Source organism: Phodopus roborovskii, unplaced genomic scaffold, assembly GCF_943737965.1.
Source record: "Phodopus roborovskii unplaced genomic scaffold, PHOROB, whole genome shotgun sequence".
Classification (NCBI taxonomy): Eukaryota; Metazoa; Chordata; class Mammalia; order Rodentia; family Cricetidae; genus Phodopus; species Phodopus roborovskii.
In genome coordinates, this window is record NW_026126470.1 from 5,675,566 (window position 1) to 5,819,744 (window position 144,179).

Sequence of the window (144,179 nt, forward strand, 5' to 3'; positions counted from 1 at the left end):
ATAGAACACTGGGATTCACAGCATACAAGGGAAATTATAGTGTGGGACTAAGATAGATTGGGGTTTTAAAGCAGTTCTTTTCTAACTCATGAGCTTGCTGACTCTGGACCTCTTTCGCCCTTCTGTAGAATGAGAGTGAAAATCCACCAGTTCACAAAGTTACTGAGATGATGAGAGAGACATGACTCAATACAGTTTCTGGTTGATAATAGTAGGTGTTAAAGTCACTGTCACTTGTCCTATAAGCATTTGTGTTGCACCACAGCAGCCTATCTCTTTATCCATGGAGTGGAGTGGAAGTTCAGGGAAGGATAATGAAAGGGCCTCCCTTAACAATCAGTTGGGTTAGCAAGGCTGCTTTTGACTCAGTTTTCACAATCCACCCCCGTAACTTGTAGTTCACCAATTTTTCAGAGCACTGATTTTGGTGTTCATTCTTTTATCTGTTCTATTCCACTGAGCCATGCCAATACATGAAACTCTGGTCTTCCTAATTCTTCTTTCTTTATCGCTTTATGTTTTACTCCCCCTCCCCTCATCCCCTCCCTCATCCTTCCCCCTTTGAGTCAAGCACACCAAGTAACTTCCTGTGCCCAGCAGAATGTGAGTAGAATGTCAGCATTCCATGAAAGTACTTAACAGCCAGAGCCATGGTCCCTGTTCTCTCTTTGTGAATACTTGTAAAAGTCTATGTTAGCATGTTATGCTAACATATGGTGAACCTCTTCTTGGAAAGTGATGCAGATCCCAATTTCCTGTGACCAAGACATAAATCGTTTTAGTTTTTTGGCTATTTTACCACAATGAATAACAAAACAGTCTTACTGCTATCATCCTAAATAAGTCCCTAAGGCTGTGTGTGGTAGCATATCCCCTTAATCTTAGCACTCTGGATGCAGAGGCAGGCTGATCTTTATGAAACTGAGGTCATCCCAGTCCACATAGAGAGCTCCATGCCATCCAGGGTTGCATAGTGAGATCCTATCAATTAAAAAAAAAGGAAAGAAGAAAAAAAATGTGTGGTGGTGAGTCTACAGCCTAATGGTAAAGAAGCTCCCTCCTGGTTTGTGTGAGTCACAGAGTTCAATCTTAGCAAAGAATCTTAGCAAGAATCACTTCACATTCACCTTTCATAGCGGTGTGTGTGTGTGTGTGTGTGTGTGTGTGTGTGTGTGTGTGTACACATTCATTCCCACTCAAACTGTTCAATTGAATATTTATGGACTAGTCAATGTTCTAGGCACTAGAAACATGGCTATAAATCAGATATCAAAAAAATCCTGCCCTTAATGTAATGTAACATAATAAAACTACTAATGAATGTATTAATAGTTTTATAGCAAACGATGATGCAGGGAAACTGTAAAATTTGATATGAAAACAGGATTGGATAAGGAGTTAAAAAAGTTTGGTCAAGTTTTGTTTGTACATAATTTCATTTGTGTAGCTGGGCACACGCCTTTAGTCCCAGTACTTGAGAGGCAGAGGCAGACAGATTTTTGTGAGTTTGAGGCCAGCCTGGTCTACAGAGTGAGTTCCAGGACACAGGCTCCAAAACAATACAGAAAAACCCTGCCTCGAAAAATCAAAAAAGAAAAGAAAAAAATGTATCTTTGTAATATTAGCCAAAGTGTTAATAAATACTTAGAGCTGAAACCAGATATCAATATTGAATTAAAACTGAGGTGAACTTGTAAGTTTAAAACCCACATACTCTATCCAGAGATATATTCTCCAGTCTCCTTATTAAGCATTTCAGATAGCATTTCAAGTTTGACATTACAGTGAGGGGGCAGCTGTTCCCCATTTACTGACACTATAAAGTAGTTCTGAAACTAAAAAGTCAGTCCCTTTCAAGCAATGAAACTGGAGGAATTTTTTTTTTCTTTTTCTTTTTCGGTTTCCTTGAAATGCCTCTTTGTCTTTAACATTCATTTCTCAGGGCTCTCTCTGTTATTGTCTGGCTTGGAGATGATACTTTATGGAACGCTGTTGATGTTTAACTTAGGAACTTTTTCCTCCAAAAAAAACTTTGAGATCTCAAAGTTGGCATTGTCTTTAAAATTGTCCTCACATAATCAAGAGACTCCCAAATGGAGCTTTCCATTGAAGACACATAGCGTGCATGCATTTCCATACTAAAGATTAAATATAGTACCCAAAGCTCCTTTTATTATAATCCAGACAGTTCTAAGCGATTAGATTTGTATTTACGTTTGAACCACCTTGGTAAATACACAGGCCTGGTAGAGTCAGAGTGTCCACAAAGGAGAAAGGGTTTTTAAAGGGAGGGGCCCAGACATACTGGGCAATTTTTATTCCAGTAACCTGAAGGGATTACAATATGACACAGCAACATGTATTATCTTGACATGTATCTGTTTGTGTGTGTGTGTGTGTGTGTGTGTGTGTGTGTGTGTATTTCAGTTAAACAATTTATTTGAAAATGTGAACAGGGTATCATACCAGCTTCAGAGACAAGGCAGTGTTGGCCTACAGTTCCAGTGAACCTTGTGGAAAGACAAAGGGGTCATGACAGAAGCCATAGAAAGACATGTGATTATGAGTATCTGGGGGGTCTGGGTTTTACCCTCCCAGAAATGAGCAGTGGGTGTTGAACTGAGTAAGGGTTCTGAAGCTGTGGGTGATGAAGCTCACCTATGGCCACAATCCAAGTTTGCAGATGTTTTCAATGAATGCTGATGGCATCTGAGACATTTTAAAACAAAGCAAATCAAAATCCAGCAAAAGTATAGGACTCTTTTATGAACTGCCTCAAATAAAGTATGAGTTCCCTGTTTTTTTGTTTTTGTTTTTTTTTTAACAACAATAACAACAAAATATACCTGCAGATCAATGTAAATGGAGACAATGCATATTCTTACTCACGGTTTTAGAAGTTCTATAACATAGCCTGTGGCTTGTGATGCCACAGTGTATCATGGTAATATTTGTACTGGAAGAGAGGCTAAAAAGGCTGCCTGTCTTGTGGCTACTGTATTTGAGAGAGACAGCGCGATACATATCGAAATGACGCGCGATACATATCGAAATGACCTCCCATTAGGCTTGAGTCCTAATGTTTTCTCCCACCATCACCACTGCCACACGTTGGTGACAAAGCCTTTAACACAGGAGCCTTTAAGATACAACTAAGATAAGGTTGGAGCTTCAGGGGCTGGAGAGATGGCTCAGTGGTGGAGCACTTGTTGCTCTTCCAAAAGACCTGAGTTTGGTTACCAGTACTCACTCACATGGTGTCTCAAAACAATCCTTTACTGCAGTTCCAGGAGGATCTGACGCCCTCTGCTGGCTTCGCAGGCACATGGTGCACATGCAGAAGCGAAGTTCGTATGCATTCAACAGAGTATTTTCAAATGTAGTTTTACAAAAAGATCCAAGCTACAACAGAAATTGCACCTATAAAGGAATTTTTGTTTTGTTTTGTTTTTCGAGACAGGGTTTCTCTGTGATTTTGGAGGCTGTTCTGGAACCAGGCTGGTCTCGAACTCACAGAGATTTTTTTGAGGAATTTTTTGATTAGTAAAATTTCTATCATATCAGAGAGAGCAAGTCCCAGAGCTGACTTTCATTCCCTGAGACAATAAGGCAAACCCCATTTGACCATCCATTTCTACTCCTTGTCTTTCCTAGAGATGTTTTCTCCCCATACTCAACCCCCTTTTCTAGAAATCTTAAACTCCCTTTCCAGAGCTTAAGTTGTTAATATATTTCAATCATCTGGTCACCTCCTTGAATGTCATAATTTAGTGAAATTCCCCTGCATATATGTGGAATTAAATATTATTTTCTCCTTCTCCTGTTAGTGTATCATAAATTAATTTAATTCCTAAACAAAGAACAGAACATAGATTGGTATAATATAAGAATTTCCCTTCTCCCTACTGAATGAATAGAAATTCCCCAAACCGTTCTTTTATCAGAGACATTATCTCCAACATTAGCCATCTTTCATTATGACATGGATGACAAAATCATTTAAAAAAGAGAGGAAAGAAAACAGAAAAGAACAAGTAGATCTAGGAATAATTCTTAAAATATGATTCTGCTTAGCAAATTTCATTCACACACTTAGAAAAGAAAAGTCAACCGATGTTTCATTTGGGCAGGAAATGAGCGCTAGTATGTACACATTGAGCACTACCATTGGACATGGCCTTATTGCTTTATACAACATCCATCAAAAGTCTCAGATCAACAAACACTATGAGAACCTGTTGTCTCTGTATTGGATGATATGACTGGAGCTGAAAAGGGTAAGCTCTTTTCTTTCAGGTATACAACAGTGCTAAGACCAAGTACTGTGCCTTGAGTGCAGGCAGTTTAGTTTCAAGTAGCAACCTAAAGCCTAATTCACAGGCATATGCATGACCCAAGCTGAATGGTTGTACATGCTATTTGGAGGAAACACAACATAGGTTATCAAAACACTCCATTTTCTTTTCCCCCCATTACTTCTGTTCTGAGCAGTCTTTTTCCTAAAGTCCATATTGTCTTCCTAGATCAGGTTGACATCCTGACATCCTCCTGGCTGGCACAGTCTCTGGACAAGGAGACAAGGGAAGACGGGGGGGGGGGGGGAGCGGAAGAGCAAGAGAAAGAATGGGAAGAGGAGAGGAAGAGAAAGGTTGGGAAAAGGAGGAGGAGATAAGAGAGGAGGGAAGGCAGAAGAGAGGGAAGCTGGAGGGACAGTGGGAGAGAGAGGGTGGAGAAAAAAGGGAGGGGTAAAGGGGGGAGGGCAGAGAGAGAGAAGAAGAGGGAGACAGAGGAGGGGGGTCTTTTCTCCATTGGAAAACATCACTTTCTAAAGAAAACAAGTAAATGCCGGTTTGGGGACTGTGACCAAGGACGTCTGATAAACTTTCCGAGGCCTCCGACCTCACTCTCTGAGCCCTCCTCCATCCCCTACACCCCCCCCCCCAGCTGCGAAAAGCTTCCAGGAAATGTCCCAGTCATCGCTTCCCCTCCCGAGCTGGGGGCTGGGAGCGGGCGGTCCCCTCCGCCCCGGGCTGCTCCGCCCGCGCTCGGGCAGGGCCACTACAGAGCTGGGAGAGCTGATCCCAGGCTCGCAGCTCCCCTGGACGGAGCGCCGGCTCGGTCCCTGCTGCGCCAGCCCAGCCGCCGTCCCTGGCCGCTCTCAGCAATGAGGGTCCTGAGCGCGCGCTGCCGGCTGCTGCTGGTATGCCTCGCCCTGCTGCTGCCAGCCTCGGAGACAAACTGTAAGTAATCTGTACCTCCTGGCTTCTTCCTTCCCTACGTGCCCCGGCTGGTAGATTTTCCATTAGGCTGCTTTGCTGCCTGCTAAGTTTCCAGTAAGTTGAGCACCGTTCGGAGTCGGGGCAGCCTGGGTCTAGTGGGCCATGCAAAGGTGGGACAGATCCATTGTCCCCAGGACTTGATGGAAAATCCTGGATGACACTAAGTGTCAAGGGAATTGGGTGAGCCTAGTCCTAAACTATACTAGGAAATTAAGGCGACCCTGTTGCCCTCCCTTTTACAAGAGTGCCCCAGCCTGCACCCTTTCCTGCCCCTAAACTTTCTTTTGCAATTTCTGGACTTTGAACTTGATTGGCTTGTCTCACATTGACAAACTGTTTGAGGACTGCTGGTGTTTTTCATATTCTCTAACCGTGATATGAGAAGTAGCTGTTGGGTGTTATCTTGTTCCAAGGATCATTTTGTACTGAGGGTTTTGACTGCTGCTGCTTTGAGTTGGTGGCATGAATTCTTTGCACCATATTTTTTGAGCTTCTTGATCTTTACTCTTCCCATTTCCAGATTACGGGCAGTATATTGAGTTTTCTCTTAGAAATATATAACAAACAACAAGGCTTTAGTGCATTTTAATTGTCAATTAAATTGTTTTCAAAAGCTTGAATGTGTTCATAATTAACACTGCTTTCTTTTGCTCTTTTGTAGTCTCAGACACTGGCATGGGAGCAATAACTGTATAACAAGTACCATTTAGGCCACCAACAACACCAAAGATGGTAATTAAGTAGGGGTTTGCTGGAATTGCAAGCTTTTATTAATTAGTAAGGCACCGAGCCAGGTATTTTTAAATTTATAACTAAGTTAAAGACCAGAATGTAACTTGTTCACCTTGTATTGAAGATAAACAAGTTACAGTTATAAAACCTCAACAATCAAACCCCTCCAATGAAGCAGCATGTGACTATATGCCTGCACATGATCTGTCTTGTTCATTGGAACAATCATTTTTAGATAACAACAGGGAGGTGGTGGTATACGCCTATAATCCTAGCAAAGTCAGAGGCAAGCAGATCTCTGTGTTCAAGGCCACCTTGGTCTATACAGTGAGTTCCAGGACAACTAGGGCTACACAGAGCAACCTGTCTCAGAAAAAAAACAAAACAACAACAACAAAAAAACAAGATTCAGATAACTGGTGTTTGGGAAAAGAGCAAAGGACAGCAGTGGATGGTCACACAGAGAAATCAAGTTCATTCTACAAGGATATCACAGAAAGAATATTTGACCCTATTATGATCATAAAGTTTCTTATTTTTGTGTCAAATCATCTCCCGGTTTATTGATGAAGAAACAGACACTATGAGCTGCGTCTCCTCCTTAAGGTTCTTTTTTGTTTTGTTTCGTTTTGTTTTGGTGTCTTGTCTGTCATGGGGTTTCTCTGTGGCACTGATCATTACATCCAGGACTTTTTGTGCATGCTAGGCCAGGGAGCTAGATTCCCAAACTCCAGAAGACTAGAAGTTTTAGATTACCTTCCCCATAATTGATTGTATGGTTCTAGAAATAGTGCTATATTACCAGAAATGTTTGCAGAAGATGGTTGTTTTTGAGAGAGTGTTTAACACAAAAGAAACAAACCCAAACCTGAGCCCTGCTCTGTAGTTGTGCCTTGCTCTTAGCCTACAGAAACCTTCTTGACCTTTCAAGGATGTGCTTCTAGAGCCTTCATTTAAACAAGAAAGCAAGTATTCAGTTATTGATTGACTTTCCAAATGCATTTGCATGAAAAAAAACACTCCAAAAATGTAAAAATAAGAAGTACACAAAAAAGCCTTGTGTTTAAAATTTATGCTGTGTACATAATTTGCTCATCACTCATGAGAGGTTGTGGTGATAAGGAAAATGGGAAGAGGAGGATATCTATTTTGGGTAGGCTAATTTGGCCTTATCCAGACTTCCCTTTTGGGTGGATGCAGTCTACTCAGCATACTATTGACCCATCTTTTCTGCAAGGTTTTGTACTCTGCTCTGTCTTTAGCTAACTCTCCCCTTTGCCATACTTTTGTTTTCCTTAGTTTCTACACTGCTACACTAACAGAGTGATTTTCCTCAAGGTTTAGTTTATATTTGGGGTTTGTGCCCCAAGGCATAGTTTCTGATATAGCAATGATGATAAAATCCTTGGGATATTCTTCTACCATGAACTCTATGCCAGGGCATATACTTCACATGGACATTTTCTGTTCACTGAGTTTCATGTCTTCTTTGTATCTTGAGTGAATTATTTAAATATATAAGCTTTAAATAATAATATGGGCAGTTTATTTGTATACAGTAAATATTAAATGAATTGTGAGATAGACATAACCTTTGATACCAGGAACAGAATGGTATACTTCAATTGCAAATATACTGGCATATATATATATATATATATATATATATATATATATATATATACATTCATACGTGTCTGTGTGTGTGTGTGTGTGTGTGTGTGTGTGTGTGTGTGTGTGTTGCAATAATGAATCTTCCTTTAAAGGCAAGGATAGCTGAACCAGGTTTAGTCATTCTTACAAAATACATGAAACAACCAACTAAAAGGAAAGGAAAGGTTTATTCTGACATAGGGAGGCATATGTTAAGGCAGAACAATAGAAAGCCCATTTTTTATGAGGCAGCCCCTCCCCCTAAACCCATGAAGCTGTGAATTCAAAACTTTGAGCAATGCTTTTATGGCTTAATGACCTCCCAAAGGCCCACTTCAGATTACTGCTTCCTTAAAGAGGAAGTGCTCAATGCTCACTGAATGAACTTTTTGTAGGGCATTTAACACCTATAAGATAATGGCATCCCTATGCCTCAAGGACACATGCCCATCTCAGGATGTAGAAGGCATCAGGATGCACTAGTCTGGCTTTGAGTCTCTGTGTCTTACCAATTCCTCAGTGAAAAAGTCAAAGTCCCAAAGTGTTTTCAGAGATTCACTCTTCATTATGAGCTTTGAAATTCAAGAAAAACAAGTTGCATACATCCATTATAAAAGTATACATACATGGGGAACACTCCTATGCCAAATGCAAAGAACTGTAAAACAGGAAGGCAGAATCAGTTTGAAGAAGACTGAGAACTTGAAGGACAAACATTGAATGCTATAGTCACATGTCTGCCATCTGAGGCATGTGATGTTATGGTATGAGCCCTAAAAGCCACTACCCACAGAACCCCCAGGGATTCACTTCTCAATGGAAGATTTACATTTACCCACCTTATAGCCCATGAAGGATGGATATTCTGGATTCATGAGATCACCTCAAGGCTTTGTCTTCCTAACTGTCCAGGCACAAAGTGCTTGCATTATTTTTTAATGATACTAATCTCTTGAGTGCCCTCATGAGCAGCAATCATCCTAACTCTACAGGCTTTTCTTTGTTGACCACACAGCAGATTTTTCAAGTCTTTCTGTTCTGGTTTTTTTTTTTTTTTTTTCTTTTTTCTTCCTGAGTCTTACTGTAACTCTAGCTGAGGTCAAGCAGCAATACTGAAGCCACATCCTGGATGCAAAGATGCCTTGGAATTTTTTCACATGTTTGAGTGGTGTGTCACTTTTAAGCCTCCCCCCCCCCCACATACAGTTGCAAAATATTGGGAAAATGTAGGCAAGTTCTTTGCCCGAATGTAGCATAAATGACCTTTAGTCCTGTTCCCAAAGCAGTCTTCTCTTCACTTTCATTTGAAACCTCTCTGCCATGGTTGTTACATTAGAACAATATTTTAATCTTTTGAGGTTCTTCCAGAATCATCCATTAATCTCCACTCACAATGTTGTACAGTACACCTTTTCTAGCCTGCTTCCCCAAACTATTGCAAACTGTTCTAAACTTTATTTCCTATAATCACAGCAACAGCCCCAATCCTAGTGTCAGGTTTCTTGTCATCATGTTATTATTGTGAAAAAAACAAACAAAACAAAAAATATCCAAGAAAATCACCCAGGACAAGGAAAGATTTACTTGGGCTCATGCTTTCAGACTTTCATATGTGGTTATTTGGCCTTGTTTCTGTGCCTACAATCATGGAAGGATGCTATGGTACTGAAGCACCGTTCACCTCATCTCCTTGAGGCTAGGAAGCAAAAGGAGAGCTTATTTCATATTCCTCCCCCAGTCCATTAAGCTATGCATCCATCTATCGGTTAATCCATTGATGAATCCAGAACACTCTCTCACCAGTGACATACCAAAGACTCCACCCACCTTGGATTTTTTTTTTCCCATTGTACAACCTTTGTCATAGAATTCATATTTGTTGCTGTTGGTTTTCTTTTCTCTCTTTTTAAATTGAAATAGATTCTTCTCTCATTCAATACACTTGACCATAGGCCACAGTTTCCTCTCCCTCCACTCCTGGTAAACCCTGCCTCCCATCTCCCTCCATATCTGTTTCCCTTCAGAAAAGAGCATTCCTCCAAGAGAAAACAACCAAAAAAAGTTACAATAAGACAAGGCAAAAGCTCTCATAATGAGGCTGAACAAGACAGCCCAATAGGAGGAAGTGAGTTCTAAGAATGAGCAGGCAAAAAAGTCAAAGACACACCTGCCCCCACTGTTATAGGAGTACCGCAGAAATACCAATCTAACAGTCCTAACCTATACAGAGGCCCATGGTGGCCACGTGCCTGCCAATTCAGTTTCTGTGAGCCCATGTGAATCCTGCTTTGTTGATTCGGTGGGGCATGATCTCCTGGTGTCCTCCATCCTCTCTGACTCCTACAATCTTTCCTCCTCCTTTACAAAGGGTTTCCTGAACTCCAGGGCGAGGAACCTGATAGAGACCTCAAATTTAGACTCCCTCTACACATAAGTATCTGGCTGTGGATGTCTCCATCCACTCCCATCTGCTGGCCGAGGAAGCGGTATCTAGTAATGGTTGGTGATGCAAAAAGTATATCACTTAAACAGACACACACAGACACACACGCACACACACACACACACCCACTTTTTTCTAAGATCTTTGAGAATTTAAAACTATGTTTTGAAAAATTGTTTGAGCAGGTGTGGTGGCACACTTCTTTAATCCCAGAACTCAGGAAGCAGAGGTAGGCAGATCATTGTGAGTTTGAGGCCAGCCTGGTCTACATAGCAAGTTCCAGTACAGTCAGTACTACACAGAAAACAAACAAACAAACAAACAAACAAAAATTCATTTGATTAGTTTTTTTTTGAAAAGTTCATACAATGTATTTTGATCATATTTATACTCCTCTCCAAACTCCTACAAGATGACCCCCCCCCACCTACCTAACTCAGTGTTTCTTTAAAAAAGGAGAGAAAAATGAGCCAGTTGGTGATGGTGCATGCCTTTAATTCCAGCACTTGGGAGGCAGAGGCATGCAGAACTCTGTGAGTTTGAGACAAGCCTGCTCTGCAGATTGAGTTTTGGGACACAGAGAAAACCTGTCTTGAAAAACTGCAAAAAACAATATAAAAAAATGGAATCTATTTTGTGCTACATACATTCTTATGTGTATGATAATCACTGGAGTGTGGCCAACCTACAAGTTGCCTCACCCTTGAGAACTTACTCTTCCTTTTCCAGCAGGAAGAGTTTAGGTGGGCATAAAGCCCCATCCCTAGCTAGTAAGTACTTAGACAGAACTTAGACTCTCAATATCGGATCTCTCAATCACTCTATTTAGATAACTCCTAAATATTTGAGTGTATAATAAGATCAATGAAAAATTTCCCATTGGTATTAGTACTATTCCTTAGTTAGAGGTAATGTTGTATGGGTATAGGACTCAGATCAAGTCTTAATACTGGTGATGACAGACACAATAAACCCAAATGCAGAATAATGTCTCTGAGTCTAAGTCATTAATCCTTCACAACAGAACAACCTTAGTTCATCCACTTTTCAATAATCTGCTGATTACTAAATGCCTATTTCCCAACAGCTTAAAGAATACTGGTTCTTTTGGTAAGATCAGTGTTTTTATTTCTGTGTGAGCCTTGATGTACAAAAGCCCACATGCAGTGTCCTTGTATAACCATCTTTAATGTGTGACTGCCTTTGTTCTCCAATGTTATTTTTTATGTATTATTATTTGTGTGTGTGTGTGTGAGAGAGAGAGAGACAGAGACAGAGAGAGAATTCTTCTCATCCTTACATGGGTTCTGGGGATAATACTCAGGTAGTTAGACTTTCATGGTAGATGCTGCTACCTACTAAAACATGCCAATGGCCCTGTGTCTGCTATTTTATGGACTTTGCAGAGTTAAGAAAAAAACTCTATGGCCAGAGAGATGGCTCAGAGGTTGAGAGCACTAACTCCTCTTTCAGAGTTCAATTCCCAGCACCCACACGGTAGATCACAACCATCTATAATAAGATCTGATGACCTCTTCTGGTATGCAGGTAAACATGCAGACAGAACCATGTATATACAATAAATAAATAAATAAATACATCTTTAAAAAAGAGTGAAATAAGCTCCAAACCACTGAGAATTGGGAATTGGAAGATTATTTTGTGACTTTAGAATTAATGTGTTACGATTCCATAGCCAATCTTTTTCTAGGAGATTATAAAACTTTAAACTAATGCCAGTAACAGATATCAGCAATATGCACCTGTGTTCTTGCATTAGTTCTAAAAGTCCGATGAATTGATTCCTCGTGATACAGAATTCACTTCATTGTTTATACCTAGCCTCCTTCATCATGTCCACACCAGTGCCCATGCCCCAATGGGTGTGGTCAGTGCAACAGGTTCAGGCAGGGTGGATATCTCACTACAATTCCCCTTTTAGTCTAAAGGAAAGATTTAGGCTTGATACAACACTATATACAAAGATAGCAAATATCAAATATGCTCTAGGAGAAGGAAAATGTAAGAACATCCACACTTTAGACCTATTGCCAGTGAGGCAACAAGAGCAAATGGCAAGAACTATAGTCCAAGGCTTCTTATGAAAGAAAACAAGCATAGACAATCACAGAGTCCAGTGTGTTTTTGTATAACTCTCTCCTATCTTATTGCATCTAGTACACACGACTGCCAACATTCTTGCAATAAGGGGAGCAGTGGAGGAGGGTATTTTGCCTCAGTGGGGAAATAGCAAAGCTCACCTTTACTTTCTGTTCAAATAGTTGCATGCCAAGGGAGTTCCGGGCATGTCCCATGAACTTTGTCAGCTGTCTCTGTCATATCCATTTTTCATTGAAAGCTAAAAGATGTTCCTTCTCCTCAGGGAATTACAAACACCCATTGTGTCCTTAACTTTTGCCAATTTTTCATACAAAAGTGTGAATCTATTTAGCTATCTGCATACGTAAAATTTGTGGTAGACAGAACAACTAGTTATTTCTTGAATGTATATACCAGATGGGGACTTAGAATTTACACCGAGTTGATATTAATATGGCAGAATGAACAAACAAAATAGCTGCTTTTGAAGATGTACTTGCAATGAGAACTTCGTCTCCTCTTTTGTTGCTCCCTCACTGGTACTAGTAATTGATATGGTTTATGATGGCCTACTTATTAATCATACTTTAAAAATAACTTTTGGCATTTTCTAGACTGTTATTTCTTTTTTAAAATCACTTTTTCAGTTGAACATTATAGTTTATACCTGTCAATTTCCAACACTCTGGGAACCCGAGGCGGGAGATTATTGAGACCAACAGACTGGCTTGACCAATGTTGCAATTTTGTTAATGTCTGCACATGCTTAGCAATTGGGCCGCTGTGTTTTGAAGGTCTTTCCTTTCCCTTAGAATTTTTAATTGGCATTTTTAAGGAGTACAATGCAACATTTCTATGTGTGTATACCCATGAAATGACTAAATCATAGTTATTAGCACATAACTTGCTTTTAATGTTTATCATTTCTGTTGAGAACATTTAAAATTCTCATTTAACTGCTTTGAAAAATCCCAGCCTACTATTAATAACACAGTGTCTCATTTAGCCCTGGTCAGCTTACTCGCTTAAATTTCTTTTTAGAAATTCAATTTTTAAATTATATTTTGCTTATTTCTGTGAGGTGCACACGTACATGTGTGTGAGTGTGTGTCTTATGGTATACATATGGAGGTTAAAGTACAACTTTGTAGAGGTAGTTGGTTCTCTCTGTTCATCATGTGTATCTTAGAGTAAGAACTCAGGTCTTCAGGCTTAGCAGCCAGTACCTTTACAGGCTGAGCCTTTTCACTACTCCAAAGTAATCTAAGTGCTATCTAATTGAGAAAATATCTAACCAGACAATGTAACATTTGTTCTGAATAAATTATTTGTGACTTGATATCAAACATTAAAAATGATACTTATTTTATGGGACTGGAGAGATGCTGAGCAGTTACAGCAGGTACTGGTAGTGCAGAGAATCAGTTTGGTTCCCGGCTCCCACATCAGATGCTTAACAATTTTTTTTTAAACTCCAGTTGCAAAGGAGCTGACATCTCTGGTCTTTCTTACACCCACACACAGACACACATGCATACAAATAGTAAAGAAACTCCAAAATTTTCAATGATTCTTGTCTTAGATACAGTGAACTTATATACAATATACCACTCTTTAAAAATGACAAATATTCTTAGCTTGTGTTCATAGTAATCATTTAACCAGAATAGTATTGGAGAATATTTAGTATGCTTCCAACCAACCATTCAACTATCTCAATCATACTGAGAGACACATATTCATAATAGTTTTTTGGATATGACCATGTTCGTTTCATTGGCTTAATTTCCTAGAATTGCAAGCTGAATGTCTAAATAGTATGTCTATTTAGACATACTAATAAGTAGATGGAAGGTTTCAGATACATGCTGGGAAATAGCTCCTTGGAAATCTGCTTCAAAAAGTTAGTAGCTTTCATATTTGCCAACATTGATCATTAACTTAAAAAATAATCTTTGTAAATGCAGCAATTGAAAAATGGGAGATGACTTTTGGGGTAAGTGAAGGAGTAGAATCTTAGCTTGATGTTTAAACTTGCCCAAAATTCTTAAGAAAAACTTGAAAATGTTGGAGTTTTTGGATCACAATTCAGCGATGCTTGGTAATGTAACCTTTCTTTTTATCTACTTCCTGGGGAGGCTTCAGGAATTCTGATAGCATTTTCATTCAACTTCTTTTTATAATTGTTTTGATCCTGTGTTATCTATTTTGAAATGCTATTGATGATTCAGTTCATTCTTTTCCTAGTGGGGTCTTTTTCTCCTAGATTTGTAAGTTCTATGTGTATGTTAAAAACTTTTAATCCCTTCTAATACTAAATGTATTCTTTGACAATTTCATACATATCCATAAAGCACTGTAGCTCCCAGCTCCAGGATCAGCTTAGCTTGTCTTATCATCCTCCTTTCTTCCCTGAAAGACCTTTTCCCACATCCTTGATTTTTTTGTTGTTGTTGGTTTTTTTTTTTTTTTTTAGTTTTGTTTTTCTGAATCAGCTTCTGTGTTTTGGTGAACGGACATTTCAGTATTTATAAGCCAAATCTATGTTTATATGGTTTTCCCTTTTTATTTGCATTTGGGTAATAAGGACTCCCCTAACGCGGTTCAATAAGGATCAGGATAAACAAATAGGCCGAATAGATGTTTATTCAGGGAGAAATAACTTACAACCTAGACAGATGAACTCCAGGAAATTCAACCCAATCCTCTCCTGTCAGAGTCACACCAGCAAGAGCGCTTTTCCTGGCTCTCCCTCGACCTCCTTCCACAGGTCACTCCGCCCATGGCTCCACCCCCAATGGGCGTGGTCAGTGCCAGAGAAGGACCATCTCACTATACTCCCCCACTTCAATACAATATAAACATAGGAAAATCCTGCCAAATCCTGTGGTAAAACAGTAGAAAACCCACAGTTTCATAAAAATGTTGCATCAGTTGGCAGATGATTGAATGACAGGAATGAACTTGTGTGGCTAGCTGTCAAGTTTAAAAGCAGGTATCAAGATTTCAACGGCTACAGTATGGGTCCACTTAGTATACATGTCTGCCCAGCTTAGCTATTAGCGAAGATCATTTTTATCCCTGGTAGTGACTGGGAGTTGAAAGACAAAGGTCAACAATTCTAGAGTCTCCTGCTTAATGACTACCTATTTTTCCAGTGCAGTTTAAAGATGCTGGTCCATAAGCGAGGGAGTGCATACTGCTAATCTCTGATCCCAGGATTTAAGACAGGGAGTGGGCAGAATCAGGGGTTTAAGAGCATCTTTAACTACATAGTGACTTTGAAGTTGGCCAGGACTACATGAAAGTCTGTAAAGTGGACTTACTGAGCAATTTATGAAAGTCTACAGCAATTACGGTTTTAAGTGAAACTGCATCAAGATTACAGATTAATTTGGATGCTATATCTTGGAAAATATTTGGCTTTCCTACCAAGAGTTATTATATGATATATTACATGACATATTACAGATTATAATATGACATTTATATCTTCTAATAACGTTTTATGGTGTCTGTGCATGTGTGTGTGATATGTATGTGTGCGTTTGTATATATGTGTGTACATATGTGTGTTGTGTGTTGCTCTGGATCAAACTAAGGGTCACATGAGTGCTCAGCAAATGCTTTACCATCAAGTCATCTCTCCAACCCTACCATGTTCTTTCCGCAGTGACCTCAACATGCTTTACTTAATTTATTTAATATTAATATTTCTGCAGACATTATATTGCTACTCCGTATTATGTGTCTAATTTTTATTTGTGTTAGAAAATGTGCTGGGGTTTTTTTTCTATATTTTATTTGAATTTTTGTGTTCTTTGATTATGTTTTGTCTTCTACCAACTCCTCCAAGAACCACTAACAACCCTATCCACTCAACTTCATGCTTACTCAAAAAAAAAAAAAAAAAAGTTCACAAAAATGAAAGTCATAGCAAGTAAGCAAAAGACCAAACAAAAATCCCATGGAATGAGTTTTATATTGGACTTCTACTCCTGGGCACAAGCCTCCTCTGGAATATGTTTGATATACCTACTGACATTCCATTGTAGAAAATGGATTTCCCTTTGCCAGCTGGTGTCAACTGCAGATAGCTTCTTAGAGATGGGACCCCTTGTCTGCTTCCTCCTCTCTCAGTGCTGGAACCCTCCCTGTCTGTCTTGAGTCAGTGCAGACCCTGTGCACGCTGCCACAGGATCTGTGAAGTCATATATGCCTCATTCCAGTTGTGTCTGGAAGAGTTGGTTTCTTTGGAGTCATCCGTTACCTCACTCTTATAAGCTTTTTACATCTGCTTCTTCATAGATCTCTGAGGTTTGGGGAGGTGGGTTTAGAAGACTTATCATTTAGGATTTTATTTTAAGAATTATTGTTTGTCTGAAACTTTTAGAATACTCTCATCAGCACTAATTGATTTTCAGTCTTTGGATGTCCCTGATAATCATTCATGTTATTACCAGGACAGTTTGTTTTTGCTTATAGAATACTTTCATTTTCTTTCCTGAGATTTCTCTGTGTAGCCCTGGCTGTCCCAGAATTCACTCAGTAGACCAGCCTGGTCTCAAACTCAGAGGTCAGCCTTCCTCTGCCTTCTGAATGTTAGAATTAAAGGCATGTTCCACCACATTTGCTAAAAATATAGACATAGGAATGAGGACATGCTCATCTGTAGGGTCTTTGTCTGAAACAAGACAGACAGAACCCAACTGCTTTGTTGTTTTGTAAAGTAATCTAAATAACTTCATTGTTATAGTTTCTTTTCTGAGGAGAGGAGGATGTAGTATGTTGCGTAGGCTGACCTCAAATTCAAGATTCCCCTGTCTCAACCTCTCAAGTGGTTGGGAGGCATATGTCATCATGCCCAACATTAATGCTTATTCTTATTATCTCTTGATTGGATTCATATCATGTCTCCAACTTGCTTTCTTTTATCTAGTTGCTTTCTTTATATGAAGCATAGTGCTTCTCATGAGTTCTGGAAATACATTTTTACACACTATTAGCATGGTACCTGAACTACACCCCGTACCTCTTTTGTACTTCCTTGATGGCTTCCTTTCTTCTATCCTCTACTCTGTCCTCTTGGAAGTCTACAGAATGAATCCTTTACAATTTTGATCTCTGAATGTTCTATCCTTGAAATTTTATTTTAGGTTCCAGAAAATGTCTTTAATTTTTCTCTTAGCACTTTTCTGTTTCAATATTTCATTGTAGTTTTTAAAGTTTTATTTGGTTGTAAGTTTGATTTTTCCCATAGATAACTGTTTTATCTTCTTAAGTCGTTATGATGATGTTCATTACCTTTTAAAGTTTTCTTTTAAGTTCTGCAAATTATCTGTTTTTCCAAATCATGCCAGTTTTCTTGGTATTTCTTTTTTCTTTCTTTTTACTTTATTTGAGATAAGCTATCAATATATAGCCCAGGCTGTTCCAGATTTGTATCCTTTCTCTATTTCCAAGTGTTGAGGTGATAGACTTGCACTGGACTTTCTCTCTGAATCTTTATCTCAATCCTTGTCCCTTCTTTCCCTAATAAGTTGTCATTAGATTCTATTGTTACTTAGATTAGGGTTTGGCCATTCCACAGGGAATTCTGAGAGTCTGGTAGAAATTGTATTGAACTGTAAACATCTAGTGGATGATCAATCAGTATTCCAATGCTTTACTTGCATGTGTGTACTTTAAAAGGCCAATAACATGTTAAGAGTCAAAGGGGAACCACCGAGCATTTTGGTTCTTTTCTATCCTCTCTATTTGTGTACATATTTTGATCAAATCCGGAGCTCATAAGTTGCAAATTAAGTTGGAGTTCTTTTTAATTAGCTGACCTGGGGAAAGAACCCAGGAGGATTTGACACTGCTAAGTGCATGCTCCATCCCCAAGCAGCACCCCAGGCCCCTGTGAGCCTCAAAGCACACTTCATACTTGTTGATTTCAGTGAGCTGTAGGAGGCTGCAAGGAGTGGAAAGCTATAGAATGAGGCCAGCTCTTCATTCAGTGTTGACTCTCATGTCCCCAAATAGTCAGTTATTTGTCCAGACAGACGCACAGACACAGGCCGGTGAAGTAATAGTACTGATGCCATCTTAATAAAATAGGTCAATGAGAACAAAGGCAAAATATTTTCCTTGTGTTCACTTCTTGGTACATGACGTCAAAATCAGGTCATGTTTTGGTGTTCCCAGTGGGCAGGAGATTAGAGTGGCTGAGAAGCTGACCGTGCAGCTATCATACTGTAGCCACCAAAGGGGCTCCTGTTGTGACTTTGTGGAGATGTAGCATAGCAGTTAGGAGAACAGCAATGCCTAGAGAAACTTTCTGTCATACCTTACCAAACTGAGAACTTCAAATCTCTTCAAATAAAGTATTTTCACTTGTCTCTTGACTAAAAAAATGGACAGTGTAATAGTGTTGTTTTGATTCTCTCTCTCTCTCTCTCTCTCTCTCTCTCTCTCTCTCTCTCTCTCTCTCTCTCTCTCTCTCTCTTTCTGGGTGACAAGTTTGGCACTTAGAAGCAAACAATTAACCTTCACTGCTTCGTCTCTCCCTGGTTGAATCAAAGGCTCCAATCTTGAGAAGACAACCACAGTGATTTATTCTGTTTCCCTCTAGAATAGAGGATGTAAATGAAACTAATAAGTAAGTCGTGGAGTCAGGAGAGGCCCATTTCACTTCTGTTGTAGATAAACAGTCCAGACATTGTTTCTCTCCACAGTCCGTCACTGAATTGTTCCAGAGTGAAGGTCAGTGGTCACATTTTTAAATAACACCAATGGCTCCTCTATTTCAAATTAGAAAAAAAAAAAAAAAAAAAAAAAAAAAAGCCAGCTTCGCTCCTCTGTTCAAATGATTCAGCGTGATTTTTGCATACATCACATGCAATTATTTCCTCTTTGCATTTTCCCCTTGCATCCCAGATTCAAATCCTAACACAAACCTATCTTGTAATCTTTAATCCTTTAAAATGTTTATCATCAGTTTTTTTTTTTTGGCTCCATATTTTGATGCCCTAATATATGCCTTACATTTCCAGAATAGGTTTTTAACCACTGTTTTCCCATTGGCACAGTTGTATGAGAAGAAATACTTGCTCAGAAGCATAATAGAAAATATTAAAATGTGAAATTTAGAGAAAAGCAAGTACAACACCCTTCATTTAAAGAAAATACTGTTTGGGGCAAGATTAAAGTATAAGATGCATATAAGCACAGTATTGCTTTGCAAAAGCTAGGCAAGCTTTCCTGAAATTTGGTAATAATTTAAAGGGATGAAAAGCCTACTTAAGAATATTTATCTTTGGATTTTTCTTAACTCTTGCAAAAGCCACATTTTCAAAACATTCTCTACATTGCCAAACAGAACTCTCATGAAATATTTATGCAAAGAAATAAAAATTTATAGCTTAAATCTAATTGTGGTTAATGACATTTTTCATATCCAGTCATCATTATTGACTCAAGATTGTTGTATGCTGTGCAATTTTGTTTTTCATAAGCTTTAAAGAAAACACACTATTTCAACTATTTAAGCCATGCGAAGTACAATGTCAAAGTGTCAAGTGGCTGTTCTGTTTGTATAGTGAAAAGGCATTTCCATCTTGCATGCAACACTGAATCACAAACACAGATGAACACTGCCAAGATTCTCCTCTCACACACATTCTTCCATGAGCAGTTTTTCATTCTTAGGACGCCCAGTAAAAAGAACTCAGGGAAAGGGACAGAGGGCAAATCCTAAAAGAGAAGCAAGCTTTTGGAAGAAGGAATGGACAGCCAGCCATCTTTGCTAAAGACAAGACATCAAACTGGAAGAGTTTTATATAAGTCTGTCTAGAAGTTAGATACCCCTCCACCTGTCATCCACTTCTGACTGTTGAGTAGGTTTTGGATAGAAATGCTTGGAGGTCATTGGGAAAACACATCAGTCATGCTCTTCTTTAAATATTAATATCAAACGCTTCATAGCTGAAGTTAGTATTTCTAAATTAAGTTATTCTTCCACAGTTCCATACACACACACAAACACACACACACACACACACACACACACACACACACACACAAACACACTTTGGTTATACTCACCCCCTACCCTCTTACCCCCTCTCACTTCCAAAACCATCCTCTCTCCTTTCTCCCAGCATATCTCCATCCTACTTTCGTGACTTCTTTGCTTCTCTTCATCACTCACTGAGTTTAACTAGAACTGCCCATGGATGAGGAGCTATGTACCCATGCATCACCAGTAGCTTCAGCATTGAAAACAATTATGTCTTATCCCTCATGGCTACCAAATTTCCCCTGATCATGATGGTCCAATGAGCCCTGCATGCTTCTATCGCTGAATTTTTAAGGGCTAAGTCATGTGTAGAAATTCCTTATTTCCAGCAGACTTAAACTGTGTCTATCCTTCCTCCTCTTAAAATCCTAAGGATAACCTGATGCATGATTCCACCAAAGTTCATTGGGAGAACAAATGAGTTTATCAGCCTCACTGAGAGATCACAGTACCTACAGTGCTGTGAATGCCCCCCCCCAAAAAAAAGACTGCATCAGGAAGTGTTTACCAGCTTTCCTGTAGCTTTGCAGAGCCCCACCACTTGTTCCAGTTTTTGAGACCCATATACTCTAGATTTTTTTCAAGACCAAGGGCAGAATTACATCCAAGCGGTGCTATTGAAATTCCCCAAGCCCCTCTACAGTCGACTAACCAGCTGTGATATATTTTACAAGTGGACACAGCTCAAGTTGTCAGTTGTTTCCTTGGATTGTCACACAGAACGAGATCCAACATTGGCAACTCTCTTGCTGTAGATCCATGGTTATGTCATGCTCCTAAGACAACATTTACAGCCCTTCTCCCCAAGATTACATCCTTGCATTCTTTCTGCCACTATCTTCTGGGACATTCCCTGAGCCCAAGATCAGTATTCTTTTAAAATTATGATTGTGTATATATGTGAGTGTTTATGGTGTGTGTGAGTGTGTGTGCGTGCGTGCATACCACAGCACAGCACACATGTGAAGACCAGAGTACAGCACTGTGGAGTTGCTTTTCTTCTACCTTTCTGTAGATTTTTTTTTGTGGTCAGTCAGGTCAAATCAAATCAGATGTATGCATAAAATGCTCTTACCCACTGAACTACCTTGCTGCTTGGTTCACAAGCTTAGTATTCTTGATGGACAAATTGCTGGGCAGTGAATAGTATGCCTTTTAAATGCATTTAAATTCGTTCTTTTTTGTTGTTGTTGCAGTTATTGAGCCAACATTTTCATTGTTCTCAGAAAATATTACTGTTTTCCTCAGACAGAACTATTTATTTATTTGAAGTTCAGGAATTCCACATTATTTTGCTATATTTATTACGCTCTTCTAAGTAGTGAAACAGCTGCCATTATTGGCAGTGCTGCCATTTATCAGTCAGTGATCCACGTGACAGGTAGCGCGTTCATCGTTATCCTTTATGCACACAATGCCTTGTTTGAATCTTTATCTTTTAATGAGTGGCAATGAAATGGAGACAGATAAGAGTTATGAATACAACCTAAGCCATTTACTTAGCAATTTCATTTACATTTCTCTTTTGGAAAAGGAGAGACCTAAAGCAGCATTACTTATTGCACATACTTAATATATAACATCATTTACCCTTGTTTCCTCTCTCCAGAACCTCCCATATACTTCACTTTCAATTTTATGGCCCATTTTAAATGAAATATTAACTGTATATCCCTATATAACCAGTTTACTTTGTATAATGTTACTTGTATGTATGTTTTCAATGCTGATCATTTTGTAGTGGTTAACCAATTGGTGTGTTCTTTGAGGGGGCAGAGAATTTTTATCACAGTCAGCATTCCTTCCTTGACTGTAGGTTTTTGTTTAAGGTTGAAGACTCGTGGCCTTTCCACTTTGGCATGTCTATGGTTGTCCTTGTTCAGCTCATGCTCATGTAGTCATGTTGAAGAGGTTTTATGGATGTAGCTTCTGACATTGCTAGGCGACACAGTCTCACAGCAAACTCTCCAATTCTCTGTCTCTTACAATCTTTCCATAGTTTCACAATGTTGCCTGACCCTTAGGTGCTGGAGTTGTTTTGTGGGTATATCCATTGGGACTAGGCTCCACAGGTCTGCATTTTGATTATTTATGGTTTTCTGTAATGGTCTCTATGTGTCTCAACAAGAAGGAGGAGTTTCTTTGATGACGGCTGAAGACTATCTTGTGGGTATAAGGACAAATATTTGAATGAAGTTATGGACTATGCTGGTTTAGTAAAGTGGTGGTTATAGGTTCTCTTCCAAGATCCATGATTTTGCTAGCACTGGGTAGTTGGCTAGGTTTCCAGTACCAGGCTTTGTTTATTTCTTGTTGAACAAGACTTAAGTCCAGTTAAAGAGCTGCTTATTACTGCTGAGGCTATGTGTATCACTATTCCACTCTCAGGGTTATCCTGCTATGGTGGTTGTTGTTGTGGTACATAGGCATCATAGCTGGGTAGGACTGTTCCAGTTCAGAAGCCCCTGGGCCCTGTGTCTAAATGCAAGGTGTTTTCAGCAATGGGGACTTACCTTCTATCTCTGGGGACCAACCAAGGGTCATAACAATATCCTGTAATATTATAGTTTCATGGAAAACCCTGACCAGCAATTCAAAGTAGAGCTTGTCATGCCTGGTGTTGGGTTTTTTGTTAGTTGGTCTTTGGTTATTGGAAGAAGCATTGGCAGCCCACGTGAGTAAATTTCATTTAAACTGTATATATATAAATATATAAATATAATATAGCTTTTATGTTATATAGTTTATGTAATATAGTTTTTAGGTAGATAGTTATTTTGACTTTTTCTGATATTCTTACTATTTTATTTCTGTATTTGTCTTTCTCTTGCATAAGAGGTGCCCTCTTTTTTTTTTTATATATGTTTTTAAGTTTAAATTAGAAACAAGCTTGTTTTACATATCAATCCCAGTTCCTTAACCCTCTCTGTCCTCCCAGGATCCCGCCAACCAACCCCCATCCCATGCCCTTTATGCTCCCCAGGAAGGGTGAGGCCTTCCATGGGGAGTTCTCAAAGTCTGTCATATCATTTGAAGCAGGGCCTAGGCCCTCCTCCATGTGTCTAGGTTGAGGGAATATCCCTCTATGTGGAATGGGCTCCCAAAGTCCATTTGTATACTAGGGATAAATAATGATCCATTACCAGAGACCCCACAAACTGCCCAATCCTCCTACTAACTGACACCCCCATTCAGGGAATCTGGGTCGGACCTATGCTGGGTTCCCAGCTATCAGTCTGGGGTCCATGAGCTTCCCCTTGTTCAGGTCAGCTGTTTCTGTGGGTTTCTCCAGCCTTTGCTCATCACTCCTCCCTCTCTGCAACTGGATTCTAGGAGTTCTGCTCAGTGTTTAGCTATGGGTATCTGCTTCTGAGGTGCCCCTCTTTCTTTACTCTCTCCCAGCTGGGTCACGTGTATCCTGCTCTTCCCTTAACTTGTCTGGCTTCTGAGTTTCAGGTGTAGACTGCTTATTGATCAGTCCTTTTCCTTTTACCTCCTTTCTTGAAAAGTTTTTGATTATCTATTGTTTTATTACAGGTAATGAGACACAGACATGAAATAAACCTGTTTATAGAATTGCTTCTTTTTGTAGTAAAAAAATAATTAATTATGCATAAAATGTAAAAAATATATGGATTTTATTTCTGCTTTTAAAAAGTTTTGGAAAAACAAAACATAATTTTTATTAAAAACTATAGTCCATTCAACATACTACTATATAAAAGTTCATGTTTTTCTTTATTTTTTTTTCAAATATAATTGCTACTGGCATTTTAAGAATATTTTCAAATTCTTTTCAATATTTTTGCTCATGTAATATTTATATATTTGCAATATGGGCTGGTATGTGTGTGTGTATAAAAGTTTAAATTGAAGGATAGCATTCTAAAATTTGCATTTTAATTTTTATGATGGAGATATTTACCTAAGTATTTTCTTTTACAAAGTCCATGATATTCCACAGTTCAGGTATTATAGCTTAATAATTTTTAAGGTATCCTCATGTGTCTGTAGTGTTTCTAAGTTTTGTTCTTATAACAATATTTACATTAGTTTCTTTATATTGTTTGTATTCAGTGATTTTGTATACAACCTTACAAATACACTCTTTTCTTATTGCCTCTTTTAATTATCAAGAATGACTTAAAAACTCTCATTGCAATTTCCTATTCTATACACTGAGAGTAGTTTCCTCCAAACTTAGGATTGAACATGGTAATATAACTTTTTGTTGTTCATCTTTTTAAAACTTTGGTGTAACCCAAGTTTTCTTTTTTCTTTGCTTTCTATAGTGTGCGCTTAGCAAACTTTATTTTTCCCCTAGGTTTTTACTTTGCCAACCATATGAAGGGTCGATTGACTTAGCCTGTCAAGCTCTCCTGTGGCTGGCTGGACTCACATCTTTATTTCGTTATCTCCATAGAGATTCCAAAAGCTTTCCATGAAAATGAGAGAATTTGTTACTCCTTCTTTAAAAGTGGTGTCACTGTGTTTTTGGCACCTCATTTTGTAGCCACAGTTAAGGGGGGAAAACATAAAAATAAAACCACTATCATGTAGTATGTTTGGCCTCAAGCATGAACTGGATAATTTGTATAGCTCACATAAGACATCTGTAGCTAGCTGTATAGACAGGCATGCACTGAGTCTGCTGGGGACTTACACACCTATGAATTTTGTCAGTTGTAATATTACAAAGAAAATTATTTCAGCCTTAATTGTTTAATAAGATGGTATAACGTAGAGGGAAAAAATGAAGATTTTTTTTTTGGACTTATGTAAGCTTATGTTTTCTACAGTTTTGTCAAAAGAACGTGCTTCACAAGTTCTGGTAAGGAAGCGCCGTGCAAATACCTTGCTTGAAGAAACTAAAAAGGGCAATCTTGAAAGAGAATGCATTGAAGAACTCTGCAATAAAGAGGAGGCCAGGGAAGTCTTTGAAAATAATCCTGAAACGGTAAGAATTCATGGAAACTGTCAAGTCCACACTTAGATATATATATTTACAGTCAGAACATTGCCAGCCTGAGCTTCCTTGAGGTCTGTGGCTGGTTTTTTATCTCTTTTTTATCCCTATGCATTCTGATAGGTTCAAAGAAGAAAATTTCCCCCAGTATGCCAACAACTAATTTTAATCTATCTAGAATTGGGTCGAAAATGTGATGATCAAAAAAAGCAACTCAGGAGGAGAGGGTTTATTTGGCTTAGTACCCTGATTACAGACCTTTGAGGGATGCTAAAGTAGGAGCTCAAACCAGGTGGGAATCTGGAGGCAGGAACTGATGGGGACACATAGAGGAGTGATGCTTATTGGTCTGCTCCTCATGGCTTGCTCGGCTTTTTTCCTGTAGAACCCAGGGTCACCATCACAAAAGTACTATCACCTGCAATGGGCTGGGCCCTTCCCCATCAATCACTAATTAAGAAATTCCCTGAACGTCTGCCTACAATGCTTTTTGTTTGTTTGTTTCTTTCTTTGTGTAGCTCTAGAGCCTATCTTTTATCTCTTCACTGTCACTAATATTCTTGTCACCAGCATATAACCAATCTTTGAACCCTACTTTTTGCTCCTTATTGTCTTGTCTTTTGCTTCAGCAGCAAAGGACACTGTTGTCTGAATGAGTCAGTGTCAAACCCCTTTCTCATAAGAGAGAAGAAACGTATTGTGCAAGTGTATACATGATAGGGGGAAAGAGTGAGGACTTTGAGTTGGAAAAAGCCAAGCTCCCCTCTGACTGAGCAAGAACTTTGAATGTTTTTTTGTGCAGGAATTTAGATTCCATAAGAAATATTCTTGCTATTTATGTACATTTTGAGTTTACTGTCAGAAGTTTGCAAATATTACCCCTTCATAAAATACATTCCTTCTTCCATATGGTGATTGTTATTCTGTTGCCCATCAATCTATAAGGAAGGTGTTGCAGGTGTATTAGATGCAATAAAGTAAGTGTTCACTTTAGTTCTCTTCAAATTATTTCATTGTTGACTCCATCATAGATAATCATCATGGCCATAAGATACATCAAAGGAAGGCCGGGTGTGGTGGTGCACACCTTCAATCCCAGCACTCAGAGGCAGGGAAAGGTAATCGCTGTGAGTTTGAGGTGGACCTGGTCTACATAGTGAGTTCCAAGGTAGAGAGAGAATCTCTCAAGAACCCTTGTAAAAAAAAAAAGTGTATTAAATAGCTGTTTAATCACAATGAAAAATTAAAGAATTAGAAAACATATGTTGTTATAGTTATCATCTTAAGTACAACCAGTTCAAATTAAAGCTTTAAAATGTTGTTTAATTGTTCAGTAGTGTTTTAAATATATATATATGTGCATATATACATACATACATACATGCAAGCATGTATATGTATACTGATCCAGTATTGGCTATCCTTGAAATATTTTCATGTAGGAAAATTAGAAATGTGAAAACACACAACATGTAAGTCAATCCCATATTCATATAAAAGCAAATTTGAAATTTAATATTTAATTCTGTAGTGAAATTTGAGTTTACTAACATCTACTTTTTATTTTCTTTCTAGGATTATTTTTATCCAAAATATTTGGGTAAGTTCTAAGTATCTATAGCATAAAATCTTGGAAGTTGAAGGAAACTTAGATATGTTTAAACTTCACTTTCTGCCCAAATATCCATCCAATATTGTCTTATCATCCTTGAGAAGATGTAAGAACTATGATGCTCTTGTATTTAAAGTCGTGTACACTAATTTAGAATGGTTCTTTATTATGTTGCATATCAACTTTTAGTTTACCATGTCTTTCTTCTAAAGTAACTTTAGACTGATGCCAATTATATTCAGGCACTCGGACATTAGTCACAAATATGTATTCATTGACTACCTTTTATGAAACAAAAGGTATTTAAGCTCATCAAATAGTGTGATGTACACTGGCCATTTGTAGAAGCCATTCACAGCTCCTCTCTTTGCGACATCTTTTTATCACTCCTGGCAGTATCCATTCATACTGTTTCGGATTCTAAACTGCCAATAATGTGTGGTATATGAACACTTATATCGGTTATATGATGTGGTGATTTGAAAGAAAAATGGCTCCCAAAGAGAATAGCACTATTAGGATGCATGACCTTGTTGGAGTAGATGCCATCTTGTTGGAGGAAGTGTGTTACTGTGGAGGCGGGCTTTGATGACTTATGTGCTCAAGTCACGCCCAGTGAGACAGACCACTTCCTGTTGCCTGTGAGTCAAGATGTAGAACTCTCAGCTACCTTGCCAGCACCATAGCTGTCTGAATGCATCCATGTCCTGCCATGATGCTAATGGACTGAAACTTTGAATCTACAAACAACCCACCACAATTAAATGGTGTCCTTCATAAGAGTATCTGTAGTCATGGTGTCCCTTCACATCAATAAGAAACCATGACTAAGATGAATAACTTTAATTAAATACTACATTGAAGTAACAGTAACAAAGCTTGTTTTCTTAAAGAAAATGTAGAAATGTTTCTTATTATTTGGGAGTATCGTTTCTGTTTCCAAATAGTCACATGCAGTCTAATTTGTGCATTTGCTTTTCATGCAATTATCCATGTTTGTGACAGAGGCTCTTGTTTTCCAAATTTTCTTGGAAAATACTCCTTATCTATGTTAGTTTTCACTCCATCCTTACCTCTAGCCAACTAGAAATCTCCAAAAGCAAATCTTTGGAAAAATATAGGAATGAACTCTGATATTATTAATGTAGTCTTATAATGGTTAAGCCATCAAACTCATTTCTCATGAATATATATATATATACATATACATATACATACATACATACATACATACATACATACATACATACATACATTGCTCTGTGTACTCTTGAATCTATTCCAGGGACATTTTGAGAAGACTATTTATACTTTGGACCTTTGGGACTCTTATAGTGAAATGATGCTATGGATACATATTTATCTTTTAGAACAATTAGTAGGTTAAAAGTCAAAGGCCACTGGGTGCAAGATACTGTTTTAGAAACAGGTCCTTGATTGCTCTTCCATAGTTCTTAGTATAGATAATAGTCAGGATCCCATATTTATAGTTCCTGTTGAGCTCGGGTAACTTGACTATACTGTGTAACACTGTAGTATATCCTGTTACACCAAACATTTCTATGGTATCTCCCCTAGAGCACATGAAGATCTTAGCTGCCCATTTGTCATCTCTACAGATGGGTTTTCAGCATGTTTCCAAAGCACTTATTAAATGTATTTCTCTTTTGTTCTCTTCATTTTTCTCCCCTGATGTGCAATTTCTGTTTGCTTCTTTTTCTGCCTTTCTTCCTTCCATATTTTAACCAGGCTGGACCCCTCTTAACTTCCATGATGAGATGAGATGGGATGCACTCAGGGTGGTAAGGCCAAGTCCTTTCTTTCCGTCTCTATCTATTAACACCAGTGTTGAACATTTTCTTTCAAGGGTGTACCATGAAGTAACTGGGGGGACATTGTTATTTGTGTCTACAGATATGAATTCTAACAAGGTTTTGTAAAACCTTTTACTTTTACATTTTCAAGGGTAGGGAATGGATAAAAGCATTCATCTCTCTATTTCTGTACACATAATGAATTACCACTTTCTAAAACAAAAGCCAAAGATTTACATTACTGAAGTTATTGAGAAAAGATAGGTCATCAGGCCTGTTCCAGCCTCTCATATTCTCATATTTAGATGGGAATTTAAATATTTTATAATAAAAGAAATACTGCTTAGCTACTAAAATTGTAAGGTTATATTAACCTTGTTTCTTAGGGCCATGTAATGATGTGATGTTTTTGTAGGGGCAACAATCTAAAAGATACATTCTTTGATCACAATATGTTTGAATAAAGATAAATGTTTTTAATATAGAACTATGTGTTTGGGAGAGGTTCCTTACATACCAACTTTTCTTTTTTTATCCCTTCTAATTTTTTTTCTGTTCTGGGTCTATCCAACTTTCTCTTCTGTTGCCTTGACTTCCTTGGTGTGTGATAGAAGACTAAAGTACAAAACAAAACTCAGAATCTGAGATGAGGGCTCCAGTTTCAAAGTAACCTTTAGCAGGCAATGTAACTTGGACTATGTTCTTGGTTTTTTTTTTTTTTTTTTGCTTTTTTTGTGGTTGTCATTATTGACCCTGTTTTGAGACAGGATTTCTCTGTGTAACTTTGGAGCCTGTCCTGGCACTCATTCTGTAGACCAGGCTGGCCTCGAACTCACTTAGATCTGTCTGCCTCTGCCTCCCAATTGCTGGGATTAAAGGCATGCACCACTACCACCCAGCCACTTTCTATTCTTTTATATATGTAGAATATCACTACATGTTCTAACTTCAGACCTCTTGGACTGTGAAGGAAATAGGTAATAGATTTATTGTTCATCTTTCTTCTTTTTGTTTTTAGGTATTTTGTTTGTTTTTGTTTTTTGAGACAGTATTTGTCTGTATTGCTTTGGAGCTTGTTCTGGAACTAACTCTGTAGACCAGGCTGGCCTGAAACTTACAGAGATCTGCCTGTCTCTGCCTCCCAAGTGCTGGGACTAAAGGCACGCACTACCAACACCAGGCTATTGTTCATCTTTCTTCTAATGTAAGGTATAATTATTTATTGAAAGCACCAGGTGGAACCAAAATGCTTTTGATTGAAATTTTATATTTGTGTGTGTAAGTGGTACTTCAAGTGTTAAAAGAGTAAAACAAAATCCATTAAGTTACACATTTAGCCATTAGATATGTATAGGGGCAGTGACCCTAGTTAGAGAAAATATACTGTATAATTCTGTTCACAATAAAGATAGTAGTAGTTTAATCACACACACTTATGCTGGGCTCTTCCTAAAAGGAGAGAAGGTTATTCTGCAAGTTAGGCCATAGATGCCAATACTTTTTAGACAGTGTCTAGACTTAAAAATCTAGGGCCATATACAGCACTTTGTACAGGTAACTGTACCACCTGCTGCCCTTACAGCATTCAGTTTGGAATATACATACCCTGGGCTCCCTGGCTTTTACCTAATAGATGGAAATAATTGATGTAATCTGCTTCAAGAAATAAAAGCAAATAATGTTTTCAAATGATCATTAAAGTGTAGTTTCATGTACAAATGTGTTTATATATAAACTTACCAAATCAAATTTATAAACTTCTTTTAAACTGCTGAATATCGAAACCAGTCCTTGAATGTGCTAGGTAATACTCTGCCACTGAGTTATACCCCAAGAATATCATTGTAACTTAAATTCTTTTTTTCCCAAGGAAATAGGATAAATAAATAAGTTTACCATCTATATAGACATTTGGAAATATCACTTTGTTCATGGAGAAAAAAATTTCCTGGAGAATGGTAAATGTTGAACCAAAAATGTAAAGTTAGAAGTCATTATTTTAGGGTTGGAGATATAGCTCATTGGTAGAGTGCTTCCCTGACACACATTATACCTTAGATTAAATTCCTAAACACACACACACACACACACACACACACTAAATAAATAAATAGATAACTGGAAAGCAGACTTTAGTGTGCAGATCCTTTCAAGCTGATGAATTAATCCAAGTTTCTTACTTCATTTTTTCACATCAAATATAGAGAAACATTCGGAGTTTAGACACTAAGATAATAAAAATTTAAAACAGCAAGCAGTAGACTGAAGTCTGGTGTCCTCTGGTGAGAGACAAGGAAAGTAGAAACTAAGAGCTAAGGTGAAAAGACAAGCCATAAGGCTTGAAAAAGGTCTTAAGTGTTCAAATGCAGAAAACAAGAACAGTAGAGTAGCCACAAATAGTGAGAAATAGAAACATGAATAAAAGTAGGTGAAATGGAAAACAGCAAAGAGCATTGCTAGAAGCAACATTCATACTTTGAGAAGGTTTGCAGTTCACAACAGTAACAGGAAACTAAAGCATGGAGTGACTTCAAAGGAACCTTTCAATCTATCTTTGATAGACTGCATTTTCCAAAGATGACACAGAAGTATCTCCTGCTCCTCATGCTCTCTGATGTGTCACTTTTCCACTCCCTTGTCAGAGGTAGAGTCTGTCTTCCTCACCCACAGGTCCTTGGGTGGATTCTGGAATTGTTTTTATCATAGTATATGGTGATAGTGGCACAACCCCTCTTAAAGGGCCTCACAGCACCTACTTTCTTCCTGGATGCTTCCCAGATATTTGACTCAAAAATCTAGTCCCAAATAGCTATTATTTAAACTAGTAATTTGAGGGATGTCTTGTTATTCTGCTAAAGGTAACTAATTGTTGAGTATTTGAGCAAAGAAGTAATATATGTCATTTTTTTTTTAATGGCAATCAGGAAATACGTTTGGAGAACTAAACAGCTCCTAATAAAGTGAAAATCGTATTTTATCTCTATTACATCATGTGTTATTTCTTAGTTTGTTAGCCATTGAAGTCATTTCTTTCATAGACTTGTATTTAGAAAGAAATGCAGTCAACTGTTTTGTGGTATTAAGGAATTATGCAAATATTGTGTTAGTCTCTATGCAACACTAGAATACCTTGAAGTTGCTTGCAGCAACCAGAAACACTGACTCCTATTGACTGAATTATACATGCTGATTCAATCGGGCCCTGGTCTGCAAGCTTAAAAGTTTCTTTGCTACAAATTAAAAACACGGATTTATGTGACAGTAGATTTCCCTGAAATCCCAGGTCTTTTGTTTTGATTCAAGTTCTTAGCCATAGAAAGAAGCTTCCATGAACTTATATTCCATGACTGTTGTTTACTGTGAGCTGACATTTAGATTTTACCGTTTTAGAGAGCTAAATGCACTCCAACAGAAAGCTAACTATGAAGCTTCTGTTGAAGATGAGTCAGGGAGAAAAGTACCAGAAAGATCTGACAAAGAATGGGAAGAAACCCCAGCCAGGTCTTTGCTTTTAAGGTTGATAGCGAAGTAAATGTTTTGGATCCACAAACTAGAGCAGCAGATGAATGGGATTTCTTGGTATCTTATCAGAAATGGAAAGTTTAGGTTGAGGACTGTGTGGTGATGCATCCCTAGCATTCACAAGGCTGAGGAGGAGGATTATGAGCTCAATGGCAAACCAGGATACTACATGTGAGAATAGAGGGGACTGGAGAGATGGCTCAGTGGTTCAGAGCATATATTGTTCTTGTGGAGAACTTGAGTTCAGTTCAGGTTGTAGGGGAATCTGATACCTATGACCCCACACAGACACCTATACATCCCCCCACACAGACACATACACATCACTTAAAATAAGTCTTAAAAATAAAAAATGAATAAAAAACATTATCTAAGCACACCTTGTAACATCTCCAGGAAGACTTCCTTTTCATCCAAAGTTTTAGTATCGAGATGGTCTGAAGACCTACCCAGTGACAACAATGACTACGTCAGGCACCAAAGTGTTCTTGACACAGTTACATCTATACACACTTGTTCAAAGCATACACATGTTTTTCCCTTTATTGAAAGGCATTCTGCATAGTACAAAAAAACATGGCATCTTCAGGAAAAAGAAAAGCTCACAAAATATAGAAGTTGAAGGATGACAAACTTAGGAACCAACCTGTAAATTTATTCTATCAAGACAGCACAGCAGGAGGAAAATGAACACAGTGTATTCTGGGTTCCGTATCGCTTTGGAGTGAACAACCTGCAGTCAAAATGCAACTGCTACTAAGAAATCCCAGTGGCCTAAAAGAAGTTCCATCATGTGAAATAAGGGAGGGTCCTCCACAGAATGATGTACATCATGTCAGAAATACCCCATCAGGGCCGAAGATTCCCTTCTGTTACTGTGAGTGAGGCAGAGAGCTAGTACTGGGCATTACAGGTGATGTCAAAGATTGCATCCATTCAGCAATTGTCAAAACCTCTTGAAGGAAAGGCTAAGCAGTTGGAATTGCTACTGAATAATTGCAATGGACATTACTTACAGAAATCTGGATGAATTTTGGAACAGGGTTAGTTTTCAAATAGGAAATAGAGGCCGAACGTTTAATACTCTGAGCAGCCCTAAGCACTGGCAGGCAAAATCAAAAACTTCTTTCAGGCAAAACAGAATCAGCACACGCTAAGAATCAAAAGCTTCTTTCAGAAGAAGAGCTGTCTGAGGGGTAGAAAGTAACCGAAGCAGGCCACAAACTGTGGGGTGATGTTAGAAACTACTGGAAGTGTAAATAGAAAAAGCATGCAAAGCCAGCAGTCTCCACGATACCTCAGGGACCTCATAAATGAACGCTTGATGCTGGACTTTTCCAAGTTGAAGGTTCTGTTAAATCATGCTCTCGTGTGTCTTCTTAAAGGTCTTTCTCAAAGTCTCAGAGTGCTTGCCTTACAGGGGGAAACATATGCCTGGTACTGCACATATGGCGAGGACCCCATGGGTGGGGAACTCATAGTCCTTACTATCACTCTGCTAAATGGACATAGTATCAAACTGCCCTCTAAATTCATATGTCTTAGATTCCTGTAGCTCTCAGACTCAACCAGAGCTGTTTATGCAGTGGATGGTGGTTAATGCAGAAACACAACAGGTCAAGGTGCAGATAATAAGTATCAATGGAGTACCCAGCTACAAATGAGAATTTTTTTTTTTTTTTTTTAATCACATCCCTTCTCTGAGGTTCAAGATCCCTGCCCAAAGTGGGCGTGGGAGGATTGTTAGAATCAGAGGTAGGGAGACATTTCTGTGTCCTGCCCAGTCCCGCAGCTGCTTAATATTAAATATAATTGTTTGGCTCATGACGTGGTCTTATTACTGGCTAGCTCTTACATTTAAATTAACCTATTTCTATTAGTTTCTATTTTACCAACAAGGCTTGAAGCTTCTTGATTCTCCCGAGGCTGCTTCCATCTCTCTCAACTCTGCCTTCTTCCCCCTGTATCTCTGATTGGATTTCCCACCTAGATATATTCTGCCCAGCCATAGGCCCAAACAGCTTTATTCATCAACCAATAAAGGCAACACATATTAGCAGCATGTAGAAGGGCATGCCACATCATAGGAGAGTACTGGAACAAAGCAGTGCCACCTGCACTTGACAGGACCAATGCACTCACACTCACAGGAGCTGCAGATGCCTGCACAAGACCAAGCCAGTCAACATTCTACCATGGAATGGCAGGGGTTTTGAGGCTCCATGCCTAGCTGGGGAGCTGTGGGCAGTTGGTGGCATCTGGGAGAGGGCGAGTCTAACCCTAGTACAAGGAATATATGGGCAGAAGTTAGAGAAATTTCATACATGATACCCTAGCAATATGGTTGCCTGAATAAGATCTGAAAAAATACAGTATCAGTAGACACGTTAAGATGGAAGAGGTCAATCTCATGGGGGAACCTATAGACAGAGAACTAAAGGAAACTCAGGAGTGCTCAGAGTAGGAGAAATAGTCCTCTCCAGGGTTGAAATGATTAATTAGTTATCCAATTCTAAGTGGTCAGTCCTGAAATCTATACATAAAAGTAAAATTATACAGATGGAGCAGCATAATTTTGAGTGGAAACTGATGTGAAGGGGTGGGATACATAGGAAGATTCAAGGGGGGGGAGAGAGAAAGGGGTAATTGATATAATTATATTTTCATTTACAAAAAAATAACACAAGAGGACATGATGTTGTTCAGACAGAGATATGGGTGGATCTTGGAGGAGTTGAGGTGAATATACTCAAAATATGAAATTCTCAAAAATTAACAAAAACGTATTTTTTATGAGAAAACTTAGGACAGCTAACTGTGTAGTAGCAAGACTGGCTTAGAGATGCTGAAATGGGCTTTTGAAGATAAACTATGCCAAGAAAAGATTGAATCTCAGAGTATGCGAACATGTCACATAGAATCTCTTGAATGAAAGTAAGGGGTGAAAATATTGATAAGTAGATTTTCTTCTCAGTTTCTCCTCAAAGCAGACCTGGCATAGTAGATGTGTCCTGTATCACAAAATTTAACAAAAGCAAACCATGACACAAATGAGATAAATTTTGAGATGTCTAGTGAAAGAATGAATTTGGTTCTCCTAGTTGTAACAGATCATAGCAATATTAACAAGAAATACGTTTCAGATGTTGTTGGAGAAACCTTCCAGCACTAAATTATTCAATTGCAACAGTGTTTTGATGAGTAGCCCTAAAAATATGTACCAACACGAAAATGCTGTGACATGATTGCATCTTTTCTTTCTCACAGTTTGTCTGGGCACCTTCCGCGCAGGCGCATTCAGTGCTGCGCGGCAGTCTGTTAATGTTTACCCTGACCTCAGGAGCTGTGTCAATGGTAAGCTACCGTGTAAAAACAAAGTAAAACGAAATGTAAGTCTTGGGAAGTAAAATGCACTGTGTCGATATTAACTAATGTTTAAAATTCAGTAAGGGAGACCTTGAAGGAGGCTATGCCAAGCAGAGATGTATTTTTTGAACTGCATATCCAAGCACATTTTTTAGTCGTAAATGCATTGGTTTTACATGAAATGAATTTTCCCCCCAAGCATTTCAGCTGAGGGGTGCTTAGAGGTAGTTGGATTCAAGTTAGAAATGGTGTATGCTGCTGTCAGAAATGGTGAATGTAGCATCTTCATTTTGGTTAGAGTTGTATAATCACAATATGACCAAATGTTAGAGTTTACTAATTATCAGAGGAGAGCCATGCTCATTCTTTTAACATTTGGGCATCAATAATATAAATATGAAAAAAATGTGTATCAAACAGCCTTTATTTTCTGGTCTATACAGGACCTACAATGATCAGAGTGTGATTATTGCGCTCATTTCTTCTCACTTAGGCTTCACATTTTCCAATGTTTGATATATTTTAATAAGAATTCTACTTATTTAGGGCAAGAAGGTCCCTTTTAAAAACTCTCCCTTATCCATGTTGGAATTGCCAGATTATCTTTGTCACACAAAGAATAGATTGCTTGGTCTGTGCTCCTCATAGAACTGTTGGAAGGCTCAAGTCAAGTGAAGTATTTGCCAGTCTTCATGGTACATGCCATTAATTAATCCCAGCACTTGGGAGGCAGACTTTTCTGAGTTCAAGACCAGCCTGGCCTGCAAGTGAATTCCAAAACAGCTAGAATTACATAGTGAGGCCTGTCTCACTTTTTCTTCTCTGGCCTTAAACTGGCTATATAGGCAAAGATGACCTTGAACTTGTGATCTCCTTTCCACTTCCTGAGTGCTATTATTATAGGCATGAGCTACCCCATCAGGTGTATACAGTGTTGGGGATCAAACCCAGGCCTTTGCGAACGGCAGACAATCAATCACTCTACCAAGTGAGTTACATCCCCAGCCTGTTGTTTGAAAAAAAATGCATCTTAGCCTTGTTGGGTATAGGCATGCAGTTGCATTTTCCATTTCTGCAAATCCTCGGTTTGCCTAAGGGAAAAGTTAAATGGAAGTCTGTTTCCTTTAGCCATCCCAGACCAATGTGATCCATTGCCATGCAATGAAGATGGTTATCTGAGCTGCAAAGACGGCCAAGCTGCTTTTACTTGCATCTGCAAACCAGGATGGCAAGGAGACAAGTGCCAATTTGGTATGTATGAAAAGTCCTTACCCACTACCTTTGCTGGGTTGGCCACTTGACAACTTATCTGAAGGTGGGATTTCTTTAAAAACACCTTATTTCCCCATTGCAGATGTAAACGAATGCAAAGATCCCTTAAATATAAATGGGGGCTGCAGCCAGATTTGTGACAACACTCCTGGAAGTTACCACTGCTCCTGCAGAAGTGGCTTTGCTATGCTTTCAAATAAAAGGGACTGCAAAGGTAAGAGCACAGCATGGGATCAAAATGTGTTTGTTGTGTGAGGTCAAAGTTCAGGTAGAAGAATTTCCTTGGGAAACTTCTGGAAGACACTGTGGTCAGAAAGTACTTATTGTAAATGTGCCGCTATGTCTTGAGAAAGATGAAAAAAATCTCCATTTTTCATTCTCTTTACCCATTGATGATTGCACTACAGCTCTTAAGTATTTTTTCCTTAGGATTTAAATAATCTGTCAGGTTATCATCATCATCATTATTATTATAGTTAGTTTTTTGTATATTGTTATTGTATTTCCTTTGGCTTTCTCTATGACTCTTTGTCTCCCAACATTTTCCTTTTTTCTCCTTGCACACACTGAATCGCTGTAAGAAACCTATACATATTCCTGGTAGGTGAATGGACAGCTAAAAACAGAATTCTGAGCTTGCAGTGAAATCTTGCTATAAAGCGGAAACCCTTGAAAAGGGTTTTGTTCTTCCTCCTAAGAGTCTAAAAATTAAGTGGTGAAGTTTCCTTGTGTAAGCCTCTATTCTGTCTTAGAAAATCCTCAGTCTGAATTCACATTCAAGCAATTTTCTGTTTTTTTTTTTAGAAGTATTCAGTACCGTGTAGTTCAATACAGTGTAATTTAAAGTCCTGTGGAATAAGCTGAAAAGAAATGCATTTACTAACAATCTCTTCTAAGTTGTTATCCAACTTACGGCTATATCTTTCTTATCTGTCTATTTGAATGTATGACTTTGGTTACTGGAGTAGGGGCATTATTAGAACAGCAGTTATAATGGAAGCCATTATAACTCAGGGTAGCACATCCATTATATAAAGAGATAGTACCCATTCCTACTTTAACATTTAAGTACTTGAGCAATCTATACTTTTTCCAATTTTGTGAATTTTTTTTCATATCCACATTGAGTTCATACATGCATGCTGGGAATATTGTTCAGTGGTAGAGTGCTTGCTTAGCACATGGAAGCCCTGAGTGATTTTCTCACTGCTACCAAACAACCAACAGAGTGTTTCAGAAGACCAGAACATGTGTCTTTCATTCTTTCTTGGCACAGTAATTTATCTGTGGTACACAGCAAGCACAAAGCTTACAGAAAACTGTTACAGTAGGATGTTGGCCATGGTGGGGAAATACACTGAATATGAAAATCTAAAGCCTTGTCGGTGTTAGAGGTAGCTACAGAGTGACCATGTCAAGGTGCTCTACCTAAATTCATTTGTTCTATATATTTCCCTACAAATAAGTGTAAAGCCAAGTAATTTAAGTAATGCAATTTTTTCTTCTAAAAGCATGGGTTTTTGTTTTTATTGTTATAAAAGCTTTTTGACACTTAACTGTTTCAACCATCTGAGAATTTGAATTACGTTGTAAGGAATATTAGAGATTTTAGGTATTACTTATGTGTCCCCTCATTAGTAATATTTACATAATCCTTGTATAATTTCACACTTCAAACACTGACCTTGACATTCCCTTACCAAAGGGACAAATTCCATTCTTTGGGAACGTTATTAGAAACAGAACAATGTCTTAATTTTCATCTCTTCATTGGAAATGCACTTCCCACTCAACTTTGTCTTTCTCCATTGACCTCTATGAACAAAGCTGAGCAATAATTGCATCTATGCAGGACCTTATGCCACCTGTTTGCTTTAAAGTGCCACCTACCACCTCCTTGCAATCCATCTTTTGTTTCCTACTACACCATGCAATACAGCAAATGCATCTGAAATTTGAGAATATTAACCTAATACTAAAAGATACTGGAGTAAGAGCTGTTTTAGAAATACTTATAGACTTTCATCGACCTCACCTTATGTGTTGATTTCTGTAGGAAAGATGGGGGAAAGTTAGATATTTGTCTACTTCCAAATAAAAATATGAAACAACTGAGTTTTCATTTGTTAAATAATTGTAGCGAGGAGTTAAGTGAATCTACATTTACGCCACTTTCAGAAATATAAACTTAGAAGTGCATTTAAGGAATAGTAAGAATATGGTTGAGCCATCTCCATGCGTTTTTATACTTCTCCCAGGTAGATAGGAAAATGACTAAATCCCTTTCTTTTTCTTACATTCTTATAAAGGACATTAGTGAAATTTCCTGTGAATTTATATAAAAATTATATTTAGGGAACTAAAAACTGGTGATAGACTTATTGTTTTTCTGTTTCAAGGTGACTCTAATGTGATACACACACTTACACTCTCTCTCACACACACACACGAACTAGATTCAGGAAACAAGCGTTTACTTAGTAGTGGGAAAAATCTTAACATATTGAAATTTTTTTTTTTGTAGATGTGGATGAGTGCTCTCTGAAGCCCAGTGTTTGTGGCACAGCTGTGTGCAAGAACACTCCAGGAGACTTTGAGTGTGAATGTCCTGATGGCTACAGATATGACCCCTCATCAATGTCTTGTAAAGGTATTAATGATGCTATCACTACATGGTAGAGAGGGTGGATTTGAATCCCCAGGTGATATTAGGAAAAGCATTTCTTTTGCTAATCTGTGATGTAATTTGCTTGATTTGGTGATAGTTGGCTTCCTTACAGAATAGAAGTATCAAGGAAGGCCCATGGTCTTTGGGTTTAATATTATTCATTCCATTTAACCCATTAAGTTTCATAAAAACTAGAGACTCCCTTTGTTATAAAAACAAAATGAACACATCTTAATAGCCTCTCAATAACATTAAAAGAAAATTTCAATTTGAAAGGAAAATTTATATAGACAAAAAAAATGACACAAGCTTTAATTGTGGGACTGAAACCGTGAGCCTTCTTATCAACCTTAGGTTTTATTCTAAACGTTTTTTTCAATCACTTTCTGTGAAATAGGATATTGGGACTGGAGAGATGGCTTAGCAGTTAGGAACATTTTGCAGCACTTACAGAGGATCAGATATTGATGTTTAAAAAGGATCAGGAGAAACAAATAGGCAGAATACATGTTTATTCAGGGAGAAATAACTCACAATATAGACAGATGAGCACCAGCAGGTTCCTGGTCCCGATGTGCTCCTGTCCCAGTGCTGTAAGCGAGAGAAAGCCCTCTGAGCTCCCTCCTCAGCCTTAGTTCCCCCAGGCCACGTCTGGCCCTGTCTCCACCCCCAACGGACACGGTCTATGCCACAGGTGCAGACAAGGTGAATATCTCACTACAATTCCCCTTTTAGTCTAAAGAAAAGATTTGGGCTAGATACACAAACTGTATACAAAACAGTGAATAACAAGTGTGCTCTAAGAGAAGGAAAATCGAGAACATATAAACTTAAGACCTAACTATCTAGTCCTAGAGTGAAGTCGAAACATGGTTTACAATAGAGTTGTCCTAAGCTGGAAAGCTGAAGTCTAGTACATAATATATCTAACTAGAAAGAGAGAATAATAGTTGTGATAATTTAATCTTCAACCTCATCCCAGAGGTCATGTCATGTGACTCACAACCACCTGTTAGTCCAGTTCTAGAGGGTCTGACACCCTCTTCTGGCCTTCTCCAAATCTGCACATACATGGCACATATATGCACTCAGGCACACACACATACAAAATATAATAAATAGTAAAAAGAAAATGTAAAGTGAGATTATCTGTTACTATGGTGGACATCATAATAGAGCTCCAGAAAGCTGAGGGTTGCTGATCTCTGATGCCAAGACCCCTTGTGGATGCTGCCGCTCTTCCTTGGTAAGGTTGCCATGGGGTCAGCATGGATGCCTCCGCTAACTTCATTGGGCTATGTTTGCTTTTGTGTGAGGTTTCAAGTCATTATGTATGAATTATCTCACATTCCTTTAAATGTTTTAAAATTTCAAATTGAATTAACATGTCTAAAACTAATCATGCCAATGATAATAGAATATACTTTATGCTTATAAAGCTTTTTAAGCAGAAGCTCAGTTTACACAGCTCTGCAGCCTCCGCATCACAGCTGTCTGTTTCCAAACTTTTTCATCACCCCAAATAGACACTGTTAAGCAGACAACAGCAAGTTCTCTCTCAATCCCTGTTACTATAATAAACCTTTCTGTCTTTGAATTTGTGTAAGCAGATAACCATTTTATAATAGTTTTTTTCTCATTATTTATAGCATGCCATTGAAATGTTCATGTTTTACTTGACCCTATCCCTACACTCATTCGTTTCTACTTTTTATTATCCCCCACTTCAATTATTAGGAAAAGTAGCAATTCTCAGATACACTGACACAGAGATCAGCAGGGTCCTTGATTATGACAGAAGCTTCCTAAGTTCAATTGGTCTTACACAGAAGTTAGGGTGTTATTACAGCCACAGAACTTCCATGTTAAGGATGACTCTTGCAGACCACAGAGAAGTTACATTTTTAGAAAGGTTCATAGACAGGTGTTTAAGAGAATGCAAACCAGCAGAGCTTCTGTGGGGCAGCAGTTGTCCAAGAAATGGGGTACCACTGAGCTGCTTGTTTGCGGGCTTAGTGTAGGACTTACAGCAGAAATTGTTGAGGAATGGGAGGGGAGCTGTCCATCCAGTCCCATGCTTGTACTAATGTCTATTTCAGGTGTCTGGAATACTGTTTTGGTCACATCTTCTAGGCAGCTATGTAAAAAGGAAAGGCAAGATAACAAAAAAAAAAAAAAAAAAAAAAAAAAAAAAAATCAGATGGAAACAAAACACCCAAACACTATTGGCATTTGTGGCCTCCAGCAATGGCAAAACCATGGACATTTCCAGCCTCTGGCCAAGGATGAGAATGAAAGTCCTCAGTTCTAAACTGCAGAGCCAGCCTCTGTTATTGCTCTCGTCATTATTATTAGCCATTTTCATCACCTAGATTGTAGTTTCCTTTGCTAAAGGACAGATTTTTAAATGTTTTATAGATGAGTACATTTATATCTTATTTTAATCTTATATCATACAATTTTAATGCATTTCAAGTATCATTAACTCTGGAAATATATTTTAAAGTATTTAAGAGAGCATATATTACATGATAGTATTAATAAGAACTTCATAAATTTATAATAGGGTATATCCAATGAAATGTCAAGGACTTTCTGTAGCCCTGGAACGATCTTTAGCCTAGGCATGTTATTACAAAGTGGAGAGTTGGGGAGAGATCAGGCAAAAGACTTCAAATTATGAAAAGTGATGGTACAATAAGGTTTGAAAAAAAACATTAATATATGTCACTAAATTTGTGGCCATGATTTCTTAATATCACCCATCATAATCATGACAAATATTCAGCTGTTGCAGGTGACCCTGGTCAGATACCCCTTGGAGGAGGGGGTGAGAACATGTAGCACCAATGACTCAGGCATCTGGGAGTCAGTGATAGCAGAGCATGGTGCAAACTGGTTTATTAAGGAAGTTAGACCTGCCTTTATACCCCTCCCAATGTTCTATTGGCTCAAGTGCCTGATTCTACTGCATTCCTCATTGGTGTCTCTGGGTCAGTTGTCTCTCTGTTAGCAGTCTCTGGGCATAGAGGCAGGCTTGGCTCAGGCAGGAAGTGCCAGCCATGCATGCTCATGCGGGTTGGGCTGGGCACTTGAGCAGGGCAACTGTGGTTTGTGTAGGGCTGGCCAGCAGTTTCTCCTACAATTCACCATTAGTTATGGATGTACTCTACAATACAAATAGAATAATGAGTTAAATAGACTTAGACATTTCAACTGCAGTAAAATCAACACAGACAGACAGCCGGTGATGGAACAGGCCTTTAATCCCAGCACTCAGGAGGCAGAGGCAGGCGGATCTCTGTGAGTTTTAAGGCCAGCCTTGTCTTCAAAGAGAGTTCCAAAACCCCCAGAGAAACCCTGTCTTGGAAAACCAAAAAAAAAAAAAAAAAAAAAAAAAAAAACACAAATACCAATTTGTGTTATGATATTTCATATGAATTTGTGAGAGAGTAAAATACAGTTACTCTAAAATGTAAACCAAAAGACATTAATGTGTTGAGAGATAAAGTACTTCTTTGAGAGAGGTTGAGGTAGGTGTCTTGTTCCAAATGTCTCAGTGATGAAGAGATGTGAATATGGGAAAGGTTGGCTAAGGAAGCGTAACCACCCCGGAAGAGAAAATAAGTATATGAAGCCATGCATTGATCAGTTACATAGAAGGGCACTGAATCGGAAAGTTGGAGGACAATGGCAGAGGTCATGAGCAGGAGCAGATAGCAAAGGAATGGGTAGATAGTCCAGTCTAGATGTGTCTGGTAGATACGTGTGTGGATCTGAATTACTACAAAGAAGCTCTTAACTACAAAGGCTGATGGATTGGTTAACATCTCAACCATTATGAATGGGTTTAATTGTTGCAGGCTCAGAGCCTGATTACAATTGATCTTGAGCTATCTTAGTCCTCTAAATAGCATCTCCTTTCACACCTCTGTATCAGGCTGTCAGACTAAATGTTCTGTGGTAAACAAAAGCTCTTTGGAATTCATGAACTTCCCAAAACCCTCGTATTCAACAAACAAAAGGCAGGCTGTAGAGGACAGCTTTAACCTCTGCACTAAGGCAGAGGCAAGCAAATCCCTGAGTTTGAGGCCAGCCTAGTCTACAGAGCAAGTTCCAGGACAGCCAAGGCTACACAGAGAAACCCAGGTCTACAAAACGAAACAAATAAAGGTTTGGGCTGGAGAGATGTCGTAACGATTAAGCACTGGCTGCTCTTCTAGGGACCCTCAATTCCCAGCAACCATATAGTGACTTAGGATCATCTATAATGGGACCTGATACCCTGCTCTGTCACACAGGCATGCATACAAATAGAACACTCATACATACATACATACATAAATCTTTTTGAAATGGCTAAGACTTAACAGATAACATTTCATGCCTACAGCTGGGATTTCTTTACTTTTCTCTATCTACTTAATGTTTTCTCCTGTCTATCTACTAAGTCCCTTGATTCATGAATTTCTTTCTTCTCTTACTATAAAAATTTCATAAAAGTGCTTCCATGTGTGAAACTGGAATACTGTCCTGGGACAGTACTACACCTATTTTGTTTCAGAATAAACCATCTCTTAATCTCTTTTGAATAAAAAGAGAATATGGCCAGTTTTAATTATTTCGTTAGTATAGAAAGTTGCATGTTTTTGCTATTTATCCATTGTATTAACTTTCACTTAGTTAAAGTCACCTTCCTCATGTCCTCACTGTCTTTTCATCCTTGTTTTCACCTTTATCCTTTTCCCCCTTCTAATCTCTCCTCTTCTCCCTTTTCTCTTATTTTCAAAACAAAAAATTGGAAGGCGATTACAATGAAATTCTTATAATCAGAAACGACAGTGGAGACCCTAAATACTGTCCTTCTTAAAGTTGAAAATCAGAAAATTGGCATAATTGCTACACTATTATTAATTATTAAGAATTATAAAGATTATTTGGAATATATACATAAAATTACGCTTAGAACTCCTAAATCTCTAGGTCAAGTGTTTGTCACAGTAGTTGTGTTTTCTGAGTAACTAGTCCCGTGCCTGTTGGATTGAACATTCGGAAGCTATGAAGGTTATTCTCTTTTCATGTCAGATGTGGACGAATGTTCTGAGAACATGTGTGCTCAACTATGTGTCAATTACCCTGGAGGCTACTCTTGTTACTGTGATGGGAAGAAAGGATTCAAGCTTGCCCAGGATCAGAAGAGTTGTGAGGTAACCTACTTCTTGTCAAGTCTGCTGGTGGGATGCTCCTTTAACCCCAGCACCTGGGAGGCAGAGGCAGGAGGATCTCTGAGGCTAGCCTGCTCTATCAAGTGAGTTCCAGAACAGCCAGGGCTACACAGAGAGAAGAAAGCAAAACAAAACAAACAACTTTTTTTTTTTTTGGTCTTTTTTTGTTGTTTGTTTGGTTTTTGAGACAGGGTTTCTCTGTAGCTTTGGATCCAGTCCTGGACCTCACTTTGTAGACCAGGCTGGCCTTGAACGCACAGAAATCTGCCATCCTTTGCCTCCCACATGCTGGGATTAAAGGCTTGCACCACCAACACCCAGCAAACAAACAACTTCTCATCTCTTTTCTGAAATGAGAGCCCCGGATCCCTGTTCCCTGGCTTTTCTTGAAGGGATTCAGCTGAAATTCAGAATACAATGTTGAAGAGAGGGGAGTTTATTGTAGAATACAGAAGCATACTCTCAAAGGGCGAGAGTTACAAGTGGCCAGAGAAAACACTGTAGAGCCTGATGGCTCACAAGGGATGAGACTGAAGACCATTCTTAACAGGTGAGAGTGGACAATGGCTAGACAGTACCTTATGCCAGTATGCAGTTTAGTCTTGTTCTTGGTTGATTGTCACTTCACAGGCAATGGTATGCCTTTGTTCTTTATCAGAAAGCGTCCAACTAGGTAGTTATCCATTATGAAGTGTTGGGATCCTGGGATTAGGTTTAGATAATTATCAAGTAATGACCCCCCTGCAATTCAATGTGGCCCTGTCTCCTCCCAGTCTCAGAGAGAGGACTCAGGTCTCATTTCTCTGAACAGTAATTAAAGCCTGGCAGTTCCAGTCTTTGGCTTTACAAGGGGATGATTATGAAGAGGGCATCTATCTCCAGAGTCCTCTAATCCAACTAAAAGAATATTACTTAGGGATTTTAGTGACAACATTCTTTGGTGTCCTGTATTACATTCTGGCAAGTTTTCCCACTGCCCGTTTGTGCTTATAAGTTTTCATAAACTTCCTGGTGGAGACAAAAAGATTTGGTGACTTTAAATGTATCAAAATTCAGAGACCAGTTATGTTCATCAGTGTATCTTAAACATCCTTTTCTAAACTCAGGTTTAATAACCAACACAGGAAATCAGCTTTTAGAATGCTTTTAATTTTTCCTTTATTGAATAAATAAATCAATATTTGACCCCCTTACCTCCCTCCTTTTTTTCTTTTAGAAATAATAAAGTCTACACGCTAATGGTTCTTTTTATTCTTGTGTTTTAAATCATGTAAGGGTGAAGTTATATGTGATTGTGAGGCACATAGTTTAAAATTCCTAAATAATGATTTCATTGTGTATAACCATAACTATATGGACACACACACACACACACACACACACACAGACAGACACACTCTCTGTGTGTGTTATTTCAGAGCCTATTTGGGAAACTAAAGAAAGAAGAAAAATTGCAGACAATAATCCATACATCTTGTTTTTCTACAGGGAATTCCAGTGTGCCTTCCCTTGAACCTTGACAAAAATTATGAATTATTATACTTGGCCGAGCAGTTTGCAGGAGTTGTCTTATATTTGAAATTTCGTTTGCCAGAGATTACCAGGTGAGGAATGGATGTCATTGGGAATTACTACAGGTAAAACAGAAGAGGAAAGGAGAGAAGACAGACAGATGTAGGTTCTTACCAGTCTGATAACTTAGGTTTATTACCATTTAGGTGATCTTCTCTCATGTAATTTTTACACTAGAGCCTTTTCAAATCCACCAAGGCTGACTTTCTCAATACAAAATTACTTTATCCCATCATTTTCCATTTACCAGTGGTGGCATATTTACCAAGAAGCTGGGAAATTAGATCTAACCCACTTTTGAAAATTTAACCCTTTTTTATACATTATGACAACTTAGTGAAAATATTAGTGTATTGATGGAGTATCATTACATTCAGAACTAGTAAGGAAAATTAACAAGATCCCTCAAGTAGTATTAAAAGAAATGGTCACTTAGTCTGGCAATTTGAATACCTCAGCTCTTGCTTTTGTAGTTACATTGACTTTAGGGAAAGTGTCTTTATTTGTGATTCTTCCTAATTCCCACTTGTTCAATTTTCTCAATGCATACATGTTGAAACTAGAAGCAATAAATCGGAATTTTGGTGAAACCAAGAGGAGTGAAAGTTATTGGAAATGAAGTTTAGAGCCCAACTTTCAAAATATATTAATTAAACAATCATGCATGTTTGGAATTTAATTAGACATAGATCATTTACGAATTAATCGAACTGAATGTATAGAAGTCTTGTCATGGAAGAGCATTGAAGTTATTCTAAGATTCAGTTAATTTAATTGAATGCGTTGCTTGGACATTCTGTTTCCCTCAATATCTGGTTTTCACCACAAACATCTCTAACAGATATTATTTTCTTCTGAGTGAGATGAGGTAGAAAACTGATGCAATGTGTCTTTATTTACTTTGACATTATTTATTTAGGACAACTCATTCTAACTTGGTACCTAACTTTGGATCAGAATTAGCAAACCAAATCCTCAGGTATTCCTTAGTTCCTTCACTGACTTATTTACTTTACACTTTCAGAAATGTGTTATCTTTTAAACATTCCATATTAAATATACAGCTTGATGAATGTTTATAAAGCGATTTAGTGATTTTCTTTAAAATAACCTCTTCACCTCTGTTTCCCATAACCCACTGCTTCCTTTGCCCTGCCAAATGTTGACAAATTCTGTCTCTTTTCAACTCTACAATACTTTTAAAACAGACTAAATTGATCCCCAGTGTAATGAGTCAGGATGTGTGATGTATTACAGAAAGAACATATGAAGATCACGTCTTTTTGAAATACCGATTAGCATTATTTTACTAAGAAAAGGAAATTATCTCTGTAATAGGATCAACTCCTGAAAAATCACGACCAAACACAGATTTAGTTTTTGGCAAGAAAGTCCGTTCTTCACATCAGCCAAATGCTCAGACAATTGTGAAGGACATAAGTCCTTCTGCCAAGGGAAATGGCCCGTGCATTCCTATTACAGTCTTGTCCATTCAACACAGTTCACTCAACATTTTATCTTTCAAATACTTACTTGGAAATTGAAAATACAGGAATGTTTTCTGCCTCTTTCTTTGTTCCCTTCTAGGAAGATCTATCCCCATTACAAATGCTGCTTTTGTGACTGTTAATATGCAATGATGGGATATCTATATGTGATTCTTTGTTGAATTATTAGCAACAATCAGAAGTCCTGACTCTTTAACTCAAATTCTTTTATCTAGTTTACATAACAGTTGTACAACTGTTTTTTTCTTTTTCCTATTTGTCTTTGTTTTATTTATTTATTTATTTATTTATTTATTTATTTATTTTTTGTTTTGTTTTTTGATTTGCTTGTTTTCAATAGCATTTGATGTTCTGGATTTTTTTTTCTTTTTATTCATCATTTTTAAAATTCATTTTACATGCCAACCATAGTTTCCCTCCCTCCTCTACTTCCATTCCTTTCCCCACCTCCTTCCCCCCCCCCCCCCCCAGTCTCCATTCAGATGGGTAAGACCTCCCATGGGAATCAACAAAGCATGGCATATCAAATTGAGACAGAACCAAGCTCCTTCCCCTTGTGTCCTGGCTAAACAAAGCATCCTGCCATTGGAATAGGTTCCAAAGAGTCAGCTCCTGTGTCAGGGACAGGTCTTGGGGGGAGGGGGCTGGAGAGACCACTCAGTGGTTAAGAGCACTGGCTGCTCTTCCAGATGTCCTGAGTTCAATTCCCAGCTACCACACTGTGAATCTAGTGCCCTCTTCTGGCATGCATCTTCTGGCATGCAGATATACATGTAGACAGAACGCATACATTAAAAATATACAAAATATATAAGTAAATACTTTTTGTTTGTCTTTTGTTTGTTTGCTTTGTTTTTTTTTTTTTTGGTTTTTTTTTTTTTTTTTTTTGAGACAGGGATTCTCTGTGGCTTTGGAAGCTGTCCTGTGGAACTAGTTCTTGTAGACCAAGCTGGTCTTGAACTCACAGAGATCTGCCTGCCTCTGCCTCCGGTGTGATGGGATCAAGGCATGTGCCACCACCGCCCAGCTTGTTTTAAAAACATTTTTGTTTGGTTAGGGATCATCATGGTGGTACACACTAACACATTCTAAGAGCAGACACTCAGTCAATACCCAGAACCCATAAGATTTTCCTTCCTAATGAATTTGGAGTATTTTTGTCTATGGAAATCTTGAATGATACAGTAACATAGTTCTTATGACGAAAGGCACACACACTGCTCCAGTCATGTCTCCCATGAACTTGGTGTGTTATGTGATTTGCTCAGGGCAGCTTCTGTATGGTCACAATGTCTGGTCAGCCCTTGCAGCTCACAGTCCTGTCCTGAGGTAAGGCAGAGCCACACTGCTTCTATTGAGTGATTACATGAAAGTTTACTTATGTCTTTAATCACCCTAAAGCTATCTTGTGAGGCCTGGTGAGTGATCCTTTCCTGGAATAGGTCAAATCACAGGGAGCATATGCCTTTTGCTAGATAAACCAAGTATGCCATTGTAGCATCTTTTAGTAATCACTCATGAATTCAGTAAACACACACACACTCACACTCACACACACACACACACACACACACACACACCTTACTCCTACATTTAGAGTATATAAAAGGTTCCAGGAAACCTAGTATCTGTACACATGTATTAACTCTAATATCTAAAAGATGCCTTCAAAATACGATAATTGAAAAAAAAATTACCAAAGTATCCATTCATTGAGAAAAAAGAATAATTAAGAAATTATAATAACCAAGTTTTATAATACATATGGAACCAGAGACGATCCATGAACAATTTAATACTGCCCTTTTAAATCAGTTTTAAAGTCTTCTTAAATCTCAGAAATATTTTCTCTTTCAGTATAGTACTGTTTGCCAGTACAAGGTCTGTGTGCTGGGGGACACATTGAACTTTCTGAATTCCTCACAAGAAGAGTGTCTTTTTGTTTAGATTTTCAGCTGAATTTGATTTTCGGACATATGATTCCGAGGGCATCATATTGTATGCAGAATCTCTTGATCATTCAAATTGGCTCCTGATTGCACTTCGTGATGGAAAGATTGAAGTTCAGTTCAAGAATGAGTTTTCAACCCAAATCACAACCGGAGGCAATGTTATTAACAATGGTATATGGAATATGGTATGTTTGGGTTTCAGAATTATCTCTTCACTTTGGTGCACATTTTGTAAAGTTAGAATCTGATTGTCAAACCAAATCATGTTGGGTCACCCAGTGTAGCATGAAATGCATTCTATACACTGTTAATCCTGGTAGCCACTTGAGAAAATGTCTGGTTACTTATTTTAATGCTCTGTTTTCAAATTTTCACTCATTTTAGTAGTTGTTTTTGGGGTGGATATTGGGTCTCCCCTCTAGGTCAGGACTCATTAGCAGGCATAAATTAATATGAAGACAACCCTGATCAAAGATAACCACCCTTAGTTTTCATGAATTTTTTTTAAGTGTTGTTATGTTTTGTTTTTTTCAAGACAGGGTTTCACTCTGTAGCCAGAAATCTGCCTGCCTCTGCCTCCCGAGTTCTGGGATCAAAGGTGTGGACCACCGCCAACCAGCAAGTATTTTTTTTAATTAGAGAAATGCATATCATAACAACACAAAAAATTAATTCAGTTTTAAATGTAAGAATATAGATAAGGAGCCAGTTCTGAACAAAGAGCATACACTTAGGAGATTTAGCAACCAGAGTACTTTAATATCTTCCTATAATACTATAAGCTTACCTTCTAAAAATAATTGAGATCGTCTTTTTAATCAGTTCAGTTAAAACTGAGACTTTTCTAGGAGAAAAGATGACCCCTTGTTGATAGTGGGGAGAAGAGTGGGGGAACCATTGGTTCTGTCAGTATCCTGGAGCTATTTCTGGAGTCTCTATCTTAGGATGTGGGGCTCTTTGAGGTAGGAATATAGATGACGGGAGGCAGCTTCAGTTCCATGTTTTTTAGTCAGTATTTATGATCGTTGTTAAACGAGTGTTTAGTGACATGTTCATGGTTTAATTTAAATCACCCCTTGTAAGATATACTCTGTGTGTGTGTGTGTGTGTGTGTGTGTGTGTGTGTGTGTATACACACATGTGTGAGTATAAGCACACCGGTGTGTATGTGCTTAGTCAGGTCTGGTATCTTCCTCTTGCTTTCCACCTTATTTTCTGAGATGGGGGTCTCTCATCTGGTCCTCACTGATTTGGCAAGACTAAATTGGTCAGCAAATTCCATTCATTTGTCTGTCTCTGTCTCCCCAACACTGGGATTATTGGTGTATGTCATAGTAAATGGCTGTGTGTTAGGGATACAAACTCAGGTTGTCATGCTTGTGTGTCATTTTAATTGAAAACTGTTCATTTAAATTGGTCTATAAATGGAACTTTTATTTGATAGCATTTGCTTCCTTAATTTTAAATTATTTTAAATTTTCAAAATATATTTTAAAAATAAGAAATTCAGTTTAAAACACATTATCCAAAATTGTTTTATAATTCATAAGACCTACACAGGCCATGCAGTGATTAAACAATTATCATGGCTAAAACTTGAGGAAATAATGCTACTTTATAAGTGATTTTGTCACTTATTTTGTATGATTCCAATACTGGAGGTGTAACTCATTCAACAGATGTTTGTTTAGCCCTAGGTTTGTTAATCCTTATTCTACCAGGGAGGCTACAGTGATGAATGAAGCAGTCATTGCCCACACAAAACTTACATTCTAACACTGAGTGGCAAACTGCACATAAATTGTATCAGGTATTCATTGATGCTATGAAGGCAAAGGGAAACAAGACAAGGCATGACACTGAGTGTGGGCACGATCAGTGAGCACGTGACATTGAAGAGCTGAGCTTGACAAAGTTGCGTCTGAGCAGAGGCTTGAGAGAGCAAGTCATGTTAAATGTGGGCGAGGTTATAGTGATTCTGTGCAATGTGAACAGCAGATTCCACGTCTTATGGGGGAGGGTGTTTGGTGTGTTTGATGAATGGTGCAAAGATGAGTGTAGATGACTTGGACTGGGAGAGAAGAACAGTCAAAATGAAGTCAGGATTGAGGTCTGGATAAAGGCCTTTGAGGACCCCAGTGAAGACTTGGATGTTATGCTATGTGGGAAGTCCCTGAATAGTTTTGAGAAGTGACAGAATGTAAGTTACATTTTAAAGAATAGTTCTGATCAAAACTTGATGGCATTTTGGAAACCAGTCGATAGAGAGTAGGGCAGGGGTTACAAGACCATTGCAGCGACCCAGAGCAGGCTTGACTGTAGCTTTGAGGGGGTGTTCAGAGCAGGGTGTGGACAAGTGAGCACATCCTCGGGACATTTTTTATGGTACGTCTTTGTTAAACCTTATGTTAGTGTTTTTTAATTGGTATCCACTTTAGTAACACGAACCCACAGACATAAGCAGTATATAACCAGAGTTACAAGTGAGTTCAGCTTATGCCTGTAATATTTGTTTAATAGGGCTCTCACGTGCAGGTACATGTCTTAGAAGCATGTGTCTTGTGTTATGGTCAAACTATTTTTAAAATACAGAAATGCAAAATTACATCTTGGAAATATAGAAGTGGTTTAAATATTTCAAAAATCAAATGTTGCTCTTATCAGAGATGCATGACAGGTAAAGATTCAAGTGACATGTAATTCATTCCCAAGAAATCAATACTGGTCAAAGAGAATGGGAATAATTGTACATGTTACTGTGTTTACATGCTATTGCTTGCTTTCTCTTATTGATTAGTAAGCCTTTGCCTCACAAGTGTGGCAGTGGCAACAACTGTCTTCCAGTTGTGTAGGATGACCTTTCATTCATGCTTACTGTCACTTTGAACTGTTTCTTAAAACCAAAATTACTTTCAAATTTTTAAATTTAATTTTGAGTTTTGATTTTTAAGGACTAATTTCAGATTTTGAAAAAAAAATACAGTTTGTGCTGCACAGAATGGTGGCCATTGTTAATTTCTTGTAACTTATATTATGAATTTACTACTTTATTGATTCTGTATGTATAATGCATTAGTTGCAAAATAAGAGTACTTAAGGTTTTTCCTCAGCTAAAAAGGCTCATCTTTTTCTTTTTGAAACTTTTTGGTGTTGTGGTGGTTTGGAAAAAAATGGGTCCCAAAGGGAGTGGTGTGCAATTAGGAGGTGGAGCGTTCTTGGGAGAAGTCTGTCACTGCAGGGGCAGGCTTTGAGGTCTCTTTTGCTCAAGCTTGGCTCAGTGTAACAGACAGTGCATGCTATGTTGCCTTCTGATCAAGGTGTAGCCAGCACCATGTCTGCCTGTATGCTTCTATGCTCCCGATCATGATGGTAATGGACTAAACCTCTGAAACTGTAAGCTGCCACCTCAATTAAATGTTTTACCTTTATAAGAGTTGCCCTGGTTATGTTTTCTCTCTACAGCAACAGAAACCCTAACTAAGACAGGCATAGAAGGGTTAAAGGTATAGATTATAATTGAATGTTAAAATGTTAGTGTTTTTAAACTTTAAGATGTACTTCTGAGATCAAGTTCTATCTCCTTAAAAATGGGCTTTAATCACAGTTATGCTCTTCAAGTAGGTCTGAACAAATTGAAATTCTTATTAAATCGATTGCTATAGAAAATCATTTAATGGAACAACGTGAGTTTTCAATCAACTATCTCAAATAGCTGTGCAGTGATGTTTGCTTTGTGTTTTTAATTATAGGTATCTGTGGAAGAATTAGATGACAGAGTCAGCATTAAAATAGCTAAAGAAGCTGTGATGAATATAAATAAACTTGGGAGCCTTTTTAAACCTACAGATGGGTTTCTGGACACCAAAATATACTTTGCAGGATTACCTCGGATAGTGGAAAGTGCACTCATTAAACCGGTAATGTTGAAGTTTGTGCCATTCATCTTAGGTGAATTCCTTTGTCTGTAATAGGTTTAAAGATGTGTTTTCATGACACTCCATAGAATTTTGCTAAACATACCAAGTGTGATAATTTGTGTTGAACACAGGAAAAGAACTTGAGACCATTGAAATTATAGTAAGGAAATAAGAAAATGACCCTTGTGGTTTTGTGTTCATTTAAATTGTAGCATTGTTCATTAAGCAATGGGTTTGTTAATTTCTCAAGTGGTCAGCTCAGTATTCATATTGGAATATTCTGCACTCAGCCATTAAGTGTACAAACACATACTTCTAATCCCAAAATCACGTAACTACGAAGCCAAAGTCTTTCTTAGCTTTATTTTAAGAAAAAAAATTGGAAGTTAAGGGTAGCACTGAGGGTTGATAGAACGTAATAAAAATGTTAGTTACAACAGATGAATGCAATGCTTGACAAATAATCACTGAATAGAGTTGAGGAAAGCAATCATCGCCTTTGAAGATTTTACAAAATGTCACTTGATCAGCACTCAGGAGACAGAGACAGGCAGATCTCTTGTGAGTTCAAGACCAGCCTGGTCTGCAGGATGAGTTCCAGAATGGGCAGGGCTACACAGAGAAACCCTGTCTTGAAAACCAAAGCAAACCAAAACAAAACAAAAAGAAAGAAAAGTCACTTGAATTCATGGCTGTGACAGAAGATCTGGTTGATCTAATTTAAATATTTGCTACTTTATATTTACCTACCTGTCTCTCATCACAACTCAAAGTTAGTTTTACTTTTAATAGATGTCTATGTGATATTAAATTGGATTAGTTGCACCATGCCAACACAAATATTCCATTTTTTTTTAAATTGGGGGATTACAGTACTTTAATTGGAAAGTAAATTAATCAAGAAGAATCGCCATTTATAAAATGGCCACCATGCACTTTGAAGCTGGCTGGATATTTTTGTGAGGCCAAAAGAGTGTAAGCTTCTTGTTAGTGAAGAGGAGTAGCATCTGCGTTGACAGATAGTGCTACATTGTAAAGGCACACCAAGAATGGCAGCAGCTTAGAGCCCAGGGCCACCCTGGAAGCATAGGGAGAATTTACCACTGGATCTGGCTGATGTGGGAACAACAGGGGGGAACCTCAGGATGTAAATACCATCAGGACCCCACTGGAGGCCTGCGATGGTACAGTTTCATTCTGTTGAAAATTACTATTGACCAGAAAGAAAAAATTAGTTCTAATAAAAAGTATTTTAATAAACTATCAAAGAATGGTTTTCCAAATGCAACCTATATTGAGAATCAGTTGAAGCTGTTTAATCCTTTCTATGTGACCTTAAAGTGTACTCTTTGATTTATATCTTACTGTACTAGATTAATCCTCGTCTGGATGGATGTATACGAGGTTGGAACTTGATGAAACAAGGGGCTTTAGGTGCAAAGGAAATTATTCAAGGAAAACAGAACAAGCATTGCTTCCTCACGGTGGAGAAGGGCTCCTACTACCCTGGTTCTGGAATTGCTCGGTTCAGCATAGATTACAGTAAGTGATTCCTGTTGTATTTCTCTTTTCTCACTAACCATTAAATCCATCCACTGACAAAGTGCAACGATTAATTCTGTTAGCAATACCGAGTGAATGAGTAACTGTTATGGCAGGCATTGTTGTATATGTGTGGTTAAATACTTATAAAATGTTCAGGTATTTTAGGAAAAATGTACTGACTGGTAAATCTCCTCCTCCTCCTCATTATTATTGTTATTATTATTATGCTTATCATTAGTTTGGTTCACTGGGGGGTAGATTCAATTGACTGATTTTTAAAAGTTCACTGCTTTTGCAGTCTGTTTGAAGTCACTAATCAATGCATAGAAAGCTTGGTTCTGATGTCTATCATTTCTGTTGACCTGTGTTAAAAGTTTCTGTCTCTGCTGAGGTTATTGCCTATGTGTTATGCTGTGAAGCTCCTCCCAAGCCTTCAGTATACTCGTAATACTAATATTAAGTTGCAGCATATGTGTTCATGTGAGCATGGACATGTTGTTTCTTTAATGTAGGTTGTTTTCTCATGTGTCTCCGTGTGTTCTGTAATGTTTTGTTTTAAGGGTGGGCATCTTACATGCAATAGTAGAGACATGGTGGAAACCAAGCACACTTTTCCTTGGCTAAGTCCTTACTGACATGGATATTGGTCAATTTAGTGAGGATTTGAGACTTTTGTTGAATTAGTAGTTGAGGGGTGGGCTTTATAAAGAGGAAACCTCTTGGGAAGGATCTTGTTCCCTGGATTAATTTCCCCTCCTGAAATTTCCCTTGTACTGGTTCCATTATTTACCCTCAGACTCACAAGAGTTGTCATCATGCTATTTATATGGCTACTTCTACAATTGTGAGCTAAATAAATCGCTTCTGAAAATATATTACCTAGGCTGAGGGACTATCCCTTTTTGTGGAATGGGCTCCCAAAGTCCATACATGTACTAGGGATAAATACTGATGCATTACACATCCTACTTTTTAATACCTTTGGAAAATGTGCTGATATGATTCAGTTCTGTTTGACTGGGGGCTGATAAGAAAGTCTTATCAGACTGAGTTCATAGTGAAGCCTGAATGCACTTTTAAGGATAATTGACTGTGAATATTCCTGAGTGTACATCCTGTACTTCTGTGTAGTTAAGCACGTTTGAGAGAATTTTAGAATTAGATTTCTTCCATCAAGTATCCTGCAGGTATATATAATTAATATAGGACTAATTACATTCTCTTCTGAAGAGTGTTAATTACCACTCTTACTAAATGCAGAATGCTCATGCTGAAGGTAGTTTTCTAATCTGATAGGTCAAACTGAAATATTATAGTTTTAAATATAATTTCCCTAGTTTTTACTTTAAGTTCAATACCGTCCCATAAATCAGCAGTGATGACTTGTATGACCTAAACAGGTTCTGGGGTCCAGCAACAGTAGACTGGAGTCTGGATGCTGAGGAGTGCAGGTCCTGCTTTTTTTGTCAGGGTAGCTCCTTGAGCTGGATGGAAGATGCAGTTATGAGCATCACTGAGCCAGGTATCAGCCCTTAGAGCAGAGTTAGGTGCATTGATGTAGGAAAGATTCTTGCCTATAGTCTCTGTTCAAGCTCCTTTGTACAAATTAAGGAATTCAAACTTGCATAGAATGAATGTCTGGACATGCCTGGCCAGTGTTCAGGCTCCATGGTGGGCAGATCATCAATAAGCTTTAATGTAGGCTAAGGCAGGTACACAGGAAGCTGACCCTGCAAGCCACTGACTGGCTGAGATCTTTGCTCTGCCTACATAGACATCAAGGGTGGACAATGGAAAGTTCCAGTCCTAATCCTTGCCAGCTGTCCATCCTTTGACAGTAGTAAACGGAGTGGGAAGGCTACAGGAGCAAGGTAGCAGCCCTTTAGTGTTACAGCTCTCCTGTAGGTTCTCAGAACTAGGACCCACAGTTCCATAATCACAGTCCAGCACACTTTACAGCAGCTGACATTGGCTCTGGGGTATCTGAGACCCCTTGGCCCTAAAGGCTTGACAACTCTCATAACTCTTCTAGTGGTGGTGGCCTGCAGGGCCTCTTCTCTGGCTCTTTAAGGCTTTCTAACCATCTACCTCAGTTCTGCACCCTCTCTTTGCTTCTGCCACTGCTGGTTCCTGCCCTGGCTACCCTCTAACTGTTCTGCTGCAGCTTGGAGAAGCTGGTCGCCTTGCTGCTTTGCCACCTAAGCCTGCTGGCAACTCTTCTGTGGTCCCTGGTGCTGCTACCTGGCTGCCTTGATGTCGTTTGTACTGCTTCCTTATTCATTTTCCCAGCTCAGCCCACACTGGTAGAAGTAGGCAAGAAAAAGACCACTTTTGATAATTCCTGCTGTCTCAACACCAGGGGAAGTGGCAACAATCAGCCAAATAGCGTGCTCTTATAGCCACCAATCACAGTGTTGTCTCTTTAGAGCTGGTCTCTGACGATCCTCGATCCTCTGCTAGGCTACCAGGGTTAGTGTCCCTGCCCTGGTTTAAGTGGAAATGATTATAGGGTCATCTAGAGTTCAGTGAGGACTGTAAGAGCAAAACAGCCTTGGCCCAGAGGCTTTACCTCCCGGAGCTGAGCAATTAGCTTCAGTTGTTGTGTAATTATCTCATGGTGTCCCTGGAGTGTTTTATTTAAGTAGCTGGTGCTGGCATAAGGTTAGTCTGGCTGGCTACTGGAGTGACAGACCTTTTGTTCAAGGCAGGAAGGGCAATAAAGGTGAGCTCACCAGTCTCCAACTAGAGGTCAAATTGTCCGTCCTCCAATATCTTGCTTATTTACAGGGAGATGAGATCTGGGAGGAATATTTCCAATAAGAACCCTATTTTTACTAGTAATAATGATTTTGAGTTTTCTTGGTATTAGCTTCATACTTTTTAGACAAACTATAATCTGAGTTCAGTTTGAATAGTATTTTATCCTTGCTGATGCCCTCAGGGGGAGATAAGCTCTTCCTTAGGTAGGTTTTATCCCTGGCTCATCTGATGGAGTATGACATATTTGCAGCTGTCATAATTATAACTGAGAATGTCTGTGAGCTCTGGCTTCCAGCTCATGTCCTTGTTTAGCTTTACAGTGAAAAAGCAAACAGCAATGATCACTCCCAGAACCTGATTTGTTAAAGGAAATATTCCAGAAGAGGAAATTAAAGTAAGTTACATTGGCGCTAAAACATTACTTTCACAAGTTATTTTGTGGATAACTTTGAAAATTACTTACTTCATAATTAATATTTAATGTTATAACATAACTTTCACACATGCTAATATTCATTTTAGTGTGAATTCAATATCCTTTGCTTAATTTATTTCACAATAATTTCATATATTCTTTCTGCATAAGAGTTATAATGAGATGTGTAGTCTCATTATATGCAGCTAAACAAGAACATCTAGCCAAAAGAACTACATTTCTTCATTCATTTTTACCCTTTCAAAGATTCCAAGTGGCATATAAAATTTGTTATATATCACTCCACAGTAAAAGAAGACTTCATTTACATTATAAACTCATGTTTTAAAGTACTTGATATTAAGTAATTTACGAACTTAATGAGTGACTATGTTCTGAAAATGTGTCTGTCCTGGTTTCAATTCCAAAAGCAACTTAGTGGAGAAAGGGATTTATTTCAGCTTACCGTGCTAGGTCACACTGGGGAAGTTGCAGTGGCAGGAACTTGAAATAGCTAGTCACATCCATATTCAAGACTAGAGAGAAAAGAATGCATGCATGCTTATTTATTTATTTGTTTACCCTCGGCACAACTTTTCCTCTTTTATACAGTTTAGGATCATCTGCCTAGGGAATGTTGCCACCTGTAGTGGGCTGGGTCTTCCTGCATCAGTTAATTAGGATAACCCCCCACAGACATCCCCACAGGCCAATTCAATGTAGACAACCCCTCATTAAGAATTTTCTCCCAGTTAACTCTAGGTTATGTTCAGTTGATGATTAAAGGTAAGTACCACCATATCACTGGGCAATTTCATCATTTGGTGAGCAGATTTATGTAAAGTAAGCCAACTATAACTTCACCGGGAGACATAATCTTAGGAGAACATTGTCATATGTGTTTCTATTATTGACATGACTATAATTACGAGTGCATGACTATATTTTTGAAAATATTTATTGTCTGTTATGAAAACATACCTGCTATTGCCTGCACTCCACTTTGATAGATAACTAGCTTAGCAATTTAAAAGATGGGAAGTACTAAAAGACACTATCACAGAGCAAGATTCCCCAACCTAATTTAAAAATTGACTGTACACTTCACAGTATCTCTCTGCTAACAGACTATCTACTTCTCCCTCTGTATAGAACATGTTTTTCCTTCCTATTGCTGTAGACTGAATAATGACAGGGGGAGTTGATGGCTTTTATATCAGTGTTTTATATAAGAAACAACACAATAAATCAGCCAGGTGTTGGTGGCCCATGCCTTTAAGCCCAGCTCTCGGGAAGCAGAGGCAGGCGGATCTCTGTGAGTTTGAGGCCAGCCTGGTCTACAGAGCTAGTTGCAGGACAGCCTCCAAAGCTACAGAGAAACCCTGTCTCGAAAACAAAACAAAACAAACAAACAAACAATACAGTAAATTGTTGAACTTCCTTCTAAATGTGTTCTGTAAGGCTTAAACGGTCTGAAATCTGAACATTGGTGATTTTGCATGAGAGGAGGAGTTGTTAAATGAGAAAGCAGGGGAAGTTAGAATGCTCCTTGAGACCACAGTCTAGCATTTTCCTCTTGGAAGAACAGAAATGTGGAGGCTCCACTTGCATTTTTAAAAAGAAAACAACCCTGTTTTGCTTTGCTCTGGTGATGTATATCATTGAGAAAGGGCATTCAAGTCTTTAGTGCATCACAGAGTATCTTTAAAAATTAATCAGATTATAATAATTGATAATTACTATTTTCTCTACTGTGATTACAATGATTATTTTATGTCTCACTTTGTTATTGTAAATAGATAATTTAACCAATGCAGAGGGTTGGCAAATAAATGTGACTTTGAATATTCGTCCATCCACTGGCACTGGAGTTATGCTTGCCTTGGTTTCTGAATACAAAGTGCCATTTGCCTTGTCCTTGGTGGGCTCCAGCTCCGAAAATTCTCAGGTAACCTTATTCCCAATCTACATGAACCTCTCCTTTGTTTGTCTCTTTTTTTCCTGCCTTATTGGTTGATATCTAAGGTATGGAAGGAGAAGATACTGGTACACTCTGAAAAACCTTTGCATCTGGAGCTATGGCTTGGTAGAGTCATGCGCAGGCTGCCATGGCTGTAAGACTCACACTCAGGCTGCTTTTAGACATCACAGAAAACAAACAAATCAATCCACGTTCAAAATCTGTGATGTATTATGGGAACAGGTCTCTGTACAAAATAGAGTACGGGTCCTGACTCACTACATAGACCAGGCTGGTCACCAATGCACAGAAATTGACTTGCTTCTGCCTCCTGAGTGCTGGGATTACAGGAATGCACCAAAATGCCTGATTTGGCCTTCTCTTTTAAGGAATTAAGGATGTGAATATTTATAAAGTTAAAGACTTCCTCAAGTAATTCAGAGTTGGGAAGCATAGAATTTTCACTCACCATATACATCCCAACCTGAGAGGCAATAGCAGATTACATTTACTATCTGGAAAGCATCATAGCATCTCTCCCCATTTTCTTCTTATGTTCTCTGCCTTACTTTTTTAATATCTACTCTTTACCATATATAAGTTGGCAGCAAAGGTTACCCTCAACAAGTTGAACGCTTTGAAAATTCTAGCAAAATAAAACATCCCCCTTTTTTTCTCCTTTTTAAAATTTAAAATGGAAACAATCTTATTTTACATATCGATCCCAGGTCCCTCTCCTACTCATCCTCCACTGACCCCTCCCCCCATCCCACTCCCTTTCCACTCCCCAGGGAGCATGAAGCCTTCCATGAGAGATCACCCAAGTAGGTCACATCATTTGGGGGCAGGGCCTTGGCCCTCTCCCTTGTAATTATGCTGAGGGAGAATCTCTCCATAGAGGAATGGGCTCCCAAAGTCCTCCTCTGTGTATCTGGGCTGAGAGAGTATCTCTCCATAGAAAATGGGCTCCCAAAGTCCATTTGTGCACTAGGGATAAATACTGGTTCCACTGCAAGAGGCCCCATAGCCTGCCCAGGCCCCCTAACTGTCACCTAAGTTCGGGAGGTCTGGTTCTGTCCTATGCTGGTGCCCCAGCTGCCTGGCCAGGATCCATGAGCTCCCACTTGCTCATGCTTTACAGGTCAGCTGTAAAACAACCCTTTTTTGAGACTCTTCAGCTACTTACTAGAACTATTGTTCACCATGTCCCGTCTCTTCCTCAGGCCTCTTTCCCCACACTGTTCTTGGGCTGTGTGATTACTTGGATGGCACAGACTAACTAGCTTTTCAGCTTTTATGGACACTGAAGGATTCTGAGTTTCCCACCCCCCCCCCACACAAAGTGCACCGTTCCCTTTTTCATATGTAATTTTGAAATTTTCCAGACTTGTAAACGTTAAGTATTACTGAGGCACACCACTGTATTTGGTGATATACTCTGGCTGATTTAACTGAGTCTTCAGAGGCCAGGATACATTCCCATCTAAATTAAACCTCAAGCCAGTTTTAAAATCCACTGTTAAGATTAGTAAACAATTTTACATTTAAACGTTGAGGTTCTATCACCTTTTCAGCCGTTCTTAAGTGGCTTTACCCCCAGTGCTTGCTTATATGAAGTCTTTGTTCTGCTTTCTAGGATATTGTGGTATTTGTTGAAGATACAATGGTGGCTCGAATAGAGGCGGTAACTCTGTGTTCTGACCAGCCATCCCAACTGAAGTGCAACATTAACAGACATGGCCTGGAACTGTGGAGCCCACTTCAGAAAGAGGTCATCTACTCCAAAGATCTTCAAGAGCATCTTGCAGTCTTGGACAAAGCAATGAAGGGAAGCGTGGCCACTTACCTTGGTGGCATTCCAGGTATTTCCTTGCTTTTTCTTTGGTTCTAAAAGCATCTTTTAAATAAAATCTCTTTTGGGGATTTGTTTGTTTGTATTGGGATCTCTTTACATAGGTCTGGCTGTTCTGGATTTCACTATGTAGACCAGGTGGGCTTTGCACTAAAAGATCCACTTACCCCTGCCTCCCGAGTGCTGGGATTAAAGGCATGCACTATCATGCCTGACTTCACTGATAATATCTTAAACACAGAATTTTAGTAACAAAGCATTTAAAGATGACAAAAGTTTCCAATGTCGTTTACACTTGATTTGGAGGCTTATACTAACATTTTATTGGTGTGTGTATTTTTAATGGTAAAGTAGGACTAATTGATTTTTGCTGTGTTTGGTGATCTATACCAGAAAGAACGTGCCATTTCATTCACAGGATAATATTGTAACCTCAGTGCTTACTCAACTTATTCACCACTTATCCAGTATTTGTTCACTCTGTATTTATTCATCAATTAAGAGCATCTGGGGTGGGGGGTGGGGAGTGGGGCAGCTGGAAGGAGGGGAGGGAGGAGCACTGTTGGAATGTATTATATGAGAGGATAATGATGATGATGATGATAATAATACCCCATATACATATACCTAGATAAGCAGAAAGCAATGGCTTCTGCAATGGAGGTCTTTACAATATATTTGAGGAGGCATTAAACAAGTCATTAAGGTGGTATCAAAATAATTAAAATTGTCATAAATTCTATGAAGAAAAATTATAAATCAAGTTTAGAACATGAAAATAGGGATCTGACTTGAATAAGAAACAAATATAGATTTGATATTTAAAGGGTTAAGTGAATTTAACTAGGGAGCAGGAGTGGGTACTGCAGTGTATATAGGTAGAATGGTCAGTGTATGAGCACAGGAGAATATGGAAGTATGGCTAAGGCATATTTAACGAAGTGTTGTTACAGGATGAGTCTATAAAATGGCTAAATGTACTTAGCTTAGGGAATTGTTGTAAAATACCTGGGTGTCATTACACTGTTTAAAACAAAGGAGTGGCGTATAAATATTGCAATTAAAATTTAATTCTGGGCAAACAAATAGAGGGGCTGGGGGAACAAATGTGGGAATAGTTCACTTGAGTTCAGAAGCTATGGAGTAGCCTGTGGACGCAATAATAATAGTGCCAATAATCACACTGCGTCGACCAGAGTGTGTAATCTGGACACCATACAGGGTCCTCAAATATATCAGTCATTTTAATGTTCAGAATAGTGATGTGGAAACTATTATCTCTACTTGGTAATAAGGAAGCTGCTGGACTAGAGTGGTAGCATCCATGACTGCATAATTGCGTACAATGAATCCAGTTAAGATATAGAAATACAACAAGAATTTCATATTAAAGACAGGTAGGTAGAAGGATAACTCTTAGGTATCTGATATTAATAGTTTCACATTAGGATTGCATTTTCAAGATGGGGAAAATTGGAGGAAACTCGGGTCCTTGTGTAACTTAATATTGTACTTCTGATATTGACATCATCATTTTTAAAAAATCTTTTAAAGCCAAACATTTACTTTAACATTAGAGAAGATACATTTTAAAATGCTCACATTTTCTTTATCCAGAATAAGGTTCCAGTTCATTTATATTTATTGTGCTTTGAGTTTTCTTTTCTTTTGAAAAGTTATTTATTTTACATCCCGACTACAGTTTCCCCTTCCTCCTCTCTTCCCAGTTCTCCCCCCCCCCCCTCTTAAGAGAGACAAAGCTGTTTGAAGCATTTTCCAGTCCTTTTTACAGATAATTCTCCTATGGAGAATTCCGATGTCTGGATTCATAATGACCTTTATTTTATTGCTTTAAATGCTCAAGGTCTCAATGCCCAACATATAGGACTCCTCTTCATAATAGTTCTTTCTCATTGGACTGCCAGCCCACAAATAATGACAGAGACTTATTATTAATTATGAAAGCTTGGTCACTAGCTTAGGCTTACTTTGCTAGCTCTTATAACTTAGATTAACCTGCTTTTCTTATTCTAAATTCTGCCATATAGCTTGGCTACCTCTACTTTATACTCTATGTCCAACCTCTTCATTGTCACCGGCATGCCTTGGTTTCTTCTTCCTTTCTCTACCTGGAAATCCCACCTAACCTCTTCCCACCTAGCTATTGATCTTTCAGTTCTTTATTAAACCAATGAAAAGGTGCCTTAGTCAGAGACACATCTTTACAGTGTATACAAAAACCAAAAAACACCTCTCTGATATTTTGGGGGAATGGGAGGAAATAGATTCCAAAATGTATATGCAGAAAAGGTACATCAAATTCAAGTCATCAGCTTGGTTACTTATTAGGAAGCATGAATTGCATGTGCCAATGAACTCTGAATTGAGACTCACTCACAAATTAGTTGAATGCAATTTTAGGAAATGAAGCAAACAGGGAATTCATTTAAAATAAATAAAGATACAAATTTTACAATGACACTAAATGCCTGTTGATTTTAAAGAAAAAGTGAGGAAAAATGAGAGGAGGCTAAAATTGAAATATTTAAGAGCATACTATGAAATGAATTATTTATATACAAATTAATCATGTCCAAATTTCTTTTGATGAATGAAAATTAAGTCTAAAGATTTTTTAAAGGAGTATTTTTTGTTTATTATATATATATATGTGTGTGTGTGTGTGTGTATCATGGAGTGAATTGGTGTCATAGTCAATGATGACACTATGGCTAAAATAATGCATAATTAGTGATATTTGCCGTACTCAAAGAGGATTCTTAAAAGATGCAGTTAGCTCATAGGTAGGGATTTTATCATTGTGTTGCAAACCTGAAGGTAGGAATTTTGAAGTACCTATTTTTGTCACAATGTGTTTTGAGAAGAAAGATCAAGAGCTAATGAATATACACTGTGAATTCAAATCCATGAAGGAGAAATGCCAAATGAGAGGAGGGAGGTGGGTGTCTTGGACTACAGTTCTTAGGAAACCAAGAATGCCCCATGAGCATTGAGGTCACACTTGGTAATGAGAGTAAAGTGCAGCAAAGCCCAACGGCACTAATGACCTTACATGACTCACTGAGGAGCAATTCAAAATGCTATTTTGTAGGACAGTATTAGCACATAAAAGTCAGTCTTTTATTATGACTTGCTTTTACGCTCAGCCAGAAACTATTTCTTGGGAAATATAAAAATCTGTTTTTGTTCCAGAAATTGTAAAAAGTCACGTTTGTCATGGCATTTAGAAAGGATTTCTCAGACACCACACTTCAGAGTAGAAAGAGATGATCTAATGGCACTGAATATGTTGCTCAAATTTAAAGAGAAATATGTATATCCTTTTATAGTAAATGTGGAGTATCGCAAGCTTATGTTCTTTTCTTTATGTGTGCACATTGCCTTTCAGTTTGGATGGAAACTATTGTGTTTATGAAATCGGAATTCATGATGTGCTTCACTCCTCGCCCAGTGTAACGTGTTTGCTGAATGGAATCGCATTAGTAATTTTTTTTTTTGTAGGATTAGAATTTGTTTGGAATTGTGAAGTCTGGGTAATTCTAACTGTAAACAAATTAAGATGCTGAAGTAGTAGACTAACCATCAGACATTGTTTTGGCAGATCTTTCCTTCAGTGCCACACCAGTCAATGCCTTTTACAGTGGCTGCATGGAGGTGAACATCAACGGTATGCAGTTGGATCTGGATGAAGCCGTTTCTAAACACAATGACATCAGAGCTCACTCATGCCCTTCAGTTAGGAAAATCCAGAAGAATGTCTAAAGTCTGTTTTCTGTGCTTATAATACCCCTTTCCTTGTAATTATGCTAATGTTTCTATCACCAGCTGGCCAGTGTCACCTGTGATGTGCAATGTTTGAAATGATGTGGTACTTTGTCTTTCAGATTTTTGTTATACAAACCACGTTTTTTTTTTTTTTTAAGTCTTCTATTGCAGTCTAGAAATGAAATAATGAAAGTTTTAACCCGAAAGTTTTATGTCTCAGTTTATTTGCTATAAATGACACTGCTTTAGTTTATTATTTAAGATTTCACCACCATTGAAGTAGTATTTAAATATAATTTTTTTTTTTTTTTTTTTTTGGTCAGAAAGTGAATCAGTGAAACCCAAACAAAAGCTTGTATGGCTAAATGCTAACAGTTGCAGACAGACACTGTATTTGTGTTGCTGTTCCCCGCTCCACCACCTTGTAGGCAGCAGAGCTGCTAGCATTCTGAATGAGAATAGAAAATCTGGAAGCTTTATTCCAAAGTAGTTTCGTGGAGGGGCGTGTGGCTAGCCCAGGCTCCATCTTTCTTTTACCTAGCTTTACAGTTGAGCCAAGGCCTTCTGTGGATTAGGGAACAAGGGCTGATTTTCCAGGGAGCAGGGGCACGTGAAGGTTGCCTGGAAGGCATTGATTTCTATCAGAGATGCTGTAAGGGGTGTGAACACTGGGTGGACACATTTCACACCTCTGGGCCACACAAAGTCTGAATCAGAAAGGCAGCAGCCCTTAGTGGTGGGGAGGAAAGTGAACCCGTGAAGAAATGCATAGTTTTCGTTCACCCTGGGTGTGCATTACCGTAGCTGGCTTGAATGTGATTGTTAAAGTTGAACTGCGATGAGAAGTACAGTAGACTTTTAAACAAATGGATAATGATAAGAGGGATGCTGGAAAATGGTTACGTTCCAACTTTGTAATGAAGTATGGAGGTAAGGTTGTCAAGCATTTGCTGGTAGTGCATCCCAGGTGGCAGGCTGGTGTGTTGTTCCAATCATTTGAGGTGTGTGTCAGACATTTTGTTGCCGTCTGAGTTATCAAATTTTATTTTACTGTAGATATTTTACATCACCTGAAAAATAATAAAGTGATATGTATTTTTGAAGTGTATGAATAGTATCTTTATTTGAATGACTCACAGCATAAAATTACATAACGGACACCTAAGTCTTCATGTGGCCTAGTACAACTCCAGCTGAAAGGCTGGCAAGTTTGAAATATTTGGTGAGTGGTTATATTGGTTGTAGAGTGGAGCTTGGAAAGGAAAGAAGAACAAGAGTAATACATACCAAATGCTTTGTGCCTGGCAGACATTATAGATCACGGGATAGAAGTTCTCTCCCACTATGCACAATAGGTGATGCACAATAGCAAGGGACTACTGATTGTGCTGGCGTAAAAGAGGGGACAGGGAAGGTGGCTCAGGGGGAAAGTGCTTGTTGTTCAATCATGAGGACCAATTGAGTTAGCACTCAGAATACTGGGTGTGGTGACTTGTCCTATAACCATAGCATTGGTGGAGAGAGGCAGAAACGGAGAGATGCCAGGGCTCACTGGGAACCAATCCAGTAAAAACTAGCTCAAGGTTTATTAAAAAATAGTATCCCAAAAAATGAAGATGGAGAGGAATCGAGAAAGATAGTGTATGTCTCCATATCTGTAGGCACCCTACCCCACCCACATATACACTCAAAGGATGAAAGTAGTATGTATGATCAAAATACGTTACATACATGCATGGAATGTCATAATGGAACACAGGATTATCCATAATTATTTAGAATATGCCAAAAATGGAAGCACAAGAACAACAGAGGAATATGAGAAAAGAAGGGAAATAATAAACGAGTTTTCATTTGGGAGATTCTGTAATTCTCATTTAATAATGCTATATAGTAGGGCAGCCAAAGGGATCGATTCCAAATTTCATATCAGAAGGAAAAACTTTCCTACATAAAGTGAGATCTACGGGAGATCAAAAAAAAATGTGCAAATCTCATATATTTTGAGATACATGATTACTTAGCAGGAGAGGAAGGGTCAGACTTTCAGTTAGAATATTTCATTTGGTCGTGGATTTTCTTATTTGCTATGAAATAGGCATGTCTATTAGTGGAGCTAGAAGGAGTCAAGAACTAAATTCAACTGGACAGGAAATGATACTTATCAGTGCTCGAAAAATAACTCTCGGGTTTCTAGTCCCTACAGTTTCAAAGCATTTTTTTTTTCAGGTTGTCCTATGAAATCAGAATGGCATGCCTTCATAGCAGTGCTCCCATAGCAGGGTCCTTCATTACTTAACAAGACTGCTTGGGTGATCTTTCCTATAGGTTACCTGTTATAGCAGCTTCCTTACTCCGCAGAGCTTATCTTTGACAATTGGGTCTTCTATGGAAGTATCGGGTGTATAGCTAGTCTGTGTTCATGTTTTCAGAGTATAAGGGTGCAGGGAATGTATCTGAGCCAGTGTTCTGTGAGTTTTTTGATATATATTCTTATAAGACAATGTGAAAAGACTTAAGTGAACTCTGCAAATTCCATCGTCTCACTTATGTAAATTGAACTTTGAGCTAGATATTGCCCTAGAAAAACAGTCGAGGAAATGTCTTTCTCCTGCTCTCTTGTATTTAGTCTGGAGGAACAGACTATTGCATAAATAATTTAAATATTAGTCTGAGTTTGATCAGGTCTACAGCAGGGACATAAACCTCTGTGGGGGATTCTAAGGAGGGAGAAATGAGTTTCCAAGGAAGCTTAGTGAGCTGTTGACTGAATGTGGACAAATGTGGATTTCTATTACATGTCTCTGTATCCAAGTTGTGTCTTTCCATGTGTCGCCTAGTGGTCTCTCTCAGGTATCTTATTCCATCGTGTTCAAGGAAACCCTCCTTTGCTTTCAAATCTAATTTTCCATACATTAAAAGGCATAGGTAGTCAACTCCTACTTTCACAGGGCTCACTACTGAGCTTGTAGGCCTCAATCCAGGCTGCTTGTTAGCTTCACAAGATTAGAAGATTCACTTGGAAAACCAGAGTTATAAAGTGCAAGCCCAAACTTCATCTTTGTCTATATTTTGAATCCTGTGTACACGTGAGTGTGTCAGTACTCAGAAGGATAGATGGGAAGCTAATAATAGTGAAAACAGATAGAAAGGAGGACAGAGGAGAATGGTTGGTGTTGCTGCTGTTGGTGGTGGTGTTCTTAGTGGTGGTGCAGGAGGTGGTGCTTGTGTGTGTGTGTGTGTGTGTGTGTGTGTGTGTGTGTTATATGTAAATACAGGCAGGAAGCCAAAGATGAAGAAAAGAAAGCATTAGAAAAGACAAGGGAGATATGAAAACTGATGCATTGAGAGATTTATGGGATAGAGAATAAACAATAAGAGAGAAGACAGAAGTGATACAAAAAGGTAACATGAAAAATGCATGGTGGTGTAAACTCTTAGATAAAAGTAGACAATGACAAATTGGGAGCCATCAATTGATGAAAAAAAAAGTTTAGAAAAAGATAGTGATAAAGTAGAAAATACTAGAGAGAAAGAGATATAGATAGGTACACCGATATAAATGGAGGTGATCAAAAAAAAAAAAAAAAAAAAAAAAAAAAAAAAGACCAGATGAGCATATCAGATGAAAGTAAATATCAGGGAATCAAGATAATTAAAGAATCAAAAGGAGGGTATACAAAAAGAGAAAATATAACTGGGAAGAAAGATCAGAGAGGGGCAGATGAAGATTAAAAGAGAGAAGAGAATATCTTAGAATAAAAGTAGGAAAAGGACAAATGATAAAACATTGTAGGGGGTCTCTGCAAACAACAAGACCAGCAGAGTAATGCCTCACGTAATACAAGATGGAAGTCTGGCTTAACAAAATTCAGAAGCTGCTGTTGGTTCAAACTTTGAGAGTTTGACACCAGGAAGTTTTTTTTTTTTAGGCACATGTAAGTACAGCACAATTTGGAGGTACAACATGGCTTAAGACATGATTACATTGAACATCTTTGTAAAGTATATGTGACCTCTTTCATAAAGATGGGTTCTACAGATTGACTACATGTGACATCATAAGGGTCTGGGGAGGATCTGCTGTAGTCCTGGTCATATAGATAGCACAAAGGTCACCAGGCTATAAGCCTCCTCTGCTCCCATTTATGAAGTACATGTGACATTTCCCATGAAGATGGCTTCTATAGAATGACTGAGAAACAGTATTCAAGATAAGTGTGTGGAGAGGATGGCTAAGATAAACAAACAAAAGTCTTGGGGAGCCCGGTATAGCCTGACCATACAGATAGCACAGAGGTCACCAGGCTATAACCACATCCATTCCCATCCTTTTGGGTGGAAACCAGGCTATCTATCTCACCATTTGGAGCATGTTTAACATTCCTGTTTTCCCTATCCTTGAGCACAAAGACCTCGGTACTCCCTACTAAAAGTAAAAAGAAAAGGCAAAACAAACACAGGAATAGATGTGTGTGTGAGAGAGAGAGAGAGAAAGAGAGAGAGAGAGAGAGAGAGAGAGAGAGAGAGAGAGAGAGAGAGAGAGAGAGAGAGAGAGAGAGAGAGAGAGAATAAATCTCATGAGGAAAGAGGAAAGACTTGGGTAGGATGATACTGGCATTTATCCATAGTGAGGATGCTTACCTGTGGAGATGATGTTTTAATAGCTTGGAGGTGGAGCTAATGGCCAAATGTCTGCTAGCGATCTCACACCATAAATTGTCTCTGATTTCCTTTTTCATTTGTGATTCCTCTGTAGAAGAAGACAGGAAGCTATTCAGCTAAATGTCATTGTGTAAAGGCATGTGTAAATGCTGCTAATTAACTTCTCCCTGAGGCTGGAATTCCTAAGATTGTAGTAATAGTCAACTGAACCACTAGTCTCGAATCTCTCATTTGTTTCATGTTCATCACCCATCTTCAGTTTTTATGACATAGATCCTGAGCATTTTCTAGGTGCAAGAAGCATAGGCAGCAGTATTTATTCATCAGCTATGTATGGGGTACATTCAGTGTGACAAACACTATCTTGCTTTGGACACCTGGGCCATGGGACTGAGCAAAACGCAAATACACAGCTAGCTAAGTCTGTAGATGAAAAGAACGCTGGTGATCTAAGTCAAAAGGAAGAAGTGTCTTCTGTGACTTTTCTTATGTCTTTATAGATGTGTTAGTCAGTTTTCCATATCACAGAATAGGTGAGATAAACAAGAAAGGAATAACATTTAGTTTGGTTTATGGTTTTGGTTCATGGTCATTGGACTCCATCTTTTGCGCTTTCCTATAATAGAATAAAGCTGTGTATTTCAAGAAATCTGAGAAGGGGAAGAGTGCTTTTAAGGTACCTTCTCCAAGGGTTCTGGTCGAAGACAACATCCTTCCATCATGTCATTGTTTCTACAGGTTCCACCAACTCCTAATAGTGCCAGCTGCTGGGGAATAAACCTTCAACACATGGCTTCGAGGGAGAGAATTAATAGCCACACAATAATAATAAATAAATAAAGAAAAAGGTTCTCTTTATATCTGTAAGCCATTTATCTGATATATCAGAAGTTAATGTGTAGTGTTGGTATTTATCATATTTTTATTCTCTTGCTGTAGGAATACATGACCAAAAGTAGCTTAGAAGAGTAAAGGATTATTTGACTTAAAATGTCTTGCTCACAATTCATCACTGATGGAATGGAACACAGGAACTCAAAATGGGAACCCTGGAGGCAGGGACCTCAGAGAAATGCTACTTGCTTTCTCTCACAGACTCAGGCTTTTACAGCTGAGCTGAGGACCATTTGTCAGGAAAATGGTGCTGCCCACTGTGGACTTGGCCTGTCCCACAGATAGGCCCACAGGCCAGTCTGATCGAGGCAGTTCTTCAGGCGAGTTTCTTAAGTGATTCTAGGTTGTGTCAAGTTGTCAATAGAAACTAAAACTAGTGTAATAGTAAATCAAAAGGAAATCTGTAGGTAGGGTGTGTTGTCATACGGCTGTAGTCTCGCATACAGGAGGGAGGCAGAGGCAAGAGGATCACATGTTCAAGGCTGGCCTTGACCAAGTACTGAGTCCCTGTTTAAAAAAGAAACAACCAAAGGAAGAAAGGCAGAAGAAAGGAAGAAAGAATGTTAGAGGGTAGGAAGGAAGGATGGAAGGAAGGAAAGAGGAAATTCTGTGATATATAATTTAAACAGGAACTTCGTGAATGGAGCCAGTTGACATCTGTGATAAGTATCCTTCAGGTGTGCCCACCTTTCTTTCCCCTTTCTCATGCCAAACTCTGTTTGCCAAGGCATCCTATTTAGTGCCCAGTTTAGACTAGTCAAGAAGCAGATGCAAAGTGGGTATTCAATAAGAGGTGTTATCTGAACTCAGTCACATCCAGGTCCATGTGTCAAAATCCTAACCCCCCTGAGAGAGATGATATTTTGAGAGACCAGAAAGTGTTGTTTCTTTGGGTCCTGAGGATTGAACCTAGAGTGTGGCACACGGTGGGCAAGACCTCCACTGCTACACCACAACCAGCCCTTTATTATAAAAGAGATGATAAGTAGGGAGGTACAGCAACTCTGTACACCATTTCCAGAAATTTGGTATTTTTGTTCAAAAGAAATGTTTTCTGACTTTCTGTACAATTTGCTACCAGTTGTTTTACATTTATTTCCCTTCCTTTCTTCCCTCCCTCCCTCCCTTCCTCCCTCCCTCCCTCCCTCCCTCCCTCCTTCCTTCCTTCCTTCCTGTAGCCCTGGCTGTCTTAGAACTCACTCTATAAACAAGGTTAGCCTTGAATTCACAGAGATCTACCTACCTCTGCCTGCCAAGTGCTAGGATTAAAGGTGTGCATCACCACCTCAGCTGTTTTGCATTTCTTGTTGAAGCTATAAAGATATTTTGTTTCATAAACATTGACCATTATCTGTTAGTTATAATTTGCCACCTCACCTCATGTTCCATTTAATTGGAATATCATTAGATACATTTCTTTGATGATGAAGTACATACACTATTAAGATACTAGTAATTTTTTGTTACTTGTACTTCATTTATTTTGCTTGCTGTATTTGTTGTAACTTAAGGAAAGCAGCGCTCAAGAGGAAGACAGATACCATAAGACAGGGTTCAAGAAGAGATTTTTTTGTTTGCTTGTTTTGGTTTGGTTTTTTGTTTGTTTGGTTTTTTTTTAGGAAAAGGGATCATAAAAGGGGAAAGGGAAGGGAGGAGACTGGCTTCCGGGATTGGAGCAGCAGGAGAAAGGAAAGGGGTGGAAGAGAAAGGGGGGGGGGAGACATAAAGAAAGAAAGAGGGGGGATGGGAAGTAGGCAGGGCCCTTTTAAAAGGGAACATAGTGAATGTGCACAGGTGGTGCTCTTTGTGGCTGCAGCTGAGGGCTTATCCTGTCAGAATCTCAAGGACAGGCCAGTACAGATGCCAGAATACTAACATTCCTACCTTTTTATTAATTATAAAAAGGTGAGGCATTAGAAAGGATTAGCAGCTGAGGCAGTGATGAGGATGCTGTGTTCTCAAGGCAACTTCTTGCTGACCTGGGCAGCATCGCTCATCTTTGGGGAAACCTGGGAAAGCTCGGGTGCTAGCCACGTCCTGAAGGAGCTGGCTGTTTTGTCCCACAGACCAGGCTCTGTGGAACCATTACGTGACTCCTGGACCTGGAGTTCTTGGTGGATCCAAATCAACTCTCTAGGGCTTAAAGCACTTGATCCTTTCCCATCACCACAGCATCACCTGGACAGGCTTGGTAGTCTTGTGCCTCTAGCTCTAAATAGCTGGTAGTCCTGCAACAATAGCTGATTAGGAATGGTCAGTGGGTCCCCCCAAGATATCCCAAAGGCAGCAAGGAGGTAGAGATAACACAGCTTCCATGAGCGAGGTAGAGAAGACCCAAGGGTCTGCAATTACTAGCATCCCAGGAATTCAGAGAGGGTTGATTTTGAGACAGGCACAGGCCATCCTGTGAGAGCCTGAGAAAGACACAGTTGCCTGTTCTTAGGACTCGGAGAAAAGCCAGAAGTCAAGGAAAGGACCGTGCTTGAAAAAGGAAGCCTCACATCTACAAAAGTGGATAACCCCACCAGAGACCCACCCAATGGTTGGTAATGAATGGAAGGCAAAGCCATCAGCGAACGAAAAAGCAGATTTGTTGCAGGTGGAAGGGATCAGATCTATTGAAGGTGAAGCAGGTGGGTAGGGTGATTACAGGAAGTGATTACAAAGATTCAGGAAGCTGGTTTTTGGTAGGCCTATTCCACATGAGTGAGGCAGCAGAAGATCCAGTGGCTTTCATTGAACAAGAAAGATACAAGCCTCTTGGTGATTCCTCAATCAATGGGCGGGGCGAAGGACTAAATGAACATAAGACTGGCACAGGCTCAGAGCCTGAGAGAGATTTGGTTGCCTGATACCAGGACTTAACTAGGTCAAAAGGTGAGAAACCATATTCAAGAGACAGAGGAGTCCTCACTCATGAGGATAGCCTAAGCCGGGGAAGGTGGGGTGGCTCACCAACTGTGAGGATTTGGGAGAAATGAGGCTGTCTTATGTGAACCCGGTCCCAGGGTCCTGAAGGGCCTCAAACTGCCTGGGCGCAGGAGACACCAGGAGAGCCTTGCGGGTCAGGAAACCAATATTGTAATTTAAGAAAAGCAGCGCATGGAAAAAGGATGTCATGGGACAGGGTTCAAGCACAGTGTTGCTTTGTGTGTGTGTGTGTGTGTGTGTGTGTGTGTGTGTTTTAAATTTGGGAAAGGGATCATAAAAAGGGGAAAGGGGAGAGGGGAGAGGAGCCTCAGCGGATGGGAGCAGCAGGACAGAGGAAAAGGAGAAGGGGGACAGACAGATGGAGAGAAAGAGAGAGGGGGATGGGAGGTGAGCAGGGCCCCTTTAAAGGGGAACAGTGAATATGCACAGGTGGTGCTCTTAGTGGCTATAGTTGAGGGCATATCCTGTCAGATCTCCAAGAACAGGCTAGTACAGATGCCAGAATACTAACAATATTGTCTAGGGTTTCCAGAATATTATAATAATTCTAGTGTTACTTTTGAGTTTTATAGGATTTGTCTCCATCATTCACCATAAGGTGAAAGCATAACTTAATGCTTTACTTTTAAATACCTGTTTTTACTTTTCTATATTTTTTAAAAAATATGTATTAGGTTCAAAAGCTTATCATAGATATTGTCAGTGTCCATTGAGAGCATGTTTTCCTCTGCCCATGTACTCCTCTAATTAAAGTATTCTCATTATAGTACATTCTGATGGTTTTAGTGTAAGCCTTAGGAATCCAGGGTATGTTTTCTTGGCTCTGTCTGTGTTCGGCTTATGCTAGTTTGAAGAGCAGATAGAAATCCTCTTATCATCAAGACCATCGAAGATGAGGAAACCATGACTATGAAGGACAGATAAGGGAACGAGTGTGCAGTTACACCTTTGGACGAACTGAAGAAGCTCTGTTTTGTGTGTAAACAAGATCGCTTAAGTAACAAAATTTAATGTCTTGGATTTCTGGAAGTTCAAAATCCAAAGTGAAGATCCAAGTGGGGGTTGGTTGATTCTTTTGTGCACTGTGAAGATACTCTTATAAGTGTCCCCTCCCAGCTTGTAGTTACCTGGATTTTCCCTGTCTTCAGAGCATCCCTGTGGCCTGGGTATATCCATGTATTCTCTGTTCTTATACAGACACTAGTCATACTGAATTGGGCCCAATTCTAACGATCTCATTTTAACATGATAACATCTAAGGACCTCATCATCAAATGTGGTCTGTCATACCCCGAGGGAATAGTGGCTGGAATTATCTCAACACATGGAATTTGGAGAATGAGTGTTCAATTGATAAAAGCTTTCTCGAAATAGAGTCATGGGAAGTTGTGACTCATAAAATAATGCTGAAGAAACCTGATGAACTTTTGGACAGTACAGACATCAGCATAGGTTTTATGTGGTTATTGTGATTTATGTTTTGTGTTAAAATGTATGTTAGTTTGATCTCCAGAGTGAATTCATAATTCTGTAAAACAGGATTAAATACACACATACACACGTTTATCTTATATGTATATATGTATCTCATATATACACACATATGAAGATACAAAGGAAAGATTATAAAATGCTTAGGTTTACCTAGCTTTAAAATTTTTAAGGTTTATTTTGTTATTTTATTTGTATGAGTGTTTTGCTTGCATACATGTATGCATGTGCACCGTATGTGTGCCTGGTTCCCGGGGGGTCAGAAGAGAGCATTAGATACTGGAGGACTAGAGTTACAGATGGTTGGGAGCTGTCATGTGGGTGCTTGGAATCAGACCTGGGTCCTCTGTAAGCACAAGAGTTCTTAACTGCTGAACCAACTCTCCAGACCCTCAACTAGCTTTTATAGTATATAATTTAACAAAAGAAAGACATCCTGACTTGCTTATACACAATGTTACAAGAAGATAAGGAATTTAGTTGTGGTAGTTTGAAGAAAAAAAAAATGACCCCCATAGACTCAAATTCGAATGCTTGGTCTCCAGGGAGTGGCACTTTTGGAAGGCCTTGTTGGAATAGATGTGACTTTGTTGGAGTGTTTCACTGGGGATGGATTTTGAAGTTTCAGATGCTCAAACCAGGCCCAGTGTCTCCCTCTCTTCCTGCTGCTTGCCAACCTAGATAGAGAGCTCTCAGCTACCTCTCCATCCAGCTCCATGACTGTATGCATGCCACCATGCTTTCCACCATGGTAGTAAAGGACTAAACCTTTGAACTGTAAGCCAGTCCCAATTAAATGTATTCTTCATAAGAGCTGCCATGGTCCTGGTGTCTCTTCACAGCAACAGAAACTGAGCCTAACTAAGACACTAGGAGATAATTAGCTAATACAATGCATTTAGATGAATTTCCTCTGAAAGCATTTAAGTGTCTTTATTGCTTCCTGAAAGAATTACTTTAAAACACTGATTTGTTATGGTTATTTTGTATAATTTATATTCAATTTGGGCTTCATTTTGAGATTCACTCAAGTGAAATGTATACTTCATGATATAGTGAATTAAAAGCAGATATTATGTAATGCTTTGTTCTTTTGAAGCTTTAAAATCTTCTCATTAAAATACATACGAGGCCTTTTGTAGAGGGCAGAATGAAGACCACTAAGTAGCTAAAATACTAAATAAGAGCAAAATCCTGCAATTAATACACAATATTTAGGAAAGCAGCTGTTGTTACTGTTGCTATTGTTTTTTGAGACAAGTTCATTCTATGAAACCCTGCCTTCAGAGAAAAAGAACAAGGTTAGCCCTGCAGTTCAGCCCTTTATAGAAGTCCGTTCACTGCTTTCTCACCAGTAATCACTTTGCTTTATAACCAAGCTCTCTCTCGGAAGTTTCCCAGTGACAATTGTTATATATTCCTGCTTACTTTCCCTAGTTAGTTATTCTGTCACTCTTACCAATATCTTTTGGTCCATCTGTCTTAATTTACTCAGCTTGTGTTTATCAACTATATCTGTGTGTTTGAGATAGGATATTGTTATGTAGCCCATTCTGGCCTTGAACTTGCTACCCTCTCATGTACCAGGATTATAACCATGTATCACAATGCCCAACTAACGTTATGTATTTTTCCTGCCAAGAGGGTAGCTATCTCTACCATTTTTTAGCACATTTTTTTTCTCTCATTGTTTCTTTTTTAAATTTATTTAATTTTCTTATTTTACATATTGACCCCAGTTCCTTCTCCCTCCCTTCCTTCCTCTCTTCCACCCTCCTATGCCCCCCCACCATCCCATCCCATCCTATCCCCCCCCACTCCATATGTAGGGTGATGCCTTCCTAAAGGGGTCATCTAAATCTGTCAAGTCATTTGGAGTAGAGACTAGGCCCTCCCTCCTACCTCTAGGTTAAGAGAGTATCTCTCCATGGGGAACATGCTCCCAAAGTCTTATTGTGCACCAGGGATACATCCTGGTTCCACTGTCAGAGGTTGCTTAGACTGCTCAGGCCTTCTAACTGAGACCCATCATGTTCAGGGAGTCTGAGTCAGTCCGGTGCCGGTTTCCCAGCTATAAGCCTGGGAGGCCATTAGCTCCTCCTTGTTCAGGTCAGCTATCTCTGTGGATTTATGTAGCCTGGTCTTGTCCTTCCTCTCTGCAACTGGATTCCATTTCGGCTCAGTGTTTAGCTGTGATGGATAAGTTAGTCATCAATCTCATTATCAGGGAAGGGCATTTATGGTAGCCTTTCTACTGTTGCTCAAAATGTTAGTTGGAGTCAGTCTTGTAGGTCTCTGGACATTTCTCTAGAGTCAGTTTTCTCTTGAAACCTATAATGGCTCCCTCTTTTATGGGGTCTCTCTCTCTCTCACTCACTCTCTCTCTTTCTATCTCTCTCTCCCCCTCTCTCTCTTCTCTCTACTATTCCTTTCCTGACTCAATCTTCCTAGTCCCATGTGCTATCTTCTCCTCCCCTTCTCTTTCTCCTAGCTCCCTATCACTCACTGCTGCCCCCTCTCCCAATATACTCAGGAAATCAGTCCCTTTCTGTGAGAGATCTTGTATGAATCTCTTAGAATCTCCTTGTATCCCAGTATTCTCTGGCAGTGTGAATTATAGGCTGGTGATCCTTTGCTCTATGTCTAAAATCCACATATGAGTGAGTACATACCATGTACCTCTTTTTTTGTGACTGAGTTACCTTATTCAGGATGGTTTCTTCATGTGCCATTCATTTGCCTGCGAATTTCAAGATTCCATTTATTTATTTATTTATTTATTTATTTTTGCAGAGTAGTATTCCATTGTGTAAATGTACTACATCTTTTTTATCCATTCTTCAGTTTAGGGGCATCTAGGTTGCTTCCAGGTTCTTGCTATTACAAATAATGCTGCTATGAACATAGTTGAACAGATGTCTTTGTTGCATGGATGTAAGATCATTTGGGTATATGCCTAAGAGGGGGATTGCCAGGTCCTGTGGTTGACTGATTCCCATTTTCTTGAGGAATCGCCATACTGATCTCCAAAATGGCAAGTTTGCACTCCCACCAGCAGTGGAGGAGTGTTCCCCTTTCTCCACATCCTCTCCAGCATAATTTGTCATTGGTGTTCCTAATTTTAGCCATTCTGGCAGGAGTAAGATGGTATCTCAAACTTGTTTTGATTTGCATTTCCCTGATAGTTTAGAATGTTGAGCCCTTTCTTAAGTGTCTTTCAGCCTTTTTGATTTCCTCTATTGAGAATTCTCTTCAGTTCTGTACCCCATTGTTTAATAGGGTTAGTTGGTGTTTTGTTGACTAGTTTCTTGAGTTCTTTGTATACAATTTTGGAGATCAGCCCTTTGTCAGATGTAGGATTGGTGAAATGTTTTCCCAGACTGTGGGCTGCCACTGTGGTCTTGTCCACTGTGTCCTTTGCCTTACAGAAGCTTCTAAGTTTGAGGAGGTCCCGTTTATTAATTGTTGATCTCAGTGTCTGTGCTACTGGATTTATGTTCAGGAAGCAGTCTCCTGTACCAATTTATTCAAGGGTACCTCCCACTTTTTCTTCTAAGAAGTTCAGTGTGGCTGGGTTGATATTGAAGTCTTTGATCCATTTGGACTTGAGTTTTGTGCATGGTGATAGACATGGGTCTTTCTGCAGTCTTCTACATACCATCATCCAATTGTGCCAGCACCATTAGTTGAAGATGATTTCCTCCTCCCATTGTATACTTTTAGCTCTTTTGTCATAAGTTCTTAGGTGTATGGGTTAATATCAGGATGTTTGAATCTACTCCATTAGTCTACTTGTCTTTTGTGTGTGTGTGTGTGTGTGTGTGTGTGTGTGTGTGTGTGTGTGTGTGTGTGTTAATACCAGGCTGTTTTCAGGACTATAGCTCTGTAGTAGAACTTAAAGTCAGGAATGGTGAATACTCCTGAAATTCCTTTATTGTACATGGTTGTTTGGCTATCCTTGGCCATTTGTTTTTCCATATAAAGTTGATTATTATCTTTTCAAAATAAGTGAAGAATTGTGCTGGAATTTTAATGGGGATTGCATTTACTCTGTAGATTGAGTTTGGCAAGATTGCCATTTTTTTACTATGTTTATACTACCTATCCAAGAGCATGGGGGATCTTTCCATTTCCTGGTATCTTCTTTAATTTTTTTCTTTAAAGACACAAAGTCCTTGCTATATAGGTCTTTCACTTGTTTGGTAAGTGTTACCCCAAGATACTTTATGTTGTTTGTGGCTATTGTAAAGTGTGATGTTTCTCTGATTTCTTTCTCAGCCTCTTTGTCATCTGAATAAAGTAGGGCTACTGATTTTTTTTTTTTTTTGAGTTTATCTTGTATCCTTCTAGTTTGCTGAAGGTGTTTATCAGCTGTAGGAGTTCCCAGGTAGAGTTTATTGGGTCGCATATCATCTGCAAATAGAGACAGTTTGACTTCTTCCTTTCCAATTTGGATCCCCTTGATCTCCTTTTGTTATTTTATAGCTTTAGCTAGAACTTCAAGTACAATATTGAAGAGCTATGGAGAGGGCAACCTTTTAGAGGAATCACCTTAAGCTTCTCTCCATTCAGTTTGATGTTGGCTGTTGGTTTACTGTATATTGCTCTTATTATGTTTAGGCATGTTCCTGTTATCCCTGATCTCTCCAAGACCTTAATCATGAAAGGGTGTTGAATTTTGTCAAATGCTTTTTCAGCATCTAGTGAGATGATCATGTGGTTTTCTTTGTCAGTTTGTTTATATGGTGGATCACATTAATAGATTTTCGTATGTTGAACCATCCCTGCAACCCGGGGATGAAGCCTACTTGGTCATGGTAGACGATTTCTCTGATGTATTCTTGGATTCGATTTGCCAGTATTTTATGAATATTTTTACATCAATGTTCATGAGGGATATTGGTCTGTAGTTCTCTTTCTTAGTTGTGTCCTTGTGTGGCTTGGGTACCAAGGTGATTGTGGCCTTGTAGAAAGAATTTGGTAATGAACCTTCTGCTTCTATTGTGTGGAACAATTTGAGGAGTATTGGTATTAGCTCTTTTTTGAATTTCTGGTAGAATTCTTCACTGAAGCCATCTGGCCATGGGCTGTTTTTGGTTGGAAGGCTTTTGATGACTGCTTCTATTTCATTAGGGATTATAGGTTTACTTAAGGTGCTTATCTGTTCTTGATTTAATTTTGGTAACTGATAGTTATCCAAAAATTTGTCCATTTCCTTTGAATTTTCAAATTTTGTGGAGTATAGGTTTTCAAAGTATGTTCTGAAAATTGTCTGGATTTCCTTCGTGTCTGTTGTTATGTCTACCTTTTTGTTCCTGATTTTGTTAATTTGCATGTTCTCTCTCTGCTTTTTGTTAGTTTGGATAAATGTCTATCTTGTTAATTTTCTCTTTGTTGCAATGACTTTTTGTATTGTTTTCCTGGTTTCTACTTTATTGATTTCAGCTCTCAAATTGATTATTTCCTGGCATCTACTCCTCTGGGGTGAGTTTGCTTCCTTTTTTTTGTTCTAAAGCTTTCAGTTGTACTGTAAATTCTCTAATGTGACTATCCTCCATTTTCTTCATATGAACAATTAGTGCAATGAACATCCCTCGAAGCACTTCTTTCAAGGTGTCCCATAAGTTTGGTTATGTTGTGTCCTCATTCTTTGAATTCGAGGAAGTCCTTAATTTCTTTATTTCTTCTTTGACCCAGGTATGGTGAAATTGTGCATTGTTCAGTTTCCATGAATTTGTAAGGTTTCTGTGATTTGTGTTGTTGTTGAATTCCAACTTTAATGCATGGTGGTCTGATAAAATAGAGGGGACTATTCCAATTTTTTTTTATGTCTGTTGAGGTTTTTTATGTTGCTGAGTATGTGGTCAATTTTAGAGAAGGTTCCATGTGGAGCAGAGAAGAAGGTGTATTCTTTTGTATTTTGTTGGAATTTTCTATAGAATTCTGTTAAACCAAATTGAGACATAACTTCTGTTTGTTCTTTTGTTTCTTTGTTAAGTTTCTGTCTGGTGGTCCTGTCTAGCAGTGAGAGTGGGGTGTTGAAGTTTCCTTCTATGAGTGTGTGAGGTTTTATGTGAGCTTTGAGTTTTAGTAGCGTTTCTTTTTATGAATGTGGGTGCTTTTGTATTTGGGGCATAGATGTTCAGAATTGAGACTTTGTGCTGAATCATCTCTACTATTATTTAGATTCTTTCCAAATTAAGCCTTTGTTCTTCTTTGTAGCACTTAACAATATTTGTACATAAGGTATTTTATGCTGTTATTTTATAGTGGGTTTCTCTAGACATTATATTTTTTAGTGAAAGGATAAAGATTATATGCACACCATTAAATAGCATTTAAAAAGCAGCAAATGTTTTTGAGTAAAAAAAAAATTCCATTACTTATATATTCTTGCTTACTTCCTCACCAGCTAGATTAAAACACTTCAATACGGGAAAATGTGTTCCGTTATTCTTTTGGGATCTCTATTTCTAGACTATCTCTTTGTCCACTGAAATACTGGTGACTTCATGGAAAACCTCAGCTCATCAGAATTATTAGGTACAAGTGGAAATCAGGAGGGACAAGGAATAAAGCAAAGGAGGAATGAGATGTGAAGTTTTTATTTGCTTTTTTTTTTTTAGCTTGCTGAGATAAATTGCCATGCATTTTATTACCACTTCTAGAAGAGTGTCTTAATAACAGAATCTTTTTGAGTATTTACAGCAGTGCATTGCCTGGAGAAAGAGGAATCATGGATGTTATCTATGTGTGTGTTCTGTCTTCAAAGAAGGAAGAATGAGTTACCCCTGCTTAAGATCATAATCGAGTGATTTAGGGGGAAATACATTGGATTCTAAAGAGATATTACCCAGCCAGGAAGATAGTGACATGCAAACATACATCACATTTTTTCTTTTCATTCTTGGAATTTCATGCGTTGGGCAAAACAGATGACTCATTACTGCAGAGCATCCCACACCCACAAATCATGCCAGAGCTGTCTTAAAGGGAATCCTCAACTCACATCAACCTGAACGCATCATTATTTTGAAATGTTCTTCCAGAAGGAGTGTTTCATCATGACTGACAACCCTGGGAATAACTGAAGTAAACTCTGCTCAGTCATGAAGGAAAATAAAAATAACAATTATTTATATTTAAGAGACCTATTTTCAACCCCCAATTTAAAAACTATTTAACTCCATATTTTTGCACTTTTTACAGTTTTGCCTGTAGTCCTGCTTCTTCTTCTTCCTTTTCTGCCTTTAAAGATAAACTCATATTTCTTCTTCTTCTTTTTTTTAACTAACATTTACTGTTAGGCTTTCTTTTTTTTTTCTTTTTCTTTTTTAAATTTATTTCATATAACCAAGTCCATTTAAATGAAAACAAACATTTATACACAACATTTGGGAATTTGGGCGTCGTTCTTTCCAAACTACTTCCTGCTGGTAAGGGGAGCTGTCATGGGGGATTCTGAGAAGATGCAAAAATCCTGGCTGTAGTCTGTAGGGCTGCTTTGTCCAGCTGTTTTGAATGTAGGATCACCTTGTACTCTGTTTCAGGCAGTCTGGCGTGATCAAACTACATTAGTCTGGAAGGAATCCACAGCTTTTCATTTTCTTTTTCTGTGGAAACAAAAATAGAAATCCTTTTTCCCAGTAACTTGTCCTTCAACTTAAATTTTGGAGTCAAAGCATTTTTTTAAATTTAATTTATTATTGATAAACTCATATTTCAACTTTAATTTTTTTCAGGCCAATAAAGTCAAACAGAAATGCAATACCTGCTCATATTCAGATTCTTTGAAGATCTCTACCTTTTTTCATTTTGTCGTTTCACTCTAACCTTGGCCAAATAACACAGCCTCTCACTTTTTCTCAAGACTTTGTTTTTCTTACTAAAATTCATATAAAATAAAATATTGTTATTTTAAGGTCATTCTATAGGGCTTAGTATACGTACAATATATTTACCAATTCATTTTCTTTGCTCTAATCTATCCCCTGTTAGTGTTCTCCAGAGAAGCAAAACCAACAGGATTATCTATCTATCTATCTGTCTGTCTATCTATCTATGTATCTATCTATCTATCTATCATCTATTCATTTACCTACCTACATAAATACAGACATGGATAGATGGATAGATCAGAGGTGATTTATCATGGACATTGACCCAAATAATGATATATCAATTTTTTCTTAAGAAAGTAAGAAAAGCCAGGGGTGAAATTAGGCTGTAGTTTCCAATGAGTAGAGAGTACAATTCCTAGTTCCAGACTGATGATCGGAGACCAGAGAGTCCCTTCATGTAAATCCCGGAAGTCACAGAACTTGATATCTAGGGCAAAAGGCAGGTCAGGCTGAAGCATCCTTTCTCTGCCTTTTGTTCATCCTGTTAGGGCCTTCGTTGTGCTGAATAATGCTGCCTACATTGGTGGGGGTGGACGTTAAAGCCACCATTATTGATTGAAATGCCGAGCTCTTCCAGAAATACTCCTGCAGAGGCACCAGAAACAATGTTTTACTCCAGCTTGGAAATGACAGGAATTTGTTTCTGTGAGTTGGCATGCCGAGTTACTAACAAGGGAAGGGATCATCTGGCCTCAAGATGGAACCTTGAATGGTATGTCCTTTCCTGGTGGATGAGATGGGGAGAAAAGGTCAAAGGGTGGGTGACAACTTTTACACTAGGGCCTGGAGAGTCTATGATGCATTTTCAGTTGGATTGTCCTCGTGCAGGCCTTACTCAGATAAGCACAGCGGCTGTGCACTCCTGCGTTGTAGCCATATCAAGTAGAGATGCTGGCATTTCTCAGAACTTCTCTCAAAGAATGTGGTTCTCACATTCTTTCTGCCTCCTCTGAAGGTCTCTGAGCCTTTCTGATGGGAGAGGACAAGGTTGAGGAAGATGCTCTAATAGGGGCTTAATGCTCAGTCTCTCAGTCTTATCACTTTGACCAGCTATGCATCTCACCTTTGACTGCTGCCACTGCAAAGAGAAGGTTCTTTGATCCATAATTAGGAGAAGCTCAAGTCTATGGGTGCAAACATAAGTACTTAGAAGTCCCTGTAACAGTCTGACTATTTAGCAAAGCAACAATAGTGAACTTGGGCTTATGACCTTGACAGCTGTGGATTTTTGACCAATATTACAGAATAAATTCCCTACTACTGAGCAGGCCTCAAGTTCAATGAGAAGTTAGTTACTGCTTAACAGTCATGTCACTATTGCACAAGTGGGCACATCTTGCTTGCCAGTTTAGTATTGTAGCATGCCCCATCCAGTGCTGGGTAAAACAATTGTTATCTTTTCTCTCTAGCAGCTTGCATACTGGCAATGTCCAGCACTGTAAAATTTAGGCACCAGGAACAAATTTTCTTGGTTGAATTGAGATTGATTTCTTCATGCCCTGCAATCAAAGTATGAGATGTCTTCAGCAATAGGGTCTTGTCCTATAGTTATGATGAATAACCACGGGCAATAGCAATAGCCTGTGTTGTGTTGGGGGGTCAATGAGGCATCCCTGACTGATAACTTGTAGGGAGGCATCCTGTGTCTTGCACTGGAACTTGTATTCATTAACCTGTCTTCTAAGAGCAGCCTTGTCCACACACTGGCCAATTTTTTTCAGTTATATTTTTTAAATTAGCTTACTACATAGTGGGTTTCTACAAGGAATGTTCATGTATACTTCGTTCTGGATAACTAACCCACTACTCTCTGTTGTCCAGCATCCACCACCCCCATTCATGCTCAGTACATTCACTCCCATCTCACACTCAAAAGATCATCAATGAGAGCTTCACTTTCTTCCCTTTGTAGGGTTCTACCTTTTAATCCTATAACACCAATGGGTAAGACTGAGTATGTTAAGTTGGGGAGACCATTTAGACTATACCCTGTATGGTGTGAGATATATGATTATACAGTGTAAAGATATGTCATTCTGATTGTTCCAATAGAAAGCTGACTGGCCAATAGCTCAGCAAGATTTCCAGGAACAGAGCATGCTGGGAAGAAGAAGAAGGAGGAGAGGCCAGGGAAGCAGAGCAAGCAGCATTTGCTTTACACAGAAAAGATTAAAAAATATGAATTAATTTATTTAATAGCTAGTAAAAACAGGCCTAAGCTATCGACCAATCTTTCATAATTAATTGTAAGTATCTGTGTAGTGATTTTGGAGGAGGCTGGTGGGACAGAGAAAGACCGACTGCACCTGTGTTGCTGGCCATTCACTCGCTTGTGGATCTTGTAGGAGGCACAGCAGTTGTAAATTGCCAAGTGTTTCCCGGTCTCCACTTTTGTTGGCTGAAATGCTTCCCAAGCCCCAGTAGCTCCATCAAAGAAGTTGGTGGGAGTGACCTTCAAAACAGGAAGAATAAATCCTACTATTTTAGGTAACCAAGTTTGTGATAGTTCATCACAGGCCCTCAAGAAATGAGAATAAAGCCCATTCCCTTTCATTACAAAGACAGTAAGTAAGAACTTTCTTTCACACAGGTCACAATTTTTAAAATTTCTTGTTTGAATTTCTATGTGTAATTCCATTGTGTATTTTGGAGCACTTAATAAATATTGCAATACTCTTGTAAGCATGTAACAAATGCCTCCTCTGTGCCTAAAGCATCTCAGGTGAGTTTCTGTTCGTGAAGCTGTCATTCTTCCTTTTCCTTAGGCAATAGATGTGTCTATGAGGCTGGATTACTCAGAGTGAGATCCTTGGAGCACACATCACATCCTCCACAAGGATTGTAGTTGCAGGACCATTTCATTTGCAGAAAGTATTCAGGTCTATCATCTACGTCCACCCTGTCACAAAACACAGAGACTGAATCAAACATTTCTGCAATTGATAAACAATTAATGTGTGGCCTAGTTTTAACTGTGTCCTTACCACCCTTCATTATGGAAGTTCTGTTGACTAAAATTTGTCTACAAGGGAATGTGTTTTATTTTCCACAATAAGCACTCATGACAAAAACTAATTGTGCTTATTTCATCTTTCTTATAAAGCCATGCATATTCTTTAGAAAGTCACCATAGTTATTGAATGCTGTAGAATTTGAGGAACTTTAAGAGCAAAGATTTTAGGTTTAGGTTTATGTTCATACAGACTTTATATCTGCTGAGAATCTTCTGTCTGTTATCTAATAAACAATTAATAATAGTTATTCAGTAGAGGAAAGAAAGGAAAAAAGTAAGGTAGGATTTTGGCCTTTGGACTTGATTCACATTTCAGATTTTAAATTATAAACCAATCTGATAAAATAGCATTTTGAGGCAACAGATAAAGGGAATAGAGTTGAAATGACTATCTTTCTCTTTTCATATTTGCTGAAATACAAATTGCATCATTTCATTTACTACCTTTTAGGATGAGAGAAGACAGTAACAGTAAAAATGTATGTAGTTTTACTATATTTCCAAATGTGAAAACAAATTTTAAGCTTTCTTAAGTTAAAAATGTCTTCACTGAATTCCATAATCGTTCCATTATCAAACTGAATTTTTGATTTCTATGCTTTGACCATAGAAGAACAACTTTGACTTGTGAGATACAAATTCATTTTAAATAAGTGTATTCTGATCAGGAGTTGTGTAAGTACAAGTCTGAGGGGATTAAAAACCTTTGGCTGAAGGAATCTGGGCAAACATTTATGTGCTTTTGGGATGATATTCAGATAATCTAGGTAATCAAAATATGACGGTCTGAGGTTGGAATCTCCAATTAATGTTGTTCCCTTTGGCCCACTGCTGACACAGGCTTTTACACTTTTCCATTCATGAATCAGATTCAGGGTTAGATAGTACAGGCATCATGGTTATTGGGCAACACATTGTAACTGTGACTTTGAGAGTGATTTTTAGGAATAATGCAGCTTTGGTCCATTGAGAGACTTCTTTTCAATGTCACCCCCCACTTCTCCCCCTCCCCCCCATTACACCCACATCCTGCCACCCAGTCCTCCTCCGTTTCTGTGCAGACCCAGGCCTCCTATGGGTGTCAACAAAGCATGACATACCAAGTTGAGGTAGGGCTAAATTCCTCCCCTGGACTAAGGCTGAATAAGGCAAACCAGTATGAGGAATAGGTTCCTGAAAGGTAGCCAACGCCTTAGGAACAGGACCTGATCCTACCACTAGAAGTCTCACAAGCAGATCAAGCTACAGAACTGTCACACGTATGTAGGGGGCCCAGGTTGGTCCCATGCATTCTCCCTAGCTGTTGGTCCAGAGCCCAGGTTTGTTGTTTCTGTGGGTTTACTTGCTATGACCTTGACCCTTCTGGCCCCTATAACCCTTCCTCCCTCTCTTCAACGGGATTCTCTAAGCTCAGCTTAGTACTTGGCTGTGGATTGTGCATTGGTTTCCATCAGTCAATGGATGCAGGCTCTCTGATGATAATTGGGGTAGTCAGCAATCTGATTACAGGAGAAGGCCAGTTCATGCTACATATCCACTATTGCTAGGAAAGTTAGCTGTCATCATTCTTGTCGATTTCTGGGAGTTTCCCTTTCACCAAGTTTCTGCCTGACCCCTGATGCCCCTCCCACCATCAAGACATCTCTTTCATCACTACCCCAATTGACCTCTAAAACCAATCCCTCATGTTATTGAGAGAGTGTGCAAGATCCTCAGAATGTTAAATAGCCACAACATGGGAAATGCGATTTCCTCCCTGTGATCTTATCAGCTAAGCTAACTTGTCTGTGATCTGAAACACACACTTTTGTCTTGATTGTGAAGATGTGCTTATTGTGGTCTGGTTGTCCTTTACTTTACATCTAGTATCCAGTTTTGAGTGAGTATATAACTGTGTTTGTCTTCCTGAGACTGGGCCATGCCACTCAGGATGGCCTTGTCTGGTGGGAGCCCATTTCCTAGGGTGGACACCATGCTCAACCTTAATGCAGGGGGGTGTTAGGGGGAGATTGGGGCTGCCTTAATTTAGTGGACCAGGCTTTGTCAACCCATCATGGGAGCCCTTACCCCATGGGAGGAATGGGGGTAGGGTCGGCGGGTGGAGGGGGGGGAGAGAGAACTGTGGTAGAAATGCAAAATGAAATTAAAAAAATAAACTTAAAAAATAAAGCTTAGGCTTAGATATACTGATCAGGGTACTGCAGCTGACTTGTTTTTCTAGTTTCTTTTCTTTTCTTTTCTTTTCTTTTTTTTTTTTTTTTTTTTTTATCATTTCTGATATGAGAAAACAAAAACAAAAAAACCACGCAGTTAATTCTGTTTAGTTTTTAAGGGAACTGTAGTACCACGCTTGGTTACCACTAGGTGGCGGTACATGAATGTCCTATGAGTGAAAGTACTCGGGACGTTTCAGACTGTAATGATGTAAATTGTGCTCTTAAAACATGAATGTATTCAAGTATACTCCTCCTACTTCACAGAAGATTATTTGTATTAAAATATTGTGGATTTATGCCCGTCCTATTGAGAATTACTCCACCGAAGAGCGATAAAACCAGGTATGTGTTAAAGATATTAGCCTGGATTTCTTTTTAGAGGAGAGCATAATCAGATATTTATGTTCAGTAGAAAGGAAACTGCATTAACATTTCAATTGATGAAAACACTTGTAAAGTTCATTATTTTGCATTTACAAGAAGTATTTCCCCTAAAGAATTAACTCAGGACATCCTAGAAAGGTAACACACTGAATTATAACACTGTAATGATAGACTTCATAAAATATTGAAGTTTCAGGACAGGTGGAAAATAACATTTTATTTTTTTAAAGGGAAAACTTTGGAGTCAATGTATCAACCAAATGGGAACAAAATCAATAGTTAGAAGCATAAATATTTTAAACATAAATGAGAAAACAGAAAGTAAATAAGACACACTTCATTATTTATATGAGTGTTAACTCCCATTATATTTGTCATTAAAGTATAGGCATAAAAAAGGAAATCATTCCATTTATTCATACATTTTTAAAGACATTTTCTTTCCATTGTAATACCCTCAAGCGCTTTACCTGTGTATAGTTTAAGAAATATTTTAGTTTATGCAGCATACAATAGGCAAGCTCATAGACCCTGGGTTCATTCAATTAGAAAATGTTTCTGTTAGTTCATTGATTTCTGGTAGTTCATTGGATAATAGGAACTCAGATTTTGATTTCCTATCTCTGTACAGTCATTTTTTCTTCCTCATTAGTTTTGTTTATTTTAAACATATGTGAGTGAACAGCATCTTTTATCATTCATGGTCTCATCCTGCTTGAAGTCCCATGTTTTCTAAAGTTTCATTGGGACTGTACATGATCATTGATATGAATTTCTTTAATCTTTGGGAAGTATCTTCTGGAAATACAAAGCATGCAGAGAGGTCCTAGTTGTCTGGGGGTTGCTTCTGAGGATGAATAGCCATAGATCTGTTTCCCTGTACTTGGCTGCCTAAACTTCACAATATGAAAAGCCACAGAGGATGTCTGTTTAGAGAAGGTGGAATCCTGTCTGCTGTGATTCCGTCTTTGGGTAAGTCTGTTCTCTATTGTTTCCTTCACTCTCCTCCACCACTTTTGTGTATAGACCATCAAAGCTCCAGCGGACTCAGAACAAGTTGCACTTTTTCATTCTCTGCCTTCCCTCCTCATCCCTCCATCCCTATTCTTTCCTTCCCATCTTCTTGCTGTCTTTTTTTTTCTTAATATTTGAAGTGAAGGCTTTCTAGAACAGATGAGAATGAAAAATGTCAATAGGGAAATGCACTATTGTCAAATTGCAGCCTCAAGGGATACCATAATGAGCATCAATCTGCAGTGATTTGACTAGATTGCATGGTTATTACAGGCACATGTAAACTGTATGTAAATAAACTCGTGACCTGCTTACCTATTGATCTTGGAAGTCACGACTAACTTCTTCAACGCTGCTCATGATGACTACCCTGAACTTCATCTTCTGCATGAAAGATTACCTCTATTAAAAAAAAAGACAACAATATTTTCATTTCAATTGCTTTCAGTACAGAGCCAAAGTAAGCACATATGGGCTATTGCCTCACCCCATCATCTTCATTTGTTTGGCCACGATAATTACACCCAGTAACGAGCTTGCATTTTTCTTTTTCTTTTTTTAATTTTTTTTTTGAGTTCTAACTCTGAAATGATGCATGTTGCTACAGTGAGTGTGTTTTTATGGGGCTGGCTCCATTTCCTTGTCCTTAGGACTGTATGATTGTGTTTCCTTTCTGGACGAATTAGAGTAGTATATTTGAGATTATATTTCATTAGTTTTATTGCTGCTTGTTAAGGTTTTATGATCCTCTCTGTTTTATATTTCAGATTGGCAAACACTCGCCTGTGGTGCTAAGTGACTTGATATATATGAATCATAACTTTGTGACCGGAGAATATGCTGTCTGCAAGTAGAGTGAGGCATTGGAAGTGATATTTTATAATGACATAAAACACATGCCTTCATAGAGCAGCTTCTATTCTATTCTATTTCCAATTTTCTTCCATCCCATTTGAAATATTCAGCATTTTCCACAAGTGGCATACAATGTGCTCTAAATAAGAATTCATTCCTTTTGAATAATTGTCATTTATTGCATGTAATTGTTTGGTATCACGCAGCAACAATTTTAATCCTGTCTGCAAAGGAGTCTAGCAACAGGGAAAATCTGAAAACTTCATGTTCTTAGGTTGGTGTTTCTTTATCCAGCTGAACGGAAAGTTGAATGAGTTTAATGGATAGTTACATGTCACATAAATATGTGCTTCCCGACAGATTGATCAGGAAATACCTGTTCTCCCACAGTTAGGACTCCAACTCCTCTAACCTCCTTAAGGGCAGTTTCTTTTCTTTTTTTTATTTAAATTTGAAACAAAGTTGTTTTACATGTCAAACCCAGTTCCCTCACTCTCCTCTCCTCCCCTTGTCCCCATCCCATTCCCTTTCTGCTCCCCAGGGAGGGTGGGGGATCTTCAAAGTCTGTCATGTCATTTGGAGCAGGGTCTAGGCCCTCCAGCATGTGTCTAGGATGACAGAGTATCCCTCTATGTGGAATGGGCTCTCAAAGTACATTCTTATACTAGGGATAAATACTGATCCACTATCAGAGGCCCCATAGACTGTCCAGTCCTCCTAACTAACAACCCACGTTCAGGGGTTCTGTGTCTGTCCTATGCTTGTTTCCCAGCTATCAGACTGGGGTCCATGAGCTCTCCCTTCTTCAGGTCATCTAATTCTGTGGGTTTCTCCATCCTTGTCTTGACCCCTTTACTCATCACTTCTCCCTCTCTGTAACTGGATTCCAGAAGTTTGGCTAGTGTTTAGCTGTGGGTATCTATCTGATTCTGCTTCCATTAGCTACTAGATTGAAGTTTTAGGATGGCATACAAGATAGTCAATTCTCTCATTACTGTGGAAGGGCATTTAAGGTAGCCTCTCTACCATTGCTTAGATTGTTAGTTGGGTTCATCCTTGTAGATCTCTGGACATTTCCCTAGTGCCAGATTTCTCCTTAAATCTTTAATGGTTCCCTGTATTGTGGAATTTCTTTTCTTAATCTCCTCCATTCTTCCCCTTACTCAATCTTCCTGATCCCTCATGTCCTCCTCTCTCCTCCTCTTCTCTGCTTCTCTTCTTCCTAACTCCCTCCCCCCTTTGTCCATGCTCCCAATTTTCTTGGGAGATCTTGTGCCTTTCCCCTTCTTCGGGGGACCATCTATGTCTCTCTTAGGGTCCTCCTTGTTTCCTAGCTTTTCTGGTGGTATGAATTGTAGGCTGGTAATCCTTTGCTCTATGTCTAAAATAAGGGCAGTTTCTTGCACTATCAATTCAAGTGAAGAATATATGCTTCCTGAGACATTAATAATGGGTTTTGAAACAAATACAACCATCATCAGGCAGGTCATGATTAAAAAACAGAGCTGCTGCTCATGGACCCCAGACTGATATCTTGGAAACCAGCATAGGATGGATCCAGACCCTCTGAATATGGGTGTTAGTTAGGAGGCCTGGGCAATCTATGGGGCCTCTGGTAGTGGATCAGTATTTATCCCTAGTGTACAAATGGACTTTGGGAGCCCATTCCACATAGAGGGATACTCTCTCAGCCTAGACACATGGGGGAAGGCCCAGGCCCTTCTCCAAATGATGTAACAGACTCTGAAGGCTCCCCATGGAAGGCCTCACCCTCCTTGGGGAGCAGAAAGGGGATGGGATAGTGGGTCGGTGGGGGGGTAGGGGAGGAGGGCAGGGGAGGAGGGCAGGGAGAGGGAACTTGGAATGATAGGTAAAACAAGCTTGTTTCTAATTTAAAAAAATAAGCAGCTGAATTTGGGATTTCTTAAGATGTTTCACTTGTAAAATCTTGTTTTCTTTTCTTTTTTTTTTTTTTCAGAATAGAAGTAGTGGTTATGTTTCTCAGTTCTGAAGTTATGATTATATGTACCCATTTGTGATCACTCACGTTATTGAAATATGATTCACCTGTACATTGCTTTGAATACATTGTTGCTTCTATGCCTTCCTTACCTGAAACTTGTTAAAATTCTGCTGAGCTAAGTGCTCAGTTACCAAATAAGCTGGAATGCCTTCGACATTTCAGACAAAAGGAAGTGTGTTCTGCATTTTGACATGCTTGTCTTTTTCTGTACTACTATAAGACACCTCATGAAAACCGACTTCTCCACAGAAAGGCGAATCAGTTAAAAAAAAAAAAAAAAAAAAAGGAAACAATAGCAAAGCATCGGTGTGTGTGAGAAGAAAGCAGGCAGGCTGGCAATGTCAGCTTACCAGCTCCAGAAACAACAGACGCTTGGTCCCTTTTTCTCCTGGGAGAGGCACTGTGAGTCCTGCTGCCTCTCCTCAAAGAATAGAGAAGTAAGGAGAACAGGAGAGTCTAGTAGTCTCTGTAACTTGAAATAAGTATAGGGAACCCTATTTAATTTCCCACCGATTCCCTATCCCCAGGGATGCTAGAAGGGAAATATCTGGAAACCTCTAATTATCTCCCGAAGACCCTGGAGTTTGAAGGCAAAACAAAACACCATGACAGCAAAATTGTTTTGAAAGTAAACAGTCACATGAGATGGGATTACAAGACACCGTGTGCATATTTACCCCTCTCTCTTGCTTTCTGCTAGCATCAGACCTCTACAGAGAGTTCCTCTAGTCCCCATGCCACCTTAATGCTATGATGGACAAATAAATTACACAAGCAAAATTAATGAAAAAGAAAATGGGACGGGGACTCTGTAGTATATACCGTGAAAGGACCGTAGACAAAATCAAGAAGGGTAGGAGGGATGCTGAGTGAAGACCTGAATTCTGGTCCCCAGAAGCCACTTAAAAGCTGGGTGTAGCAGCATGACTCTAGTGTCAGGGCTAGGGAAAAGGCAAGTGGAGACAGGAAGACTCTTGGAGGATGCTGGGTAAACAGCATAGCCGAACAACAAGCTCCCTATTCAGTGAGAGACCCTATCCCAAAAAACGTAGGTGGTAAGAGACAAAGTAAAAACGCCTGCCTTGACTTTCGGCCTCCATACCCAGCATATACCAGAACACAAACACAGGTTCAGGTACCCACATGAACGCATATATACACATGACTTTTTTTTTTTTTAATGTCTAATAACCAACCATGTAAACAAATTCAGGGAGAGAAAGCAAGTGAGACAAAGACAAAAGCTTGTGTGGGATGCTTGGACTGAGCGCAGCACATAGTTGACAGTTGAGATCATCAGGGAGGAAGACTTTTATAGCTGATGCCCTCCATGTGGGGAATGTGAGTAGTAATAAGGATGGCGAGAATGGATATTTGAGATGATCTGTGGTTTTCAGAGTGTGTTTCCATCTTGTTGTGTTTCAAAGGGCATCTTTAAATGATTTGAATGTCTTGTAATTACTTCTGGTTATTGTATTGTGCTTCCTTTTACCACAAGTCTAAGCTGAGCTTGGATCACATACACATGGTGATGACTGAGGTTGTTCTGTATTTTTGCTAGACATCTGGTTGCTGAACTTAGGGAACTCTTGTGGCCATGGAACTTATCTCTTTGTAGGGAGCATCCGGGCTGCATTTGTAGGCAGGGTTGGGAATACAAACACTGCGATGCTCTTCATCATCTTGAGAGAATGGCTTTGACATCATAGGAGAAAGTCACTTTCATGAATCATCAGTCTCTTAGAAGAGACAGAAAAACTACTGTTGAGTGTGGGGCAGTGGGCTTGTAAGAAGAGTCTAGGCAGGAGGCCTGAGTCAGTGCCCCAGGGCAAACTACATGATTCCCAGATGCTCAACATGGAGGCCTTGAAATCTCCTTGAATTTGAACATCAAGGCCCTGCTGCTGCTCTTTCTTTGTATTGAGAGAAGATTGACTATGGTTAAAAAAAAAAAAAAAAGGTTTTAGCTATTGTGGTTTGGCCAGTAGTAGAAATGATGGCAGGGGTCTTTTATACTTACTCTCCTGTTTGTCGAGCTTTAATATTATGCTTCATTTTCTCCTGGATATAAAAATAATGACTGAAAATTTAACACATTTAAAGAGAGACTCTAACTTTCTTTTTTTCTCCTGAGAGTTCTCCTGTGAATTTCCTTGGGGTGAATCTATTAGTAGACAATTGTTCATCTGGGAGGAGTAGGACACCAAGAGCCTCTCCTCCATACATGCCCCTGTCATATGTTCTAAATGATCCAAAAACTACAAGCCTTGCTTCCTTTCCTCACACTGTCCCTTATGCTTGAGCAAGCTTTGAAAGTGTATGAATGTGCTGGCTTGCAAACAAATGTCATTACGACCACTGTGGTGCCAGGCAATCAGGCACCATTATGGCGAGTGAGTAGAGGGTGGTGATATGGGAGAGAGGGGAGGGGAGAAGGAAGACAGAGGTCAGACGGGGGAGAGAGGACAGAGGAGAGGGAGGAGAGATACACATGGGAGAGAGGCAGATTTGAAGAGGTGAAGGTTCTGAGGAATAGGCCAATTCAGATGTCCTATTGCCACCCAAGGCCAGATATGCCAAGGGTCATGACTTGATTGCTGACCCCAATGAAGGCTGGGAGGATAGGACTGTACGGAATTGGTCCAGCCCTTCACCTACTGAAGGACTCAGGCGAAAGGGTCCCAACATCACCTGCACAATACAATACAGCCCAATCTGTTCATAGGGGCACAGTTGAACTGGCCCTGAGTACGTGGGAATCGGAGAGCAGGTCGTGCCCCTCTTGTCTGCCATGTGGTAGCGTGGGTGAGAGAAAGACGCCCTCCTCTCCTCACCATTGGACCCTTGAAGCAAGTGGGAGAACCTGACCCGATCCTCCACCAGCTCTGGCACTCTGGAGAACGGGCCGTCTGCCGTGCCTGGACAGCACAGCAGAGTCGATCCCGCAGACACTATAGACAAGGGTTCAGGTGAACCAACAATGAGGTCATGAGAAGGGCATAGCTGGTACCACCTTCCTCATCTGCAGTGTGGTGGTGGGAACAGAGAAAAGATTCCCTCTCCCGTTTCCCCTACCACCTCCAACTGGTGAGGGTTCTGACCCCCTTACCAGCTGCAATACTTGGGAAAGTGTGCTCTGCACCTCATCTGGCCAGCACAGCTGAGCTGAACCTGTTGAGAAGGCCACAGATGAGTCAACTCTGAGAACAGGAGCATGGGAGGCCAAGCTCTACCCTTCATCTGCCATATGGTGGCATGGACGGGGGGGGGGGCAGGGGGTGCCCTCCCCACTTTAATCCCTGAGCAGGTGGGAGTCCTGACCCTGAGGTCATAAGAGCATGAAAGCTGCCCATGACCCCATCAGCTGCAACACTCAGAGAACAGGCCCACAAATTTGAGTAGGTTGTGTATTTATTTTCATTCCAGCCTAGAAAGTCTTTAAATTTTGTCTTGATCTTTTGTTCATCAGTGTTGAATTGTTTGGTTTCAGTGAGTTTGTGAGCTTTCTTTAAAAAATATCCAGCCAAAGGAAGTCCAGGGCTAGGTGGTTTTTATCACAAAATTATACCAGGCTTCCAAAGAGGAGTTAACACCAATACTCCTTAAACTATTCCACAAAATAGAAACAAAAGGAGCACTATGCAATTCATTTTATGAGGCCACAGTTACACTGACTATATAAGCCCAAACTTTACAAGTACTCAACAAAGAAAGACAATTACAGACCAATTTCCCTTGTGAACATAAAATGAAAATATTCTCAATAAAATACTTGCACACCAAATCCAAGAACAAATTAAAAAGATCATCTACCATTATCAAGTAGGCTTAATCCTAAAGATTGAGGGATGGCCCAACATAAAAAAAATCGGTAAACATAATCTACCATATGAATAAAATAAAAGAAAAATACCACATGGTCATCACATTAGATGCAGAAAGGATCTCCGACAAATTCAACATCTCTTTATTGAAAAAAAAAATCCTGGAGAGATTAGGGGTACAAGTGACATACCTCAATAGAACAAAGGCAATTTACAGCAAACCTATAGTCTAAAATAAACTTAAATGGAGAGAAATCCAAAACCATTCTACTAAAACCAGGAACAAAACAAGGTTGTCCATTCTCTCCATATCTATTGAATATAGAACCTGAAGTTTTAGCTATTACAATAAAAAATACCAACAGAGATGGAGGAGATACAAATTGGAAGGGAAGAAGTCAAAGCATCTCTGTTTGTAGGTGATATGATTATACACATAAGAGATCATAAAACCTCCACCTGGGAACTCCTAGAGCTGATAAACACTTTCAGTGAAGTAGCTGGAATCAAAGTTAACTTTAAAAAAATCAGCAGTCTTCATACACAAAATGACTAATGGGCTGGAAAAGAAGTCAGAGAAACAGCAGTCTTCACAACAGCCTCAAAAATAAAAAATATCTTAGGGTAACTCTAACCAGTTAAGTGAATAACTCATATGATTAAAAAAAAAAAAAACCAAAAACAAAAACCAACCAAACAAACAAACAAACCAAAAATAAAAAAAAAAAAAAACAAAAAAAACAAAAAACGAAGATTTTGAAGAAAGAAATTGAGGAAGATGTTAGAAGATGGAAAGATCTTGCATACTTATGGATCAGCAGTAATGATATAGTAAAATTGGGCATCCTAAATCTACAGATTCAATGTAATCCCCATCAAAATTCCAACATGATTCTTCACATTTGTATCCTATAAATTTGAGTAGGTTTTGTATTTGTTTTCATTCTAGCCTAGAACGCCTTTAAATTTTCTCTTGACCTCTTGTTCATTCAGTATTGAATTGTTCAATCTCAGTGAGTTGCTAGTGGGATTGTAAACTTGTAAAGCAACTGTGGAAATTAGTGTAGTGATTCCTCAGGAAGAGAGAATTTTGATTTAGCTCAAGACCCAGCTATTACAATCTTCTTTGGCATGTACCCAAAGAATGCTTTACCCTACCACCACGACACAGTATTTTTTTTTTTTTTTTGCACCTTAGTTCTTTGATCCTTTAAAACTTTTCCTTTAGACCGAAAAGGAATCTGTAGCATAAATATTTTCTGAATATTTACATTGTTTTACTAAAACCAAACTGTTTAAAAATATGTCATTTAAATACATGCATTAAAGGAGATGTATTTAAAATACCTTGGGGATAAAAATAAGCTCACAGGATAAAACAATTCTTCCACTATCAGTCAATCAATAAATTCTCGACCCAGCTCCTGTTTTGAGATTCATGCATTGATTTAGGATCCCGTGCTAACGTTAGTTGTTCCAAGGAGAGGTAGGAATAATTGCTACTGTTTATCTTTGTAGCCCTTCAGAAGTATAAGGAAGCCAAGATAAAGGAGACAGTAAGAGACACCTTTCTTTATTGTTTTGTCTTTAAAAAATGCTATTGTGTCCAAGAACCTAGTACATTGCACAGTTGTAGCCTTTTTATAAGGTTTATTATGGTAGGAAATGCTAATTATAAACCTGAGAGGATAAATTAAATGCTTGAAGACATGGTGCTTGTTTATTTCCCCAAAGCTTCCGCCTGTACTAGATTGTTTCTTTCCTTAGTTGTAAATATTAAGTTTTTGATTATATATTATAAAACCAGTTCTCTAAAGGTTTTATGTTTTTAGCATTGAAGTGTAATGTGTTTGCATCACAAGCTCAGTGACATCATGGTTTATGGTTTCTGTTGAATGGGAAGCGGTGCTTCTCACTGTTGGTTACTTATGAGAATCGCGAGAGGTGTTTTTAAGGCACATTATCCCTCAGGCATTAAAGGGATTCCTAATCTGATTAAGGAGAAGCAATGACATTCGTAGCTAATACAAAATATGGGAAGGCGATTTTAACACACTAGCTGTATGAAGACAATCCACATCAATCCACCCCATGTGACTAGTACCAGGATATGTTTTGCAGGACATCTCCATTCACTCTGATGTTTTCAACAGGCTTGGTATAGAAAACAAGTTCTTTATGTACTTTGTTGATAAACTAATGATGGCAGGAGTTTTGTTTATTAACTCCACAAAATCAAGTCAATGTCATCAAGTTATGTCTTCACTTAATGAATTAACACTTGAATTTCATTTGTTATGAAATGTATGGTTGAGATTAGGAAGCTTAGCTGATTAAATGCATTTTGATAAAGAGAATAGGAAAGCCTCATGCCTTAAATGGTAGTGGAGCCCTGTCAGCCATATGGAGGAGCTGCTGGAAAGAAAAAGAGGAAGTGTACCCCATATCCATTTCTCCATAAACACCTTTAAATTTTATTTAAAAAGCTGCTCCTGTTAGTCACCAAAATGCAGAGATACCTTTGTTATTTACCAACAAACCAAATCACTTTGTTGCTTTATTAACATAATTGTTTTTATTATTTTTAACAATGTCTGATTAATTTTCATGTTTTGCAGCATTAATTTTCAGTAAGAAAGAGATTCAGAAAAGAAACATTTGTATGCGAATCACCCTTATCAGGCCTTTGGCTAATGATTGAATTTTGAGGGCTGTCACCAAATCAATAGCTTTATCCTCTGATGTGTCCATAGCATTTTGACATTATTTGGAGGTGAGCCTAGATGGAGGAGCTAGATTATTAGAGCCATGCTCTGGACAAATATTCTTTGTCTCTGGCCCCTCCCTCTCTTATTTAGCTTCTCAACCACCAGGAAGAGAACCAGAGACCCTTCCATTCCAATACATTTTCTCCACCAAGATTTTCTGTCTTGCCTTGGCATAAAAGCAATGGAGTTGGCTGATTTGGGGCTAAAACGTCTGCAGCCATGTGCCAAAATAAGTTTCTTTCTTTCTTTTTTTTCACTTTTGAGCTGCTTGCTTTGAGTATTGTGACAGTGATGAAAAACAAAGACAAAGGACTACTTTATTTCCCTGTTGCATTTAATGCAATATATAAATTCTGCAATTGGCTGTGTCTAATTAAGAAGGGATATTAATTAGTAAGTGACTATACAACTTGACTGAATACTAAAGTAACTTGAGAAACTTTCAACAATTCTAATCCTTCTTCAGTAACCCAAAGCAGTTACAAGTATTTCTAGAATCTTTCTAAGAGGATAGGCAAAAGAGTTTGAACATGTGTGGTACAGCCTAAGAAACACAGTGCAGTTATAGTTGTTTACAATCCAGTATCTTCTGAGTAACTCTAATAGGAGGTATATAATGATAAGTTATGTTTTCCTGTAAATGTATAGTATAGCTATAGTGGTATACAATCCACATGCCTTCTGAGCAACTCTAAAATGATGTATAAAACGATAAGCAGTACATATCTAATGGTTTTACATAATTATATATAGTCTCTCACTTAAACCTCATAATGAGTTTTACAATTTGTCCTTTTTTTGTGATCGAGACACTTAAGATGGCGAAGAGTTAAGTTGCTCAGCAAAAGTCTTGGCAAACAGGACTGAATGACTTGGTCACAGATACTCTGCTGCAGAGCTTGCTTCCTTATTATCACGCAATATTACATTGTAAATTTCCGCTGATGGCGCTGACATGATGTTGCTGAATCTGGCTCGCCATGTTGGCAGTTTTGCATTTTAAACTTCTGTTAATTTGCTGTTAGTACTCCATGCACATATTAAAAGCCTTAACTAAGGAAAAGGTGAGGCCAAAGTCATCCCACTCCCCTACAAGCAGATGAACCAAAATGGGTTCCTGGAAAATATCTCAAACTGGTGAAGCAACTGACTGATGAGAAATCTTCTTGGTGTGTTAAGCCTGGAGGAATAAGAAATGAGCAGGCTCTGGTTAATGGCAAGGAACTGTCTACTGAAGTCATGTTATTAGTCTGGCATTGGTCTAGCTCCCTCATTAATGGGCCTGTGTAGTATCATCAATGATGTATTTGTGTGGAAAGAAACACGCCCACGGTCTTAGGTTTTGGATCAGCCATGATTAGGATATGTGTTGCAAAGAAAATTACTGTACACACATTATATGCCTGCTATGTTTAGAGATTTTTTAAAGTATACTGTCCAATGAAACAATTTAATGTTCACCATTGTTAATTGACCTTGGAACTTGTCCCACTTTAATTTTCATTTCATATATAATTAAATTTAGGGATCTGGCTGTGGTTATGGCTATAGCATCCTTCATGGATGCCTGTATTTCAGGTTTCTAATTTAAGTTGCTAGAATAAAAAAAGTATCAGTTATGGGAACTCGGAAAAATATAAAAGAAGTCAAAGGAACAATTACGGAACAGCTACAAAGGCTTCTTTGTGGACTTGAAACATCAGTCTGATTGGAATTGCAGCTTAATGCAATCTTTGTCTTCCTGGAGACTTTATACAGCAATGATTGAGTGAGTTCACAATATGGATTTGTCTTAAATATAATTGCAGTCTATCTGTGTCCCTGGGTGGCAGTTTGCTGAGCTATTCTCTTCCTGTTATAGGAACACTCTAGGCATGAAGCTTGGTGTGAATCCTTCTAAAGTCTTAGTCTCACACTCAGAGAGAGTAACTTTTAGTTCTTTTTTTAATTTCTCAGTTCAGAGATAGCACTTGGTGCTTATTTAAGTTGTAGATAAAACATACTTTCAAACCATCCTCTCAAAGTGTTTTCCAATCTTGATTAAATGTGGTGTTTTTTTCTGTTAAGCCAAGGGTGGATCTCAAGAAATTGCTGCACTTTGAAATTGTGTCATTTCTTCAATGCACATTAAGCAGATATAGAAATTTATTTTTGGCAATCAAATCACGTGGGTTACTAAAAGAAGTTTGTAGGAGAGATAGCTGGCCTGTTTCCTGCTAAGTGTAAAATTATTGGCTGCAGAATAAAGAATAGCACTTGTGATCTTTTACTTAGTCTCTTAACTCACTGTTTATCTGATAATTGGTAACTCTATAGGTTACTGCTCTTTTCTGTTGACCCATTAGCTCTATAATTTTGCAAGTTCCTGCTCTTGTTTTAAATATAGTGGAGCAGTGTTTCATATATATATATATATATATATATATATATATATATATATATATTTAAAACAAGTTTGTTTTACGTATCAATCCCTGTTTTTGCATTCTCCTATCCTCCCCTGTTCCTCACACCATCACACCAACCCCATCCTGTCTCCTTTCTGCTCCCTAAGGAGGGTGAGGCCTTGCATGGGGAGTCTTCAAAGTCTGTCATATCATTTGCAGCAGGGCCCAGGCCAGTGTTTTCATATACTGGTGAGCCTACAATCCACACTGCCAGAGAAGCTAGGAAACAAGGAGGACCCTAAGAGAGACATACATGGTCCCCCACAGAAGGGGAAAGGGATAAGATCTCCTGAGCAAATTGGGAGCATGGGAAGGAGGGGAGAGGGAGTTAGGAGAAAGAGAAGGTGAGAAGAGGAGGGGAGAGGAGGACATGAGGGATCAGGAAGATTGAGTAAGGGGAAGAATGGAGGAAGTAAGAAAAGAAATTCCATAATATAGGGAACCATTAAAGATTTAAGGAGAAATCTAGCACTAGGGAAATGCCCAGAGATCTATAAGGATGAAAAGATGAACCCAACTAACAATCTAAGCAATAGTGGAGAGGCTATCTTAAATGCCCTTCCCTGATAATGAGGCATAATATTCCATTCTAGAGCCCTTATCCAATAGCTGATGGAAGCAGAAGCAGACACCCACAACTAAATACTGAGCCAAGCTCCTGGAGTCCAGATGCAGAGAAGAAGGAGTGATGAGCAAAGGGGTCAAGACCAGGCTGGAGAAACCCACAGAAACAGCTGACCTGAACAAAGGTGAGCACACGGACCACAAATTGATAGCTGGGAAACCAGCATAGGACCAACCTAGATGCCCTGAATGTGGGTGTTAGTTAGGATTCCTGGGCAGTCTATGGGGCCTCTGGTAGTGGATCAATATTTATCCCTAGTATATAAATGGACTTTGGGAGCCCATTCCACACAGAGTGATTCTCTCTCAGCCTAGACACACAGGGGAGGGCCTAGGCCCTGCTCCAATGATATGACAGACTTTGAAGATCCCCCAGAGAAGGCCTCACCCTCCCTGGGTAGCAGAAAGAGTATGGGATAGGGGGGTCAGTGGAGGGCAAGGGAGGGGAGAAGGGAGAGAGAACTGGGATTGACATGTAAAACAAGCTTGTTTCTAATTTAATTTAAATAACAAAAAAAGAAAGAAAAAAAAAAAAGAGAGAAAGAAATTGGCCTCCAAAAGGAAAAAATAAAATATAAGAAACAAAGTATACACTGGAAGCCTGGAGAGAAAGCCTAGCGGTTAAGAGTATGTACTGCAGAGGACCCAAGCTTAGTTCCCAGCACCCATGTCTGGCAGCTCACAACTGGGAATCAATGACTTTTAAGTCCTTTATGAACACTGTATTCAGGAACACACACACACACACACACACACACACACACACACACACATAATTAAAAATAAAAATTTTAACAAATAGGTAAACTTAAAGCTATAGAAAAACAAGAAAAATAAAAAAGTTAACTATGCTATGTTTAAATAGGTGTACTCTCACAATCTATTTACCTGCAATGGTTTTGTTAAACTTAATTTTCTCAGAAATAGGACCATCTACTAATACCAAATAGAGCTAGGGTAATACCTATTTTCTGATGGGTATTTTTTTTAGAACCCAATTAATAGACTAAAAATAAACCTCACTTTTGCATTTTAAACTTTATTATAGAGACAGAGGCAATGAAGGAGGGGAGAGAGAGAGAGAGAGAGAGAGAGAGGAGAAAGAGAAGCATACATAACTCACCTTAGAGGAAGGTTAACATATAATTGCTTGTGGCTTACCATTGTACCAACATGATGTATAACAACCTTTCTAAAGGCTAAGATTTTTCAAGCTTTTTTGAAAGGGAATATTCTTTTATCTCAAAAGAAGTTCACTTGGAAAATTTAAAGGCTTTCTCAAGAATTTAATTCTTCTACTTATGTCACTCTTAGTTACCTCTTACGAGAAAAGTGGACAGCATTATTCACTAATCAATGAAATAATGATTGTAGTATAATTCCTCAAACAGCAACACACTATGTAAATTGCGAATACAATCTCAATTTAAAATGAAAATTTAAATCTGCAATATCTCTGGACAAAGTAAGGCATCCATTTGGAGTGAGTGGAATATGAATCTTTCAGCAATGGTTATGGTTATAGGCAGTAGACAACTTTGAAAGCAGATGATTAATTTCCTAAATAAAATCTAACAAATATATTATTCATACGGCCTTATCATGTTTCTCTCTCCCTTGTCTTTTTTATTTGGTATGGTACTGTCCAATTCATTTAGCTGCCTTCTAGTGATTAAAAAAAGTTTTAATGAATACAGCTTGAGCTAACTTACATTGTCCTATAACAGAGTTTTAGTGTGCTAAGTGGAGGAAGCACATGTATGGGTTTCAAAACATAAATAGAAGCATAAATATTTAACACAAAGAGTAGATTAATATCCATGTTATGAGCACGAACCTTGAACCACAGTCACTCTTTTCAAATTTAAGCTCGCCCACTAACTAAATTGTGACCTCTGGCTGTTAATCCCTGTGTGACTCAATGCAACACAAAACTAACAATGCCATTGCCTCATAGAATTGTGACCACTGAGTAAATTCATACACACAAAATGTGCATGTGTTGGTTCTATTAAAAATTAATTAGAGTAGCACTTGATGGTAATGCTATGCCCCAATGCTGGGGTTGGCGAATACTCTAGGGAAAAAAGGGTACAAGAGATGGCATGGGGACTTCATGGGACAGTTAGTGGGGCGGAGAATGTCGTGCCTATTGCATTAGCAATGGAGAGACTCAAGGAGGAAGAGAGAAGATTCAGAGTGTCAATATTGTGACATACTATGGGGAAGTTATGGTGGAGAGGAGAGGTAGGGAAGAGAGATGTGGCGAAGGGGGGAGGGCTGTGGTTGGGATGTGATATATGTGAGAAGAATAAAAACAAATTAGAAATAAAAAGACTTGTAATAAAGCATTTTGATATGGGGAGTTGAATGGCCGTCTTCTTTAAAAATCTCATTTAAGGTAAATTAATCGGGAATACATGTTTGGTAGTAAACTAAAGCTTTAACGTATTTTTAAACAAAATTTATTCCTGACTCAGAAAATATATGTGTAAGTAAGGCACAGTGTACGATGGCCCACATCTCTCACCTTCCCCTTGTCTTCTGCTGTCCTCTCCATGCCAGCCATATTGCTGTTGGTGTGAACCCAAGTCCTGAAGGCATCTACTGGGATTTGCAGATTCTTCTGCCTTTGAACTGTGATTCAGGCAGAGGCATGTGGATAGCAACAGGACAGAAAAAAAAAAAAAAAAAAAGATAGTTTTTGAAGAGAATATAACACCGCTGAGGTTGGAGATGAGCTAACGGAGGTAGGTCAAAGCTCATGGTCCTGTGCCAAGTAAGAACGTTGTGAAGTTTCTATGGTTCACTGACAAGTTAGACACTTCCTGTCCATGCTATGATCTGTAGTGCCATTCCTGATGGTGGTGGTGGCGCTTCAGTCTCCCGCTGTTAATCTTCAGATCTATGGAATCTCCTACTGTATCCTACCCTCCCTCAACATCACTCCTTGTTTTCCCTCCAGTGTTGAAGCTCCTTCTGCCTGATATGATGTTGCTTCACGCATCTGTAGTTCTTGTGTGCTTTCAGTTTTTTTTTTTTCCTCAAAACTCATCAGCTGTCAACATTTACGTAATGCCTGCTTTGTATACACACCTCTTCATGTTATCTCATTGCTTTTTCTTTCTTTCTATTTCATCCTGACTAAAACCACACACACATATACACTCTCACAAACACACATGCATGTGCACACATACATAAACACACACACACACACACACACACACACACACACACTTGATTAATTCCTATTCTATCTTCCAAATACAGTAGCAAGGGATTCTGGTATACCATCACCTCCATGGTGCCTAACAGCATGTCAGTACTTCCAAGTATTGTATACATAACTTTTAAGGTGAAAATATGAATGATTCTAGGATGTCTAGTTTTTCTTTCTTTGAGAGTTGTCCATGATGAGTGGAAATTGTTTCTTCTGTATATAAGTTCATACTAAGGAGTTCTGGAAATCAAAGAATTGGTTTCAAACATCTATTACATTTAAAAGTCATCACTGGAAATAGAAAACTTTTGTGATAAAGATGTACCCATATTTTCTTGTAAGACCTTTGGATAGGTAAATGATACTTTTGGACATATGGTGTTTTCCATTGTTTGCTATCCTAAGGAACAAATAAATCAGCAGAAAAATATTTATATAGGTGCTATGCAAAAACACCACAGGGAAATATATTTGATGAGTTCTAATAAAATATGTTCCAGGCAAATTATAATTGCTGCCCAGGAGAGAAGAGCAAAGACCCAAGAAATTATTTCTGCCTTTATTTAGTGGGAATTGTATGCACATAACACACTTAACAAAAAACAATGAAAAAACAGAGGAAGAATGTTTACAGCAAAATAGTCATGATTTTACAGTGGAGTAAAAGTCAAACTGAAATGTATCCAAATCAGCTTGTAGAAATAATAAGGACTGGTTTTCATTGGCTGTGTTCTTTATGGGTGGCTCTGCAGTAGGGATTCTGCACACCACAATATTCTAAATCCCCCAATAAAACTGCATGCCAAAAACTATTTTTTCCATCTTGCAAATGAGAACATTGATTCTTGGAGAGGTATGTGTTTCACTTACTAACTCTGCTGCCAAATAGGAGGCTGCTAGTTGTGTCTTACCTAGGCCTAATTCAGTTACAAAGTACATTGCTGGACATTAAAGTCATGACTTGGATGTTAGTTCTAGTAGCCACTTGGGATGATAAAATTCAACTTCAAAGGCTTTGTCATCTTTGGAATATGTCTTAGATTAAATCACCTACTAACACTGACAGTGAATGTCATGGAGACTTTTAACATCTGGCTTTCCTATCTATCCTATGAGGAAGGTCCCAGTATGTATTGATCACTTAGATTGTCTTATTCCTGAGATTAGAATTTTGAGAAGATTCAAAGTCTGCAAGCATCACCCCTGGTCAATAAATAAATAAACAAACAAATAAATAAAGAAGTCACAGCTGGAGAATCCCCTTGGCCCTGGAAGATGGGCCCATCCATCCCCCTCCAGATGTTCTATGCTTCCTGGATTGAAACAAAGGGGAAAAATACCAAGATAAACTTTAAAAACAAAGAAAGAGAGAGTCCAGAGTCTGGACAGAGGGCCACAGATAGCTGTAAGTGGTTCAAAGAGGATGGAGTTCTTGAGTGTGAGGCAGGCGAGTGGATTTGGGAAATACCACCATTGGTTGGGTGCAGCTCTATGATACAACTGACTGGTCCTCCCTTTTGTGAGGGAGGCAAAGCTCTTCTTCATCTGGTTTGTCCTTGATTTTCACTGTCATCAACAGCCTTTCTATATTGTGTTGTTTCTGCCTACATGTTTTTAAACATATTTGGTCACGGTCCCAGTTCTGCTGAACTGAATACCAGTAAACACCCAGCGATTTCTCTTAAACCCTGGAGAACACAATATGTAAGTACTATAAACCAACAACTTTGCCTCTCTTCTCTCTTTTTCCTGTTTAATTTTCCCCTGTCTCCCTTAAAAATCTATCTGTTTTCCCCAGCTATAAAATTCTATTTTGTTGTGTTGATTTAGTAGTAATCCACTGTGTATTTGGTATTTTGTGATAGTAGTTTAATATAGTATATCATAAGCAGGTTCAGTGTATTTATTTCTGTGATCTATGAAGCTATTGTGGTTAAAACAGGAGAAAAGAAACCAAGTTCTCTCTTAAGAGTTTTCAGCCAAATTTCCTCTGTCCAGATGGCTTCTCTCTAGCCAGGAGAACTAGAGCCTGTCTGTTTCCTGCTGCTTTGTTTGCTGTGGCCCCATTGCTATTAATGATTCCCCAGCCCTAGCCTAGCTTTTGTCTTCCTTCCACCTTCTTTACCCTTGTCAATTATTTGGGGCAGGTTCCAGATTCTCTGCTGTTTCTTCTCTACTTATTTTGCAAATGGAATAAAAAAAGAGCTGGTACAACTAAAATGTATGGCACAGCAACTGGCAGAACACATCCCAAAGATACTAGTTTATTATCAAATAACCCATGGAAAGTCAAAGAGGCATGTTACAAAGTCTTGTGTGTGTGGTTTACAGAGGTGGAACTTAGACCCAGAGTGACAGGGAAAAAAAAAATCTCAGCAGTACATTTAAAAAATACACAAATGAATGTATCAGTGATTTTTCTCTCACTGGAAGCTCTAACGTTAAAGTAAAAGTGAAAGAAGATATAATCATTGTTGTAGGAAGATAAAGTAGTCTTGGGCCAGGGAGTTAAATTATGGCAGCAACAGGATTAAACACTTAATAATGTTTAATGTAGTGACCTTTTCATTCTAAGGAAGGCATAACAGATTGCTTTGATTTTCATCCTAGATGATAAAGAAATCTTTATCTAACACACATACACACACATGTATCTACAAATATACATGTATATATATCTAAAAAGTGTATATATTTTAAATAATAACATTGAAAATCTCTCTTATAAACTTAAATTCTATACATTAGCACTTCATGACACACCTCATATCCTTCTTATTGGATTATTTTAGGCTGTATGAACAGTTCCCCTCCCCATTATTTTATGCCACGATTCTTTGAGGGAAAGTTAGTTTTATCTCTCCTGAAATTCTGGCAGCATTGATTTCCTTGCTAGTAATTTTAATAGTTTCCTGTCCTCAAAAACTAAATACTATCATATAATGTGTACTAAGGGCTTGGCCAAGCAAGTATCTCTCCAGGAGGGCTGTGTTATTTGTGGGAGTGCAAGGCTGCTGACCTAATCCCCTGGTAGAAATACGCTATCTCAAACAGTACATTATAGCGTGCTTTAAGTGAACAATACATTCCCAAGTCAAATGACATCTTGGGGAATTGCCCACATTTAACCTAATAACCAGCTGTGCAAAAGCTAAAAGGCAATTGATCTACTATAGAATTTGAGAACCATGGCAGGTCTTTTAGTTCAATACTCATATGGGTACCCAGCAGGGCTGGAGGTTTAGCAGGGCCAGCAATGACTGATATTAGTCATTACTGGAGATGATCAAAAAGGCTGACTGATGCTCTTCAAGACCAGCTACCACTCCATTCACAGATTCCTCCTCTCAAGCCTCAGATCATATTCATTTCCTCCCTAAAGTTTAGCTAAGGAGAGGGTTTTGGTTTGTAAATTTTCTTTTTTTTATTTTTATGCGTAGTTAGGAGTAACAAAATAAACAAAAATGCAATGGAGATATAGTGTTTTCTTTTCTTTTTTAAACAAAGGGGAAATAATTTTAGGAAAGGATATATATTTTTCTTTCACATATTTTTATCTGTATGCCCTTCTGCTCTAGTACAATTTTCCAAACTCTGTATTGAGTCTTTTTTTTTCCTCTCAATAAAACAACTGAACAGGCAACTTAAAGAGGAAGTACTTCTTTCAGTAGCAGGTTTAATGGCATGGACATGCAATGCCAGATATTCTGGATGCTGATATAGGAGGATTACAAGTTCAGGAACAACCTAAACTACAGAGTAAGTTCAAGACCTATCTAAGCAACTTAGTGAGATCTCTCTCTCTCTCTCAAAAAAATGTCAGCGTTAGGGTCCTAAAGCTGTAACTTACTGGTTGTGTGCTGTTACGTGTTATATTAACAGATTTAGGTTCAATCTCTAGTACAAAAGAAAGATAGGTAGACAGTGATAGACCTAGACCAACAGATATGATAAATAGGTAGACAGATGACAAGTTGATAGGTTGATAGGTTGATAGACAATACACATAAAACAAAAATAAATGCATAAGTCATTTGCTCATACTTTCGGTTCCCACCTCCTAGATTTCCATTTCTTCCAAATAGCCATCAAATTATTTACAGTTGGGGGTCTTGATGGATGGTTTTGTGCTCATGAGCATTTTCTGCTCTTTCTAGGAACTTGGGATTATTTCCCAGCATTCATATGACTTCTTCCAGCTGCTTGTTACTCCACCTCAAAGTGATGAGACTACATTTTCAGGCCATGGTAGACTCCTACATGCAGATGGTGCCCAGAGACTTACAAACACTCATATAAAAACATCTTAAAGGTATTTTCAATTAATCTGTTGATGAAAGCCTTTATGAGCCAATCACTTTCCCCAAACTCCACCTTTAAGAATCATTGCATCTGAGAGCAAGCCTTGAATACAGGTGACCTGGGGTGGGGGTGGGGATGCTAGACCCTAACTGTGACAAAAAGAAACAGGGCTGAAGGGATAGTGTATCACAACATCCTCAGTTGTCTGGAGAAAGAAAAGAAGGCAAGGTTCAGAAAGGCATGGCTGAAATATGCAAACTGTTTAGTTGCAAAAATTACCTTTAAATCATAAAACCGTGCACACCCTTTTGAGAAATTGAGTGATTACATGCTGGCTGCTAAATGCCATCCTAAGTAATAAAATATCATTAATCTCTTGATGACTAGATATCATTAGATTTGCATTATAAACTGTACCATGTATTATAGAAAAGCATAAGACATCCTTGCAAGCTGTATCAGGGCATACATGATTGAGAAAGCAAAATAATTGGAGAAATGGTAATTATCCATGCTAAAGTAAGACCTCATCCACCCTGCTTTAGACCTCATACCATTTACTCTACTGCCTCCACTGTCTAATAAGAGGTTATGAGACTTGTCTATCATTTGGTGTTTTCCATCATTTTTTTTATTGTTTGACTTTCCTTATTTCCAGCTATTTGCTTCTAAAGGTGGAATATCCATAATGACTATAATCAGTTTTTGACCTAAATTTAGGAGAAGTCTCATTTTCTACTTACTACTTGTCAATCTTTTATTTGAAAATGAAAGTTTTACTTTTAACCTATGCATAGCCTGAGGAAAATGGAAATTTAGTACAATGAACTGGACCATTTAGTGATTTGCAATTAGTATTCCTCTTTCAATTATGCACTGTTCACAGTCAACTGCTTAGCTAAATTAATTTCTTTTGTTCCTTCAAATTGTATTCCCTTTAAACATGCTCCCAGTGGTGAAGATATCCAAGGGTAAGAAACAATGGTCTACGGTGTCAATGATGGGAATAAGGATTGTTATCACATCATTATGCTAAACTCACTGAAATGAGTGCATTATCCCAGGGCAGTTATCATTGTGTTAGGTAGACTCCTTTTAAATTTCTTAAAAATTTATTTATTTTTCCATTGAAAATAGAATTTTCCTCATATAACATACCCTGATTATGGTTCCTATCTCTCTACCTCTCCCAGTTTCTCTCCACCTCCCTTCCTGTCCAGATCCCCTCCCCTTCAGCTCTCATTAGAAAATGTAGGCTTCTAAGAGACAGTAATAAAAAATCAAGCAAAATAAATTTTATGATGAAACAAAACTATCACATTGGAGTTGGACAAGACAAACAAACCGAAAGGGAAATATTCAAGGGGAGGCACAAGAATCAGAGGCTTAATTGTTAGTGCTCTCAAGAATTCCTTAAAAATACAAATCTGGGCCTGGTGCAGACCCATGCACGTCCTGTGTGCTGCTTCAGCCCCTGCAAGGTCACGTGAGTTTTGATCATGTTAATTTAGAGAGCCTTGTTTTCTAGGTGTACTCTACCCTCTTTGGGTTACACTACCTCTTCCCTTTCTCCTTTGAAGTTCCCTGAGCCTTGAATATTCATCCCTTAAAATAATTTTGAGATTACAATATGATTACAATAGTTTTCCCTTCCTCCAAGTCCTCCATCTTCTACTACTCTCTTGCCGCCTTCAAATTCAGAGTTTTATTATGGTTCCAAGGACCCTACCAATTGCATTACATACCTAGGGCTAGCTATGTTGTTTAATAATCCAGGAAAGTAGCACAAGGGGTTGCTTTAAGTAACAGGAAAACATTAAGTTTATAGAAATAGTAGGTTGAAGGTCCCAGAGTTTGTGATGTACGCACAGTTTTGGGGGCTTGAAACCAATCGACACAGTAAGTGTTTTTTAATATTTATGTTTTTAAAAACAGTAGGATGTGTTTGGACTGGTTCATTATCTTCCAATATTTAATAGCTTTCCAGGGTGGGAGTTTAGATTGGAGTCCTCTAGCTATCACTGGCCTGTTTCTTGTAGGTTCAGGGTGTTACTAGTGGAGGTTGATTTTCCTGAATGCACATTTGAGAGCATTGTGAATAGATGACAAAACAACTCTGGACACCTTCCCTCAAAAGACCGTGCACTTTGCAACTCATCTGTGGTTATTGTATCTCCAGAGGTGAACTCAGGAAGAACACCATTTTTCTGTTAAGTAAATGTCATCTTTCTCATTGAAATCAATGAACTTTATCAAATTAGTTGTTTCACAGTTATGTTAGAAAATGCAGTGGGAATGGATGAATTCAGGGGAAAGTGTCCTTTGGTACCCACTCAAACATATTATCTCATCAAAGGAGAGCCTTCCAATTTTACATTTTCTTCTTTGATATGATGCATGTTAAATTTGTGTGAGTTGTGCATACGAAGGAGTTGGAAAACACTGTTTGGTAAAAACTATATTTTCAAGGCTCATTATTTCGGAGTGCTGCGGGCTGAGCTGTGAGGAGCCTGAGGTAGCAGACATTTGGTCTCATCAGAGACTTGTGAGGTACAGATGATAGCTCATGGGGTGGAGGCTCGAGAAAGCTCAGTTTAGAATTCAATTTTCTTATTATAAATAAAATCCACTGCTATTCTTTCACTTTTTCACTTTCAAACAAGACATTCTCAGCAATAGAACAAATATAACCCGCTGGCATTGCTCCCACTGTTTTTTTTTTTTTTTTTTTTTTTCTTTTTCTCTTTAATGGGATGTGTTATGAGGCAGTTAGCAGGAAGCAACTGATACTGCCTTCCTGGGGAAGGTGGGCAGTAAAACAGCAAGTGCAAAAGAGAAGCTGCTGGGGTATTTCTGCAGCCTCATAAAGCCCAACTCTACAAGGAGCTGTCTGATTAAATTGTCACAGCCTGAAAGAGTCACTGCTGAGCTCCGATCTCTCTGGGAGGAAGTTCTAGCAGGTTTAAAGGAGAGAGAGGTTCAATGTACTAGCTTCAAAAGGTGTGGGACTTAACACTTCCACTTACCCAGTTGCACCAAATTAAAAACAGGACTGAGAGGGGGAGGTTGCCTCAAAACTCTAAAATATGCAAGAGGGAGGGCTTAGTTATTGAACCTCTCTAGGCATTTGCACACTTGGTTAAAGTTGGAGAAACACAGTAGGCTGTATTGTCTTGATGACTACAGGAAAATGCACTAATTTGTATAGGATGTGGGAATGCAGTTAACATTTATGGCATGCTTATCATACGATACACATCGTATGATATGGTTGTGGTTTTGTGTTTCATTTGCAACTCTCAACAACTCTTGGGCTGATTATATCTACTTGGATCTCTGAAAAAGTGTCAGGGAGGTTAACTGGTTTATTTAACATAGGATGATGGCTACCTATTTGGAACTGGAATTTATAATGAAATGATTGAAACTCAAGGTATTTACAAAAATTTAGAGAAATCTATTAGTTATTGTTCTAGTCACATTAAGACACTTCCTCATGCATCTCTTGTAGAGTACTGCTCACCAACTAAAAGAATATTAAATAACTTAGCAAATAAGTTGTAATGCCTATTTCATTTGCTAAAAACAGTTGTCATAAGCCAGGACAATAGGTATTGAATGTGCAGCAGATTGAAATGAGAAAAATGAGATCCAGTATTCATCCAGCGAGCTCTAATTTTCTGCAAGAGACAGACTCATAATAAAAATTATAACTAATTGTCACATGGGGCATCATATAAAAGTGAAACAATTCCATCTGATGTCATTAAATATATTTTGATCTTTTGTATAGATGTATACTTTATACACAGTGAAATGTATGTATTTCAGTTTTGTTGAAAGTACTAAGTGTGTAGCTAATACGCCAAATAAGACATAGGACATTTTCTTCCTTCCTTCCTTCCTTCCTTCCTTCCTTCCTTCCTTCCTTCCTTCCTTCCTTCCTTTCTTTCTTTTTCAATATTTATTTATTATTATGTATACAGTGTTCTGTCTGCAAGTATCCCTGCAGGCCAGAAGAGGGCACCTGATTGCATATAGATGGTTGTGAGCCACCATGTGGTTGCTGGCAATTGAACTCAGGACATCTGGAAGACCAGACAGTGATCTTAATCACTGAGCCATCTCTTCAGCCCGACATAGGACATTTTCATTGTTCTTTATGTTGTTTGTGAGCCCTTGGGAAGTATGAGTGTAATTCATATCATGATAAAACTTCAACTGGACATCCAGTCTTCAAGACACATGCTTGTAAATATTTCCACTGTGGAGGCTGAAGCAGAAAGAGGAACAATATCTCAAACAACAGCAAAATTCTGTCTGGACTTCAGCCAAGTGAAACACCTTAGTACTTTTAAAATTTAATTTTTCTTCCAATATGCTGCTTTGAAGACTGTTTCAAATTGTCTACTGTTTTCATAATTCTGTATCTTTAGAACTCATGTTATCAACCACCCTGCAATTTGATTATTTTTTCCAATTGAAAAGTTGGGTTGTTTCCAGTCATTTTTTTTCTTCTGTCTCTTGTGAACAGTAGAACTTACCTAGTTACTAGTTATAGATGTTCACATTCATTCATTCATATATTAATTTATTATCTATACAAACACTTTTAACCAATGCAAGAAACTACAATATACATTTAGGGTGGTGAAGGTTTTGATACTAGTTGTAGATATTCATATGTAAAAAATACTTTTTTTTAGTATAAGTGTATGAGTGTTTTTTCTCCATATTTATCTCTACTGCTGGTGCTTGCAAAGGTCAGCAGAGGGCATTGTATCCCTGAAACTGGAATCGAACCAAGGTTTCCTGGAAAAGCAAATGCTCTTAAATGCTGATCTGTCTGTTCAGCCCTGTATTTTATCTTGTTGATAGTGTAATCTGTCTTTTTTGTTTGTTTCTTGTCAGACCTGAATATATCTTTGCTGCAAAATGTCACCAATAAGCAAGTACGATGTGACCAGTGAGTTCCTCACTGATATATTCTGACTTATTTTAACTTAATATTTATCACAATATTCAGTCCTTGGTTTAATTGAAGCCACTTGATCATTTTATAGAGATTTAGCTGAATTAAAATATAATCTATAAAATTACTTGTTGGTTAAACTTGTGTTAATAGATCCACTTTCTGGTGCACATGTAGAATGTGGCAATTACCTGTATGATGAAAGTACATCCATAAATATGCTTACAGCCATAACTTATAACTGCTGAAGTACTATTCTCTCCCTAGGACATCTTCTTGTTTGTTTGTTTTTGAGACAGGGTTTTGCTGCGTAGTCCTGATTGTCTGGGAACTTGCTCTATAGACAAGGCTGTCTTTGAACTTAGAGGTAGGAGGCTGCATCTGTCTCCTTAGTACTGGATTAAAGGCATGAGTCACCACTGCTTGGGTAGGATATCTTGAACATTGTAGGGGATAGTAACATTTCATTCATAGTCCTAGTGAAGATTTTAATACCAACCTGGATATCAAATTCTAACAAAGCTTAACTACTTTTTTTGGTTTAAATAAAATTATACAAGTAATTAGAAATGACAACATCACCTGTTCTTGTTGTAGTTGCTTGACCAATATACATCCTCAGGTATATGCACCCCTCTTTGTCAATCCCTGAACTGAGTGTATATGGATTGGTGGAAAATGATGAGGGCCCTGAGAAAGAACATGGCCTATTCCTCTCTTTAAACACACTAAGGAATATCATGCCAATATCTCTCCATTTTGAGATCCCCTACTGAGAAAAGGCATTGGAACTAAATGACCTCCCCATTTCCCTTGGTATAATATCAAACAAAGGTGAATTCCTCATTTCCATCCCATTCACTTTGTTAGACTCATCTCTTCCAAATGAGATATCTTTTTTGTTTTGCATTTTTTATTATTACTATTTCTTATTTCACATATTGATATCTTTCTTTTTGTGTTCAGCGATACTTTCAATAGACCTTAAAATGTTATCATTTAAATTAGCTTCATTATATCTTTTCTTGTTCTTATAGTCTAGGAAAATAACTTCCCCAAGGACTCCCAATTGATGTTCAGCCAATAGCAGACTGTGAGAATCCACTAAGGCAAAATCCAGAGCCACACATTTGGTAAGATCCTGAAGCAAATGTGAAAAAGTTCAAGATGAATGATTGCAGAACTGTATTCCTGTATCGTTTACTCACTGTTCCTACAGAGAGTGAACAGCAGCTGCTGAGTATGATCAACAGATCACAGCCCACTTTGAATCTAGACATCCTATTGTTGGGTATCTGAGTTGTTTATTTCAATAAAACAAGAAATCTTAATTTATGCAAGGGATGTTTAAAATAATGGGCTAGAAGAATGAAATAGTATTTGAGAAACAAGCTGAGAAACAACTGATTTTGATCAGATTTTCTGTCATCCTGAATTGTCTTGGATTTACCAGAGAGGGAATAAAAGCTATGGGTATTTATTTATTTATTTTTATTTATTTATTTATTTATTTATTTATTTACTTGAGTGAGGTCAGGCATATTTGTGAGCCATGTTTCAGGAAAGAGGATTTTTCACTTTGGATAAGACAAAATATGGCAATACACCCAGAAGAGGTAGACATACAGAACTAGGAACATGTAAAATCAAAGAATTAGGGTGTATCTAGAAGGAAAAAATACATAGATGCATATGAACTGATGCATAGACTAACTAGCTAGCTAGACAAAGGGAATAGTAACTGTCTGTGGTGGTTTGAATGAAAATAGCCCCCCATAGGCTCACAGGGAGTGGCACCATTAGGAAGCTTGGCCTTGTTGGAGTAGGTGTGGCCTTGTTAGAGGAAGTGTGTCATTTTGGGGGGTGGCCTTTGAGGTTTCAGATACCCCAGCCAGGTACAGTTCCCCTCTCTTTCTGCTGCCTGACAATGCAGATGCAGAACTCTCAGTTACCTCTGGAACACTGTGTCTGTGTGCCCCTGCCATGCTTTCTGCCATGATGACAAGGGACTTAACTTCTGATCCTGTAAGCCAGCTCCCCTTAAATGTTCTCCTTTATGAGAGTTGCCATAGTCATGGTGTCTATTCACAGCAATAGAATGTTGACTAAGACACTCTCATAGAAGATAATGAGATGATTTAAAAATTAACTCCTCTGATAAGTGACATTCAAATGTAGCAATCACAAATATGCTTATTTCATATATATATATATATATATATATATATATATATATATATATATAGGCTCATATGCATTCATACTTTTTGCATTACTTAAATTCCATAGATTCAACTAATGCTTACTTTTTGGAAGGGGATTTCACTTCCTTAAAAAGCAAGCATAAGGGGTGTGCTCATGAAAAACAAGGTTTGCCCTCGCCATACTCTTTTTGCCCCTCTGGCAGTTCTGTAATGAGTACCTATTAGTGTTTTAGTTGTCTACAGCTACTCCTGCAAACTACATTAATTTTGTTGCAAATGGTCATTAAGACAGTTAATTATTTTAAAGTGTTAACTGATTATTGTCTAAGTACCATGAATTCACTAATTATTATTCCTTTCCATCATTTATATATAATTACCCAATTCCTTAAAGTAGATGAATTTTATTTTACTATGATGTTCTCTTCTACTAATTTGGCTTACCAGATAATCTCTTGCACTAATACAAAACCATACACTTGAGGGTTCAGAGTAACTCGATAAACTTTTACTTATTAATTCTAATGAGTACTTGGTATTGGTATGAGACACTTTCTTGATAACTTGAGTCTTATAGTCCCCAACAAGCTGACAATTGAATCATGCCTGAATAAACATTGATAATAAAATTAAATGCTATGCTTACAGGCTGTAGGAATTATCCTGCTTCCCCAGTGAAGGAGTGAAAATAAACCATACCTGGGATTTAAAATTATTCTGCTTATCCTATAGGTGCAGAAAAATATCTAACAATTCTAGTTTAATAGGAAGAAGAAATACAGACACATATTAGTATGAGTCAAGCAGAAGTCCCTTCTCTATCTATAGCCACCTCCTATGTTTATATACACAAACTTGAGGATACTTGTGCATCATTACAACTAAGGACACAGCCTGACACTTCTCATTGACATAAAACAGTGTGTGTGTGTGTGTGTGTGTGTGTGTTTGCATTTTATTATTGTGCTATTGGATAATATACTTTAAATTTTCTGAATACTTCTCTCTGTAAGTTTTATCTGATTATGTTTTTCAAAGCACAATGTATCTTTCATTTTCTTGTATTCTAATTCCTACTGATTATAATTTCTGCTCTCTTCTTTTCTCTCAAATATCTCTTTTCATATACTAGACACTTGAAAGAAAATGCCCAAGAATACAGAATTGTTAACAGCTCATGAAATAAAATAGGTGTATAAGTTTTACAGTTTCAGCCATTGCAGTAAATTAGAATACCTTCAAAAATCATTTCATATCTTTATGGTAAGTAGTTTAGTGTAAGAAGTAACTGTACAAATACAGAAATTTTATAGAAAAGAATGATGGGCTCTTAAGCCTAGGCTAAATGGATAGAGAAAATTGCTTCTGAACCCAGACACAATTGAATTACATGATTGAGTTAAGAACAGACCATTCTTAATTGATAGGCTTAGTCCATGTGACTATTACTGATTGCTATATAATAAAATCACCCTTAGTCAAAGCATAATGGTGACATTCATCTTTTAAAGAAGTGAGCCATTCTAGTCATCAAAGCATCCAGGTAGTGGAAAAGTTCATTGGTTCTCACACTTATCCACATTCCTTAGAAAGCATCAATAAAAACAAACATTTGTTGCAGTGAAACATGCAGTATTTGAAATGATGATTGTTTGAAATGTTTTCTAATTGTAATGCAATTTGCTGTTCTAATTTACTATTATCAATACTATAAGTCATTAGATATAGATTCTAAATCCAATTCAGCAAACTAGTTAACAGAGAAATGATATAGAGATGTTTCATTTTCTACTCATTCTAAAGTAATATAGTTGGAATTTATGTTCTCCAAGGTCTCTTCAAATATAAAATTACTTTTTTACCAAGGTTCAAATAAACTTGTTGCAGCTAGGATATTTTTTTTTTTTGCATATAGAGTATTTTTTATTTAATTTTATATAACAAAGTCCAATTAAATGAAAACAAACATTTATACACAATGTTTGGGAATTTGGGCGTCGTTCTTTCCAAACTACTTCCTGCTGGTAAGGGGCGCTGTCTTGGGGGATTCGAAGAAGATTCAGATAGCAGCTAGGATATTTTTAAAATAACGTAATTAGTCAGACATGGTGTGAATACCTATAATGTCCAGCATTTGTGACTCAGAGAGAAAGAACATTGATTGCAAGTTCAAAGCCAGCTTGGCCAATTTAGTGATTTTGGGGCTAGCCTGGATTGTGAACCAAGACCTTATCTATGATGTTTGGTGTTGATTGTAAATTTGCTGGGGTGTGGAAAAAACAGAATTTCCTGTCTGACTCCACTCCTTGGTGGTGTGTGCTGTTACCCTCCACAGACAGCAGACCTCAGGTTTTCAATGTGAACTGAAGACCAGCAACTTTCCAGAGAGCTTCCAGGCCTTCAGGGGAAGTTTGAACTACTGAGGCCTCTAGGTTTGTAGATTGAATCAGCAGCTATCAGGCTCTCAGTCTTTGCAATGTGCAGGTGACTATGTTGGACTATCCAGTCCCTAAGTGAATAGTTTTTATAAGCTTATAAGTGAATCCCCTTTTATAGCTCTCTCTCTCTCTCTCTCTCTCTCTCTCTCTCTCTCTCTCTCTCTCTCTCTGTGTGTGTGTGTGTGTGTGTGTTTTGTCCCTCTAGAGACACCTACCTAACACACTGTTTTAAAAACAAAACAAAAAACACCAAAGACCCCACAAAATAAAAACAAATTATAAAACACCAAACCAAACCAAACAAAAACCCAACTCCAACAAAATAAACCATACAATAAAACAAATTTAATCACATGAGAAGCTCTTGCAGCTGGAGAGATGGCTCAGTGATTAAAAGTACTGACTGCTTGCTCTTCCAAAGTTCCAAGGTTCAGTCCTACAAGGTGATTCACAACCAGCTGTGACTCAGAGTGGAAAAGATGAACTATCAAATATTTACATAATTAACACAGTACAATCATTTACCCTTAGGAAATTTATACTTCAGAGCAAAGACCAGGATGAAGAAAGAAGGATCTAAAATTCTCCATGGCAACATAAGAACTTCAAATGTGTACACACTAATGATGGAGCTCCCAGTCAAACTCCAAAATTTGCAGTAGTGAAAGGATAATTGATTGGCTTATAATGATACATAGATGAGATTTCAGTGGTCAGTATCCTTCTGTGGCCTTTTTTGTTTGCATATACTGGTGGCTCTTCTCCTCTCCTAAAGTGACCAATTCTACTGAATCATGGCCAATGCTAGTGCCTCCTTTCTGTGATCAATACACAAGAGAAACAGTTTCAAAGAAGAAAGAATGATTCTGACTCAGTTTGAGACTTCAGTGATGGGCTGTAGCAAAATTAGCCTTATGCTGGAAGGATATGGAAGAGGGAAGTAGCTCACTTTATGGTAGGAACAAAGAGAAATAACTTGTCTGTTCTAGAAGGCTTCATCTCTTTGTCTCTATGAGGACTACAAGCTTGATGGCTGGTAATGCCCACACTGAGGACATATCTCTGCCAGGTCGGTGGGACTCCACCACTCATGGATACATGCAGAAGTGTGTGTTCCTAATGTTCTGGGGTTTTCTCAGTCCAATCGAATTGATAATCAAGTTTAATCATGAATAGGGATCAACACTTATGGCCTCAATTAACTCTATCACCTTAAATATTCCACTTTTGAATAAAGTCACTTTGAGCATTAGGGATTCACATATGAATCTTAGGATGGCACAATTCAGTCCTTAGCATTCCACTCTTTGGCTGCTAATATTCATGTCCTCTGTAATGTAATATGGATATGAACCTGTGAGAGCAGACTAATTATGTGCTTCTGAAAATATAATGAAGAGACAGGCATAGAACAGACATTTTTCTTTGAATATGGACAAATCAGGAAAAAAGAGAGTTCTGGGTCTTGATCTTATTCAGAATTAGTAAAGCAAGACTCAGACACTGGGACCACTGGGTGGCAGTGTCATCTTGACAGCAGCCTGGCTCTATGATTCTTCAGAGTGGCCTTGCTCTTGAGACACAAGGCAGTGGCCACTAGGTCCTACCCTCTTACTTCAGGAGGAAACAGCCCAGATCTTGGGTCTGCTGTGGGTGGGGATAGAGGTATATTGCCTGCTGAGTTAGTCCTCTTATTTCCTAAGGACAATACTATTGTTGGACACTGAAAAAAATTAGCTTTTATTCCATGTAGTTTTCTTTGTACCTCTTTTGCCCCCAAAGGCAGTGTTTCCTCTAGTATTACCCATGTTTTATTATAGGCTTCATGGTTAATGTCATGGCTAATCTGTTGATGTAGTTATTCTCTAACCACTTTCATGTTTTTACAGGACTTGATTTTCAATGTTTATTTATGTGTTGAATAATTTTCAAATCTTCAAATTCTAGCTCTCTTTTCCATAATGATTCTTAACTTTTACTTTCTTTTGCATTACCTTTGAATAACAGGGAAAGCCCAACTGAGTCCTCAATATTTCTCTTAGAAATAGCTCTTGATAAATGTGGAAAATCATTACAAATTTTGCCTCCCTCAAATCACACAGGTACAGTTCACCTGAGTTCTTGCCACTTTCTAACAAGGGTTATCCTTTTTGCAAGTTCTCAACATGTTTCTCATTTCTATGTGTAACTGAATTTAAGAATGTCTGCTGCCCTCTGCCATGATTCTTTGTCATGAGAGACTCTTCTTGTTCTATAACTTTAATTCCAAAATGAGTCTTTTGTTCTCACACAATAGAAAAGTTAACTATGGAGCCCAATCCCAAAACGTACATCTACAATATAACTTCTGCACCTAAGGCTCAGGGATCATTGTGGAAGAAAGATTATGAGAGCCAGAGAGAGGTTCAGGGAGTTTGCTGTGCGATCGTGTCTTCTAGTGATATCAGAAGCCACACCCATAAAGTCTCTTATCATTCCTAAACATGAGTAGAACCAGGACAATTGACATGCTAACATATGTGGAAAGCCAATGAGGCCTCAACCCTACACAAAGAACTACAAACAATGAAGGAATACTGAGAGTGGGAGAAATGGTCTCCTAAAGAAAAAGCCAAGCAGAAACCACCTTTATTATGATTCAGTTCCTGAAGTCACAAAAAAATACTTGTTTAATTTTATTCACTAAGTTTTATACACTTTCGATTGGGGAGGGGAACTCTATCTTTTGGTAGATGAATAACAAGGACCTCAAAATATTTGATATAAAGAAATGAAGCTGTGAATTTTTATTGATAATATAAATAGTCACATTACATATGGTTAGCACCCTCTGAAGATTATAAATTAGTGCCTTCTCTTTAATTTACCACTAACCACATATTCTCCTGAAATTTTGTATCATTGCAGGCAATCAATAACACATTTTTTTTCTTTTATTTCGAAGTCTCAACAAGACAAAGGGAGGAGCCAACAGGAATGTCTGTTTGACTCAGCAATTTGCAGATTGATTGGTTATCATTTATATTTAATCTTAGAAACCTACTTGTAAAGAAAGGCAAAGTTTTCAGAAGACAACCAAATGACTTCTTTTAACCAGAGAAGTGGCTATCTCTAGTAATCTACACAAGAGCAGACAAGCATAATACACTCTCCTCTGGAAAATGAGCTTAAGAAAGCTAAGGTTCTCAAGTTATTCAGTGGTTCAAAATTATAGATTGGTACAATTACTGTGCTAAAAATAACTACATCGAGTCAATATCTCAAGTAGTTTATAACATGGTTATACATTTAATAAAATATTTAATTTAATTTTGTTTTGAGCAGCCACTTAAAAAATAATTCTCTGTATGTATCTCAGCTTTGCACAGTTACTTGGATGCATCTCATGTTAAAATGCCTCCTGACTTCAGGACCCTATAAGAGACCTTCACAAGGAACAATAGAGACCACTGTTACATCTTCCTACTGCCTTTGTACCCCATTCACCTTTTCTGACTGTTTCTCTCAATCTCATTTTCTTCCACCTCTCTCTAATTGACTTGACACAATAAAGGATGAGTTTTCTAAACAATGGTTATTCCTCAGGACTTTCCAAGATATCCTTTATCCTGTGTTGGTTATAAGGAAGTCTAAAAGGTAGTTCTGTATCTTGTCCTCCCTGGATTAAGCTGATTGTGGCTTTGTTTTCTCTTTGACTGGGTCCAAGGTAAAATTCAGAAGTAAAATTGAACTGTGGAAGGATACTGACTGACTTTCCACTTTAAGTTTATTTAGAGTGTTGAACCTTTTTGGTAACAATTAGAAATGTAAAATGAGATGCCACATGGTTTTACATGCAGTATTCAAGTTTCACTAGTATTTTAGTTTTGCTATATGACATGCAGTTCTTTGGCTTAGATGAATAACAAGGACTTCAAAATATTTGCTATAAAGTAAAAGATAGAGCTGTGAATTTTTATTGATAATACACATGTTTGCATTTGTGTGGTTAACAGGCATTTAGTGAGGAAGGGAAAAACAAATACACTGAAGCAAAAAAGAAGAGAATCTTTGTAAAGAGAGTAACATGATATTTGTAGAGCAGGAGAGTGAAATTCATTATTAAGACAGAACAACATGAAAACACTTTTACTTTTGAGTAAAACATTTACTTAGAAAGTGTGGACACCTTTCTAAGCAGAGGCTGGAGGCTGCCTCATATGTGCTTCCATGGGGACTGGCATACACATGGAGCCCTGGAGTACATCCAGGATCCCACTGTTGCTTACCACCTGGCTTTAAGGGAATCATTTATTCACTGCACTACTCTGCTTAGAGTACAGAGACAAATAAATAGATCAAAAGATAACAACCATTCATATGAAGACAGGTTCTTATTTTAATGTGGAACAGCTCTTCTTATAGAAAATTTGTCAACCAAAGCACACAAATTGAGTCTTGTTTATTTTATTGCAATTAGGTCCTAAGTGGACATTTTCCACACCATTCCTTAAGAAATAAACAATAAGGTAACTTACTTTTTGGACTATTTATTTTCCCAATATGAAACTAATTAGTGAGCTCATTCTTTTCACATCTGTCCTTGTTGTTCAGGATTTTTTTTTCCTACTGAGATTAAGGTCATCATATAGAAAATAGAACTTAAGGATCTAATAATAATAATAATAAACCCACAAAGCATGTCTGAGGAATTAAGTAAAAACAATAAATAAGTAATTTTACAAGAGTTCAGTGATCTTGAACTTCCTTTCCCACTTATCCACACTGAGGTTGTGTTGCTTAGAGTCAGTGGGAAATCTTACCCTAAAATGGAAATATATTAGCCATGAGTCAACCTCAAAGGGTTCATGATGAGTTTGAATAATTATTCTGAGTTCAAGAGTCTTTTGGGATCTTAGTTAAACCCCCACTGTTCACCAGCACAGACCAAAGTCTCTGGCCTGGCTTGTATCCAGTATTGTATCAGTATCTTTGGTTCTTATCAGGATGTTAGTTTCCAAGTTCCCCATGTCACTTAAGTTTAATATCTTTTCCATGCATGCTCAGTGTGTGTTCCTTCTTTAGAGACTCAGTCAAGTTGAAAATAAATTTACATACACAGAAAATATGCAGCAACTAACAATCTTATGTTGAGAGTCAAAACCACATTGATTTTAAACCCCGATTCTCTGTGGATACTAAAACAAACTGGAGGGAAAAGAGGTTGATTTTTATGACAAAAATAGATGGCAAGCAGTAAAGATAGCACTCAGTTCATTATACATTCTAAGTGACATTTGATAAAGTTTTATTTTTTCAATAGGTTACTAGCTCGTTGATTTGCATTGCCAAACAAAATTAATCCATTATTTATCCCTCATTTTATCATAATCCTAAGTAATTTTTTAAAAATGGCATGGGAGTTCAGGCTTCTGGACACTGATAATCCTACTACTAATCTTTAAGACATTCCTTATCCTATACCAGACAACCCTGGAAGCAGCTTCTCTTCAGTCCAAAGTAATTCATTCTCTAGTCTTGACAAACCCAAATTCCATGCTAGTGTATTAACATCTGAAGAGAAGAGAGAAAAATAAGGAAAAGGAAAAGAATAGGCTCTTAAACAGCAGCAGCAACAACAACAACCCCCCCCAAACAAACAAAAACCCGAGCACTGTATCTCTCCATATAGAATGGGCTCCATTAAGTCAGTTTGTTCATTAGAGTTAGGTCTTGGACCCACTGCCAGTGCCCTAATAAATTGTCCCAGTTGCACCATTGTCACCTATATTAAGGAAGTCTAGTTCTGTCTTATTCAGGTTCTCCATTTGTCAGACCTGAGTCAGTGATCTCTTCCTAGCTCAGGTCAGCTGATTCTGTGGGTTTCCCCATTATGGTCTTGACTCTTTTGTTCATATTAACCGTGTTGTGATAACATGCTGCTACAATAAAGCCTGTCTAATTTTTAGAATGGAGCTCACCACTAGCTAACCATAGAGGTCTGGAGGGCTGTACAGATAGACAGGAAGTCTGGGCAGAAACAGGATATAAGCAGGAAGAAATAGGAACTTGCTCTGTTGTCTGCTGAGATGCTTCGGAGGTAAGGTTTGCCATGGCTTGCTCCTTCTCTCTGATCTCTCAGCATTTTTCTCTATAAATTCCTCAGCATTTATTATCTCGACCAATTAAGAACTCCATTGTCATGAGAAGATGAAGAAAGAAGCCCCCAGGGAGATGCCATGTAACTGCTGAAGGAGTAACAGGTCCAGGCATTCTCCAATAAGATAAGGCCATATAGAAATACATAGATTAATAGTTATGGGTTAATAATTAAGAGAGAGAGAGCCAGCCAATACGATGCCTGAACCATCAGCCAGTTTATGATAAATATAAGCCTCTGTGTGTTTATTTAGGGCTAAATGGCTGCCGGACTAGGTGGGACAGAAACTGTGTAAATTATTGCTCCTCTCTCACTTTGATTGTACTCTAGGAGCTTGGCCCAATGGTTAGTTGTGGATTTCTGCATTTGATTTCATCTGTTTCTGAAACAAGGTTCTAGCTTCTCTGGGGTTGTGGGTTATAGGCTGGGTATCTTTAACTTTATGTCTGGTATCCCCTTATGAATGAGTACATACTTGATACTTTGTCATTTTGGTTTGGGGTTACCTCACTCAGGAAGGTTTTTTTTTCCCTAGTTTTTTGTTCATTTGCCTGCAAATTTAAAGATGTCATTGTTTCTTACCTCTGAGTAGTACTCCACTGTGTAAATATACCACATTTTCTTTATTCTTCAGCTGAGGGGCATCTAGGCTATTTTTTTTCTTCAAGATCTGGCTATTCCAAATAATGATGCTATGAACACAGTTGAGCAAATGTTCTTGTGGTGTGAATGTGCCTCCTTTGGATATATGCCCAACTGTGCTATTGCAGGGTCTTGAGGTAGGGTGATTCTTATAGGTTGATCTGTATTTTCCTACAACATTAACAGAAAAGTGTGACTTTACAAAGGAAGAATCTGCCTGTCACTCTCTTAAGAGAGTTCAATATTAATGCCATCTTGTGACATAGGATTATTAGTTGGACTGTTCAAACAAGGTCATTTTTTGTTATTTCAAGATAGGGTATGCATAAAAAGTCCTATTAAGTTTGTTCAATGCAACAATAGTATTTCCCTCCTTAATCTTACCTTTTTTTTTTTTTTGATAGGGTGATACAATATAGCTCAGGTTGGATTGGAACTCATAAGCCTCCTGAATGCTGGCATCAACAGTGGTGGCCTAGTATGTGGGAAAATACCATTTTTAGAGAACATGAATAGTTGTTCATAATACATATATTATGATATATATATACTTTAAATTATTACATTTAAACATAATTTAGCCATTTCCAGATTTTGTATCTCTGACACACACACTTGCACACACACACACACATACACACACACACACAGAGAGAGAGAGAGAGAGAGAGAGAGAGAGAGAGAGAGAGAACTGGCTTTTGTGATTATAGAGGCTGGTAAGTTCTAAAATATATGGATATGCAGATATGAAGGCAGAACCTTGGATACATGTTCATCCATGTTGCAGTTGAGGAGTTGAGTATCTTCAAACTATATTCTCCCAGAATTCCTTATGTTCAAAGCAGGTGAGGTTTCTGTTTTCTTCAGGCCTTTCACTTATTTGAAGAGGGCTACTGATCCCATGGAGCATGATCTGCTTTCTCTGTTCTTAGGTGTTAGCCTCAACCCCCTAACTACATCACAGAAATATCCAGAATAATGTTTGGCCACAATCTGGTTGTTGTGGACCAGACAAATTAAAACATAAAGATAATCATCATGATGGGAATTTATGGTTATTTTTCTATATTTCATTTTTTAAGAAATTTACATATTTATTTATTTATTTTTTTTGAGACAGGGCTTCTCTGTGTAGCTTTGGAGCCTGTCCTGGAACTAGCTCTTGTAGATCAGGCTGAACTTGAACTCACAGAGATCACAGAATGCTGGAATTAAATGTGTGCACCACCACCATCCAGCAATTTTTCTACATTTCAAAAAAAGTTTAAAAATCTTCAACATGAAAAATTCAAGGTATCTAAATATTTATTCTTTTTATGAAATAATGGAAAGCTGAAAATATTTCATTTCACTAGTTGTGTGAGAAATTAAAAGAAAACTTTAGGAGAAAATGGAATGTTATATATACTTAACTTTACCAGTCTTAGTAAATGACACACAGTGCTCTTTACAGCATTGTACAGAGAATAGGAAGAAAAGAAACAAACCCAAAGATGTTAGTTTGTAAAGCAGGAAAAGCAGATGTGAGGAGTCCAGTGGTTTAACTTTCTGCTACACTTGATGCTGTATCCATGAATGAAAATTGCTAACACCATAGAAGCTCTCAAGAGAATATTTTTTTTTGAGAATCACAAATCTGAATTAATTATTTCATTAAGTAATATTTTATATGGGCATATTTAAACAGGGTTGGAAATACTAATTTAAACAGGGTTGGAAATAATATCTTATGCTTTATAGCTTGTAATGTTGAGACAAAATTTATTTTAATTACTTGAGTACTCTCCAGTAATCACAAAAAATTCTTGGGAGAGAGTTAAGAGATGGTATGATGACTCTTGAGGTTTCTGACAGAGCTCAAGCTAGAGTGAAAGAAAAAAGCTGTTGTTGTTGTGATAATAGCCAAGTACTTAGCAAATGAGTCTAAAAGATAATCATTCTTGAATTGAGGCTTTTGGGAAATATCTGGTATTGGAGTGAACTATACACACTAACATGTCATTAGTTGTTCCTGGAGCCACTGGGACAAGACACAAGACAGCTGACAAAGAGTAGTGGCTCTTTTCTCTCCTGCCTTCTCAGGTCCTTCTAGTGGCAATATCCAACACAGAACACACAAGTTGAGGCTCAAATGTAGCTTAGAGATTTCTAGTCCCTGTCACAAAAGGTGTAGCAAATTTTCACTATGCAACACATGTTACTGACATCAGAGCACTAAATTAAGACATAATTTGATTTCAGGTGAAATCACTTCCTGTAGGACATTGAAATACCTAGGCATATTGTTAAGCTTTATTTCCATTATTTTCTCCCTTTATAGTTCTTTACTTTCCATATTTACTATCTCTTACGTCAAAATTGAGGAAAGGGTAGTTATAACAATATACTGAAATCACATTATGAGCTTGGTATGTTGATAAATGTTTGCAAACCCAACGCATTCAAGAGTCTGTGTAGGATAGTCACTGTGAGTTTGGAGCCAAATTGCGTTATTCAGTGTGTATCTGTGTACAAAAATTATAGGATGAGCGAAAGCTTAGAGACAAGGTTAAGAGTTAAGCTCTATCTTATATTCTGTGAAATGTAGTTTCTAGACAAGACAAATGCCTTTATGGTAATTGCCTAGCCAAACTTCCTCTCAAAGTATCAAAGATAGCTGAAAATATCACTGTATATACTATGACATCACTTACTTTGTGACATTAATCCTTCTTTTTCCCATTTCTTTCGAGTTTAGGGCTTACTTTTCTGATGTATGAAAACAATTTCTATCTCAGAAATGTTTTAAGTATTTATTAAAATATCATGCCTGTCACAAAGCTTAGAGAGAAGGATTCTCATTCACAACCTTACTATAAAGTGGCATCGGGAAGTTGCTATTACCCACATAATAACGTTTTGGAGAACATACGCTTTAAAAAGGTTGCACAATAATCCCTCAGTGACCAAGAAGTAAGTACTTCCTGGGTCTTCGTCATTATTGGTGCCAGTCATTGTGCCAAGTTTCTGCAAAAGCAGAAAGGTATCCATGTAAGTATACACTTTCCCAGAGTTTCCTTCCATCTGGCAAAATCTAAGTCAATCAATTTGAACCACAGCTGAGATTGGGCCAGTAACACAGTCATTGTTGGGGCCAAAGCCAAAATCGCTTTATCCTTCAGTAAGATGCTGACCTGAATAAGTTCAATCAGAAGGTTTATTCAATTTCAACTGGGGGAAAAAAAAACCTCTTAAAATTAAAAAAAAAAAAAAAAACCTCTTTTATTGCACCTATTCTCACACTTATTGAGGCTATCAGGACAAAAGGAATTGTCAGAACAGATCATGATCCTGATACCATGTTTTGAGAGTCAGCTTATTCAGTTAAGAGTTAAGGCATTTCACAGGCCAAACTATAAAAGAAATTGCAGTCATTGCCCTGCGAAACCTTGGAAGGAATGAAGAATTTCAGTCTTTGGTGGTGCTGTCAAACCAACACAATCCATCATTTTAGAATTGCCTTTTGGCTCTAAAAATAAATAAAACAAACCAGTCCAGTCCTTTTCAGACTCTCATAATAAAGGCAACTCTCCACTATAGCTCATCTTGGGTTTGGATTTGATAGCAAAAAAAAAAAAAAAAAAAAAAAAAAAAAAAGAATTCAAGTGTTAATACTCCCCAGACTGCTCCTCACACAGGAGTCAAACAGTCTCAAAGAGTCACTGAAGTAAGTATTGATTGCAGACACTGAGACTGCTGGCTATTTGAGTTTTCAATTTTCAAGGAATGAGATGAGACTCACATCTCTCCTAACGAAAGCATGCCCTGGCTCCTGAGAACCAGAGTTTACGTGACTTGAGTTTGCTTGAAGAGAATAATTTATGTTGGAATGAATAAATAATAGCAGGACTTCAAGCCATCCATAGAGGACATATAATACTCAGAGAAAAAAAATCTGGACAATGATATAATATCTCCTGCATTTAACATTATGAGCAATTCTAAGAATTAAATCATTTCAAAATCACTGCTCCCCCAATCCAGGTCCTTATAAGTTGGACTTTCCAGGCATCATCCCTGCATCATTTATGATGTGGAGACAGTTTGTGCTGTAATCAACTGTGTCTTGTATAAGATTGTCTGGAGAAGCTGAAAGCAAATGATTGGTGATGAATATCAGGTGACATGTTACTCTTTGATCAAGACTCTCCTTGTGAGAAAACAATATATAAAAATCGCATGTATTTTTAAGAGAACAACAAACCAACTCATGTGATGTGATAGAGGAAATGTCTGCTGTTTTAATTTAATTTGTAGGTAGAAGCCATCCCAGCTGTTACAAATTAGGCCTTGCTTCTTGCTTCTGGTAGATAGATCTACACTGAGTGCATTTGCAGACATTCTTTTTTTTTTCCCACTCACACTAAATCTAACTGATCCAGCTCCTTTGAATTATTCTTACAGCAATGGAATATTGAGCACTGTCTTTCTTGAGCTTTCTCTTCAATAGAGAATCCCACCAGGGTCCTCTGAAAGAGCAGTACAGTAAGTGTTCTTAACAACTGAGACATCTTTCCAGCCCACCAATTTTGCTATTTCAGGGCTCTTTAAAATGCATTTAAATCTCAGTCAATATTATGTACTTGTAATGATGGATGATAACTGGACAGTAGAGTGACTGAACTTTCTATGGTCACTGGTAAGCTCAGTGCAATAGACTTCATAGTTTTGGGAAACAGATTCCATGAAATTTTTGTTGTTGTTTCAAACACAGTCTTAATGTCAGAAGAAAGATACCTGGTCCTTTGCTAATAAGGACTATGAAGAAGATTGTCTTTCAAAATTGATCCTTCATCCTCAGTTCACACCAGCCACAGGGAAGCCTGCAAGCGAAAGGGGCCATACTCAGCACCATAAAACCCAATCCACCAGGACACTCGGCTCTCACCACTTCTTGGATTCTCTGGTTATGATATTCTACTTTATGTCTTTCAGTTTTAAAAAGGGGGAAGAAAGAAAACTGAGGGTGTTCCGGTTTGAATGGGAATTGTCTCCTGATATAAAGCATGTGTGTCAAAGACATGCTGGGCTGTAGGAGACAGCTATGAATACAGCTTTGGGAAAGTGATTGGGTCTTCCGGCTTTTACTTCATTAGTGATTAGTCTATCAATGGATTCACAGTTTGATGTCAGTATTGAGAGGTGATGGAAAAGTTAGACAGTAGATTCTAGTCAGAGAAATTACATTACTGGAGTCTTGCCCCTGAAGAATGCAGCCCCCCCAATCCCTTTCACCTTATTCTGTCTGTTTCTGTACTTCCAGACACCCAAGTGTTTACTAGGTCCTCTACCACATGCTCTTACCACCATCATGTTCTGCCTCAGGTCCAATCGGAGCAATGAAAATCTTAGCAACACAGAGTGATTGTAAGAGGTCTGACTAGAAAGTATACACCATTAGTTGTATGCCATGGTGTTTCCCTGTAACTTATGGTTGGTTATTTATTTCAAAATGACTTCTTATAGTCTTTTGGGGTCACAACACTTATCCTAACATTAGCAGATAAACCGTTTATATTGCTTTTAGGAGAAGGATAAAGAATACTGGATAGCATGATTGATATACTTGACCTTTTAAGTTTGTTTTGTCTTTTTAAGAAGCAAACCTTCTTTCCTATGCACCTCTGAGAGAACAGTCCCATTGCTATGTAGAAGAAGCAGCCTCCTGGTTTTGTATGGTCCTCGTCAGATTTTCTCTCCTTCCTTAGATTATCTTGGAGTTTTAATTCCACTGTGTCCTACATTCTCTCTGATGTAACTTTCCACCTAGGCTGCTAAATTCCAGAGAGCATATTTTGAAGCTATCAGAGAAATCCTCTTGAGACATATCCCCTTTCCAAAGGTCTAAAGTAAGGAACTAGGTATCTTTCCACTCATATCAGTACACATGACTTGTCCTTAAATATATTTTTCATTATTCCCACACTCTCACTAGTTTTATTGGTCCACAATTTCCTGGGAAAATTCTACAGCCATTGATTTGGTTCATAGAGAAGTTGTTTGAGAAGATGTGTATACATTCCTTACATACCTCTCTTGTACCTGCTCTATCTGATACATCATTTGATGAGGCATAGTGCACCCTCAAACCTGCTAACTGTGACCATAAATAGGGGAGGGTTGCACAGAGAATCACACATAAACACTGCGGTCTAGTTTCTTCCTGAACTGCAAATAATACCTGCTGTGGTCCTGTGATTAGGAAACCATAGTCTTTAACATGGCCATATAGCAAAACAAAAGAGAAATAATAGTTCCACACCTAGTGTCTACAGTTTATCTACTCATGGACCTTTGTCTAGGTCCACAGTAATAGGCATGATCTTCCTATGGAGCAGTACTCAGTGTTCATTGGAAACAAGACTTAGCACCCAAATTTTGGCAGTGAAGACCAAATCATTTTCCCAACAAAATACATTTCTAATTTGATAGTTTGATTTGTTTTGTAACAGGGTTTTTCTGTATAGCACCATGTACTCTGGACCTTGTGATCATCTTGCCTTATTTTCCCAAGGTCTGGATGACAAGAAGGTGCCACCATGCCTGGCTCAGTCCCATCTCTTAATGTAGCCGCAATAGGTCCAGATGCAACATGAACTTTGGAAGAGTGGCACATTTGAACCATAGCACAGATTGAAGATTTTCCTTACCTTGCCATGTACTAATTAAAGTTAAGAAAACAAAACATTTTTGTTCTTTGCTGTGCTGTGGCCTTTTCTTTTCATGCAGTTGCCTACGTGTAACTGAGAGCAGAATATGTGCTACTAATTCTTTGTTCTTGTCTCGTGAAGAAAAGAATTTAGTGGAGAAACAACATAATCACAAGTTTAGTTAGCAAAACAAAGGAAAACACATATTCCAAGGAGAGGTTGCACTGTGTGCTCTAACCAGAGGCAGTGGTGGAAGGGAGTGAGTTTTGTGTTGTAAATTTTAAATGAGTTTTAATGACTATTTATAAGGAGGGTAAAATGACTGATTTTTTCTTCACAAATCATCAAGTCATGATGGACCAGATCTCTCCTTTAGTGTAATGATATTGCATAAGCATGTCCTGCTACATATTTATTCCCATGATTCCCCTAAAAAAGTACACAAGGGAGGATCAAACCCACAATATAAATATAAAAGGGCATTTTGAGAATGTGGGGATATGCAGCAATGTATCTATAATAAAATGGTAAGAGCTCTTATGTTGACTTGAGGATATTTAGTTTTAAAGGGTTGTTCTAACCATTAATAGACATAGCCGCCAAGGTACAGGTATAGTTTTATTGCCTTCCTCTTATTTAACTCCTTAAGACTACTCAATATCACATAGCTTTCTGTCATTTAAGGGAATTGGGACTTTGTCATGAAAGCTGGGATCAGGACAATAGTTTGTCTGGCTATACAAATGGGAGCAGGACATAGCCTGCCTGTAAAACCTTTTTGCATTTATGGTCTTCTCTATCTTTGCCTAAAAGAAGTTGATGAAAGTCAATGTGAAAAGGGAGGGAAACATGATGACGCAATGAGAGGGCATCTAACATAGCAGAAGCAGATGTTCATATAGACAGGATCTTTGAAGAAGTATGCCATCACATTCCACATGAAGTAACTTTTAGTTGAGGATTATGAAATATTGAGCCAAAATTAATATTAATATATTGTGAATAAGATGAGAGAATTTTTTTTTTGTTTCAGTGAAATGCCTGGGATCTAATTTCAATTTTGTGTCAATGGTGGTACACTTCCTGGGAGCTGTATATACTCTAGAGACTGTCAGTGTGATGGGCAGTTTTTTGCTTACTTGACACAAGCGAGAGTCACCTAGGAAAGGGGACCGTCAACTGAGGAACTAGCTCCATTGGATTGACCTGTGGGCATGTCTATGGGCATTTTCTTGCTTGGTGTAAGATGGTTCAGCCCTTGTGGATGGTGTTGCCTTGGGTACATGGTCTTAACTCCTGCTATGTTTCTCCCTCAAGGTGTTTGTATTACAACTTAGATGTTTGTTATAAAATGAGGCTGTCATTACCTCCCTGTTTATTCTAGTTTACATGGTAAAGCTAAATGAGGTCTTTTAAATCAGATGACAAATAAATTTCAACAACATTATTATCTAGGGCAATATTATTTTTATTATTCACATTCTATTAGTGTTCAAAGAAAGATGCCAACTAAGCAGTCCTGAAATGTCTAATTCATACAAGTTTGAGTTTTGTTTCACTTTCTTACTAAAACAAGAAAAGCCCTTGTCGTGATCTATTGTGTATGATCTAGTAAAGCCACTGGAGATCAGAATGCAAAGCCAGCCACACTAATTAGCTATAGAAGCTTGGCTGTGTTGGCATACACCTTTAATCCCAGGACTCAGGAGACTGGCAGCTGGATCTCTGTGATTTCAAGGCCATGCAGGGCTACACAAGAGTGAATCAGTCCAAAAGAGTAACAGAGCTTACACCTTTAATTCCAGCACTAGAAAGGTATCTAAGGAAGAAGCAAAGTCAGTCTTAGGCAATGCGTATCCAGACACATTGAAGCATAGCAGTCTGAGTGAATCTGAGAAGCAGTGAAGTCGGGAGACTTAATGGTCTGAGGTTTGGTGGAGAGCAGGGCCGTTTGAGGAGCATATGCCTGTGTGGATTTGTGGAGAGCTTCTGAGGATTCACAGAGGCAGCATCCTCCCTTTTCGGTTTGAGGTGGAGGTAAGAGGTAGTGGCTGGCTGCTTTGCTTTTCTGATCTTCAGCTTGAATATTAATATTTGTCTCTGGGATTTTATTATTCGTGTTATAAGCCATCATGCATGGATGGGGCTAAGCCCTACATTGGATTTTTTTCTTTCCTCTGCATGTGGCTTTTCTGCGAATCAGTACTAATTTACTAAGGGCATTTTCTTGACTTTTGGTTCTGCCTTTTAAAGTTGATTTCTGAAGAGCATGCTCAGCACACATACTGCTGTACATTTTCCCCAGTATATCATAATCAAGCAGAAGAGTCAATTCCACAAGCAAAAAAACTTAACATTTCTAGAACGTTAGTTTACTTATAGGAGTAACCCAAGTGCTGACCTTGGATTAAGCCATCTCAGTTATCTGTGGAAATACACTGAAGATATTATTATATGAAAGAATAATAGACACTAAGCTTGTGGGCAGAATGTGGCTCTTTGTTAATCCGAACTTATTCTAGCCTTTTGTTTGCATTTTGTTGTTAATCGTGATTTCTTTCCTGACACATTAGTGTTAATGTGAATACATCAAGGTTGCACATCAACATGGTTAGAAAGAACAAGGACTTGGGAAAGAGAGATTTTCAGGAGAAACAATTTGAAGCAGTGCCTTTAATACAGGTAATTCCTTTCTGGTTTAGGAAGTCCCCTTGGCTTGCTGGAGACTGAACCCAGAATCTTGCTTACACTAGGCAGTCTGCACTACCACTCCCTACCCCATTTGCAGATGCCATTTCAGTTTCACAAACTCCCCCAATGATGATGCTTTCACCCTGTGGCCCAGGATCCTATCTCAAAGCATTTCTTAGTCTTTTCTTGTCTGGAATAGACTTGACAATATCATCCCCAACCCAAATTCAAATGGTGTTTTCTTCTTATCATACACAGGAAAATGTCTTGGTAGAAACAGTGTTGAAAGCCTACTAGCTCTCCTTAGTTCATCATTTTGGAGATACACATGTGGTGTCATCTCAATGCTAGCCTTTGATCATTTGGTCAAGTTGGTGGGTACCAGACAGTCTTTCTAATTTCCATTCATAAGGAATTTATAAGGAGAGATTCTGATAGTCTTGACTCTTGTCACACCTTCTACCCACTGTAGTTCCCATTAATGATTTTGTCCAGAATTGGCCACTGGTCTCTAAGGTGAAGTGTGTGACTTTCAGTTTCTAACATTGAAGTTTTATGCATTAGTTGAGCTTCAGCTACTGCATTTATGTCTATTTATTTTAATGTGAATTTATGATTACCCAGTACTTAATTTCTATTAAAATTGTAAAATTGGCTTCTTAAAATGACCTTATGTCCTTATAGAATCTTTTCATTTCCTATCATCAGGAAGTTATCTTTGTCTTATCTTATTTTTGCCTCATTCTTAAGCTCTATTTCCAGTGAATAACAGAACCAAGATCTGGAGACACGAATTCACTCCCATTTCAGTGCCCTTGCTTCACGGACATTTCATATATACTTCCTAGACACACAAACACACACACACAAACACACACACACACACACATTTGCATTAATGACTTAATACTGGTGTATCTTATTTGAACTTCTTGTGAGATTCTTTATCTCTATCCAGGTTTCAAACTCCTTCTCTGATAACAAGAAATCTAATTATCCTAATCTCTCTCTGGAGATAGGTGCTTCCGTAAACTTGTCTGTACTCTCTTTGCTCAATCAACTTAGTGCTTTTGTTTGTTTAATCAATACCCAATGTGATGGCAAATATTGGTAAGTCAGCTTGACTTACTAAGGTTTTAAAATCACCTTGAAGACAAATCTCCTGGCATTTTGGGGTGGGTGTTTCTAGATTGGGTTAGCCAAAATGACCCCTCTTTGTTGTTGGTACTATTCTATAGACCTCTGTATTGCACGAAATCATCTCTTTCTGCTAACTGTATTTAGATGCAATGGGGCCAACCACCTCATACCCCTGTCTTTCATACTTTCCACTCTTAGATGGATTTTACCTTTGAACTGTGAACTAAAATAAACCTTCCCTTCCTTAAGTTGCTATTGCCAGATTTTTCTAATAGTAACAAGACAATTAAATAATATATTGAATACTGACAGGCTCTGTGCTGGCCAGCTCTATGTATCCAAATTTATCCAACTGGTGGCTTCCAGATATACAGTGAATGTTTTTGCATGTGCCTACTGCCTCGTTGGCTTGCATTGAGTGACATGCTGTGCTGAGAATGTATTTCATACTCACCTGATTTTTATGGTGTTTACATATTCTCTTCGCAATTATTACCTGCTTGAAATGCTTTAAATCCACTTAAAATGATATCTTTTTCTTCTTGAAAATTTTTAGAAATTGAATTTTTAGAAATTCCAACTGCATATGCCTTATTTCTACTTTTCATATGTTTCCATCCTCACTGTGCCATCAGGGTGTTGAGTCTTTAGAAGAAAAAAACATTCTTGAATGGCAGTTCAACTTCTGGCTGGAAGCTTTTTTTTTTTTTTTTTTTTTTTTAATGGTTTCAGAATTAGATGAGTCTCCTTTCTTTCCCCCATTCAATCTTGAGACAAATTTTATGGCTAATATGGATTATAGTAACTTGTATCTCTGTATCTGCACTTTAATTTTTACTATTGCTTTTATCCTCCATCCAAACACATTCTCTGTACAAGAACATTAGTATCTGATGTCTGGCAGCTAGATCCATTCAGAAGATTCCATGCTATTTCCACATAAAGACTGGGTTTTTCCTAACTCTTATAGTCATTAGTGAAAGATCTCTGTGCAGAGACGTATTCTAGATATATTTACAGTGTCTCAAGCACAGATACACCACTCTAATTGTAGTATGCAACATTCCACTAAATTAAATCCATTAGTTTTATCTTTGGCTTTGTGTCTATCTTGTAGACTATGAACAAAAATCATGCAAATGATATTTCTAATATTGTTTTGTTTCCAATTATTTTTCCTAATGCGCACATATAATGAACTGTCTTTCATTGATGTCTCACACATTGCATCTGACACCTCGTTGATTGCTTGGTGGAGGTTCAGTTTCACAATTATACAATTGTACAATCTAAGCAGTCTAGCATGGTTCAATGTACTATCCTTTTATAGTACAAGGAGAGATAGTAGAATTCCAGAAATACTCTTGAACATAATTCTTTTGCTGTATTCAATGCATTTACTTGATTTGTATTTTAAATGTCCTTAAGACTTAAACTAATACTACCATGATTTTCTGAAAGAAGTCATAATCAAGGAAAAGTAGTTATTTATTTTTCTTGAGGTTTTCATTTTCCCAAATACCAGGTATTTTTTTAATCCATCTGCAAATCAGAAAATCACGCATAGAATTATGTTATATATTTTTCATACTGTTACTTGTTCTTCAGAGGCTAGACCCACTCATAATTCATAAACACTCAGTTTTGGGGGAGGATAGGACTTTGCTGTGCTGTCCAGGGTGTCTTTCAGCTCAAGATCTTCTTACAACTATTTTTTGAATGCTATGATGATGAACTTGTGGCACCAAATGTGTCTCAAGCATTCTGAATCAATGAAAATTCTTTAAAATACAGTGCTTGGATTACCAATTATTTAAATAAATTACCATGTGATAATCAACTGACTTACCATTGGACAATATGGAAATAGCCCAAATAAACATAAAAATTAAAAGCAGCCTATGAACTTACACTCTGAAACTTCTGGATAATTGATGGTGGTGAGGTTTTTTTTTTTTTTTTTTTTTTTTTTTTGTGGGAGTTATATACAAGCCAAATATGAAACATTACAAATGGATTTATGGTATATATCCAACTCCATGTTTAACAGTTCTAACTTTTAGTTTTAGGATCCCTCTCACATACACACACACACACACATATGTATATATACATATACATATATATATATATGTATATATATATGTATATATATATTTGTACTGATTCACACATAAAAGTTCTTGGTTAATATTCAGTCAGTTAATTTTATCCACATAAAGATTTGTCTACACTCAAATTCTTAAGTTTATTTATTAAAAGTTCTGAGGAAGAGAACTTGGCAGTCATAAAGACTTGTTCCTGTAAATTTGTAATTTAGTAAGAAGTCATTGGATGCTGGAGAAAGGCTCAGCAGTTAAGGGAACTTACAGCTGTTAGGGAGGGCTGGGTTTGATTCCCAGCATCTGCATGTTGTTTCAGAATCATCCGTAATTCCAGTTTCATGGGATATAATGTTGCCTTATAACTTCTGAGGATATCAGGCACATGTATGGTACCCCAACATATATTTAGGCAAAAAAACCTATATACATTAAAAATGATTTTAAAACACTTCTATGCATAGTGACATATTCCCAGCAGTTGGGAGGCTACAGAAAGAGGATCATGAGTTTGAGACCAGCCTGGACTATTTAGTGAGACCCTACCTCAAAATAATGGAAAATTTGACCTGAGATAATTGAAAATGCTTTCTTGGGTTTAATACTTTTGTCCCCTCTTCTTGTTGAACTATGCATTTGTGAATATTATTCTTGTTTTAAGCATTCTTCAAACACACACAGGAAACTGCTTTTTAGTCCTAAATGTGAAAACGCAAAGATGTTTTTCTGCAAGTACAAGTTTTAATAGAATATAGGTACTTTGGAGAAAGATCTGTGATGAAGCACATTGGAAAGAGATAATCTCAGACATGAGACAACTTCAGGCAAGAAGACACAGGGAGACATGGCTACAGACGTGCCCACAGATGACCTCAGGTCAGAACAACCACTGTGACTATTATTCCAGGAAACCCACCCAGAAAGCAATACTATAACCCTGAGACTTGGCATGTGACACTCAGCAAATTTAATTCCTGGGGGAGATCTGATCACTTACAGGATCTGAGGTTGTTCTCTGATTTGTGCTATCAGTGACTATGGCCAGACTTTCCAAGAGCGAGGAGATCCTGGGTCAGCCGGTGGGAGTTGTTCATGATCTTAATGCTACCACAAGTACAAACATTAGTGAAGGACACTGGAATGAAGAGCTTCAAAGATCTGGAGAAGCTACTGAGGTATATCAGAAGCTCAGCAGATGGTCCATTATTTTCTCCTAAGGACAGATATTCTTCCTACAGGATTCTCGTATTGAGATGACTGAGGCCAAGGAGTGTGAAATGGATGATGTCATGAAGTTGTCCCAAAAGCACCTATCAAATGAGAGTGAGGAGCATCTCACCAGAGGTCAAGCCAGTTCAGAGCTGTAAAACCTGACAGAGATTGAGCTGTCTACTGGCCAGAAAGAGGAAATTCCATCAAAGACCATTCCTGAAACCAGAGAGGTAGGATACCTCAGATGTAAGCAAATGCAAGAGGAATTCGATGGAAGACACGAGAAGACAGAAAGAAGCTGTCAGGGTAAAGCATGAAATGATATCCCGGGGACTAATAAATATGGATGCTATCACATCTTCCAAGAGATTAACTTTGAATAGAGATCATGAGATTCTTCAGACAACTCTCCCACTTCCCAAGGAGGGGCCTTATATGTGGATAATATGAAGAAAAATGGCTGATCTGTAGAACCAATTAGTCATCTTGTTGGAGAAGAAACAAGATGCCAGGCCTAGTTTGGGTGCAATAAGCACAAGAATAGTTTTCTTTATAAGTCTCAGTTTATCATCCACAGGAGAGAGACCCTTTGAATGCAATGGGAAGTTTCTCCATTCCTCAAACCTGAGAATCCACCATTTTATCCACATGGGCAAAAAGCCTTAAGAGCTCAATCTGCCCGTTTTATTTACCCATCAGTCCACCCTGCTGGGTCACAGGAAGTTCCACACAAAGGGCAAGTCACATGAGTGTGAGCACTGCAGGAAGCGCTTCAGCCACAGGGACAATTTAAATGCCATTTTCTCACTCCAGTCAATCCTAGATGCTACATGTGTGAAGAGTATGGTCAGAGCTCCCAACAGCATGGGACTTTTGAGCTACATGTGAAAATCCATTTAAGGAATGATTCTGTTCCTAGATCTAAGTCTTCCTCAAGAGAGAACACCCAGCATCATAACAACACTCAAAAGCACTTACAATGCTCTCATCCTTGATGAGAGTCCATCTTCAGGATTTGGTGGCAGATATGTAGGTTCTTCCCTGGCTTTGACATTTTGTTGCATTATATCCTATTGTCTTTTTCCTCATTGTCAAGATGAGTTTGAAATCACTGTGTAGCTTAGATTGGTCATGAATTTGTGATCCTCACCCTCCAGAAAATTGACGTTAAGAGACACTGCCCCTCCATCCTTCGCCAGTTTTTTTTTTCTTTTTTTAGAAACACTCTTATTTCACATATCAATCCCCCCACCATGTTCCCTCTCCCTCCCATCCTCCCATGCTCCCACCGCTACCCACTCCCCAAGGATAGTGAGTCCTTCCATGGGGAATCATCAAAGTCTATGACATCATTTGGGGAAGGTGGGGGAGGGCTTAGGCCTTCCTCCACTTTGCCGTTTTTGTTACACATTTTTTTTTTTTTGGGTGGAGGCATTAATGTTTCTACTCTCAAGTTGTCAACATTGAATAACAAAATTGTAGTGATGTTAGTTCCTGTGACCCCCATTACTTTGTTATAAAATGGGATTACCCTTGAAATAAATTACATGGCCAAGAACTACAACCATGAAAAGATATCAAAACCCAGTAAGAATAAGTGGAATTTTCAGTTTTTCCCAAACACTGTCACCAAGAGTAAATTCATGCTTCACATATCAGTTCTTTGTGTCCAAAATAAGGAATAAAGCAAAAAAAAAAAAAAAAGAAAACTACCTCTGCTTTTTATAAAATAGTAACAGATTCCTTCATTTCCTTCATTTTGAGTCAACCAAGTGGCTCATTCAGGCCCTTCAACAATGGAGGAGGACACACTCTCACTACTACTTGGGGTGACAGTTTGGATCTGCTTACAACGATGATTTCCTCCTCTCCATAAACCAAGCAGCAGACAGTAGAGTACTTTAAAATTTGTTTATTGGAACATATGAACAAAACCTATTAAGTGACCCAGAATGTGTTTTGGGTCCGTGTGAAGTACTTGTAATAAATATTTGTCAGATTGAAATGACCTTGTGGGGTAATGAAGAGAACTCATCAGATCGTGCTGCTGACCTTTTATCTTCACTCCTTTCTAGTCAGACAGAGAGCCTGTGCTCAGTTGGGAGAATCTATTATCCTTACAGGCTTTGTTTGCAAAATACATTATCTGTAAGAGCAAAATACACTGTCAAAAAGACACAGAGTGTTTATCCAGCAGTTATTAAACCATTTTATCCTGCAGTGAAAAGTGAAACCACAGATGCCTCATCTTCCCCTATAACATAATGCAAAGCACCACACATTTTTAGGGCTTAAAAATGCTAATAAATGAGCCCAGGGGATACTAGAATCTTTAAAAATTCATACGTGGATTCTCAGCAGAAAAGGCAGCATTTGAGTCTTGTGTTCAATCATTCCAAGTTTTCTTTAAAAAAAAAATCAAATTTTGTATTTTGTATCAGACTCAAGTTGTAAATGATATTTTACCTCTAATATATACTGGAAGGCAAATACTCTAAAAGTTAAAAATTTTATTTCACTTGAAGCTTTTCATAGATATTAACTAAGTAGAAATTGTATATGATATCTAATAACAATTGACTTGAACCTTAATTTGTGAAATGAATTGTGCCCATGTCTTCTTCATTTTGTGCAGAAATTGATTTGGGGAGCTATCCCATAGGAGATAATATAGAAACCTTGTATGAATAATCCTTTCAGTGAAATCCCATTTAGATTACTTTCCTAAGTTAGCTCTACTTCTGTCATAGTAAAAACTTTGAAGAATGGAGTGAACCTGTACTTTCAGAATGTTGTTCCAACATAAAAGTTAAAAACTATGGAAAAAAATGTGCTTAAACATGGACACCCCTTGAAAAAGCTCAAGTTTCTCACACACCACAGTACTAAGGCATAAAATCAGTATAACCTGGAAAGTTTCTGTAACTCTCATACCTTGCAGGTGGAATTTGTTTAAAGTCATATATGTTTCACACAGGGTCTTTCATTCCAACTGTTGGTCAGACAGCCTTAGCTTCCAGAGTGCTGGAGTTGCAGACTTCACTCCTGTCTGTTGGGTGGTAGAGGATTAATTGCTGCCTCTTTCTGTCTTCTTGCTTAGCATGTGACTTGAACGACAGAGAGCAGATGTGTCCTCTGGACATCTTGGAGATTGGGTTTTAGTAACTATGGACCCTTGCAATGGGAACGTCATTCACGTCGGAATGTCAGGAGACTACATAGATTTTGTTTTGTTGTTGCTTGTTTTGGTTCAGAATATTGAAACTTTTAGTCCATTATTCAGTGGGCCTCTTGCTTTGAGGTTTCCAGTGTCGGAAAGTAGTGACAGGAAGCAAAGGCAGGACACAACATCTTACCTCATGGCTGAAAGAGGAAGAAGAAAAAGACTCATTGT

At 38.3% G+C, this 144,179-nt stretch overlaps 1 protein-coding gene across 1 annotated transcript; it reads left to right on the forward strand.

The window, feature by feature from the left end:
• Positions 1 to 4,966: 4,966 nt before the first annotated feature.
• On the forward strand, positions 4,967 to 67,084 carry Pros1 (protein S). Its single transcript, XM_051191725.1, has 15 exons — positions 4,967 to 5,240; positions 25,069 to 25,226; positions 26,811 to 26,835; positions 35,451 to 35,537; positions 36,678 to 36,800; positions 36,904 to 37,035; positions 39,346 to 39,471; positions 44,575 to 44,696; positions 46,203 to 46,318; positions 49,742 to 49,931; positions 53,496 to 53,663; positions 55,037 to 55,205; positions 60,183 to 60,331; positions 61,980 to 62,205; positions 65,818 to 67,084. Exons 1-15 carry the CDS (start codon positions 5,165 to 5,167, stop codon positions 65,976 to 65,978), a joined length of 2,028 nt encoding a protein of 675 aa, XP_051047682.1. The 5' UTR covers positions 4,967 to 5,164; the 3' UTR covers positions 65,979 to 67,084.
• Positions 67,085 to 144,179: the final 77,095 nt, after the last annotated feature.

Bases quoted from the DNA above. Each gene is read 5' to 3' on its own strand.
- Pros1 (XM_051191725.1), top strand. From the start codon at position 5,165: ATGAGGGTCCTGAGCGCGCGCTGCCGGCTGCTGCTGGTATGCCTCGCC. The intron at 37,036-39,345 runs GTAAGAGCACAG...TTTTTTTTGTAG, and splicing joins AAATAAAAGGGACTGCAAAG to ATGTGGATGAGTGCTCTCTG. The intron at 44,697-46,202 runs GTAACCTACTTC...GTTTTTCTACAG, and splicing joins AGGATCAGAAGAGTTGTGAG to GGAATTCCAGTGTGCCTTCC.